This window comes from Myxine glutinosa, chromosome 3 (genome assembly GCF_964187855.1).
Source record: "Myxine glutinosa chromosome 3, kmMyxGlut1.1, whole genome shotgun sequence".
Classification (NCBI taxonomy): domain Eukaryota; kingdom Metazoa; phylum Chordata; class Myxini; order Myxiniformes; family Myxinidae; genus Myxine; species Myxine glutinosa.
The window spans coordinates 152,768,766-152,912,944 of record NC_136263.1 but is presented as its reverse complement, the minus strand read 5'-3'; the positions used below and the strand labels follow the sequence as shown (position 1 = coordinate 152,912,944).

At 44.9% G+C, this 144,179-nt stretch overlaps 1 protein-coding gene across 1 annotated transcript; it reads left to right on the top strand.

Moving 5' to 3' along the window:
- Nucleotides 1–39,189: 39,189 nt before the first annotated feature.
- Nucleotides 39,190–120,596, top strand: ILRUN (inflammation and lipid regulator with UBA-like and NBR1-like domains). Its single transcript, XM_068109950.2, has 5 exons — nucleotides 39,190–39,445; nucleotides 100,970–101,124; nucleotides 101,291–101,488; nucleotides 119,141–119,535; nucleotides 120,289–120,596. Exons 1-5 carry the CDS (start codon nucleotides 39,291–39,293, stop codon nucleotides 120,328–120,330), a joined length of 945 nt encoding a protein of 314 aa, XP_067966051.1. The 5' UTR covers nucleotides 39,190–39,290; the 3' UTR covers nucleotides 120,331–120,596.
- Nucleotides 120,597–144,179: the final 23,583 nt, after the last annotated feature.

Sequence of the window (144,179 nt, the reverse complement as noted above, 5' to 3'; positions counted from 1 at the left end):
CACCACTGTAATTATACCCTCCTCCGGAGGTCTTGAGAACTGTACCCCTTGCGTCGTTTCCTCTTTCCCAGTCGTCGTGTCCTTTCTATCATTGATTTGGCATAGCGCGATTTGGCCAATGTCTGGGTGAATCGGGTGAGTTGGGGAAGAATCGGGGGAACTGTTAGGTCGCGGCAATACCACCGCTCGGTAAATAACATCTAATCCGCGGACTGTAACAATTGGTGTCTGGGAGTGAGATACGGACCCGAAGCGCGCTTAACGCGCTCAAAATTACAAGTCACCGAAATTTGATTTTGTTTTACAAAAAAACCCGAATTTTGAAAGTCGCGCTATGGGAGATCAAGACAGCTGGGTTCCGGTAGAGGAGAGTGAGGCAGGGTCGATCCAGGACCAAAATGAAGGACATGAGGAGAGCGAAGCAGTGAGGGCGGCAGGTTCGCAAAATGGCATCCTCGCGCACGAGGTTACGGGCGCGCAAAATGGCGCCTCGCAGATGGCTACGGCGACCGCGCCCGCGACCGTAGCAGCGCCGCTGGTGGATTTGAACCTTTTTTTTATACAAATGAAGGCCCTTATGGACAAGAATGGCGAAGAAATGGAAAGCAGAATGATGGGAGTAATGAGGGACGGAGCGAGGGCTGATAGTGAGCGATTGGGGAGCGAAATGGGGGGAAAAATGGGAGAAATGGGGGAACGGCTAGAAGCTAAATTAGAGGGGTTAGACAATGGGATAGAAGGGGTGAAACATGGGTTAAAGGGGGTAGAAAACAGAATGGCCGCTCAAGAGAATCAAATGGAAGGGATGAAAAAGGGGTTAGAGGGGTTAGAAAACAGTATGGAAGGCAAATTGAGGGACATGAGGGACCAAGCGGAAAGGGAAGTTAAACAAATGGGGCAGCAGATAGAGGGGGTCAGAATGGGGGTAGAAACTAAATTGGATGCTCACAGGGAGGAAATGGAGCAGATGAGGGTGGCATCTGGGCAGGAGATGCAAGTGATGGGAGAGGAGATCAGAAGAGGTGTGAGTGAGGAGGTCGGAGGAGTGCGCGAGGAGGTGAGGCACTGTGAGGAGCGCATGGAGAAGGAGGTGAGAAAGGGGACTGTAAAATTGCAAGGTGGTATAGAGGACTTGACGCTGGGAGTGGAACAGCTGAAGGAGGGACAAAAAGAACTAACGGAGCAGGTTCAAAGGAACACTGCGGTATTAGGAGGGTTAAAAGCGACACAAAACGACATAAAAAATGACTTGATAGCGACACAGAGGCAATGTCAGATGGTACGTGAGGGACTGACAACGAGGTTGGATGAGGTGACACAGGTAATGGAGACGAAGGACCGGCAGGTGAGGACGCACATAGAAACGGTCAAGGTAGCCTTAGAGGACGAACTTGAGGAGACGCACCGGGAAATAAAAGAGGTGAAGCAGAAATTAGAAGAAGTGGAAGAAGGGGTGAGCGAAATTAAGAAGCGACGGAGAGGGGATAAGAAAGAGATAAAAGAGGAAGTAAAAGAATTGGTCCAAAGTCTGTGTTCGGATCGTGATGATGTGCTCATTAACCGGATGAGGGATTCGCAGGTGATGGAGGAGAAGCGAAGAGAAAGAGGACCCGGTGTAAGTGGTGACCAATATGGTCGTGCGTATGATGCGCCAGGTGATTTAATGAGCTTGGGGGTCGAGATGGACCCGGGTGTTCATGAGAGGCCGTTGGTGAAGTGTGCGACAGGTCTGGTGTGCGAAAAAGGAGGTGTGCGAGAAAGTCCGACTCTGGGGTGTGTGAGGAAAAAGTGCGCGCCAAGGAGTGAGGGTGCTGTCGAGAGTGAGTCGGTCGTAGCGCGTGTGCGAGGGAGCACATGGAAGCGCGTAGTGAGGAGTGTTACGGAGGGTGTAAAGGGAGAATGCACGCCTGTGGTGAGTGTTACAGAGGATGTAACGGGAGAGGGTGCGCGAGAAAGATGTGTGACGGACAGGTGCATGGGGAAAGAGAGCGCTGTCAAAAGTAAGGAAGAGTGTACACCTGTGGTGAGTGTTACGGAGGAAGTAACGAAAGAGTGTGCGCAAGAGGGTGCGCAAGAAAGGTGTGTAACGGACAGGTGCATGAGGAAAGAGTGCGCTGTCGAGAGTAAGGGTGAGTGCGCGACCGAGAGTGGAGGTGAGAGTAGTAAGAGTGACACGGAGCATGAGTTGGTTGTGGCAGGTGAGAGAGAATGTACACCTGGAATGGAAGGAAGCACACCTGGAATGGTAGAGCGTGTGTGGGAATGCACGCTGGAATTGGTCGTGAGGCACGTGGTTGGGTGTGCGAGTGAGAGCACACCTGTGATTGTCACAGAGGAGGTGACCGAGGAGGGGGCGTGAAGAGGTGTGTTGGTGAGGTGTGCGAGCGACGAATGTGTGCCAAGGTGTTCGGTGGTCAGGTGTGTGACCAAGTCTGTGAGCGGAATGAGTGTACCTGGGTGTGTAAGAGAGGGTGCAATGACCAAGAGCAGGGAGACGGCTGGATGTGTGAGCAAGGAACGGGCTGCGGGGTGTAAGCATGCAGGTGAGGCATCGACGGTAACCGGTTAGAGGTTAGAACGACTTATAGCCGAATCGGGCCCTCGGTGCGCGTCGGGCAGCTTCGCGTGCCGCGAGGACCAGCGGGGATCCGAACCACGGCGGTTTCGAAAGAACCGCCGTACGCGATCCACGCCGGGCCGCGCTTTGAACAGCCGCGTCCGTGCTCCACTAAGCGGAGCGGGCAGCCCGATAGGAAGGGTCGTCATGGCGACCCCTTTTTGTTGAGGCATTCCGGCAGGTCGAGATCGGGCCATGGGATGGCTCCGTGCCGAGATGGTGCGTGGGATCTCGGCCCGGGTAAACCTCCTTCCCTGCACCGAATGCGGGACGTATCCAGCCGCTTGCAACAAACAACCCGCATTCATTGCTTGGCTGTACGAAGCCGAGCTTTAGAAGTGAATTGGCGCACCGAGAGGCATTAGTAAGTAGACCGTAATGACGAGGATAGTGTTTTGGCCCCGAAATTAGAAAAACAAAATTTGATGATTGGCAAAGGATTGGCAGTAATGATTGGCAGATGATGGGTAGTGATTGGCAAATTTTTGATTTGTTGAAATTTGATGTGCAAAATTGGTAGTGGGAGATGCCCGATGTGGTGGGATAGCAACTCTGTCATCCCTCACAAAAGGGGGGCAAATGCGCTATAGTATATGGGGTGGCTATGATAACCGAGCCAGGGAGGGCTTGGATAATGTGTAGGGACCTAGAAGATGACCTTAGGTGACGTTAAGGTTAGTTAGTGACAATGACACCTGTAGTGGGGACGCAGGTAGATTAGTGTGGATGATAATGACGTGGTATGTGCTTAGTTTAAAGGGAAGACGGGGAGCACTAAGTTAGCAGAGTAGACAGAGCAGATGATGCAGTATGAATGGAAGTGCTGGTGAGCAGCTTCAAATGAGGCATCGGTGAGGCAATGCTCCGAGGTGTGTGTGAGTGTACAAGTGATGAATGAGAGAGCATTGCGGATGAGTGTCATGGTGAGTAGTGAGTGTTGTGGATCAGCGCGAATGCGCTTGGGGGAGAGAAGGGTGCAGGCGGCACCAAGTATGAGAGCACAGGTGTGCAAGTACAGGTGTGTGGAATATATGGAGCAGAGAATGAGGGGTGTGGAGAGAGTTGGAGTAAGTGGTACGGAGTGGTGTGCGTGGTGCGAAGGTGTGGATGGGGGAAGAGTGGACCCCCATCATGGATACCCGGGGCGGGTAGTGTAAGTGTTAGGTAGAGGATATAGGTAAATTGTGGTTGGATATTGGCATCTGTGGTGCGGGTGGAAGAATGATGATTGGATGGGTGCATTAGTGTTGTGGAAATGGCTGGGCATGTAGCCTGTTAGTGTGTGTAGTTGGTTTGGGCACTCCACCACTGTGAGGATGTCGGCCAGGTGAGGCCGCAGGTGGGCTCTGGGAGCCGGTAGTTGTGGATGGGGCCCGAGGATCCGGAGGACGGACCTGGGTAGCCCAGTGCCAGAGGGCACCAAGGGGTGACAGAGCCAGGAGGGGCCTTCCCCAGTTAGATAGGTTAGGTAAGGAGCAGGTAAGCTCGGGTTGCAACTACAGTGGTGGAGGTGTGCAGGTGGGTAGACCTGCTGGGAGAGCTACACGTCACAGCCCAGAAATTGTGCAAGGGCACCGGGAGATGAATCGGGGGAGTGAGACCCCAAATTGAGAAGCACAACAGTTGGTCAATGGGAATTGGTTTTTAGAACCCATAGTGTAAGTTGGCCAATGGATTGGCAGGGAAAGACCCCGGGTAATGTAAAGTTGTTAAAGTCATTTAGGAAAGAGTTAGGATTGATGAACCTGTCGCACCATACGCAGCCACTTACCTGAGGTGATGCTGATGACTCCACACCTGTGTTTTCTTTGTTTTGTGTTGCAGGAAAGGAGAATTGCTGTTTGGATTTGTGAGACGCATCACGACGTGGATGAGACATTGGGGTGATTCCATCTCTCCCTCCTTAGGAGGGACTGATGATGAATTGGTGATGGCAGATTTTGATGAGAGTTGGAAATGGCAAATTTGATTGGTTAGGAGGGAGAGAAGACGAATTTGGTTTATGGGAGGAACGGGGAAGACAGTAGGGACGTTGTTGATGTGTAAAGTAGATGTTTATGGGTAGTGTTGTGTTTTGTGGATACAGTAAGGGGTAAGGGAGGGGCAATGTAGGTTACCTGGTGGGGGGGGGGGGGGGGCATACGGTAGGAACGTACCTGTCTCACCTGGTTCCCATGTGCCCCCAGTGTGCATTACCTTGTATTGCGTGCACTTTTGCGCCCTTACCACCTTACTCACTTGTCTTCTTTTGTCTCCCACCTCCGAGGATCTGGCTTTTTTTTTTCTTTTTTTTTGTATACAAGATCGAGGCTCGTGAAAGAGCTAACATTAATCACACAAAAAGACAAACCGACACATAAAACACAAAAAACAAGGGGAGCGGCAGACAAGATGGGGAGAGAGGGGGAAGGACACAAAAGAGAGGGGGAAGAGGGGGAAGCGCACAAACACAACATTTGAGAGCAGGGACATCGAGAGGACTTGGGGGGAGGTGGGAGAGGATTAAAACATATGAACACTGCAAGGACTCTGGGGTGAATTACCGGGGGTAGAAAAGATCAAGGTTTTCGATGGGGGACGATAAGAGATGGTGGTGAACAGCTGTTTTAAAGACCTGGAGGGAGGGGTGGGATTGAAGGGAGTGGGGGAGTTTGTTCCAGAGGCGGGAGAAAAGGGGAATGAAAGAGTGAAGGTGAGCAGAGAGCCTAGACTTTGGCAGTTTAACCATAAGAGGGTTGCAGGCAGATCTTGTGCGACCTGAAGGAATATTGGGGGGACAGAGCACAGAGAGAGCTGGGGGAGCAAGGCCGGAGAGGAGTCGGTAGAAGACAGAAAGACCACCAACCTGCCTGCGGTGAGTGAGTGAAAGGCCCTCGGCGTTGACTACATCGCAGGAGATTCCAATGATTCTGAAAGCTTTGGCCTCAACAGCGTGAGGCCGAGCAAGGTGTGAGGCAGGAGCACCAGCCCAGAGGGGGGAACAGTATTCCATTGAGCTGCGGATGAAAGCCTTGTATGTGGTGAGGAGCTCAGGTGTGCCAAGGAAGGACTTCGCACAACGGAGGATGCCCAGTCGGCGACTGGCTTTGGAGGCCAGCTTGGAAATGTGGTTTTCCCAAGAAAGATCATGGCAGATAGTGAGACCCAAAAGCTTGAGCGACAGAACTTCTTGGAGAGGATTGTTGAGAAAGTAAATGGGAGGGTTGTCCAGTCGGTCCTTTCGGAGAGACATTGTAAGAGTGTGAGATTTGTCAGGTCAGAGAGAGAGGAGAGAGAGGTGCTGGCTCCGCAGTTGTGGGCCTGTACTTCCGCTGCTTGCTGCCTGGATCGATACACCATATGGACCGCAATTTTTGTGGCCGCCCACAATGGACCGCAGTTCTTTTGCGGTCAAGCACCACCCGTGGATGGACCTCTGGGTCAACGTGGCACCTATGCCATACAGTTGAACCACTTTTAGTTGGCCCCCCTGACGGCCACAATTCAGAAATGGACGCGGTTGGCGCCTTTCTTTATTTCTAAAGAAGCCAGAAGGCCAAGTGCACTCCATGAAGGCAAGACCAGCGGCAGAACATCGGCCGGCTGCGACACCACCGGTGACCATGGACACTTAATTGTGCATTTTTATGAACACTTTATTGGTGCACCAGATGGTGCTGACTGTGCGTAATGGCGTGGTGCTTTTGGTGCTTGGACGGGGTGCTCTGCACATTATTAAAGGCCGTAGGGCCACAGGGCACTCGTGGGTTGGTGTATCGATGCTGGCATGCGTGCTCTCCCTATGCATAACATCTGCATGTGTTCCTCAAAGAACAGGTCCTGGATCGTAGTGTAAATATCAGTGTTGTATAAATAATGCTCCCTACCGGCTGTATGTTTAGTTTGAGGATGCTTTCCGCGATTTGGTTATCCTGTGGGTGTGTTTCTGTTAGGAGAAGGGTGCAACGTCGCAGGGGGACATATTTACTCATTGGTGAACATCTGTAAAACTGTCGCACTCAGGGTTGAGTTAATAGTAGAGGGAACTACATCTGAGTGCCACACTAAAGTAGGTAAAAATTTATCGGGTCGGGCCGCCCCGAGGTAGAGAAGGGTGCAGTGTTGCGGATATGGGATTTGCATCCATCCATATCCGCTTGTAAATATTCCCCTATTTCCTCAATACTTCCCAACTATCCCCAATCCCCCATTCCCTAGTCCCATTTTCTGTAAACAACACTCTGTAGACCCGACCTCCCCCTATTTCCCCCATTAAATGTCGTGCCCAGGTTCACCGCATCTCATGTAAGACAACTATAGGACATCTTGCTAGTTATTCTTAGTCTATGTCAGTTAAGGACTCGTTTCCATTAATTCTGACCCTTCGTTGCACGAGAATGTGATTGTATGGCACCGTTAGGAAGTTTAGGACCTCCCAATACCTCCCCGCAGCTCTTCCTCACAGTTCAACAACAACAACAACAACAACGAGCGCAGGAAGTGCGTATCCTCACTCCGGCTTGGTTGGTAGGGGGTGTTGGGAGGGCAGCAGGCCTTCCCAACGAGCCGCCATCAAACATGTGCTCGACGGGGTTACCAAATAGGGGCTCCCTGTCAGCTCCTCGTCAAGGGCGGAGCCCGGTAACCCCCGCACCCAATGGAAGCGGCGGACCGGCCCCAGTGGGGCGGAACCAACCAGCCGAGGGCGTGTCACTCCCCACTGAGCATGCGCAGTGAGGGGGAGGTGACGTCAGATGCGCGCTGAGCTTGGAGAAAGGAAGACGTCCCCTCCGAGCGCTGTGACACCTCCCCACATCTTCTGGACCGTGCTTTATCCTGTCCCCGAGCCAAGGTGCACCTTGTGCTATCGACCTACCTGTCCCTTCCTGCCATCAATCCCTGTGTAAGTCTGCCTTGTTCCGTTTGTCTGTGGTCTGTCTGGGAAAAGATAAGACGGTAATTAAGTGCCCATCTCTTCTGTGTCTTTACCTCACTGCCTTGTAATCTACCCCTTTTCTCCACCACTGTAATTATACCCTCCTCCGGAGGTCTTGAGAACTGTACCCCTTGCGTCGTTTCCTCTTTCCCAGTCGTCGTGTCCTTTCTATCATTGATTTGGCATAGCGCGATTTGGCCAACGTCTGGGTGAATCGGGTGAGTTGGGGAAGAATCGGGGGAACTGTTAGGTCGCGGCAATACCACCGCTCGGTAAATAACATCTAATCCGCGGACTGTAACAATATATATATATATATATATTGCTTCAAGAGGTATTACTATATATAATTTTTTGTGCTCCTTCCCTGTCCGTCACATTTTATTTTAAAGCGTACCTGCTGTCGTACTGTTGGAACCGCTTCTCCATGTCCTTCCTCTTCCATCCTGGGAATACAGCCTTTTAAAAGCAGGAATTTTTATGATCAAACGTACACAAATTTCTATTCCAAGCAAAGCGATTGTTAGCTTTGCAACTGTATCATGTTTATTATTGTACGACAGCAGTAGCCCTTTAGAATAAAGCGTGATGGACACACGAAGGACGCTGCAGCTTTAATAATGGATGTTGTCGGTCAATGTGGGAGTAGAAATGGTTGTAAGGACTTGAAATGAATGGAAAGAGTTCAGAGGTAATCTAACAAACAAGGATGTGCCAAGGGTAGCAAAGTCACTTGTGTAGTTAGCCTGTGTAAGGCTAGACCCATTGGATGATAGTGTTACTTGGGCCACGAAGATGGAAGTTGAACGAAGAATAGAAACAATAGAGTCGAGGATATTAAGATAGATGTGTGGTATTGCATTGAAAGATAAACGGCAAAATATCTTAGAAATATGCTTAAACTTTGCAGTATAGATATCGAATTAAGAAAGATAAGGCCAAGATTGTTACCTCCACCACCGAAGGTAGATGGAGGTTATGTTTTCCCCCTGGTCTGTCTGGCAACAAAGGCAACAAGAACAAGCCGATTCGATTTTGGTTCAGGTCCGAATCCAGATCTGGCCCATCAGTGGGAACAATATTGATACTTCGAGATACTTCAAGACATAAAACAATCTGGACCCGTGTACGTCGCAAAAAACAATCCCCCCAATCACTGTGAATGATCAGTCAATTCATTTTACTCGCGTGACTCGGCGCTCCGCGCACCTCACCACACATCGTTTCAGAGGGATAGGCATCTTTGACCATTTCGGTGTCTTTTGGGTCTTTTTGGGTCTTCTTGGTGTTTTGGGTCTTCAGGGCCATTTGGGTCTTGAGGATCTTTTGGATCCTCTGGGCCTTTAAGGGTATTTTGGGTCTTTGGGGTGTTTTGGGGTCTTTGGGGTGTTTTTGGGTATTTGGGGTAGTTAAGGGTCTTTTGGGTCTAAAGGGTCTTTAAGGGTCTTTCGGGTATTCAGGGTCTTTTGGATCCTTTGGGCCTTTAAGGGTATTTGGGGGTATTTGGGGTGTTTTGGGTCTTTGGGGTCTTTGGTGTCTTCAGGGGCTTTTGGGTTTTAAGGGTCTTTTGTTTCCTCTGGGTCTTTAAGGGTATTTGGGGTATTTTAGTTATTTGGGGTATTTAAGGGTGTTTTGGGTCTAAAGGGTCTTTAAGGGTCTTTTGAGTATTCAGGGGGTTTTGGGTCTTCAGGGTGTTTTTGGTCTTCAGGGTGTTTTGGGTCTTCAGGGTGTTTTGGGTCTTTGGGGTATTTTGGATATTTGGGGTCTTTTGGGTCTTCCAGATCTTTTGGGTCTTCTGGGTGTTTTGGGTCTTAATGGTATTTTTGGGTATTTGGGGCATTTTGGGTCTTCGGGGTGTTTTGGGTCTTCGGGGTGTTTTGGGTCTTTGGAGTCTTTGGTGACTTCAGGGGCTTTTGGGTTTCAAGGGTCTTTTGTTTCCTCTGGGTCTTTAAGGGTATTTGGGGTATTTTGGTTATTTAAGGGTATTTTGGGTCTAATGGGTCTTTATGGGTCTTTCGGGTATTCAGGATGTTTTAGGTCTTCAGGGTGTTTTAGGTCTTCATGGTGTTTTGGGTCTTTGGGGTATTTTGGATCTTCGGGGTCTTTTGGGTCCTCCAGATCTTTTGGGTCTTCTGGATGTTTTGGGTATTCGGGGTATTTTTGGGTATTCGGGCCATTTTGGGTCTTCAGGGTGTTTAGCTCTTCGGGGTGTTTTGGGTCTTCGGGGTCTTTTGGGTCTTCAGGGTGTTTTGGGTCTTCAGGGTGTTTTGGGTCTTCGGGGTCTTTTGGGATCTTTTGAATCTTCGGTGTGTTTTGGGTCTTCGGTGTCTTTTGGATCCTCTGGGCCTTTGTTACCAAAGACCTGAGTACCAAAGTTGATGTGATCGATCATGACAAAGATCTGTGTACAGACTTCATCAGCATAGCATATGGCCATCGGTACCATTCCTTGAGTGTTCTCAGATGCAATATGGCCAAAAGTGAATTCCTGCAGATTGTTGGAAAGAAGCTGCCACCTATAGATGATAGCCTTTCTCTACACCAACCCCGCACAATATGCCAACTTATTAATCGTAAAAAGGCTCATCGGCCATTCTGGCATCTCCAAGACCCTATGCTGTTTGGTTCTGAAAAAGACTCACACAACTGGTTTCCTCTCAAACTGAGGAACCAAGGTGTGTCTGCACCAAAGGTAATTTTACAATTTCAATATGAATACCCAGAAACAATGTGTAATTCTTGTGACATCAGAATGTATGTGCATAGCCAATGTGCAGTCATGTACAGCAGCTTGTGACTGTTATGCCCCATTGCCTGGATTTCGTGATGCTAAAAACTGCTCGATCAATCTTTTCAGCATTGAAGCACAAATGTGCCAGAAGATTACAGTAAGAGATATTCAAAACCATACCAACGATTATTGGAGCATGAATAGCTCTTGAGTTTTTTTTTACCTCTGCCACCAAAGGAGGACGTAGGGTATCTTAAAGGAGGATGGACGTTCTGTTTGAACACCCGTTTGTCCGTGAGCAGGATATCTCAAAACGGTTTTTTTTTTTTTTTTTTTTTTGTATACAAGATCGCGGCTCGTGAAAGAGCGAACATTAATCACACAGAAAGACAAACCGGCACAAAAACATATAACATCGGGAGCGGTAGACAAGATGGGGAGAGAGGGGGAAGGACACAAACACAACATTTGAGAGCAGGGACCGAGAGACATGGAGACATCGAGAGATCTGAGAGAGGGCGAGGGCTTTGAGGGGAGCATGGGAAGGGGGGGGGGGGGGGGGTGGGAGAGGTATAAAACATATGGACATGGCCAGGACTTCCAGGAAAGAAGTTGGAATTTCAAACAAGGTGGATCTGGGGTGAATTAGCGGGGGTAGAAAAGATCAAGGTTTTGGATGGGGGAAGATAAGAGATGGTGGTGAACAGCTGTTTTAAAGACCTGGAGGGAGGAGTGGGATTGAAGGGAGTGAGGGAGTTTGTTCCAGAGGCGGGAGAAAAGAGGCATGAAAGAGTGAAGGTGAGCAGAGAGCCGAGATTTTGGCAGTTTAACCATCAGAGGGTTGCTGGCAGATCTTGTGGGACCTGTAGGAATATTTGGGGGACAGAGCACAGAGAGAGCTGGGGGTGCAAGGCCGGAGAGGAGTCAGTAGAAGACAGAAAGACCACCTACCTGCCTGTGGTGAGTGAGTGAAAGGCCCTCAGAGATAGCTTCATCGCGGGAGATTCCAATAATTCTGAAAGCTTTGGTTTCAACAGCGTGAAGCCGAGCTAGGTGTGAGGCAGGAGCACCGGCCCATAGGGGAGAACAGTATTCCATTGAGCTGCGGATGAAAGCCTTGTATGTGGTGAGGAGCTCAGGTGTGCCGAGGAAGGACTTCGCACGATGGAGGATGCCCAGTCGGCGACTGGCTTTGGAGGCCAGCTTGGAAATGTGGTTTTCCCAAGAAAGATCATGGCAGATAGTGAGACCCAAAAGCTTGAGCGACAGAACTTCTTGGAGAGGATTATTCAGAAAGTAGATGGGAGGGTTGTCGAGTCGATCTTTTCGGAGAGACATAGTAAGAGTGTGAGATTTGTCAGGATTGAAAGACATGTTCCACTTGTTTGACCAGTCTGTGATTTTGTCCAGGTCTTCAGAGAGTGAGGAGGCTGCAGACTGCCGATCTGAGGGAAGAGGAATGGAGCGGCAGAGAGTGGAGTCATCAGCAAAGAGATAGAGAGGATTTTCAAGAGAGTCAGAGAGATCATTGATGAAGACCAGAAAAAGCACTGGGCCCAGAACACTGCCTTGGGGAACTCCAGCCTGAACAGGAAGAGGAGATGAGAGAACCCCATTCAGGGCCACACGGTGATGACGACTAGAGAGGAAGTCAGCCAGCCATGCGTGGAGATTTCCATGGATACCAAAGGAGGAGAGTTTGGTGAGCAGAGCGGGGTGCCAGACCGTATCGAAGGCACGTAATATGTCGAGGGAGACAGCTCTAATTTCCTGTTTGGCATTGAGGACCTCCATCCATTGTTGAGACAGCAGAAGCAGCATGTCCAGAGTAGAGTGACCTGGTCTGAAACCAAATTGATGCTCAGAGATCAAGCCATTGGAGAAGAGGAAAGATTTCATATCCGAAGCAATGATGGATTCCATGACTTTGCTGATAATTTGGAGAAGGCTGATTGGTCTGTAGTTGCTAGGATCTGTTTTTGCACCTTTTTTGTGCAAAGCGGTGATGTTGGCTGATTTCCAAGCAGATGGCAGTTTACCTTGAGCAAAAGAGAGGGTGAAGAGAACAGAGAGAGGGTGAGATAGAGCGGCAGAGCAGGATTTTAGGACCCGTGGGCTGATGCCGTCGGGTCCAGTTGCAGAATCAGAGTCGAGGGTTGACAGAAACTTTTCCACCTTGTCAGGAGGAAAGGACACAGAGTCCAGGAGCAGCTGGGTATGACTGGGTATGGTGGGTACAGAGAGGGATGGGTTTGGGACACAAGATTTAGAGGCAAACACAGAGTTGAGGCATTCAGCTTTTTCACGTGCGGAGTCAGCTGTGTAGCCGTTTGAGGTAAGGGAGGGGATGGAGGGGGAACAAACACCAGAAACGGATTTGACCAGACGCCACCAGGATTTGGAAGAGGGAGACAGATAAGAGAGTTCGGTCTTGAGAACGGAGAGATATTGTTTCCTGGCTCTCCTGAGGGTGGACACACACTTGTTTCGGGCTTTGTGAAAGGAAATGAGATTTCCTTCTGTTGGATTTGCTTTCCAGGAGACGAAGGCAAGTTGTTTCTGGGCAACAGCCTCACCACAAGATGCCGTGTACCATGGACGGGAGGAAGGGTATGACAACTGAAGACGAGATGGGATAAATCTGTGCATGAGGGAGAGCATTTTACTTTGGAAGAATTCCCAGGATGAGTTGATGTCAGAGGTGGTAGAGATGGGAGACCAGTCCAGATGATTGATGGCTGCTTGAAGACCATGCCAGTTGGCCTGAGTGAAATGCCAGACTCGTCGACGCTGAGCAGGCTCCCTGAGAATGGTCAGAGAGATGTCCACTTTAACAACGACATGATCAGATGATCCGATTGGTGCAGAAGAAGAGCAGCAGACATTTTCAGGGAAGTTAGTCATAACCAAGTCCAGAAGAGAAGATGCTCCGTTGACTGAGATCCGGGTCGGGAAATTGACAGATTGTGTCAGTCCCAGTGAGTCACAGAAGTCCTTTGCTGAGGAGCCATGGCTGGTGAGGGAGGTACCCACACCCAGCCAACTGGCATGATGACAGTTGAAATCACCACATATGAGGAAGAGAGAGTTGGGATGAGTAGATAGAAGTTGGTCCATATGATCAGACAGCGAGATGTAGATGGAGTCATCACTGTTTGGTGGACGGTACAACACACATATGAACAAGAGGTGGGAGCGAAGGGGAAGCCATAGCCAGAGGTATTCCTGGGGGTGAGGTGGAGAGAGTACAGTGCAGGGCGAGTGAGGAAGAGAGTTTTTGATAAAGATAGCAACCCCACCTCCAGGACGAGGCTCAGGTCTATCATACCGGAGGAGGGAGTAACCCGGGAGAGATACTAAGGAATCGGAGACATCATGAAGGAGGAAAGTTTCTGTTAAGCAGATCACGTCTGGTTTGACAGAAGCAACCTGTATGGAGAGATCAGTTAAATTTGAACGAAGGCCCCGGATGTTTGAGGTCCATACCGTTAATGAAGAGGAAGGGGGAGCATCGGATACAGAACAGGGGGGAGGAGGGGCAGGGTAAGATGTGGAAGAGGTGGAAGAGGTAGGGAGAGCTGTTGAAGGTGTGTCATAGATTTCAGAATAGCTCGGAGAAAGGGAAGGATGGGGCGGACAAAACGTTTGATGGTGATTGGGTGAGGCACAATGAGGTGTTATTTGAGGAGGGGGAAGAGCGAGGCAGAAGGTTGGGGGAGATGGAGGTGAGAGTTGGAAGGGGGAAGAAGCGGGGAGGACGCTTTGAGGAGGGGGAGTGGGAGGGGGGAAATTGAGAAGAAATGAGGGTGGGGAGATTTGAAGGGGAGGGGTGAGGGGGGAGTTTGGGAGGGAAGGGACAAGGAGGGATTTGAAAGGGATGGGATATGGGGGAGATTTGGAGGGGAGGGGTGAGGGAGGAGTCTAGGAGGGGAGGGGCGAGTGGGAGTCTTGGAGGGGAGGGGTGAGGGGGTAGTTTTGGAGGGAGGGGGCAAGGGGGGAGATTTGAAAGGGATGGATGATGGGGAAGATTTGAAAGGGATGGGTGATGGGGAAGATTTGGAGGGGAGGGGTTATGGGGAAGATTTGGAGGGGAGGGGTGAGATTTGATTTTAGAAAGTGTATGATTTATGGGAAACGAACATTTATTGCAAAATGAGTTTCTTGTGACCTTCGAGTCAAAAATACGTTTAAGGACGCTGGATGGAGGATGGAGTGCAGGAGAGTTTAGGGAATGTAGAAAAAAGGCACTATAAGAGATGGAATTTTTTTTTGGGATGAATGGATTTGGTGAGCAAGTCGAAAGCAGCCTTTTAAAGAAGAAGAAGAAAAGGGTGTTATAATATATGACGGAATACATAACTTGAGGGGAAAGTGTAAACATTGAAGGTTAATAACAGTGAAAACTATCTGGGGAAATGGGAGAGAAACACGTGGTCGAAGAACGAACGAACGAATAAGAATGAATAAACGAATGAGGCCAGAGAAGGAAATATATATATATTTTTTTCAGTTGAGATTTACACAAGGAAGTAGGCTATGGGGTGAAAAGACTGGGAAAACAGAGAACGAAAGTTATTGGATCACAAACGACGGACCGCTGAGAGAAAAACAAAGCCTCAAGGTTGTACAGTGTACACTGTACAAGGCCTCAAGACACGACACGAATTAACACGATTTTCAAGACAGGTATGAAAGATTTGCACCGAAAAATCTTCCTCGGGACACAATATACGTACGTACACACCATAAAATAAATATAGTTATAACGAAAATACAAATGGGAACAATTACTTAACTTCGATTTCAAATCGCTCGCGACGCGGCAAACAGATGATTAATTTATGAAAGATAAACACCGAGAAAACTTCCAAGGGGCACCCTATAACTTCACACAACGAAAGATAAATACAGTTTCGACAAAATACAATTGTGAACAGACTTAACTTTGAAAACGTGGAGACCGTGTGGAGCTTCGAGAATCGCTGCCGCCGTCTCCAAGATCTCGCGAGATCTCAATGGATTCAAACGTTATCGATGGATTCAAACGAAACTTTGTGGGCAGGTTGGGTGTGCGACAAGAAGGAATTGTTTCGATTTTGATGAAGATCTTGATACACATGTATATGAGAATTTTTAAATTGTTCAAGTAATTCTTCACCATTGAGAAGAAGAGCCAAAAATGATATACGTAGGCCTATTGTGTAGCATGATATTTCAAAACGTGGACGGATTATGACAAAACTTGGTGGATGAGTTTGGTAGGTGATAAGAATAGGCTATGAGCCAGACCCCCCAAATTGACCGGTCGGTACCATACAGATGGAGTAAGGCTCATTGTGATTTTTAGCAAGATATATGTCCCTAGATATGAAAAAAAAGTGATAGCAGTGTATAACTCTCGGCCATCTCTGTGTTATCACCCGAAATATTATTATACGCCCGCTTCGCTTCGCCAAAAAATGTGATATTTGCTAAAATTGGAATAAATATGTTTTTAAGGACCACAGAATGCCAATAATTTGCATACTGGATGCCAACTAATATAGTAATAGAAATATAGCACATTTGTGGGGGTTATTTATCAAATTTTTGATATAATGACAAAAAATATGTTAAATTTAGTGAAAAAGTGGTCGAAATCGCTTCGAGTTCAGAATTCACATTGTACATTTTTGTCAATATTTCAAAAATGAAAACTCCCAGAGTAACAAACTCCCAGCAAGTTTGCATGCATTGTGAAATATAATGTAGCTGATGTTACAAACCTACTTTAGGATACTAGCTAATACCAAAAATTACACTGAGATACCAAAAGTAGTAGACGAATAAACCTAAAATGTTCAAAAGCTATGTTTCGTTCCAAAATATCAAAATTAGGGGGTATGGTTGAACATATTTTGAACTTTGCCAAAATATGTGCCCCAAACAACCACCATATTACAAAGTAATGATATATTCCAATGCAGTGGTTCCTTGCGAAGATTTTGAGGGGTCAAATGTTACTCTGGGAGTTTTCATTTTTGAAATATTGACAAAAATGTACAATGTGAATTCTGAACTCGAAGCGATTTCGACCACTTTTTCACTAAATTTTACATATTTTTTGTCATTATATCAATATTTTGATAAATAACCCCCACAAATGTTCTATAATTATATTACTATATTAGTTGGCATCCAGTATGCAAATTATTGGCACTCTGTGGTCCTTAAAAACATATTTATTCCAATTTTAGCAAATATCACATTTTTTGGCGAAGCGAAGCGGGCGTATAATAATATTTCGGGTGATAACACAGAGATGGCCGAGAGTTATACACTGCTATCACTTTTTTTTCATATCTAGGGACATATATCTTGCTAAAAATCACAATGAGCCTTACTCCATCTGTATGGTACCAAAAAACCCCCTTGGCTCATAGCCTAGAAGAAGCTGATTCGATTTTGGTTCAGGTCTGGATGCAGATCAGTGGGATAGAAAGTATAAACTGAATTACTTGTATAACCATCTGAAGTTATACAACGAACTTCAACGCAGGAGGAGATCATAGCCAGACCCCGGATCAAGCTATTAGAACTACGATGAACTCCATGGCAGCTATGCCCTTCCTCAGGTGTGGTGACCAAAACTGTAAAAATATTCCAGATGAGGCCTCACTACATTCCTGTACACTGCAGTGTTAACTTCACCATTTTACTGTTTTAATTTATCTCCCTACAAATATATTTTTTGCTTTAGCTACGCTTTACCTATGCCCCATTAGCATTACCTATAGCTGCCTGGTACTGTGCTGTATGCTTACCCACAGTATATCTATTACCAACCAGATCCTTGGCCTGTGTCAAACATTCAAATATTGCTCCTTGCATCATGTCATCCTTATTTTCATTACTCTTACGCAACTCCAGCGCCTTACGTTTCATTTTATTAAACTGCATCTGACAATCTTTTGCTCAATCTATTAAACTATATGTAGACATTCCTGAATCTGCCTCTTTAGCCCCCTCTGCTAACTACCTCACCTCCAAGCTTCATCTAATCTGCAAATTTGGAAGGCTTAGCCTTAATCCAAACCGTTGATGGAATTTGTGAATAATAACCATCCTAGAACTGATCCTTGGGGTACCCCATTACTAACATCCGGCCGAGTCGGATATCCTCGCATTCACAGCCACTCTTTGCTTCCTATCACTAAGCCAGTTTCCAATCCCATTAGTTACTCTACCAGCCACTCCTCAATAACCATCACTTTCGCCAACAACCTCCAATGTGGTACCTTATCAACAACCATTTGAAAGTCCAGATGAACTACATCCACTGCCCTTCACTCATCCACCCAGTTACAATCTGCCTCATGGAACTCCATTAACTTTCTTAAACATGATCTCCCTTCAGTAAATCCGTGCTGACTGCCTTTAATGTATTTATTTATTCAAATATTTCCCTCTACATTCCTTAATTAATGTCTACAACACTTTCGCCACAACTGAAGTCAAGCAAACAAGTCTGTAGTTCCAGGATCCGGATCTTTACGAAAATCTAATGATTTCGTCCTTGTCAAATTCCCAAACCTCTCCACCAAATTTCATCAGAATCCGTCCACAACCTCTTGAGATATCCTGTTTACAAACAAGCAGACAGAGACAAACACACAGACAGACAGGGGTGAAAATAGACAGACTTAGGTGGCGGCGGTAATAACGGTGTTACATTTGTTACCCTCCAATCCTCCATCCGGGACCTGTTGTAACTCCAGTGAGCTACTAAAGATATCGGTTAAAGTCACAGTTGTCTGCTCTGCCACCACTTTGACAACGCATGTTTTTCATATCATATCAAACTGAGTTCTCTTCCCCAGTATTTGCGACATTACATGCTTACCCTTTCCCTCCAACCTTCCCCAAACTGCACTTACAAGTATCAAGGGCCCTTCAGCCAAAATTGGCTTGACAAATTAAGGGAAATAAAACTTAGCTATAAATATAATATGGTGATTCGTACATATACCAGGCCAACGATTCAACTACCCCCTCCCACCCTGCCCCCTTGTACAACAACAACAACAACAACATGCATTTTAAGGCCATTTTCCCTTCTGGAGCAGGTGTTAGCCTTGCGGTCCCCATGACAATCTTCTCCATTAGGCCTATTTTCTGCATCTCTCCTTGTTAACCCCCTTGCCTGCATTTCTTCTTCCACCATCTTTAGCCAAGTCTTTCTCGGTCTTCCCCGTCCTCTACTTCCTTCCACATTCATTTCCATCACTCTTCTCAACCAGTCACTTTCATCCTTACTCAACACATGACCAAACCATCTCAACCTGTTCCTCTTCACAGCATCAATCACAGGCTCTATTCCCATCATCTTTCGCAATTCATCATTTGTCTTCCTCTCTCTCAACGATATTCCGCACATCCACCGAACCATTCGCATTTCCACCCTTTCCAGCCTTCGTTGCTGCTCTACGTTCATTACCCATGTCTCGCTCCCATAAATCATAACACTTCTCACACATGCAGCATACACCTTTCCCTTCAGCTTCAACGACACTCCCCTCCTCATCAGCACGCCACTCAGTTCCCGAAACTTCTTCCATGCACATCTCACTCTTGCAACCGTTGCCGAGTCTGATCCACCTTCTCCATTCAGCATGTCTCCGAGGTAGCAAAATGTTTTCACACCTTCCAGCTTCATGCCGTCTCCAAGATCCAACTCAACATTTCCTCCATGTGCAGCTCCCTCTGTGCACACCTTACATTTGAATGTAGTTGCCACACTGGTTAATGACCCTCTCAGACCACTACATTTTTGATGAACCCACTCAGCGCACATTGTACATTGAATGGAGTTCACTCCGACACCCTCCCTGCACACAGCACATGGCCACTTCCCAGTTCTTTCCACCTCACCACATGCTTTACCACTTGCGATCACCTTCGTCTTTCCGATATTCACCTTCAGACCTTTTGTCTCCATACATTCCTTCCACTTGTTCATCTTTTCCTTCAGTCCATCCATGCTTTCCGCAATCAACACCAGATCATCTGCATACAACAACTCACACGGTAAACCCTCCTTTACGTTCTGAGGCAGCACCTCCATCACAGCTACAAATAGTAGTGGACTTAGTACCGACCCCTGATGCACTCCCACCTTCACCTCAAACTCACCACTGTTCCCGTCCTTCATCCTTACAGTTGGGCGCGCTCTTTTGTTCATTGCCATCACTACCCTGATCACCCATTCCTCCACTCCTAACTTCCTGAATGCCCATGTCAATACTTCGTGTGGAACCCTATCGAATGCTTTCTCCAGATCAAGAAACCCAAGAAACAACTTCTTTCTCTTCTCCACGTACTTCTCCTGCAACTGCCTCACAATAAAGAGCGTGTCTGTTATTCCTCTGCCTGGCATAAATCCAAACTGCATTTCGTCGATCTTCACCTTCTTCCTTATCCTCCTCTCCAACACTCTTTCCAATACCTTCATTCCATGCTCCAATAACTTTATCGCTCGGTACGAGCCACACTCCAGAGGGTCACCTTTACCCTTGTATAGAGGGACGAGGGTACTCAGTTCCCAATCCACTGGAATGCGGCCTTCTTTCACCACCAGATTACAGATCTCTGTCATTCTCTTCACACCCCAACTTCCTGCTGCCTTCAACATATCTCCCAACTAATCCAATGATGAATCAATCAATGTACCCCCTTGTACATTTATAATAAACAAATAAATTAATAAAATATCCCCTTTTCATCCACTCCATACATTTCTCTTCCTCTCATTTCTCCAATCATCCAGCCGAGTCGGATGTTTGTCCCTCTGGAAAATCCTCTCTATCTCTTTGCTGATGACTCCACTCTCTGCCACTCCATACCCAATCCCTCAGATCGGCAGTCTGCAGCCTCCTCACTATCTGCAGACCTGGACAAAATCACAGACTGGTCAAACAAGTGGAACATGTCTTTCAATCCCGACAAATCTCACACTCTTACTATGTCTCTCCGAAAAGACCGACTGGACAACCCTCCCATCTAATTTCTCAACAATCCTCTCCAAGAAGTTCTGTCACTCAAGCTTTTGGGTCTCACTATCTGCCATGATCTTTTCTGGGACAACCACATTTCCAAGCTGGCCTCCAAAGCCAGTCGCCGACTGGGCATCATCCGTCATGTGAAGTCCTTCCTTGGCACACCTGAGCTCTTCACTACATACAAGGCTTTCATCCACAGCTCAAAGGAATACTGTTCTCCCATCTGGGCTGGTGCTTCTGCCTCGCTCGGCTTCAAGCTGTTGAAACCAAAGCTTTCAGAATCATTGAAATCTCCCGCAATGAAGCTGATTGCGAGGGCCTTTCACTCACTCACCGCAGGCAGGTTGGTGGTCTTTCTGTCTTCTACCTACTCCTTTCCGGCCTAGCTCCCCCAGCTCTATCTGTGCTCAGTCCCCCAAATATTCCGACAGATCGCACAAGACCTCTTCTGGTGAAATTGCCACAACCAAGACTCTCTGCTCACCTTCATTCTGTCATTCCTATTTTCTCCTGCCTCTTTCTCCCTTTCTCCCGCCTCACTATCTTCAATCCCACTCCTCCCTCCAGGTCTTTAAAACAGCTGTTCACCACCATCTCTTATCTTCCTCCATCCAAAACCTTGATCTTTTCTACCCCCGTTAATTCACCCCAGATCGACTTTTTTGAAAAACCGACTTCTTTCCTGGGAGTCCTATCAGTATCCATGTGTTTTTTACCCCTCCAACCCCCCCCTTCCCACGCCTCCTTCCCCCCTCCCTTCCCACGCCTCCTCCCCCCAAGCTCTCTCCCTCCCACAGATCTCCCGATGTCCCTGCTCCCAAATGTTGCGCTTGAGTGCTTCTCCCTCCCTCCCCATCTTGTCTACCGCTCCCCTTATTATATGTTTTATGTGTCCGTTTTTTTTTTGCAATTAATCTTAGCTCTTTCACGAGCCTCGATATTGTATACAAAAAAAATTTTTTGCCATTTCCTTCTTCTACCACTGCTTCACCAACAACCTCATAACCCCCTCCCCTCACCATCGAAAGGATACTTTCTCACATTGAATGTACAGTGTCGGGTACTATAAATGGAAAAACACAAGTACGTATTATGAAAAAGGACCATATGGCTCATTATAACTCACCTTCATTCAGGATCTCTTGCATAATGCATGTTTTGCTCTCAAATGGGAATGAAATAAAAATAACTCAAATGAAATGAGAACATGCAGAGAGGTTCATTACCATAAACAAAGCCACCTGCTCACATTTGTTGAAGAATAAGCAAAAACGGTTTCGGATTCTGGGTTTCCTTTTTGTTTGATAAAACAGGATGATAGACATGATGTATATACAGACAATTGTGTCCACCGACAATGATTGAAATTTTGGCAGGTAAGTACTAAATACTGAACATTTCATCTTTTATTCCATGTACTTGGAGATACAGTCACATGAAAAAGTAAGCACACCCCATGTAAAGTTTTGACTTTTTCAACATATTTCAACATACAGCGATTTGATCTTCATTTCAACAATATTGAGAGACAAAGGTGATATAATATAACAAATATCATGAAAGATTTACATTTTGTAGTCCATTGTATAATTTAAATAAACATAAATGCAAATTTCGCATGTGGAAAAAGTAAGTACACCCCATTAAATGTTTTTTAAAATCTTTTTAACATATGTGGACATATCAATATTTGATCTTCATTTAAACAGTATCTATAGATAAAGGTGATCTCATTGAACAAAAAACAATGAAAGATTGACTTTGCAATAATTTATTCAACAAAAAATTAACAGAGATGCCATTTCCTTCTGTAGAAAAAGTAAGTACACCCTTGGCTCTAATAGGTGGTATTGCCCCCTTTGGCAGAAACAACCCCAAGTAGGCGTTTCTTATAACTGTCTAGCAGTCTCTGACATCGACTGGGAGAAATTTTTCCCACTCCTCCATGCAGAATTCTTTCAGCTGTGCGATGTTTGAGGGGTTTCTTGCATGCACAGCTCGTTTCAAATCCCCCCACAACATCTCGATGGGATTTAGATCCGGGCTTTGACTTGGCCATTCCAGAACCCTCCATTTCTTTCTTTTCAGCCATTCCTTGGTGGATTTACTGGTATGTTTAGGGTCATTGTCATGTTGCAAGGTCCACCTTCGGTTGAGCTTCAACTTTCTGACAGATGGCCTCACATTATCCTCGAGCACCCTCTGGTACAATGAAGAATTCATAGTGGATTACATGATGGTAAGGTGCCCAGGCCCTGATGCAGCAAAGCTGCCCCAAACCATAATATTTCCACCACCATGCTTTACAGTTGGTATCAGGATCTTGTGGTCAAATGCTGTCTTTGGTTTTTGTCTTCCATTGACAACATTGTTCATCAAGGTCAGTTTTATGGATGTAAAACAAGTGGAATCATTCAAAACTACAAGTAGCATGCCAACAAGTAGTTACAGTCATGTGAAAAAGTAAGTACACCCCATGTAAAGTTTTGACTTTTTCAACATATTTCAACATACAGCTATTTGATCTTCATTTCAACAATGTTGAAAGATAAAGGTGATATAATATAACAAATATCATGAAACATTTAAATTTTGTAGTCCATTGTATAATTTAAACAAACATAAATGCAAATTTCGCATGTGGAAAAAGTAAGTACACCCCTACATTTATCACTACTTCAAATACCTAAAATTAGAATCAGGTGCAAATGATTAGAAAATCATTAGGGAGGATCTTGGAGGAACCTGTCTTATTTAAACCTCAGACATTTCGTTTGGTTTCCTCTTTGTTGTTGAAGTGTGCGGCGTCACCATGCCGAGATCAAAAGAGCTTTCTGAGGCCTTCAGAAAGAAGGTTATAGATGCCTACGAGTCTGGGAAGGGATTTAAAAAGATCTCCAAACAATTTAAAATCAATCATTCGACTGTCCAGAAGATCATTTACAAGTGGAGAAGATTCCAAACAACTGCCAACTTGTTCAGGCCAGGCCGCCCCAGCAAGTTCAGCCAAGAGCAGACCGCAAGATGCTGAAAGAAGTCTCTAAGAACCCCAGAATGTCATCATGGGACCTACATGTAGCTCTTGCCACTGTTGATGTCAAAGTGCATGAGTCTACCATTAGAAAGAGGATGCACAAATTTGATCTACATGGGAGGTGTGCCAGGAGGAAACCTTTGCTGTCCAGAAAGAACATCAGGGAAAGACGAAAGTTTGCCAATGAACACCTACGCAAAGACCACCACTTCTGGAACAATGTGCTCTGGACAGATGAGTCAAAGGTAGAGCTATTTGGTCACAGTGCCAGAAGACATGTTTGGCGAAAACCAAAGACAGCATTTGACAAGAACCTGATACCAACTGTAAAGCATGGTGGTGGAAATATTATGGTTTGGGGCAGCTTCGCTGCATCAGGGCCTGGGCAGCTCACCATCATAGAATCCACTATGAATTCTTCATTGTACCAGAGGGTGCTTGAGGATAATGTGAGGCCATCTGTCAGTAAGTTGAAGCTCAACCGAAGGTGGACCTTGCAACACGACAATGACCCTAAACATACCAGTAAATCCATCAAGGAATGGCTGAAAAAAAGAAATGGAGGGTTCTGGAATGGCCAAGTCAAAGCCCGGATCTAAATCCCATTGAGATGTTGTGGGGGGATTTGAAACGAGCTGTGCATGCAAGAAACCCCTTAAACATCGCACAGCTGAAATAATTCTGCATTGAGGAGTGGGTAAAAATTTCTCCCAGTCGATGTCAGAGACTGGTAGACAGTTATAAGAAACGCCTACTTGAGATTGTTTCTGCCAAAGGGGGCAATACCTCCTAGTAGAGCCAAGGGTGTACTTACTTTTTCCACATGCGAAATTTGCATTTATGTTTATTTAAATTATACAATGGAGTACAAAATGTAAATGTTTCATGATATTTGTTATATTATATTGAAGCGCGATGCTGCGCGGCGCGCGCGCTAATGCTTACGCAAAGAGCAAGCGGACAACGCGGTTCATAAAAGAGTCTTTATTGAAAGTACTCAAACTGCAGCACTAAGCTGCTCAGGGCTGCGCGCCCCGTGTATATCGTGAGGCCACGCCTCTCTCCCTGGCGTGGCCCATCCCCACTTGGTGTGCGGGGTGATGTCACCACGTCAGTGCTTTCGTGTCCGCCACACGCGCCCCCCCAGAATCCCCGCGCACCTGAAGGGTCAGTTTGCGGGGCAAACGGATGACCCGGCCGAAGCGCCCCCTGGCGACTGGCGGCGTCTGGGATGCAGGGATGCCATCTGGGATGCCTCCGGCTGCAGGACCGGGGGCGGCGTGGCAGCGGGGCTGGGCGGTGCCGGGGGTCCGCCCGCAGGGGGGCGGCCCCGATGCGGGGGTCAGGCCACTGGCGGTGGATGGTCCACGTCGAGGTGGGCCGGCTTGAGACGGTCTACAGAAACGCGGTCAGGAGTACCGCCGATGTCCAGGGTGAAGTGCTTCGCCCCCCCAGAATGGCGCCCCAGAATGGTCTCCAGCACGCGGAAAGGCCCGTCGTACGGGGGCCGCAGTGGTGTCCTGTGGGCATCGTGGCGGACGAATACGTACTCCGCCGTGCGAAGCTCCGGGGCGACGTGTGTCGGTAGGTGCCCGTGGCATGCCGTTGGCACCGGGGCGAACCTCTGGGCGGTCTCTTGCAGAGCGGAGCGCTGCTGTGCCGCGGACCATGGTGCCGTGGAGTCGGGGAGGAACTCGCCCGATCACGTCGAGGTCACCATATGAAGTGCGATGCTGCGCGCGCTAATGCTTACGCAAAGAGCAAGCGGACAACGCGGTTCATAAAAGAGTCTTTGTTGAAAGTACTCAAACTGCAGCACTAAGCTGCTCAGGGCTGCGCGCCCCGTGTATATCGTGAGGCCACGCCTCTCTCCCTGGCGTGGCCCATCCCCACTTGGTGTGCGGGGTGATGTCACCACGTCAGTGCTTTCGTGTCCGCCACAATATCACCTTTATCTATCAATGTTGTTGAAATGAAGATCAAATAGCTGTATGTTGAAATATGTTGAAAAAGTCAAAACTTTACATGGGGTGTACTTACTGTTTCACGTGACTGTATATTTACAGTGTGGATAGGCGTTGTCATTCACAAAGTTTGCACCTTCTTGTTGGGCCAGAGGAACGAATACAGGTGCAAGGATCTCATTCAGCCCTGTATCCAACACCAGTCATAGCAAACCATTGGATAATGACAAGATCCGTTTTTCATTAATTTTGAATGCCAGCCCACACTACCAAGCTGCCACACACCAATGTGTTTCATTGAAGTCTAGATGTGTCGTGATAACACGGATGTTGTGTTGCCCATTGCATGTGGTGCTATTGATGACACCGAGTTTGAGGGAAACAGAGCAGTGCTCTTCTGAACCTCATTCCACTGGCACGGACCCTGCGCCAAACTGTCTGGATCGAAATCCAATGGTCGATTGCATTCTGCATATCATTCTAAGGACATTTTGCTTTTTGAAAAGCAGTTACTTCTGGCAAGGGGAACAGTATAATGATCTTACAGAGAAAGGTTGCAATCTTTGGGCAACCTGAACGAGGTCTATCCATGAAATATCCAGTCAGAGGATACCATGTCACTACCCTATAAATGACACTGTGATGAACGTGATCCTGGCAGGCTGGGTCATTGCCCCATTTCCAAACTCATTCAATGTTAAATGACACTTGGCCATCCTTAAATGGATTTAAACCACATGGATAGGCCAAATTATAGAGGTTATTGGCATAGGCCCGGTGCAGCCATCAACAGAGGGGAAGGTGTTGTGCATTTGGCTCGTTTGTTTCGATTTTGCAAGTATATTGGTCGGTTGTGTTTGTGGTTCTGTCTGTCTGTTTGTCTGTCTGTCTGTTTGTCTGTTTGTCTGTTTGTTTGTCACCGGTCTACAGGTCACAATTTTCAACCGATCTTCACGAAAGTTCACCAAATGGTAGAGTTGGTCAAAAGCAAGAATCCTATTGTTTTTGGGGTCAATGGGTCAAAAGGTCAACATAGGCCAAAGGTCACCAACATTGCTAAATTTCTAAAATCATAAATTTTCATCCAATTGACTTGAAATTTGAAGAGGACTTGCATATCTGGTCACTGAATTCAACCACCAAGTATTCTTGAGGTCAACATAAGCCAAATTTCTAAAATCCTCAATTTTCATCCAATTGACTTGAAATTTGAAGATGGCTTGCATATCTGGTCACTAAATTCAACCACCAAGTATTTTTGAGGTCAACATAGGCCAAATGGTCAACATAGGCCAAATTTCTAAAATCCTCAATTTTCATCCAATTGACTTGAAATTTGAAGAGGACTCACATATCTGGTCACTGAATTCAACCACCAAGTATACTTGAGGTCAACATAGGCCAAACGGTCAACATAGGCCAAATTTCTAAAATCCTCAATTTTCATCCAATTGACTTGAAATTTGAAGAGGACTTGCATATCTGGTCACTGAATTCAACCACCAAGTATTCTTGAGGTCAACGTAGGCCAAAAGGTCAACATAGGCCAAAAGGTAAACATAGGCCGAATTTCTAAAATCCTCAATTTTCATCTGATTGACTTGAAATTTGAAGAGGATTTGCATATCTGGTCACTGAATTCAACCACATATTATATTTTAGGTAAACACAGGCCAAAAGGTCAACATAGGCCAAATTTCTAAAATCACCAATTTTCATTTGATTGACTTGAACTTCTAAGAGGATTTATATATTTGGTCAATGAATTCAACCACCATCTATTTTTGAGGTCAACATAGGCCAAAAGGTCAACATAGGCCAAATTTTTAATATCCTCAATTTTCATCCGATTGACTTGAAAATTGAACAGCATTTGCACATTGAGTCACTAAATAGGGAAACTAACTATTTTTGAGGTCAAGAGATCAAAGGTCAACTCAAGGTCAACCTTCCAAAATCATCATTTTTCATCTGAAAAATCGTCACTTTTCATCCTGTTGACCCGAGCTTTGATCAAGATTGTAAATTTTAATCTTGATGAAATGGACAATTTGCTGTATCAATGGAAAACTTTGGGGGGGGGGGGGGGGGGGGGATTTTGCAAGTATCGTGCTCCGCATGACGTCTTCTTGTTTGTCTGTCTGTTTGTCTGTTTGTTTGTCACCGGCCCGCAGGTCACAATTTTCAACCGATCTTCACGAAACTTCACCAAATGGTAGAGTTGGTCAAAAGCAAGAATCCTATTGTTTTGGGGTCAATGGGTCAAAAGGTCAACATAGGCCAACGGTCACCAACATTGCTAAATTTCTAAAATCCTAAATTTTCATCCAAATTACTTGAAATTTGAAGAGGACTTGCATATCTGGTCACTGAATTCAACCACCAAGTATTTTTGAGGTCAACATAGGCCAAATTTCTAAAATACTCAATTTTCATCCAATTGACTTGAAATTTGAAGATGACTTGCATATCTGGTCAATAAATTCAACCACCAAGTATTTTTGAGGTCAACATCAGCCAAATGGTCAACATAGGCCAAATTTCTAAAATCCTCAATTTTCATCCAATTGACTTGAAATTTGAAGAGGACTCACATATCTGGTCACTGAATTGAACCACCAAGTATACTTGAGGTCAACATAAGCCAAAAGGTCAACATAGGCCAAATTTCTAAAATCACCAATTTTCATTTGATTGACTTGAACTTCTAAGAGGATTTATATATATGGTCACTGAATTCAACCACCATCTATTTTTGAGGTCAGCATAGGCCAAAAGGTCAACATAGGCCAAATTTTTTATATCCTCAATTTTCATCCGATTGACTTGAAAATTGAACAGCATTTGCACATTGAGTCACTAAATAGGGAAACTAACTATTTTTGAGGTCAAAAGGTCAAAGGTCAACTCAAGGCCAACCTTCCAAAATCATCATTTTTCATCTGAAAAATCGTCACTTTTCATCCTGTTGACCCGAGCTTTGATCAAGATTGTATATTTTAATCTTCATGAAATGGACAATTTGCTGTATCAATGGAAAACTTTGGGGGGGCGGCGTATTTTGCAAGTATCGTGCTCCGCATGACATCTTCTTGTTTGTTTGTCCATCCACACATGTGCTAATGTAGGCCACAAATGCCACTTGGTGTTATCGCAAGTATTACATGTATCTTTTCTCAATGAATTACCTCGAAAAGTATACACAGGGTGGCTTGAAAGTCGCTTTACCCCTCCCCAGTAAAACATTCGTTCTTAAACCCTTTTAATATACAGGTTTTAATGAGCATTTATACTTACACTAATTTAATCAGTTATTGTATTTGTATACAGTGTCTGCATATATGAGCGTATTCACATACAATGAATGACTGATTATCCCATATGTGCGAAACAAAAAGTAGTTGATTAATTTATCTATCTATCTATCTATCTATCTATCTATCTATCTATCTATCTGTCTGCCCACAAACATCAGTTTATGATCGAGGAACAACTTCATTTCAATTGAATGTTATATTTCGAATGTTATAAATCGGAACATGAATCCGAAAACGAACCTGTAGTTTATCCTGATCACATATATGCAGAGAGGAGTGAGATCATTTTTAAGCGGTGAAACCGCTTCAATAATTGGCTATGTCCGTCCGCCGTCAAAAATGAAGAGTTCTAAAGGGTAATTCTAAAGGTTAATTCTAGATGGTTCTAGAGCGTAATTCCAAAGGCTAATTCTAGAGGGTTCTAAAGGGTAATTCTAAAGGGTAATTCTAAAGGGTAATTCTTGAGGCTTCTAAACGGTAATTCTAAAGGGTAATTCTAGAGGCTTCTAAAGGGTAATTCTAGAAGGTTATTAGAGGGTAATTCTAAAGGGTAATTCTAAAGGGTAATTCTAGGGGGTTCTAAAGGGTAATTCTAAAGGGTGATTCTAGAAGGATATAGAGGGTAATTCTGAAGGGTAATTCTAGAGGGTTCTAAAGGGTAATTCTAAAGGGTAATTCTAGAGGTTTCTAAAGGGTAATTCCAGGGGGTTCTAAAGGGTAATTCTCGAGGGTTCGAAAGGATAATTCTAATTGATTCTATCGGGTAATTCTGAAGAGTTCTAATGGGTAATTCCAAAGAGTTTAAAGTGTAATTTTAAAGAGCTTAACGCGTAATTTTAATGGGTTATAAAGGCTAATTCTAAAGAGTTCTAAATTGTAATTCTGAAGAGTTCTAAAGGGTAATCTAAAGAGTTCTAAAGGGTAATTTTGATGGGTTCTAAAGAGTAATTTTAATGGGTTATAAAGGGTAATTCTATGGGGTTAAAAAGGGCAATTCCGTAGCATTCTTAAGGGTTGTAAAGGGTACCGTAATTTTGAAGAGTTCTAAAGGGTAATTTTAAAGGGTTGTAAAGGGTAATTCTAATGGGTTTCGTTTGTTTCTAGGCTTTGCTTATTTCATATTAGAAATGCCAAACTGAACCTCTTCCCTCAGACACAGGTGTGACGTTTTTACTCTGTCTGCCTGCCTGGTAATCAAAAAAACCCATTCCAAACAGGAAACTTACTGTTTTAAGGATGTTATAAAGGACATAAAGAACACGTCTGAATAACTAATGAAACGTGTTATATAAGGAGGTGTAAAAGACGTTGCCTCAACGGCGATAAACTTCCAAAAAAAAGTGTTTGCTACGACCTTTAAATTCTTTATTTTATTTCAATTAAATTGTATATTGAACACTGTAGAACACAAATTGCCTTTTTAGCACTTTCAAAACCCTTCCATTTAGCAGTATTTGGTTAAAAAAAAAAAAAAAAAAAATTTACGGCATTTTATGTCATTGCGACCAATGAAATTTGCCGTTTGTGGACCCCGCCCATGTCCTTGTTTCTCAAAAACTGTGTGGGGTATGATGTTCCATGAACTCTCTAGTTATTGTAAGTACTGTACAATAAAATCTGTATATCAATAGAGTTTAAAAACGAATGGTTTTATTGAGCAGGAGTAAAGTGACTTTCAATTCTCCATGTACAATTAGAATGTGAGTACGTCTCTAAAGTGCGTATCACTACAATGTGAGCACGTCTATAAAGTATGTACTATTGGAATGGGAGTGTGTCGATCATCATTTCGCATGCAACCTATGGCTACTGGTCGCATCATCACTGGGAGTGTGGCTGTGCCCCCGTTTCCAGTAAGCTGGTACTCATTTTGCCGACCTCGGAAGGATGACAGGCTGAGTCCACCCACCTGGTGTTATTTAACGGCACAACATGGGCTCCAAATCAAAACCCAAAGATCTTAAGCCAGCCACCTTAACCGTTAAGCCAACACCAAGCTTAATATGTCCCCAAAGTATGTAATTTTAAGAATGTAAGTACGTCTATATAAGTATAAAGTACGTGTATTGAGAACGTGAGTGCATTTATAAAGTACGTACTATAAAAATACATCTACGTCAGTAAAATGCCTGTCTGTCTCTCTTTACCTCCGCCACGAAAGGTGAATGGAGATTATGTTTTCACTCCTGTCTGTCCGTCTGTCCGTTTGTCTGTTTGTTTGTGAACAAAATATCTCAAAAAGTTGTGGAAAGATTCGGACGAATTTTGGCAGAGATGTAGCGTATGTGACAAGGACGAAATTATTAGATTTTGGTGAAGATCCGGATTCGGATCCGGTTACTAGAATTTTTAAGTAGGGCCAAAAACGATACATAGCAGAATATCTCAAAATGTTATGGACGGATATGGACGAAACTTGGTGGACCGGTTGGGTGTCGGACAAGGACGATTCGATTCGATTTTGCTGAAGATCTGAATATGGTTTCGGATATGAGAATTATTTAATTTTTTAAGTGATTCTTCACCATTGAGTGATTGGGCCAAATACGATATATAGCAGGATATCTCAAAAAGTTATGGATGGTTTTGGACGAAACTTCTTGGACAGGTTGGTGTGTGACAAGGAAGAATCGATTCAATTTTTGTGAAGATCCGGATGCGGATCCGGCTGGTAGAATTTTTAAAGTGATTCTTCACCATTGAGTGATATGGCCAACCAGGTGGAGGTATGCTCTCTACTGAGTGCCGTGCTAGTTTTGACTGTGATATATTCGGTCATAACTTATCCAAACTTGACAGGAGGACTAGTTGAAGATGGAGGTTGCGTAACGACTTCATGATGGAGGTTGTAGTTTTAGTCCTGAAATGTCAATGTTTCACGATTGATCTTTCATGCTCGTATCATACACAATCACATTGAGTTGAAGAAATCTGTACGTATCCCATTGTTACCAAAAAGCTGATTGTGGTTGGGATGATCCGTCTTCAAAACTGAGGGCACCAGCAAGTAATACACTGTAGCTGCCCAGCAGGCAACGCTGGGGTCTGACATTTTGGCCACAAGGAATGTGCAGGAATCATGTGCAGGTGTAAAGTGCCCTTCCAAAGAGAACGCAGCATCATGTGGTTGCAATAGGCTGATGGTGAGACTTATAATGTCCTTTTCTTCATCGCCTTTCAAACTCTTCTTCCTTCCTCTTCATCGAGTCCTCTTTAAGCTTTCTAGTTGCTCTCTCATCACTAACGGGCCTATATATTTCATCATGATAATCCTCACTTCATCTCAACTGCTGTACTGTCTTTGTCAGCCGATACAATGATCAATTGCCCCGCTTCCTCAGATATTTCAAAGCAAAACGTTGTGTGATATTACATCTGGATCCATTTTATCGCATAAGGTGTTGGCAAGAGCATTTGAAAGGTCTCACCATATGCTTCATGCAGCCACTTGACTCCCTTTTCATTGGGAGGATACCTAACAACACCAGGAGCATAATACCTGCACAAGAAGTATCTTCTTGCATGAAGATCACCTTGTGGTCAAAATGTCAGACATGGGCTTTCATTATCTAGTGGGAAGCTACACGATAGTTGGTGGTCATATACTGCGTTCAACATAATTTTTTTAACATAAAATTATGTTTTGGTGTTTAAAACCTACCTGGATGGGAACAAGTCACTGATTTAGTGAAGAAGAGGCACAAATTTATTAGTTTCGCTGATTCGGGTGGAATTCTAGAAAAGACTGCTAAATCATGGATATTTTAATAAAATGTGATACCGACACGTTTTAACAATGGAGGAGGTTTACTGATTGTGAAAAATAACATTATGTCCTTGAGAATGAAACATTTTGTTGCCATCTGATATCAATCAATTCTGATTATGATGTGCCATCCTCTGTTACAGTGTGTGTGGTGCTGCCGAAGCAGTTTCTTGGCAAGGGCTTATACTGGGTGGTTTGCCATTACCTTCCCAACAGTAGTTATGGCAGGAATTTGTAATTGGCTGGGATGCAGGCGACAGCTCGTCCACTCTTCACGAAGGACACCGTGAAATATTTAACATCCACCAACATTTGGTGGTTTTTTTTTGGCAACATCTTTTCGACCCCCGTTAATCCACCCCAAACCCACCTCCTTCAAATTCCCTGTTGTCTTTCCTGAAATCCCCTGTTGTCTTTCCTGAAATTCCCTGTCGTGTCCATCTTGTGTATCCCGTGTACCCCACCCCACCCCAACCCTCTCCCTTCCACAGATCTTCTGATGTTCCTGTTCTCTATTGTTGTTGTGCTTCCCTATCCCGCTCTGGTCTCCCGCACCCTTTCTTTATTTATTTATTTATTTATTTTTGTATACAGAATCGAGGCTCGTGAAAGAGCTAACATTTTCACAAAAAAAAAAAATCAAACAGACAAACAAAATATATAAAAAGAGGGAGCGGTAGACAAGATGGGGAGAGAAGGGGAAGCACACAAACAACATTTGACAGCAGGGACATCGGGAGATCTGTGGGAGGGCATGGGGGGAGGCGGCGTGGGAAGGGGGGGGGGGGGTGGGAGAAGTATAAACACAAGGACACCAAGGACTTCCAGGAAATAAATTGATATTTCAAAAAAGTGGATTTGGGGTGAAATTAGCGGGGGTAGAAAAGATGAAGGTTTTGGATGGGGGAAGATAAGAGATGGTGGTGAACAGCTGTTTTAAAGACCTGGAGGGATGAGTGGGATTGAAGAGAGTGAGGGAGTTTGTTCCAGAGGTGGGAGAAAAGAGGAATGAAGGAGTGAAGGTGAGCAGAGAGTCTTGATTTTGGCAGTTTCACCAGAAGAGGGTTGCTAGCAGATCTTGTGCGACCTACAGGAGTACTTGGGGTACTATGAGTACGAGTACTACTTATTAGCTTTTACACAAGCCACAACATAATATACGAAAAAGTAGACGTGTCGCACAAAGGACACCCTGTTTTGAGAGACCGCCTCGGGCTTTCCACTCGGGCAGCCTATCAAGACAGGATCTACTCCATAAAATGCTCTCTTTTACTCACTGAAATTGTGCCTGAAGAGTCTCTATAGCTTGACGATTCTCCATGACCAATAGAAAACCTACAGATAATGAGTTTGAGTTTGCTCAATCTGACTCCTCACAATCAATGTGCAAGATCTATCCATTATCAGCTGTAGTTGTGCAAATGGGATATGCTTTTCTTCAGACACACATTGTTTCTCTGCTGTGACCTCACATCAATCTTCACCTATAATTAGTCTTCCCTTGCTCGTGGAGATTCGTTTTCCTGTACTGTCTTGCCCCTATTTTCAGCAGTTTAATTTGTGAGTTGGATCAGCACTTTTGGTTGCAGGGGCCCCACCCTTGTTCGTCCCTTGTAATGTGTTTTACATGATATCATAATTGAATTCCAAACTCCGATCATGAACTTTGAACAAAAGGTTGTCTTGATGCTCAGCCTTCGAATTAAAGCGGAAATGAGCTGCTATCTGCTATATTGACCTTTTCTTATATTTCTACATTATTTCTTTCAACCAGCTGAAGTACCAGTCTACGATGGCCAGTGAAAACACATACAGTGCCTTCAGAAAGTATTCACACTTTTTCACATTTTGTTGTGTTGTAGCCTAAATTTAAAATGGATTAACTTGAGATTTATTGTCACCGATATACACATTATACCCATAATGCCAAAGTGGATTTGAATTTTTTTAGAAAAATTTACAAATTATTTAGAAATTAAAACCTGAAATGTCTTGAGCATGAATAAGTATTCAGCCCCTTCGCTATGACACATTCCAAATTGACCTCAGGTACATTCAGTTTCCTTTGATCATCATTGAGATGTCTCTAGAACTTGATTGGAGTCCACCTGTGGCCAATTCAATTGATTGGGCATCATTTACAAAGAAACACACCTTTCTGTATAATGTCCCACCATTGGCAGTGCATGTCAGAGCAGAAACTCTACCATGATGTCCAAGGAACTGTCTGTAGAATTCAAAGATATAATTGTGAGGAGGCATACATCTGGGGAAGAGTATAAAATAATTTCTAGAGTGTTGAAAGTTCCCTGGAGCACAGTGAGCTCCATCATTATGAAAAGGAACGAATATGGAACTACCCAGACTCTTGCTAGAGCTGACCATCTGACCAAACTGAGCAACCGGGCAAGAAGGACCTTGGTCAGGAAAGTGACGAAGAACCCAATGACCACTCTGCCAGAACTATAGTGTTCCTGAGCTGAGATCGGAGAACCTGTCGGAAGGACAACTGTCACTGCAGCACTTCACAAATCGAGGCTTTATGGGAGAGTGGCCAGACGGCCACCACTCCTGAGAAAACGGCACATGATAGCATGCCTGGTGTTTGCAAAAATTGGTACATGAAAGAATCTGAGAGCATGAAGCAAAATATTCTGTGGTCTGATGAGACGAAAATTTAACTCTTTGGCCTGAATTAAAGTGCTACGTCTGGTGGTAACTGAGCATAGTTCATCGCCCATCTAACACTGTCCCTATCATGAAGTATTGTGGCAGCAGCATCAACCTATGGGGATGCTTTTCAGCGGCATGGATAAAATTGGGAGATTTGTAAGGATAGAGGGAACAACAGAGGGAGCAATGGAGCCATATACAGGCAAATCCTTGAGAAGAACCTGCTTCAGAGTGCAAAAGACATTAAACTGCGGCAAAGATTTACGTTCCAACAGGACAATCACATAACCAAGCATACAGCCAATGCAACACTGGAATGGCTTCAGAACAGGCACGTGAAAGTCCTCGAGTGACCCAGCCAAATCCCAGATTTGAATCCCATTGAGAATCTGTGGATAGACTTGACGATTGCTGTTCACCGATGCTCCCCAATCCAACTTGACAGAGCTTGAGCAAATCTGCAAGGAAGAATGTGAGGAATCCCCAAATTCAGATGTGCAAAGTTGATACAGACCAAGTTGATACAGTACCAAGAAGACTCGAAGCTGTAGTCGCTGCCAAAGGTGCTTTAAGCGAGGTATTGACTCAGGGGGCTGATTAAAAAAAAAAAAAAAAAATAATATATATATAATTTTAGAAACAGGAATGAAATTCCTGCGAGGGGCTAAGTGCGAAAAACTTCTGACTCAATGCGGGGCTCGAACCACGGACCTCCGTTGATAACGCGTCAACAGCCCACTGCGCTATTGAGCCAGCCACAATCTCCTCAGAACTTTTCCACACTTAACACTGCGAGCTTTATCATGGCCGATGTCTTACATGCCTGCTAAGCAGACCCCGAATGTTAACGTAAGTATCTGCATGCGTATGTATGTGTGAATAAGTAGAAATGCATTGAAGATTAATTCAAATACAATTTTAGAAACAGGAATTAAATTCCTGCGAGGGGCTAAGTGTGAAAAACTTCTGACTCAATGCGGGGCTCGAACCACGGACCTCCGTTGATAATGCGTCAACAGCCCACTGCGCTGAAGTGTAATTATATAATAATAATTATATATCTACTCGTACATTTATTACATCATTTATATCTTCTAGTACACCCATTCCATACAGGAGCGGCAGGAAGGGTCATTCTTCTCTGAGGTAAATAGATCACAGTAGATCTAGGGAGGGGCCTCAAAAAACACATGGGTGGTGTTCATTTACCAAGTTTCTTGTAGACAACTCCTCAAGTGGTTTAAGCATTTGAGCAAGCACTCCAATCAAAACCGTTGATAAGGAATGGCTGGCTTGGCAAGCGCTAGCTAGCTGCTTAATAACTGAACATAGCTCAGGTTTCTCCCCTTTCAGTTTAATGTTAAACAGCATTAGCGACTGTTTTAAAAAAGGTAATCAAACGTGTTTGTGGGTTATAATATTTTTACTTCTGGTAGAAGTGTCCCAGGAAACGGCTCGATAAATTGTTTATACATGATAATATGGCGCTTGGTCAAGGAGGGAAAACCCCTTAGGGGAGACAGGATATTATTACCACCGCCACCAAAGGTGGATGGAGGTTATATTTTCATCCCCTGTCTGACTGTCTGTGAACAAGATATCTCAAAAAGTTTTGGAAGGATTCGGACCAATTTGGTGGAGAGGTAGCATATTTGACAAGGACAAAATGATTAGATTTTGGTGAAGATCCGGATCCGGATCCGGCTACTAGAATTTTGAAAGTGATTCTTCACCATTGGGAGATATGGCCAAAAACGATACATAGCAGGACATCTCAAAAAGTTGTGGACGGGTTTGGACGAAACTTGGTGGAGAGGTTGTATGTTTGACAAGGAGGAGTTGATTCAACTATTATGAAGATTCGAATCCGGATCCCGGTCAGAGAATTTTAAAAGTAATTCTTCACCATTGAGTGGTAGGGCTAAACCGATATATAGCAAGATATCTCAAAACGTTATGAATGGATTTGGCCGAAACTTGGTGGATACATTGGGTGTGACAAGACCGAATCGATTCGATTTTGGTGAAGATCTGAATATGGATTCGGATACGAGAATTAGTAAAATTTTAAGTGGTTCTTCACCATTGAGAGATCGGGCCAACAACGATATCTAGCACGGTCTCAAATGTTTTTGTCGAGTTATGACTAAACTTGGTGGAATAGTTGGTTCGGTGACGAACAAGCCGATTCGATTTTGGTTCAAGTCCGAATTCAGATCCAGCCGATCACTATCAGTGAGATACAAACCATAGACTGTTCAGCCTGGCGGAGGTATGCGCTCTACCGAGTGCCGTTCCAGTTATTGTACATCGCTCCTTTCCTGTGCCATCGCCAGGCGCTGCATGACGTCATTTCCGGGAACCTAAGGGGGCCCAGCAATGACGCGCGCTGAAAGGGAGCACTCAGTTTTCACTCCGGTTTCTTTCTTGTTTGTTTGTTTGTGCGGGCGATATCTCAGCCATCTTTTGAGCTAGGAAGCTGAAATTTTGGCACAATAGTGCGTACGTGCTTTGGCATAAACGGTATTTTTTGTTTTTTGATTAATCAATCATTTATTTATTGATTAATCAATTAATTATTTACTTTTTTTGATTAATGACTTATTTAATTAATATTCAAAAAGTTACAGCTTCAGATGACGCACTGGTGGTTTAGGTATGCTATTAGCCAATTGATTAAGAAAATATTTTATGATTAATATTTGTTGATTTTAATTATGCAATTAATCAATTAATTATTGTACACCTCTCCCTCCCAATACAGTCTCTGTGAGTTGCACGGCGGCAAAGCCGCGCTGGAGGATATTTATTCATTTGGCATGGGGGCGGTGTACTTTGAATGTATCTGTACTTGTTTACCCTCGCCAGAGGAGAGGGTATTGCATTTGAGTCCGTTTGTTTGGAGTCCGTTTGTTTGTCTGTCTGTCTGTTTGTCCGCACAGAATAAATATGATTTTCTCTGCAACCGTAGGTCCGATTGACAGGAAATTTTCACCATAGGTGCAACTCCACCTGTATAATTTTTTTAATGATAATTATGATGTCATTGGTCACGTGGTTCGGCCGCCATATTGGAAAAACCAAAAAACTTTGCATCTCTATATCTACAAAACCGCTGAATGGAAAAAATTGAGACATGGCTCATTGTAAAGAACTCTCCATGGGGAATAAAATATGTTAATGATGATGTCATAGGTGCCTCCATTATGACGTCATAATTCGACAAGTACAAAACTTCATCCGATCAAGATGAAATTTCTTGAGCATAATCTAGGATTAAATTAGTTTAGAAAAAAAAACATGATGACGTCATCGGTCACGTGGTTCGGCCGTCATATTTGTTTTAACACAAAAGCCTTAAAAAACCACTGAGAATACATCCTGGCGAGGGTTTGCAATCTCTGATTGCTCTTTTTCTTGTTATTAATATTGTTTTGTAATATTAAACATTAATATTATGCTATTCTATTTTGTGTTATGACGTGTGTTATTAGAAGCGGTCTTAGAAAAACGCCATGATAAAGCTATTTTAGCACGGATACACACCTCAACATGCAACCCCATTGGCGGAGGAAAATCTCATTGGGGAAGGGAGCAAATGAATTCGCTATATTAAGCTCCATCGTGTGACCCTTAGTACTCCTGTCAAATTTGGTTAAGTAACGATTTGGTTAAGTAACGACTGAATGTATCGCGGTCAAAAATCGTCAGACAGACACCAAAATTCCAAATTGCGTATTTTAGTATGATATAGAATATAGATGATGGTTGTCAAGCTCCTTCTCCATGAGCCTCGACATTGCACACACACAAAAAAAATGGTGCTCGATCTCCACCTTCACGTATCAGTCCTTGGTCCAGCTAACCTGCGTGATGGAGAACGTACACCCCCGCGGCCGCCGTACCAAGCCGTGAGCTCGGCTCCGCCAAACTTACGTACGGATACGTCTGAGGTATTCATTCACGCCTGCTATAAATACAAATTACAATACAATACAATACAATACAATACAATACAATACATTTCTCCGTTTACAATGAAAACCAAGTGGATAATCTAGAGAGGAGGAGCGAGGACGAAGAGAACTTCGCTCCTCCCCTCTTGATATAACGCCACGTGTGGGAGGGTTTGAATGACGTCACCGTGAAATACGTCATACCGCCAGTACGTCAACGTCAACGTTGTCGTTGAGGGAGGATGGTCGAGGCCTAGGCTAGAAGGCCGCATAGCGAGCCATGGACGTCGATATGGACATCGACCAGGAGCTCATGCAGAAATTCAGCTGCATGGGCACCACAGACAAAGATGTCCTCATATCCGAGTTTCAGAAGCTTCTTGGATTCCAGTTAAATCCGGCCGGCTGCGCCTTCTTCCTCGATATGGCTAACTGGCAAGTTGGGGACATGTCGCCCGGTCGGTGTTGTTCCTGCTTGTTGTGTTATCAGTAAAAGTGATTAGGATTGTGATATTGATTGATAGCATTATACACGGACGCTTGGTGCGGCATTGACCAGTGAACATGGTCGTACTATTACTGGCCCATCATGGTGTGGGTCTTGCATTGCGGAGTCTCTCTTTATCTCGGTTCGCCGTTCGTTCGGCAAGCTTTGCTTCATCATGGAGTAAGATCCTTCATTTCCTCACAACGGGAAAATTTCGAAGGAAGACCCACGCCACTGGTGTGTGTGTGTGTGTGTGTGTGTGTGTGTGTGTGTGTGTGTGTGTGTGTGTGTGTGTGTGTGTGTGTGTGTGTGTGTGTGTGTGTGTGTGTGTGTGTGTGTGTCTGTCTGTCTGTCTGTGTGTGTGTGTGTGTGTGTGTGTGTGTGTGTGTGTGTGATTGATTTGTGCTGAGGGGGGTATGGGGGGGGGGGGGGTCGAGGAGCGTATTTGTGGGGAGGGGGGGGGGGGGGTCGAGGAGCGTATTTGTGGGGAGGGGGGTATGTGTGCATATTTGTGGTGAGGGGGTAGGTTTGTGTATTTGTGGTGAGGGGGGTATGTGTGCGTATTTGTGGTGAGGGGGGTATGTGTGCGTATTTGTGGTGAGGGGGGTAGGTCTGCGTATTTGTGGGGAGGGTGGGTAGGTGTGCGTATTTGTGGTGAGGGGGGTAGGTGTGCGTATTTGTGGGGAGGGTGGGTAGGTGTGCGTATTTGTGGTGAAGGGGGTATTTGTGGGGAGGGGTAGGTGTGCATATTCGTGATGAGGGGGTAGGTTTGTGTATTTGTGGTGAGGGGGGTAGGTGTGCGTATTTGTGGGGAGGGTGGGTAGGTGTGCGTATTTGTGGTGAGGGGGGTAGGTGTGTGTATTTGTGGGGATGTTGGGTAGGTGTGTGTATTTGTGGTGAAGGGGGTATTTGTGATGAGGGGTAGGTGTGCGTATTTGTGGGGAGGGGGTAGGTGTGTGTATTTGTGGGGAGGGGGTAGGTGTGCGTATTTGTGGGGAGGGGGTAGGTGTGCATATTTGTGGGGAGGGGGGTGTGTGTGCATATTTGTGGTGAGGGGGATAGGTGTGTGTATTTGTGGGGAGGGTGGGTAGGTGTGCGTATTTGTGGTGAAGGGGGTAGGTGTGTGTATTTGTGGGGAGGGTGGGTAGGTGTGCGTAATTGTGGTGAAGGGGGTAGGTGTGCGTATTTGTGGTGAATGGGGTAGGTGTGCGTATTTGTGTTGAGGGGGTAGGTTACGTATATGTGGTGAGGGGGGTAGGTGTGCATATTTGTCGGGAGAGGGGTAAGTGTGTGTATTTGTGGTGAGGTGGGTATGTGTGCATATTTGTGGGGAGGAAGGGTAGGTGTGCGTATTTGTGGGGGGTCACATTCGGATCCAGATCTGGCCGACAGTGCCTTCAGAAAGTGCTCACACACCTTGACTTTTTACGCTTTGTTGTGTTACAGCCTGAATTTAAAATGGACAAGTAAAGATACATTCAAAGTACACCGCCCCCATGCCAAATAATTAAATATCCTACAGCGCGGCATTGCCGGGGCGCCGGGGGCTCACAGAGAGTGCATTGGGAGGGATAGGAGAGGTGTACAATAAATTGATTGATCAATTGCATAATTAAAATCAATAAAAGATTATCATAAAATATTTTCTGCATCAATTGGCTAATAGCATAACTAAACCACTCGTGCTTCATCCAAAGATGTATCTTTTAGAAATGTAATTAAATAAGTCATTAATAAAAAATTAAATAATTAATTGATTAATCAATAAATAATTAATCGATTAAATGATTAATCAATAAATCAAAAATATCCTTGGTAGCCACATAACTTGGTCACTGTCATGTCCAAATATTAGCTTCCTAGCTCAAAAGGTGCCTGAGATATTGGCCAAATGAGAAAGAAAATAAATAAATGATTAATAATGAAAATAAATAAAGAATAATCATAAAAAATAAAATAGTTAATCAATTGGCTCATAGAATACATAAACCACCACCATTTCATCCGAATGTGAGTTTAAAAAAAAAATTAATTGTCATTCATCGAATAATTAAATAATTAATCGATTAATTAATTAATCAATAAATAAAAAGTATCCTTTACAGCCAAATTACTTGGTCATTGTCCATGTCCAAATATCAGCTTCCTAGCTCAAAAGGTGCCTGAGATATTGCCCAGATGAGAAAGTAAATAAATAAATAATTAATAATGAAAATAAATAATAATCATAAAAAATTAAATAATTAATCAATTCGCTAATAGAACACATAAACCACCACCATTTCATCCGAACCTGTAACAAAAAAAATAATAAAAAATTAGTCATTAATGAAACAATTAAATAATTAAATCGATCAATTGATTAATTGATTAATCATTAAATCAAAAATATCCTTTGCAGCCAAATCACCTGGTCATTGGCATGTCCAAATATCAGCTTCCTAACTCAAAAGGTGCCTGAGATAATGGTCAGAAGAGAAAGGAAATGTATAAGTACTTAATTAATCGCTAATAAGTAAATAACTCGTCAATTAATTGATTAATCAAAAAACAAAAAATATAGTTTTTTGACAAAGTACTTGCTCACTATTTTGCCGAAATTTCAGCTTCCTAACTCGAAGGATAGCTGAGATATCGCCCGGACAAACAAACAAACAAGAAAGAAAACAACCAAAGTGGAAACTGAGTACAGTACTCCCTTTCAGCGTGCGTCATTGCTGAGCCCCCTTCGGTGCCCGGCAATGACGTTATGCAGCGCCTGGAGATGGCATAGGAAAGGTGCGGTGTACAATTAAATTGAGATTTTTTTTTTTGTTACTGAACTACACATAATGTCAAAGTGGGGAAAAAAAATCATAGAAATTTTACAAAATAATTAAAAATATAATTCTGAAGTGTCTTGAGTCAATAAGTGTTCAACCCCTTTGCTATGACACTCAAAATTGAGCTCAGGTGCATCCAATTTCCTTTGATCATCCTTGAAATGTCTCTTCAACTTGATTAGAGCACCTGTGCCAAGTCAATTGATTGGACATGATGTGGAAAGAAACACCTTTCTATAAAAGGTCCCACAGTTGACAGTGCATGTCAGGGCAGAAACTCTACCATGATGTCCGAGGAACTGTCTGTAGTACTCAGATAGAATGATGAGGAGCATAGCTCTCACAGGGTATAAAACTGGGGATGGGTATAAAACAATTTCTAGAGTGTTGAATGTTTCCAAAAGCACAGTGAGCTCCATAATTAGGAAGTGGAAAGAATATGAAACTACCCAGAGATGGCCGTCTGACCAAACTGAGCAACCGAGAAAAAAGGATTTTGTCAGGGAGGTGACCAAGGGCCCATTCTGACAGAACTACAGAGTTCCCTGGCTGAGATGGGAGAACCTGCCGGAAGGCCCACAGCAGACCTTCACAAATCTAGGCTTTATGGGAGAGTGGCCAGATGGAAGCCACTCCTGAGAAAAAGGCACATGACAATACACCTGGATTTTGCAAAAAGGCATGTCAAAGACTGAGAGCATGAAGCAAAGGAGTCTGTGGTCTGATGAGACGAAAATTGAATTATTTGGCCTGTTAGTTAAGCGCTACGTCTGGTGGAAACAGAGCACACTTCATCACCCATCTAACACCATCCTTAATGTGAAGCATGGTGGTGGCAGCATCATGCTATCGGGATGCTTTTCAGTGGCAGGGACTGGGAGGCGTAAGGATAGAGGGAACAATGAATGGTGCCAAATAGAGGCAAATCCTCGAGGAGAACCTGCTTCTGAGTGCAAAAGACCTTGAACTCCAGCGAAGATTTACATTCCAACAGGACAATGACCCCAAGCATACAGCCAAAGCAACAACAAGAATAGACAAACCTGTAATTGCTGCTAAAGGCATTTCTACAAAGTATTGACTTTGGGGGTTGAATACTTGTGTGAATTAGATATTTCTGTATTTCATTTTTAATTATTTTGTAAAAAATAATAATTCCACTTTCACATTATGGGATATGCCTGGTGTTGGCCTAATAGTTAGGGCAGTGGGCTTGGGATGCTAAGGCCCTGAGTTTGAATCCCGTTCAGCTGTTGAATTAATACCAGGTGTGGTTGACTCACCCTGTCATCCTTCTGAGGTTGGTGAAATGAGTACCAGGGTACTGGGTCCTCTCTCTCAAGGAGGTTGGTGGCAGGATTTGCACTCCGGCTGCCGTAAAAAACACCTCATTCTGTAGCACACACAGTGCTGTGTGTCAGGATGGTGCTGAGGAGTCGTCCAAGGACACAGAGACGTGCTGATCCAGCATACGCTCCCATATATATATATATATATATATATATATATATATATATATATATATATATATATATATATATATATATATATATATATATATATATGTACACACACATACATACATACATACATACATACAGTCACGTGAAAAAGTAAGTACACCCCATGTAAAGTTTTGACTTTTTCAACATATTTCAACATACAGCTATTTGATCTTCATTTCAACAATATTGATAGATAAGGGTGATATAATATAACAAATATCATGAAACATTTACATTTTGTAGTCCATTGTGTAATTTAAATAAATATAAATGCAAATTTTTCATGTGGAAAAAGTAAGTACACCCTTGGCTGTAATAGGTGGTATTGCCCCTTTAGCAGAAACAACCTCAAGTAGGCGTTTCTTATAACTGTCTACCAGTCTCTGACATCGACTGGGAGAAATTTTTGCCCACTCCTCCATGCAGAATTCTTTCAGCTGTACGATGTTTGAGGGGTTTCTTGCATGCACAGCTCGTTTCAAATCCACCCACAACATCTCGATGGGATTTAGATCCGGGCTTTGACTTGGCCATTCCAGAACCCTCCATTTCTTTCTTTTCAGCCATTCCTTGATGGATTTACTGGTATGTTTAGGGTCATTGTCATGTGGCAAGGTCCACCCTCGGTTGAGCTTCAACTTTCTGACAGATGGCCTCACATTATCCTCAAGCACCCTCTGCTACAATGAAGAATTCATAGTGGATTCTATGGTGGTGAGCTGCCCAGGCCCTGATGCAACAAAGCTGCCCCAAACCATAATATTTCCACCACCATGCTTTACAGTTGGTATCAGATTCTTGTGGTCAAATGCTGTCTTTGTTTTTCACCAAGCATGTCTTCTGGTACTGTGGCCAAATAGCTCTACCTTTGACTCATCTGTCCAGAGCACATTGTTCCAGAAGTGCTGGTCTTTGCCTAGGTGTTCATTGGCAAACTTTAGTCTTGCCCTGATGTTTTTTCTGGACAGCAAAGGTTTCCTCCTGGCACACCTCCCAAGTAGATCAAATTTGTGCAGCCTCTTTTTAATGGTAGACTCATGCACTTTGGCATCAACAGTGGCAAGAGCTACCTGCAGGTCCCGTGATGACATTCTGGGGTTCTTAGAGACGTATTTCCCGAGATAGCGCGCCGGCCCGGCAACAACAGGCACGCTGCTGTAGGTACCGTTAGAAACATATAAAGGTGTTGTTTTTTTGTGTCCTCATGCCTTGCGGTCCTCCTCATCTGCCATGGTGCCGTCCAGAGAGAAATTAAAGACAGCCAATGGGACAGGTCGGCCTTTTTCTAAATAATGAACACAAGCTTAAGTTATTTTAAAATGTATTTATTCTGAAAATCATTAAGTTCTTCAAGCATATTATCGACTGCCATTTCTTCTCGAGGTCTAACAGGCCGATGGACTCCCACGATCTCTTCTCCCAGTCCACCAGATTATCACAGACACTTACAACTTCATGACAAACGAGATAGGATCCAGGCCTAACTAACGAGACCACCCGCATCTCACTAGGCCTTCTGGTTGCTTCACACAAACCCGACAAAGAACGTCTGCGTTTCAATAAATGACAACATCCAGCCGATTGGATTCATGACGACACGGCACACAAAACTACTCATATCTTTGGAACGGCTGGTTGGATTTGGACAAACTAAACGTAGTTTTGTAGGGGAGAACCGTGCGCGAACGTCGATACCAATGGCGACGTATTTCCCGAGATAGCGCGCCGGCCCGGCAACAACAGGCACGCTGCTGTAGGTACCGTTAGAAATTAAAAAAAAATAAAAAATTGTTGATACGCAGGATTAAAATCGATGCGCGCGCTGACCAGAGACCGGAAATATATTTTTCTCGGCCTTATCTATCAATATTGCTGAAATGAAGATCAAATAGCTGTATGTTTCTGTCTTTCTGTCTTCTACCGACTCCTCTCCGGCCTTGCTCCCCCAGCTCTCTCTGTGCTCTGTCCCCCCAATATTCCTTCAGGTCGCACAAGATCTGCCTGCAACCCTCTTATGGTTAAACTGCCAAAATCTAGGCTCTCTGCTCACCTTCACTCTTTCATTCCCATTTTCTCCCGCCTCTGGAACAAACTCCCCCACTCCCTTCAATCCCACTCCTCCCTCCAGGTCTTTAAAACAGCTGTTCACCACCATCTCTTATCTTCCCCCATCCAAAACCTTGATCTTTTCTACCCCTGGTAATTCACCCAGAGTCCTTGCAGTGTTCATATGTTTTATACCTCTCCCACCTCCCCCCAAGTCCTCCTGATGTCCCTGCTCTCAAATGTTGTGTTTGCGTCCTTCCACTCTCTTCCCATCTTGTCTGCCGCTCCCTTTGTTTTTTGTGTTTTGTGTGTCGGTTTGACTTTTTGTGTGATTAATGTTAGCTCTTTCACGAGCCTCGATCTTGTATACAAAAAAAAAAACAAAAAAAAAAAACAAAAGCGTTGAAAAAGTCAAAACTTCACATGACTGTATGTATATATATATATATATATATATATATATATATATATATATATATATATATATATATATATATATATATATATATATATATATATATATATATATATGTATATATATATATGTATATATGTATATATATATATGTATATATGTATATATATATGTATATATGTATATATATATATGTATATATATATATGTATATATGTATATGTATATATGTATATGTATATATGTATATATATATATGTATATATATATATGTATATATGTATATGTATATATGTATATATATATATGTATATATATATATGTATATATATATATATGTATATATATATATGTATATATATATATGTATATATATATATGTATATATGTATATATATATATGTATATATGTATATGTATATATATATATGTGTATATGTATATATGTATATGTATATATGTATATGTATATATGTATATATATGTATATATATATATGTATATATATATATGTATATATATATATGTATATATATATATGTATATATATATATGTATATATATATATGTATATATATATATGTGTATATATATATATATATGTATATATATATTGTTACAGACGTGGTGGTGGATGTTATTTACCGAGCGGTTTGGTATGACCACGTCTGCACAAGTTACCCGATTATACCCGAACGTTGACTAATCGCGCTACGCTAGATCAATGAAGGAAAAGACACACGGCTGGGATTAAAATGACTCGACACCAGGGATACGGTTCTCAAGACCTCCGGAGGAGATTATATTCGTTCGAAAGGTTAGATTACAACTACAAGAGGGACAGCAAAGGAAGATAGGCACTTAGACACAATCTTATATTAACCCCAACAGACGACAGATAAACGGGACAAAAGGCTGACTCACACGGGGATTGATGGCTAGGAAAGGCAGGATCGATGGCTCCAGGTGCACCTGGGCTCAGGGACAGAATCGGCTCGGTCCGGTCCAGAGATGCAGCATGCAGGGAGGTCGCAGCGCTCGGAGGTAGTGACGTGCTCTTCTTCAAGCTGGGGGCGCATCTGACGTCACGTCCGGTGAGTCGCTTCGTATATCCGGCGGGGAGTGACACGCCCTCGGCTCGTTAGCTCCGCCCCAGATGGAATCGGCTCGTTGCTTCTCATTGGGTGCGTGCGGGGGGTTACCGGCTCCGCCCCTTGACGAGGGGCTGACAGGGAGCCCCTTCGTGGTAACCCCGTGGAGCGCATGGTCATGGCGGCGAACCGAGCCGGTGTGAGGACGCACACTCCCCCCGCGCGCCGTTGTTGTAGTTGTTGTTGTAGCTGTAGTTGTTGTTGCTGTAGTTGTTGTTGTTGTTGTAGTTGTTGTTGTTGTTGTTGTTGTTGTTTGGGGAAGAAGATGGGAGTAGGTAAGGGAAGGTCCTAAACTCACTACTGGTGCCATATAATCACATTCTGGTGCAACGAAGAGTCAGAATTAATGGAAAGGAGTCCTTAACTGACATAGACTAAGAATAACTAGCAAGATGTCCGAAAGTTGTCTACGTGAGATGCGGTGGACCTGGGCACGACATTTAATGGGGGAAAAAGGGGAAGGTCGGTTCTACAGAGTGTTGTTTACAGACAATGGGACTAGGGAATGGGGGATTGGGGATAGTTGGGGAGTATTGGGGAAATAGGGGAATATTTACAAGCGGATATGGAGGCCAAATTCCATATTCGCAACATTGCACCCTTCTCTACCCTCGGGGCGTCCCGACCCGATAAATTTTTACCTACTTTAGTGTGGCACGCAATGTAGTTCCCTCTACTATTAACTCTACCCTGAGTGCGACAGTTTTACAGATATTCACAAATGAGTAAATATGTCCCCCTGCGACGTTGCACCCTTCTCCTCACAGAAACACACCCACAGGATAACCGAATCCGGAAAGAATCCTCAAACTAAACATACAGCCGGTAGGGAGCATTATTTACACAAGACTACGCTGATATTTACACTACGATCCAGGACCTGTTTTTGGAGGAACACATGCAGATGTTATGCATAGAGAGAGAGCACGCATGCCAGCATCGATACACCAACCCACGAGTGCTCTGTGGCCTACGGCCTTTAATAATGTGCAGAGCACCCCTTCCAAGCACCAAAAGCACCACCCCATCACACAGTGAGCACCATCCGGTGCACCAATAAAGTGTTTATGAATCATTGTGTGGTGTCGCAGCCGGCCGATGTTCTGCCGCTGGTCTTGCCTTCGTGTGGTGCACTTGGCCTTCTTACTTCTTTCAAAAATAAAGAAAGGCGCCAACCGCGTCCATTTCTCTATTGTGGCCGTCAGGGGGCCAACTGTTAGTGGTTCACCTTGTATGGCATAGGTGCCACGTTGACCCATAGGTCCATCCATGGGTGGTGCTTGGCCGCATAAGAACTGCGGTCCATGGTGGGTGGCCACAAACATTGCGGTCCATATGGTGTATCGATCCAGGCAGCAAACAGCGAAAGTGCAGGCCCACAACTGCGAAGCCAGCACCTCTCTCTCCTCTCTCTCTACCCCAAAGCCAGATCCTCGGAGGTGGGAGACAAAAGAAGCAGACAAGTGAGTAAGGTGGTAAGGGCGCAAAAGTGCACGCAATGTAAGGTAATGCACACTGGGGGCACATGGGAACCATGTGAGACAGGTACGTTCCTACCGTACGCCCCCCCCCCCCCAGGTAACCTACATGGCCCCTCCCTTACCCCTTACTGTATCCACAAAACACAACACTACCCATAAACATCTACTTTACAAATCCACAAACGTCCCTACTGTCTTCCCCGTTCCTCCCATAAACCAAATTCGTCTTCTCTCCCTCCTAACCAATCAAATTTGCTATTTTCAACTTTCATCAAAATTTGCCATCTCCAACTCAACATCAAAATTTGCCATTACCAATTCATCATCAGTCCCTCCTAGGGAGGGAGAGATGGAATCACCCCAATGTCTCATCCACGTCGTGATGCGTCTCACAAATCCAACAGCAGTCCTTACTTCCTGCAACAGAACAAAGAAAACACAGGTGTGGAGTCATCATCATCACCACAGGTAAGTGGCTGCGTATGGTGCGACAGGTTCATCAATCCTAACTATTTCCTAAATGACTTTAACAACTTTACACTACCCGGGGTCTTTCTCCGGCCAAACCATTGGCCCTCTTACACTATGGGTTCTAAAAACCAATTCCCATTGGCCAAACTGTGGTGCTCTTCAATTTGGGGTCTCACTCCCCCGATTCATCTCCCGGTGCCCTCGTACAATTTCTGGGCTGCGACGTGTACCTCTCCCAGCGGGCTTACCCACCTGCACACCTCCACCACTGCAGTTGCCTCCGAGCTTACCTGCTCGTTACTCTAACCTAACTACCTGGGGAAGGCCCTCTGGCGCTCTCCCCACTCGGTGCCCTCTCTGGCACTGGGCTGCCCGATCCACACCCGGGATCCTCAGGCACCCACTCACAACTACCGGCTCCCAGAGCCCACCTGCGGCCTCACCTGGCCGACATCCTCACAGTGGTGGAGTGCCCAACCAACTACACACACTAACAGGCTACACGCCCAGCCATTTCCACAACACTAATGCACCCATCCACAATACCATTCTGTCACCCGCACCACAGATGCCAATATCCAACCACAATTTACCTGTACCCTCTACCTAACACTTACACTACCCGCCCCGGGTACTCGTGAAAAGGGTCCACTCTTCCCCCATCCACACCTTCGCACCATGCACACCACTCCGTACCACTTACTCCAACTCTCTCCACACACCTGTACTTGCACACCTGTGCTCTCACACCTGGTGCCACCTGCACCCTTCTCTCCCCAAGCGCATTCGCGCTGATCTACAACACTCACTACTCACACACTGCTCCACACACCTGTCCAGTTGCACACCTGTGCAATCACACCTGTTCAATTCTCACACACACGGCATCATCTCAGCTAACTACTCCCCTCTGAAACTTGCGCTTCCCAGTCGTCCCTTTAAACTATTGCGCTCCCACGTCATTATCATCCACACTAATCTACCTGCGTCCCCACTACAGGTATCAGTCACTAACTAAACTTAACGTCACCTAATGTCATCTTCTAGGGCCCTATCAATATAACCTAACCCACCCGGGCTAGTTTTCACTGCCATACACCCCATAAGCTATAGCTCCTTTGCCCCCACCATGGGAAGGGTGGTGGATTTGCCATCCCACCACATCGGGGGTCTCTCACTACCAATTTTGCACATCAAATTTCAACAAATCAAAAATTTGCCAATCACTACCCATCATCTGCCAATCACTACTGCCAATCCCTTGCCAATCATCAAATTTTGTTTTTCTCCAATTTTGGGTCCAAAACACTAACCTCATCACCCAGTCTACTCACTAATACCTCTCGGTGCGCCAATCCCTGTCCAAAGCCCGGCTTCGTAAAGCCAAGCCATGAATGCGGGTTGTTCTGTGCCAGCGGCTGGATACGTCCGGCACTCGGTACAGGGACGGGGGCTTACCCGGGCCGAGATCCCACGCACCACCTCGGCGTGGAGCCATCCCATGTCCCGATCTCGACCTGCCGGACTGCCTCAACAAAAAGTGGTCGCCATGACGACCCTTTCTATCGGGCTGCCCGCTCCGCCTAGTGGAGCACGGACGCGGCCGTTCAAAGCGAGGCCCAGCACGCACCGAGGGCCCGATTCGGCCATAAGTCGTTCTAAACTCTACCCCGTCTAACGTCGATGCTTCACCTGGACGCTTACACCCCGCAGCCCGTTCCTTGCTCACACATCCAGCCGTGCCCATGCTCCTCGTACCTTTCCTTACACACCCAGGTACACCCATTCCACTCACAGCCTTGGTCACACACCTGACCACCGAACACTTTGGCACACATTCGTTGCTCGCACACCTCACCAATACACCGCTTCGCGCCCCCTCCTCGGTCACCTCCTCTGTGACAATCACAGGTGTGCCCTCATTCGCACACCCAACCACGTGCCTCACCACCAACTCCAGCGTGCATTCCCACTCACGTTCTACCATTCCAGGTGTGCATCCTTCCATCCCAGGTGTACATCCTCGCTCACCTGTCACAACCAACTCACTCTCCTTGTCACTCTCACTACTCTCACCTCCATTCTTGACAGCGCACTCACCCTTACTCTTGACAGCGCACTCTTTCCTCATGCACCTGTCCGTCACACACCTTTCTCGCGCACACTCTCCCGTTACACCCTCTGTAACACTCACCACAGGTGTGCATTCTTCCTTGCCTTTGACAGCGCACTCTTTCCCCATGCACCTGTCCGTCACACACCTTTCTCGCGCACACTCTCCCGTTACACCCTCTGTAACACTCACCACAGGTGGACACTCTTCCTTACTTCTGACAGCGCACTCTTTCCTCATGCACCTGTCCGTCACACACCTTTCTCGCGCACACTCCTGCGCACACTCTCCCGTCACACCCTCTGTAACACTTACCACACCACGCTTCCATGTGCTCCCTCGCACACACGCTACGACCGACTCACTCTCGCCAGCACCCTCACTCCTTGGCACGCACTTTTTCCTCACACACCCCAGAGTCGGGCTTTCTTGCACACCTCCTTTTTCGCACACCAGACCTGTCGCACACTTCACCAACGGCCTCTCACGAACACCCGGGTCTATCTCGACCCCCAAGCTTATCAAATCACCTGGCGCATCATACGCACGACCATATTGGTCACCACTCACACCGGGTCCTCTTCCTCTTCGCTTCTCCTCCATCACCTGCGAATCCCTCCTCCGGTTAATGAGCACATCATCACGATCCAAACACAGACTTTGGACCAATTCTTTATCTCCTCTTTTATCTCTTTCTTATCCTCTCTCCGTCGCTTCTTAATTTCGCTCACCCCTTCTTCCACTTCTTCTAATTTCTGCTTCACCTCTTTTATTCCCCGGTACGTCTCCTCAAGCTCATCCTCTAAGGCTACCTTGACCGTTTCCAGGTGCGTCCTCACCTGCCGGTCCTTCGTCTCCATTACCTCTATCACCTCGTCCAACCTCGTTGTCAGTCCCTCACGTACCATCTGACATTCCCTCTTCGTCGCTACCAAGTCATCTTTTAGTTCTTTCTGTGTCGCTTTTAAACCTCCTAATACCGCAGTGTTCCTTTGAACCTGCTCCACTAATTCCGTCTGTCCCACCGTCAGCTGCTCCACCTCCTGTGTCAGGTCCTCTATGCCCCCTTGTAACTTTACAGTCCCCTTTCTCACCTCCTTCTCCATGTGCTCCTTACAGTGCCTCACCTCCTCGCGCACTCCTCCGACCTCCTCACTCACTCCTCTCCTGATCTCCTCTCCCATCACTTGCATCTCCTGCCCAGATGCCACCCTCATCTGCTCCATTTCCTCCCTGTGAGCATCCAGTTTGGTTTCTACCCCCATTCTGACCCCCTCTATCTGCTGCCCCATTTGGTTAACTTCCCTTTCCGCTTGGTCCCTCATGTCCCTCAATTTGCCTTCCATACTGTTTTCTAACTCCTCTAACCCATTTTTCACTCCCTCTATCTGATTCTCCTGGGCAGCCATTCTATTTTCTACCCCCTCTAACCCCTTTTGCATCCCTTCCATTTGATTCTCTTGAGCGGCCATTCTGTTTTCTACCCCCATTAACCCCTCCTGTATTTCCCCTAATCTATTGTCTAATTTCCCAAATTTCTCGTCTAATCCCTTAAAATTGTTGTCTAATCCCCTAAAATTATTGTCTAATCCCTCACCAGTACCCCTCGCTTCGTCCCTCATTACCCCCATTTCGTTATTCATTACCCCCATTTTTGCTTCTAGCCTCTCCATAAGGGCCCCCATTTGCAACATAAAAAGGTTCGGATCCACCAGGGGCGCTGCCACGGTCGCGGGCGCGGTGACCAGCGAGGCGCCATTTTGCGCTCCCGCAATGTCGGGCACAACGACGCTATTTTGTGCGTCTGCTACCCTCGCTGCTTCGCTCTCCTCGCGTCCCTCAATTTGGTCCTGGACCGACCCTGCCTCACTCTCCCCTACCGGACCCCAGCTGTCTTGGTCTGCCATAGCGCGACTTTCAAAATTCGGGTTTTTATTTTTGTAAAACAAATTCAAATTTCGCCGTTATAATTTCGCGCGGGAAACGCGCTCCGAATTGATTCTACTACAAATTTGGGCCTAATAAATTTAGTCCCGGGTTCGAATTCCACTCCTCGACACCAATTGTTACAGACGTGGTGGTGGATGTTATTTACCGAGCGGTTTGGTATGATCACGTCTGCACAAGTTACCCGATTATACCCGAACGTTGACTAATCGCGCTACGCTAGATCAATGAAGGAAAAGACACACGGCTGGGATTAAAATGACTCGACACCAGGGATACGGTTCTCAAGACCTCCGGAGGAGATTATATTCGTTCGGAAGGTTAGATTACAACTACAAGAGGGACAGCAAAGGAAGATAGGCACTTAGACACAATCTTATATTAACCCCAACAGACGACAGATAAACGGGACAAAAGGCTGACTCACACGGGGATTGATGGCTAGGAAAGGCAGGATCGATGGCTCCAGGTGCACCTGGGCTCAGGGACAGAATCGGCTCGGTCCGGTCCAGAGATGCAGCATGCAGGGAGGTCGCAGCGCTCGGAGGTAGTGACGTGCTCTTCTTCAAGCTGGGGGCGCATCTGACGTCACGTCCGGTGAGTCGCTTCGTATATCCAGCGGGGAGTGACACGCCCTCGGCTCGTTAGCTCCGCCCCAGATGGAATCGGCTCGTTGCTTCTCATTGGGTGCGTGCGGGGGGTTACCGGCTCCGCCCCTTGACGAGGGGCTGACAGGGAGCCCCTTCGTGGTAACCCCGTGGAGCGCATGGTCATGGCGGCGAACCGAGCCGGTGTGAGGACGCACACTCCCCCCGCGCGCCGTTGTTGTAGTTGTTGTTGTAGCTGTAGTTGTTGTTGTTGCTGTAGTTGTAGTTGTTGTTGTTGTTGTTGTTGTTGTTGTTGTTTGGGGAAGAAGATGGGAGTAGGTAAGGGAAGGTCCTAAACTCACTACTGGTGCCATATAATCACATTCTGGTGCAACGAAGAGTCAGAATTAATGGAAAGGAGTCCTTAACTGACATAGACTAAGAATAACTAGCAAGATGTCCGAAAGTTGTCTACGTGAGATGCGGTGGACCTGGGCACGACATTTAATGGGGGAAAAAGGGGAAGGTCGGTTCTACAGAGTGTTGTTTACAGACAATGGGACTAGGGAATGGGGGATTGGGGATAGTTGGGGAGTATTGGGGAAATAGGGGAATATTTACAAGCGGATATGGAGGCCAAATTCCATATTCGCAACAATATATATATATATATATATATATATATATATATATATATATATATATATATATATATATATATATATATATAATCAATGACGTAACAGCGTGACAAGCGCTGTCCCGAAGTCCTAGACCAAAGCGTCACCTCCGTCCCGGAGGCCTCAGCCCGGCCACTCTGTCAACAGACAGAGATTTATTCTTTGGTCCCCATTGGCTAAACATCAAGCAGAGCCGCCAATCCAGATTTCGGGCTTATTTACCACTTATGAAGTGGCCTTTTTATGATGAAAAAAGGTAAAAAATCACACATTTGAACAGCCTTGGACGTGCACCTTGACCCCATGGCCAAGGCACAACGTCTATCAAGGCTGTCCCAATAACATTACACATGCACCTCAACCCCAAGGCTGAAGCACATGGTCATTCAAACACATGCATCCTGACCCCGAAGGGCCAGAATGCATGGTCATACAATTGGACCCCTCCTCCATAGGAGTGAGTCCCCATGACTTCAACACCATACCATTCCGACGAGGGCTTATTAACTGTTACGAGGCCACAGCTAAGGCCTGCCTTTTTTACGATGAAAAAAGGTAAAAAATCAAACATTTGAACAGCCTTGGACGTGCACCTTGACCCCATGGCCAAGGCACAACGTCAACAAGGCTGTCCCAATAACATTACACATGCACCTCAACCCCAAGGCTGAAGCACATGGTCATTCAAACACATGCATCATGCCCCCGCAGGGCCACAATGCATGGTCATACAATTGGGACCACTCCTCTCAATAGGAGTAAGACCTCATGATCCACTGACAGGGAAATTACTCCTGCCAGGTACGATTTGCACCGTGCTTATGGGGCCAGCACTAAGGCCTGCCTTTTTCACTAGAAAAAAGGTAAAAAGTCAAACATTTGAACAGCCTTAGACGTGCACCTTGACCCCATGGTCAAGGCACAACGTCAACAAGGCTGTCCCAATAACAATACACTTGTGCCTCAACCCCAAGGGGGAAGCACATGGTCATTCAAACGCATGCATCATGCCCCCGAGGGGCCACAACGCATGGTCATACAATTGGGACCACTCCTCTCAATAGGAGTAAGACCCCTTAATCCATCGACAGGGCATTACTCCTGCCAGGTACGATTTTGCAGGCTTGTTCGGCGCTTTTAGGGCCTGCGCAAGGCCTGCCTTTTTTGCTTGTGAAAAAAGGTAAAACGTCAAACATTTGAACAGCCTCGGACGTGCACCTTGACCCCATGGCCAAGGTACAACGTCAACAAGGCTGTCCCCAAAACAATACACATGCGCCTCAACCCCAAGGGGGAAGCACATGGTCATTCAAACTCATGCATCATGCCCCCGAAGGGCCACAATGCATGGTCATACAATTGGAACCACTCCTCTTAATAGGAGTAAGACCCCTTAATCCATCGACAGGGCATTACTCCTGCCAGGTACGATTTTGCAGGCTTGTTCGGCGCTTTTAGGGCCTGCGCAAGGCCTGCCTTTTTTGCTTGTGAAAAAAGGTAAAAAGTCAAACATTTGAACAGCCTCGGACGTGCACCTTGACCCCATGGCCAAGGCACAACGTCAACAAGGCTGTCCCCAAAACAATACACATGCGCCTCAACCCCAAGGGGGAAGCACATGGTCATTCAAACTCATGCATCATGCCCCCGAAGGGCCACAATGCATGGTCATACAATTGGAACCACTCCTCTTAATAGGAGTAAGACCCCTTAATCCACCGGCAGGGCATTACTCCTGCCAGGTCCGATTTTGCAGGCTTGTTCGGTGCTTTTAGGGCCTGCGCAAGGCCTGCCTTTTTTGCTTGTGAAAAAAGGTAAAAAGTCAAACATTTGAACAGCCTCGGACGTGCACCTTGACCCCATGGCCAAGGCACAACGTCAACAAGGCTGTCCCCATAACAATACACATGCGCCTCAACCCCAAGGGGGAGGCACATGGTCATTCAAACTCATGCATCATGCCCCCGAAGGGCCACAATGCATGGTCATACAATTGGGACCACTCCTCTCAATAAGAGTAAGACCCCTTGATCCTCTGACAGGGAATTTACTCCTGCCAGGTCCGATTTTGCAGGCTTGTTCGGCATCATCAGGACGGCACACTGCAAAAAATCTAACCAATGAGGACCAAACTCGTCTTAAGTTGATCAAGGCACCTCCTAGCTTTAATGGTGAGCACCAGCCACGGATTATGTCTCACACGGTAAAAACCGCATAACCCGCAAGGAACCAACAGCCTGTCTGCCACACAGACCATCGTTCCCGCCAGTGCAAACCAAAACCAGGGGGTGCGGTGCGATCAGCGGAGATAATAATCAACGACATAACCGTGACGAGTGCTGTCCCGATCTCCTGTGGACCGAAGTCCTAGACCAAAGCGTCACCTCCGTCCCGGAGGCCTCAGCCCGGCCACTCTGTCAACAGACAGAGATTTATTCTTTGGTCCCCATTGGCTAAACATCAAGCAGAGCCGCCAATCCAGATTTCGGGCTTATTTACCCTCATCAGGACGGCATACTGCAAAAAATCTAACACACACACACACACACACACACACACACACACACACACACACACACACACACACACACACACACACACACACACCATATATTGTTGTGGATCCTGGGTTCTGTCGACGTACTAAGGGGGGAAGGCGGGTGGGAGGGGGGGGGGGGGGGGGGTAAGAAATCACCGGTTCCACAGGCCGCCGGCCGCGACAAGGCTCGCGATCGACGGGTTGTGAAGCAACTTCAATCGCCAATCTCCCTATCACGGGTTGAAGGGCTATCGGTCACGACCCGAATACCTTGCGAGACCACGTGGCCGGGAAGACCGGGGATTGAACCTTTGCGATTTCACACCTTATGGTGCGATGAGCGGATCGCACGGTGTGGGTCGCGGCGTTATCCTGCGTGATCTACGGGCCTAATTGAGCAACCGGATTTGGTTTCGAACGATGCTGGGCCAATTAGTCAGGTTCACTATGTTTTTTCGTTCAAAATCTTGGTAGATTAGCAAACCTATACATTTTTGGAAACGTTATTACATGGAAAATCAGAAAATCAATGTCTACATTTGCCAATTCCGACCAATTCGATTCGACCAATTCGACCAATCGACCAATTCCATTCGACCAATTCGACCATTCGACCAATCGCTTCGATCGACCATTCGACCATTCAACCAATTCGATCGATTCGATTCGATCGACCATTCGACCAATTCGATTTGCCAATCAATTTGACCGACCTTTGCTTGTGTGGAACGGACTGTGAAAACGATGCGGACTATATTGTCGGATACGACACACAGGACAGTGATGACGAACTCTAAATGGCATATTCTGTAATCGTGTATGTTTGATGCCATTGACTGCCTGTGTATATTTTGTCATTGACTGCCTGTGTAGATGTGAAGTTATACTGACTGCATGTGTATATATGATTTTGCTGACTGCCTGTGTATGTTTGGTGATATGAATTATTGTGACACATTTTGATGTTATTAACTGCCTGTACAAAAAATAAATAAAAAAAATAACCACCTTTAGAGGCCATTTTTCCCCGCAAAGCGGGGGTTGGCCTTTTTCGGGAACCGTGGTTGTTGTTGTTTTTCGGTCCCCTTTTTGAAGCAATGTTTTACGGCCGGATGCCCTTCCTGACGCCAACCCTTTTTGCCGCCTTTAACGACAAACAGGGAATTACCAGTGAACTGGTACTCAATTAGCCGACCTCGGAAGGATGACAGGCTGAGTCAACCCCCCTGGCGTTAATTCAGCGATCGACCGGGATTCGAACCCAGGATCCTAGGATCCTAAGCCGGCACCCTAGCCGCTAGCCCAACACCAGGGTTACAGGCATTGATGCCTGTACAAAATGATAACATGTATTTGATTATGCAACTTATCGCAAATATAAAGACTATTTTGCAATTCAAAACCTTTGATTCGTGTCTTACCATTCCCCATAGCACTAATTTGATACTTTCATTGGATTCCTTGTCCCTGAAAATATAGGTTTAGTATATTTTAAAAAGTTTTTAGGGTAATTATAGGCAGAAATAGAACAAAATATGTATTTTACAGTGGCCATTTTGAAAATCCAAAATGGCCGCCATACAGGTATCTCTCCAAATGTAAACATTGATTTTTAGTTTCCTTATGCTATAACCTTTCCAAAAATATATAGGTTTGCTAATCTACCATGATTTTGAACGAAATATAATTTATTGACATAGTGAACCTGACTAAATGGGGGAAAAGACGTACACGAACAGGTTAAAAATAAACAAAAATGTACACGTCTTTTATTTATAATTCACAGAAAATGGACGAGAGGCAGACATCAGTTTTTACCTATCTAAATCCCGGCAGGTGCCTTGCACACACACACTGGGAATGAATCGCACAGGTTAAACTCGTACCGAGCAATGTGCAGCCGCGGACTTGGGTTCGCTAGCTTCCGTGCGCAGCTCATGGCCCGTTCAGGACGCGCAGCTTGAAGAAGGTCCGCAGGATGAGCCACCGCGTCAGTCAGCACGAACGACGATCCAGGGAGAATGAACGATTCAATGTACGTGACGACCTTATCTCAAGCACCAGTACGATGAAGGACGAACCAGCACGTCAGACAGCCAGCTTGAAGTTCCACGACAATAGGGCAGCGAGAGAGAGCAGAGAGAGAAAATGGCGATCGACATGGGTTTTGTATCGGGTGGAAAAGCTCCCTAGAATGTTCCACGGCCTCTCATTGGTTGTTTTGCGTGTCCACGATCTCCAATTGGTGGAAGTTTGCGAGTGAAGTTTGCTGGGGAAGAGTCCAGATCTGATTGGTTGTTTTCGTGTCCACGAACTCTCATTGGTTGATTGCGTGTCCACTGTCCACGACCTCTCATTGGCTGCTTGTTGGTGACGTGTCCACACCCTCTCATTGGTTACCTGCTGGTGATGTGGGCGGTTCTTTTAGCCACGCCTACCACAGTGGCAGTTGATCACGTGGACTGTGCTTGTAGCCACGCCTCCTTGCACATGAACCAGCGTCTTCCTTCAACTATACGAAGGTTTGAATTCCTGCCGAAACTCGACGCATATTTGCTTTAATTACTACACAATGGGAAGGGAGCTAATCTTTACATTTAATAAGAAATAACTGACTAATGCAGGCTACATGTTGTCATGTAATTAACTCGGGGGGGGGGGGGGGGGGGTGTTCTTTATTGCAAAACCACAACAATATATATATAGTTTTACTGCTTACTGCTAACATAAACTTTTTTTTAAAACCTCGAGCAGTTTACTGCTTACCTTTGCACCATTTCAGGTTATTTACTGGACATTAAACTGCATAAATTTCAATAAAAACTGGAAAAATTGAGGTGCTCTAAAACTTTTGACCGGTAGTGTATATGGGATGTTATGTGTGGATCAGTGACAAAAAAAAATCGCAATTTCATCCATTTTAAATTCAGGCTGTAACACAACAATATGTGAAAAAAGTCAAGGAGTGTGAATACTTTCTGAAGGTGCTGTATCAGTGGGATACAAAACATAAACTGTTCAGCCTGGTGGAGGTATGCCCTCTACCGAGTGCCCGTTGTAGTTTTCATTGCACCACTTGCAACACCTAAGAATAGACTGTTGCACATTCCACACATTTATTTATGTCAACTGCAGATAGATGGTCAGTGTCGATATTTAGTATAATTTCCAATTTTAAGATGCATATATGCAGAAGATAACTATGATTATTAGAAGTTTTTAGCAATAAATGTATTCTCGACTGACAACACAAACTGTGAACGGATACAAAAACCGTGCCGGAAATCCCATCTCTGGCTGTCTGGATTTTAGTAATTATTTGGAGACCTTCCCATGAATCTCTGCCATAAAAATAATCCCAGCAGAAACCATGCTGTTGCTTCTGATCACTAGTTTGTTTCATGTCATTACTGTTGCATTTTGTTTACAAACAAGGTTCAATAAGTACATTGACAATTGTTATTTGAAAATCGGTCAACACACTAATTTTCCTGAGTGTTTATGTGAACTCGCATCAAAGGGATCCAACTATATTACCTGCCTGAACTAAATGGCCAAAATATACAAAAAACTATATCATCGCTAGTTTCTGAAGAAAAATGTACAAATGTGCCTACTATATAAAGCTGTCAAGGACTGATAATGTAAAGGGATGCTATGGGATTTGATAGTGCAGGAGGGCAATAGAACAACAACTGCAACAACAATCGCGTGATAGTTCGCTCCAAATGGTACCTGTGATGTCTTTGAAACGGGCGAATGCTTTGAGAAAAAGTTCAACTCGACCAAAAGGAATAAATGTTCAAGTTGTAAGGAAATTAGGATTTTCCTAAACAGGACTGTAAGACTACGTTAATTATGTGTGCAAACTGTGCAGGTGTATGTGTATTAGGGTGGTTCTTAAAAATGAAGTGGAAAATCAAAAAAAATTGTTTGTATGAAAAAAACCCTTGAAAGTGGTGAAATTCTAATCCATTTGGACTAAATTTAGGGGTTGCACATGGAGTTTGTAATTTCACATATTTGGCTCGCATAAATATTTGGAGTTTATTATTTATTCTCCACTGCTATACTTGTTTGACCATTACAGTTGACCTATGACCTTGCTATGTACTGCACATTTTGAAATTGTTTTTAAGTTAATTGAATACAGTACAACTGTACTCTGGTGTATGCAGTTGCTCTCATTGAAGAGTACAATTGTATCCTGACAAGGGATGAACACAACAAACCCAGTATCTGCTTCAAGTTGTGACAGAACATCGAAGAGGTTTCCCGATTGCAGGAAATCAACGCTTATCGGGCACAACGCTTGTCGGGCACAAACATTGAGTGGCTGGCAACCATGAGTCACTGTGCAACCCCTAAAGCTTGATGTATTCAAAAAGTATTTCACAGGCAGAAGTTTTACCTCAATACCAAAAAAATGAAAGGTTAGGAGTAAAACAATTCAAATAAAATTTTGCGAAAAATATCTTGGTCAAAAAAGCAATTCAAATAAAAATTATATATTGTTGCGGATATGAGGACTGTATTTTTTTTGATTGTGTTGTATTGTGGTAAATTGGTGATGAATATTGCTTGAGTCTGCGCCTCCTGCCTCCGGAGCTGTGTAAAGGTCAAAAGGGCGTCCCATAATTAGTCCACAAGCATACACGTCAGCCAATCATAGAATACCCCTGTTCGATAGTTATATCTTATTCTGTGTTTTAGGGTAAGGCTGTGTCTCCCATTAATAGAAGTACTCCATTGCACCAAGTGAAAGAGATAGATTCCCTTCATTCCCATTCCCAAAACCTCCATTCCCCCTTTTCGTCAATTGCCAACTGCATTTTGGGCGGTTTTCCCTTCATCCGCCATTGACCACGAGGCAGGGTTGGGGAAGAAAGGCGGGTCCCCACCTCGTCATAGAGGAGAGGAGTGAACCAGCCCTTGCCGACCAACCCAGAACGAGGGGTTGGCTTTAGAGGGCGGAGAGAGAACGTTTTGGGGAGGTTCGCAAAGGGTCAAGGGTGGGGCTTATATAACCCGAGGCAGAGGCCCCCGGAGAGAGTCGAGGAGGGAGGAGATCAGAAGACAGGAAGGCCTTGAGTTGGACTAAGCAAGAGAGGAAGTTGTTGGACTGGGTGGGACTAAGAAAGAGAGAGAAAGAGTCCTGAAGCTTGTGAGGGAAGGAGAGAGAACCCGTCACACCAACCCCCCACCAGCCGCGTTGGCTCCACCAAGCGTTCACCTCCACCAAGGCTCCACCAAGCTCCGCGTTGGCTCCACCAAGTGTTCACCTCCACCAAGCGTTCAGCTCCACCAAAGCTCCACCAAGCTCCGCGTTGGCTCCACCAAGCGTTCACCTCCAGCCATCCACCTCCTGCGATTCCTGTCATCATTCCCCGCGTGAGTCTGTCTTTTGTTTGTTCTGTCCTGGGTTAATTAAGACTGTAGGTAAGCTAGTATTTTCACTGTGTCACCTGCGTCTTATGTGCTGTAAATAAACGTGACTGCTTTCTTTTTGCTCATGTGTGTAAATAGTAAATAAATTTAGTAGTATTTCCAAACCTTTCTTTGCCTTCGTCTTCCTCTTTGCATTCGTCGTTTTAGTCTTTTCCCTCATTGAGCAGCCGCGGTGCGATCCGGCCAACGTTTGGGTGGAATCGCGTTCTAATCGGGGAATAACTGTTCGGTCGCGGTAATACCAACCGCTTGGTAAAATAACATCTTTAACCGCGTCCGTAACAATATGTATATATACACAAAGAATTAAGTTAAGCACCCCTACACAACGAATTAAGGTAAGCACCCCCTAATATATATTCTTTGTGTATATGTATACATTGGCATATATTCTAAGGTATGTGAGATCAAATAATGATTGGTATGACATTAGCAATTATCCATTGATGAAATTGAGTGATCAAAGTGAAAAAAAGTGATTGGTTGAGTCAGTGATCCGATCACGTGGGTCCTACACACGTTATTGACGCAAAGATCGCTAGAGGTCTTCTCAGAACAATGACTGTACGTTAGAAAACATAAACGTCATCCACACTGTCCGTGATGGACCTATAGCTCCATACTTAAATTGAGGTGAAAATATGCCTAAAATTCCCAAAAAATTTCACCTTAAATTATTCAGAATAAAATATTGAAAACGGCATGATTGTTATGTTTTTATGTGACCATAATATCACTTCTCCAGAAAATATAGCAATATCATGGGTATATTACACTGTTTTGACGACAACAAACTTGTAATGTGCGAGGTTGTAAAAAAACGGGGGGGGGGGTGCTTAACTTAATTCTTTGTGTATATATATATGTATATATATATATATATATATATTGTTACGGCCCGCGGATAAGAAGTTGTGTTTGCCGAGCGGATGGCCCCGCGGTCGTACAGTTACCCCGACTAACCCGATTCCTGAATGTTGGCCGGATCGCGCCACAGATATTCAATAGGGAAAAGACTAAGGCGACACGGATGTGAAGAAGAAGCAGACAAAAAGGTTGGAAATACGAATATAATTTATTTGCTATTTACAGGCTCAAAAAAACCAAGGAGAAGGAAAGATAAGAAAATAATATACAGAAGATATTAGAGACACAGTGAAAATCGCTAGCTTATCTAAACAGACTTAATTAATACCCAGGACAGAACAAACAAAACAAACTCACGTACACAAGAGGACGGAAAGGCAGGAGGCAGGAGGCGGATGGCTGGAGGGAGCGGAAGGTCCAAGGGGGTCCTGCAGCACGATCGGCGCGTTTAGCAGCCGCCGTTCCTTCGCGGCCCTGCTCAAAACCGCCGTTCATGCCCCAAGCTGCTGTTGAGTGTTGTTGCTGCTGTGGCCGCCGCTGCTGCTGCTGCTGCGGTGGACGTCGCACGCTTTTCCAGGACTACAACAGGCTTCTTGCTGTTAACTACTGCTCAGTCCAACCTTGGCGAGCAAGGCGACGAATAGCAGGCTTTGTGCTTTCCGGGATGTCCTCTCCTTGGATGTTCTCTATGTTCTCTTTCTTGGTCCAACCAACCTTTACCACCGACCACTCAACGCAACCACTTTGCTTCTTGCGCGCGCCTGTATAGTGCCTCCGGCGATCAAGCCGCCGCCAGCCTTCAGGACATGCCCATCGGTGTGCTCACCTCGGCCCTGGTTGGTCGCGCGACCCTCTAGCTCCGCCCTTGATGACGATGGGCGGGCACGCCTTTCTTCCCCGACCCGAGCACATGTTCAATGGTGGTTTTGGAGGGGATGTAATTGGCAATCGAGGCTTGGCAATGAAAGTTTTGGGGAAAGTGAAAGGAAGGGGATCTACTCTTATTTAATGCAGTGCAATGGAGTGTCATCTTAATGGAAGACAAGGCCTTACCCTAATACACATAATAAAGATATAACTATTGAACAGGGGCATTCTATGATTGGCTAACGTGTATGCTTTATGGACTAATTATGGGACGCCCTTTGACCTTTACACTACGGAGGTATTTACAAGGAATCATTACATTTTACAGAGGGTGATATTTACAACAATTTACTATATAATACAACACAATAAAAAAAACACAAACCTCATATCCGCAACACTGCACCCTCCTCCTCTTAGGCACGTCCCGGGCCTATAACTTTAATTTAGTGTGACACGTAGGTGTAGTTCCCTCTACTTTTAACCTGACCCTGAGTGCGACAGTTTTAAAACATAAATAAATATGTCCCGCTGCTCCATTGCACCCTACCGAACAGACTCACGCCCACAGCTAACCGAATTGCGGAATGGTCGTCAAACTATACACTGACGGTGGGGAGCATTATTTACACTGACTCTGCTTTTATTTACAAAACTAACCCAGGACCTGTGATTGTTCTTTCTGGGGGGGGGGGGGGGGGGGTGGGGGGGGTTGACAGTCTGCTCTGCATCGACGCACCATGAAAGCACCCAAAACCGCACCAATACACCCTCAAGCACCAATCGGTGCCCAGTCATCATAGTTCATGAATAAAAATAAAAACAACAACCCCTAACCCTGCAGGTGGTCTCTTGCTCTTCGGCTCCCTCTGCTGGCTATTATTATTTTCCTGGTGTCATCTTCCTTTGCTGGCGGCCTATTTGCACTATTAAAATGCACTCAACGTGTCCTTTTTTATTTATTTATGGCCCTCAGGGGGGCCGACTATGTATGGTTCACCTGTGGGGCATCGGTGCCCTGTGGCCAAGGTCCGCCAGCAAGATTTCGGGCCTTCATGGCCGGTTCCACCAGAGGGGCCATGCCCCAACCCATGGGGTCCATCAGTGGTGCTCGGCCACAGACATGTGGTCCATAATGTGGTGCATCGATGCAGACAGCTGGTTCTGGGAGTTCCGGGCGCACAATGGCGGACTCACGCACGCTCCCCTCAGCGCCCAGTGGCGCACAGGTCCTCATGTGGGAGACAAAAGGGGGGACAGACAGATGAGCGAGGGGTAAGGTCACAAGGGTACACATCAAACAAGGCAATGCAAGGCGAAATGCGTACGGAGAGCGAAGTGAGAAAAGCTCGTCCCTTCCGTACGTCACCCCCCCTGTCACCTACTCTACCCTTGCCCCTACCCCATATTTACAAAAATCTACACATTTACAAATTCTTCACTACTGTCACGTCTTCCCCATATTTCTTCTATTCCAAATTCGTCACCACAATCCCTCTATCCAAAATTTGCCATCACCCAATTCATCATCAATCCTCATAAGGAGGAAGAGATGGAACAACAAACACAGTCACACCCACGTCATGATGCGTCTCACAATCCAAACATTTGCATCATAAAAGTAATAAAAACAACCTGGCATGGTGTGGAGGTACGTCATCTCAGGTGCGTGGATGCAGATGGTGCGAGGAGACTTCAATCCTAACTATCCTCTAAATGACATTAACACACTTTACACTACCCGGGGTCTTCCCTTCCAATCCATTGGCCAACTTACACTATGGGTTCTAAAAACCAATTCCCATTAACCAAACTGTGGTGCTTCTCAATTTGGGGTCTCACTCCCCCGATTCATCTCCCGGTGCCCTTGCACAATTTCTGGGCTGAGACGTGTAGCTCTCCCAGCAGGTCTACCCACCTGCACACCTCCACCACTGCGGTTGCCACCCGAGCTTACCTAGCTCCTCACCCTAACCTATCTAATTGGGGAAGGCCCCTCCTGGCTCTGTCACCCCTCGGTGCCCTCTGGCACTGGGCTACCCGGGTCCGTCCTCCGGATCCTCGGGCCCCATCCACAACAACTCTACCGGCTCCCAGAGCCCACCTGCGGCCTCACCTGGCCGACATCCTCACAGTGGTGGAGTGCCCAAACCAACTACACACACTAACAGGCTACACGCCCAGCCATTTCCACAACACTAATGCACCCATCCAAATACCATTCTTTCACCCGCACCACAGATGCCAATATCCAACCACAATTTACCTGTACCCTCTACCTAACACTTACACTACCCGCCCCGGGTATTCGTGATGGGGGTCCATCCTTCCCCCATTCACACCTTCGCACCATCCACTCCACTCTGTAGTCTCCACCATACTCACTCCACGACCATCCATTCCAATACTCCATATATTCCACACTCCATGTATTCCACACTCCATGTATTCCACACTCCACGTATTTCACACAACCATTCTCCATACACCTGTTGTTGCACACCTGTGCAATCACACCTGGTGCCACCTGCACCCTCCTTCCTTCCTGGACCATTTGGTCAGCACAATACACATCACCATCACTCACTCAAACACTGCTCCATACACCTGTTCAGTTGCACACCTGTGCAATCACACCTGTTCCTTACACACGGCATCATCTAATCTACCTGGTGCCCTGCTAACTTAGTGCTCCCCGTCTTCCCTTTAAACTAAGCACATACCACGTCATTATCATCCACTCTAATCTACCTGCGTCCCCTCTACAGGTATCATTGTCACTACCTAACCTTAACGTTACCTAATGTCAATCTCTAGGTCCCTACACATTATCCAAACCCACCCGGGCTAGTTTTCACTGCCAAACCCCATAACCTAGTGCTCCTTTGCCCCCGCTGTGAGAGATGGCAGAGTTGCCATCCCATCACATCGGGTATCTCAAACTACCAACCCCCCCCCCCCCAGTCCTCTGACGCTACGAGCCCCCGTCGCAAGAGGTACTGGGTCCTGCCTCGGCATCTAGAGCCGAGGCGATCCACGAGGGTGCCTGCTCGCCGGCATAAGGTCTTATCCGGTCGGCATGGACGATCCGAGGGGGGGCCCGTGGCCCCATTTTGATCTTAATGACCACGTCACAGATTTGCGACAGGACGACTCCTGGGCCTTGCCAGGGGGAGGTGAGTTTTGGGCACCTACCCTTCCGCCTTCGGGGATTAAAGAACCAAATCTTCATCCCCAGAGCGTACTGACTCCCCTGGCTCCGGTCGTCGTACCTGCGCTTCATGTTGGCCCCCGCCAGATGGAGCTGGCGGCGGGCGAAGGCATGGACCCGCTCCATGCCTTCCTCCAGGTGACGTGCGTAACCCTCCCTCGGCAGTGTATCCGTGGTGTCTGGCACGGGACCGCATAGCAAGTCGGCGGGAGCCCGTAACTCCCGCCCATACATAAGCAACGCTGGACTGCATGCGGTGGGCCCGTGCTGGCTAGTTCGGTAGGCCATTAACAGGTACGGGAGATGTTTATCCCAGTCATCCTGACGGGTGGTGGTGAACAATGCCAGTTGTTGTACCAATGTTCTGTTGAACCGTTCCACCATCCCGTCAGATTGTGGCCGCAAGGGCGTGGTCCTGGTTTTCCGAATTGACAGGAGTCTGCACACATCTTTTAGCAATTGACTTTCAAAATTTCGACCCTGATCGGTGTGCAGCTCCTGTGGAATCCCGTGCCGACATACAAATCCTTCTACGAAGGCCTGCGCCACAACCCCGGCTTCTTGGTTGGGGAGGGCGTAGGCCTCCGGCCACTTGGTGAAATAGTCCATTACAACGAGGATATACTTATTACCTTGGCGGGTGCGGGGCAGTGGTCCTAGAATATCCATAGCCACCCGCTCAAGGGGGGCCCCCACCTGGTGTAATTGAAGGGGGGCCCTCATCCTCCGTGCTGGTCCCTTTTTGGCAGAACAGGCGTCGCATCTCCGACACCAGTCCTGTATGTCGCGCCCCATATTCACCCAATAGAACCTCCGGCGGACCCGAGATATTGTCTTTGTCCTGCCCAAATGGCCGCCGGAGCGGGTACCATGCACCTGTTGCAATATGACGTTCTTAAATTTGTCAGGGACTATCACCAGCCAGGAAGTTCTTTCAGAGGGAACTTCCACCCACTTGCGATATAAGATGTTGCCTTTCAACTCCAGGGTCTGCCACTGAGCCCAATACGCCTTTGTTTGCGCCCCGAGGGGGGTGACCTCTTCCCCCTTTGGTCTTTGCCCCAATTTGACCCATTGGAACACCGGCCCCAGAACAGGATCCTCCTGCTGGGCCGTGCTCCAAGCCAACTCTCCAAATTCCTCGTCCGCGGTTAGTGGCAAAATTGGCCCTCTCACCCGGGTTGCCCGGACGACGAGAATCGGGGCAGAATCGCCCAATTGCTCCCTCTCCTCGTGTCTCGCACAAAATTTGCAGTTTTCCCCCAGACAAGGACGCCGAGAGAGTGCGTCTGCATTACCATGGGCCTTCCCGGCCCTATGGGTCACATCAAAATCGTACTGCTGCAACTTTTCCAACCACCTTGCAATTTGGCCCTCCGGTTCCTTGAACCGAAGGAGCCATTGCAAGGAGGAATGGTCAGTTCGAACCGAAAATTTCCGCCCGTACAGGTACGGGTGGAAATGGTTCGTGGCAGCCAGCATAGCCAATAACTCTTTGCGAGTGACACAATAATTTCGCTCGGGCCTACTTAAGGCCCGACTATAATAACCGATCACTCTCTCCACGCCCTCCTGTGTCTGAGACAAAACTGCGCCCAATCCTTCCTGGCTCGCATCCGTGTCCAGGGTAAATGTCCCGTCGCTAGTGGGGTAAGCTAGAAGGGGTGCCGATGTTAGACACCCCTTCAATTTTTGGAAGGCCTCGTGGCACTCCCGTGTCCAATTAAATCGCGTCCCCTTCTCTGTAAGCCGGTGGAGGGGACGGGCCAACTCCGCAAATTTCGCCACAAAGCGCCGGTAGTAGGAGCAGAGTCCCAAAAATCCCCGCACCTCCTTGAGGGTACGTGGTGCGGGCCACCCCTCTACCGCTTTAATTTTGTCTGGATCCGTTTTTACCCCCTCGCAGCCGATCACGTGACCTAGATAGGCCACCTCTCTTGCAAACAAAGTGCACTTACTCGGGTTCAGCTTTAACCCTGCCTGTCTGAGGCACCCGAACACCTGATCCAAATTAGCTAATGCCTGGGGGAAGGTCTTGGCATGTACTAGGACGTCATCCAGGTATACCAGGCATGATTGCCATGGCATGCCGCCTAGTACATGTTCCATTAATCGCTCAAAGGTGGCGGGGGCGTTACACAAAACAAACGGCATCACAGTGAACTGATACAGCCCCTTACCTGTGGAAAATGCCGTTTTCTCCTTCCCTGTCCGATCCATCTCCACCTGCCAATACCCACTCTTGAGGTCCAAAGTTGTGAACCAATTTGAGCCCGCAACGGCAACGAGGGTGTCATCAATCCTTGGCAGGGGATATGAGTCCTTGAGTGTCACGTTGTTTAGCTGGTGATAGTCCACGCAGAACCGCGTGGTCCCATCCTTCTTTTTGACCAGCACAACAGGTGACATCCAAGGACTTCCCGAGGGCTCGATCACGCCTGCGTCGAGCATTTTCTCAACCTGCTCGTCAGCTTCCGCCCTCTTGCTCCAAGGGAGCCGTCGGGCGGCCTGACTAATAGGCCGGGCCTCACCGGTGTGGATCTGATGTTTCACCAGGCCCGTACGTCCAATATCCTCGGTGGACAAGGAGAAGAGGTCCAAATGGGACCCAACCAGTTTGTGTAAGGCCTCCCTCTGGGTACCTCCCAACTCTACACTACTACGATTTACCATCTCGCAAATGGGATCGGGCCAATTCCTAGTATTTATTGAAGGCTCCCCATGTGGCCGGCTCGGCTGGACGTTCTCGCCCCTCACTGACGCGACTTCTCTAACTGGGGTGCAGCCAGCTATCTTCGTGCCCCTTACTATAGTGCGTGGTTCTGTACTAATGTTAATTACTCGGACGGCCCCCACCGGCCCGTCCGTTTTTACGAGGGTGCGGCCCACGATTAAACCAGGTATGGATCGCGCTGCCACCGGTTCGACCAGGCCGCAGGACTCCTGCCATGTGGGGCGAGCTGACCATCGGGCCGGCACTATGGCCTCGGCCCCCGGAGGGATGGTCACGGCCTCAGGAGCCTCCAGTTCCACCCTCTCGGCCGTGCTCACCCCCTCCAATGGTAGCTCTTCCACCCCCCATTGCAGGATCCCCCGGCTCAAGTCGATTTTACAACCGCTGGCAGTCAACAAATCCAACCCTATTAAGCATGGGTCGCACACCTCCGCCACCCAAACCTCTATCTCTCTTTTTACCGACCCCAACTTCATGGTTACAAAACCACGCCCTATGATCGGGGCCGTTACCCTGGTAGCCAACTGCAAACTATGATTTTCCAGACGCTGGATTTTACCCCAGCCGTCTGCACTCGAATTAAGCATCACGGGGCTGATGATCGTGGCGCTGGCTCCCGTGTCCACAACGGCGTCTACCCCCACGCCGGCAATTTTGCACCGAATTGTTAAGCTACCTGTTCCAATTTGGCCACAATGAATGACCTGTCGCGTCAACGAGGGCTTCTCTCCATCCCCTACTGCCGAACACCGCCCTGCATGCCCGGCACGTTCTAGTTTCCCGGGCCCTGGCGGGGGGGTGTCTGTGGTCGGCTATGCCGATCGATACGGGGCGGAGTTGAGGGCATCGTCTGACGGGGAATGTCCCGGCGCGGAGCTCGACACTCCCACGCACGGTGACCCATCCGAGCACAATTATAGCACCTCACATGGTAAGGTGCTTGCCTCCGGTATTCCAAATTTCCCCCCCTGTATGTCCGAATTGGGGTACTCTGTCGGGGACTACCGGGTGCCACCACTGGAGCCGCCTGCCATGGTCCAGGTCCCGCTAGACGCCGATCCACCAGCCTCCGAACCATGCTCTCCAGGTCAGGGCCCCCGTCTGGGGCCGGCCCCCCGGGGGGGGGGGGGGCGACCCCCATCACGGGCCCTACCTGACGCACCGCCACTGCGTGGCGCTCGCCTCCCCGGGCCAGGGGCCTCGCTGCTTCCCAACGGGCTGCAGCGTCGGCCGCCTGACTCATGGTCTGCGGGCGCCACATGGCGAGCTGTTGTCGGAGCTCCAGATCCGGGAGGGCCTGGATAAAGTGATCCAGCGCCAGGCTTTCCTGGGAACTCGCTGCCATGTCCGCGTGTGCAATCCCTACCGCGCGGCGAATATCGTGAGCAAGTTCCCCGATGGTCTCCTGGGGCTTGCGTTTACGCTGCGCAAGTTGAGCTTTAACAAGCTCGCTTTGCTGCTCGATACCAAAACGATTAATTAAAGCTGCACGGAGAGCTGACAAGGTGAGAGCACCCGGTGGTAAAGCTGTCAGCACCTCCGCCGCCGCACCGCGCAGTGCCCCTACCACGTGTACTCCACCTTCGTCCGGATTCCAACCCTTGCCTTTACACACGTACTCAAACTGCGCCAGGTACGCCCTCAAATCACTCTTGCTGTCATACGGTGCGAGTGGGACCTTGACCATGGCAGGCGGCTCCAGTGGTGGCACCCGGTAGTCCCCGACAGAGTACCCCAATTCGGACATACAGGGGGGGAAATTTGGAATACCATATAAATAGCGGGGCCATGGACCAGGTGTTCGGGTGCCTCAGACAGGCGGGGTTAAAGCTGAACCCGAGTAAGTGCACTTTGTTTGCAAGAGAGGTGGCCTATCTTGGTCACGTGATCGGCCGCGAGGGGCTAAAAACGGACCCAGACAAAATTAAAGCGGTAGAGGAGTGGCCCGCACCACGTACCATCAAGGAGGTGCGGGGATTTTTGGGACTCTGCTCCTACTACCGGCGCTTTGTGGCGAAATTTGCGGAGTTGGCCCGTCCCCTCCACCGGCTTACGGAGAAGGGGACGCAATTTAATTGGACAAGGGAGTGCCACGAGGCCTTCCTAAAATTGAAGGGGTGTTTAACATCCGCACCCCTTCTAGCTTACCCCACTAGTAACGGGACATTTACCCTGGACACGGATGCGAGCCAGGAAGGATTGGGCGCAGTTTTGTCTCGGACACAGGAGGGCGTGGAGAGAGTGATTGGTTATTATAGTCGGGCCTTAAGTAGGCCCGAGCGAAATTATTGTGTCACTCGCAAAGAGTTATTGGCTATGCTGGCTGCCATGAACCATTTCCACCCGTACCTGTACGGGCGGAAATTTTCCGTTCGAACTGACCATTCCTCCTTGCAATGGCTCCTTCGGTTCAAGGAACCGGAGGACCAAATTGCAAGGTGGTTGGAAAAGTTGCAGCAGTACGATTTTAATGTGACCCATAGGGCCGGGAAGGCCCATAATGCAGACGCACTCTCTCGGCGTCCTTGTCTGGGGGAAAACTGCAAATTTTGTGCGAGACACGAGGAGAGGGAGCAATTGGGCAATTCTGCCCCGATTCTCGTCGTCCGGGCAACCCGGGTGAGAGGGCCAATTTTGCCACTAACCGCGGACGAGGAATTTGGAGAGTTGGCTTGGAGCACGGCCCAGCAGGAGGATCCTGTTCTGGGGCCGGTGTTCCAATGGGTCAAATTGGGGCAAAGACCAAAGGGGGAAGAGGTCACCCCCCTCGGGGCGCAAACAAAGGCGTATTGGGCTCAGTGGCAGACCCTGGAGTTGAAAGGCAACATCTTATATCGCAAGTGGGTGGAGGTTCCCTCTGAAAGAACTTCCTGGCTGGTGATAGTCCCTGACAAATTTAAGAACGTCATATTGCAACAGGTGCATGGTACCCGCTCTGGCGGCCATTTGGGCAGGACAAAGACAATATCTCGGGTCCGCCGGAGGTTGTATTGGGTGAATATGGGGCGCGACATACAGGACTGGTGTCGGAGATGCGACGCCTGTTCTGCCAAAAAGGGACCAGCACGGAGGATGAGGGCCCCCCTTCAATTACATCAGGTGGGGGCCCCCTTGAGCGGGTGGCTATGGATATTCTAGGACCGCTGCCCCGCACCCGCCAAGGTAATAAGTATATCCTCGTTGTAATGGACTATTTCACCAAGTGGCCGGAGGCCTATGCCCTCCCCAACCAAGAAGCAGGGGTGGTAGCACAGGCCTTCGTGGAAGGATTTGTATGTCGGCACGGGATTCCACAGGAGCTGCACACCGATCAGGGACGAAATTTTGAGAGCCAATTATAAAAAGATGTGTGCAGACTCCTGTCAATTCGAAAGACCAGAACCACGCCCTTGCGGCCACAATCTGACGGGATGGTGGAAAGGTTCAATCGAACATTGATCCAACAACTGGCATTGTTCACCACCACCCGTCAGGATGACTGGGACGAACATCTCCCGTACCTGTTGATGGCCTACCGAACTAGCCAGCACGGGGCCACCGCATGCAGTCCAGCGTTGCTTATGCATGGGCGGGAGTTACGGGCTCCCGCCAACTTGCTATGCGGTCCCTTGCCTCACATGCTCCGGCAAAATTTGGAACACCATATAAATAGCAAATAAATTATATTCGTATTTCCAACCTTTTTGTCTGCTTCTTCTTCACATCCGTGTCGCCTTAGTCTTTTCCCTATTGAATATCTGTGGCGCAATCCGGCCAACGTTCGGGAATCGGGTTAGTCGGGGTAACTGTACGACCGCGGTGCCATCCGCTCGGCAAACACAACATCTTATCCGCGGGTCGTAACAATTGGTGTCAGGAGTGTCGGATTCGGACCTGGGACTAAATTTATTTAGCCCAAATTTTGGAACACCAATTGTACTGTTGGCAGTAACAATTGGTGTCGGGAGCGGGAACAGACCCGAAGCGCGCTTAACGCGCTCAAAATTACGAGCTACTGAAATTTGTTTTGTTTTACAAAACCCGAATTTTGAAATCGCGCCATGGCTGGTCAAGGCGACGGGATGTCGGTGGGAGAGATAGATGGGGTAGAATCGACCCAGGACCTGGGGGAAATGTATGTGGAGGAGGGCATTGAGGAGGTGGTTGAGGAGGTTTCAGACGCGCAAAATGGCGCTCTCGCGCACGAGGTTACGGGCGCGCAAATGGCGCCTTTGCGCACGCGGTTACAGCGGCACCAAATTTGGCGGCGCTCGTGACCGTAGCAGCACCGGTGAATTTGGACCTCTTTATGATACAAATAAGGGCGCTCATGGTCCAGACAAGTGAAGACCTGAGGAATGACTTGGGAAACCAAATTGTAGGAATGGGAAACCAACTTGTGGGATTGAGGGCTGATAGTGAGCGATTGGGGGGCAAAATGGGGGGAAAATGGGAGAAATGGGGGAGCGGCTAGAAGCTAAATTTGAGGGGTTTGACAAGAAATTTGAAGGGTTAGACAACAATTTAAAGGGGTTAGAAAAGAGATTTGAGGGGTTAGACAAGAAATTTGAGGGGTTAGTCAAGAAATTTGAGGGGTTAGACAATGGGATAGAAGGGGTGAAACATGGGTTAACCGGGGTGGAAAATAGAATGGCTGCCCAGGAGAATCAGATAGAGGGGGTGAAAAATGGGTTAAGGGGGTTAGAAAACACAATGGACGACAAATTGCGGGAAGTCGGGGAGCAATCCGCCCGGGAAATCAAACGGATGGGGAACCAGATAGAGGAGGTGAAAATCGGGTTAGAAGGTAAATTGGATGCTCAGAGGGATGAATTGGGACAGATGAGGGTGGCATCTACAAAAGAGATGGAGGAGATGAAGGAGGAGATACGACGAGGTGTAAGTGAGGAGGTCTCGGGGGTACGCGAGGAGGTAAAGCGAGGTGAAAAGCGTATGGAGAAAGAGGTGAGGAATAATACGGCGAGGTTACAAGGGGGAATAGAGGGTATGACGAGGGGAGTAGAACAGCTGACAGTGGGACAAAAGGAACTCGTAGACCAAGTGGAAAAGAACACTGCAATAATCGGGGGGTTAAAAGCGACACAAAAAGACATAAAAAATGAATTAATAGCGACACAGAAGGAATGTCAGATGGTACATGAGGGGTTGACGAAGAAGTTGGAAGAGGTGACAGAAGTAATGGAGACGAAGGACCGAGAGGTGAGGACGCACATAGAAACGGTTAAAGTGGCGTTAGAGGAAGAGATAGAGGGGGCGCACCGGGAGAGGAAGGAGGTAAAGGAAAAATTAGAGGAGGTGGAAGAAGGGGTGAGTGAAATTAAGAAGAGACGAAGGGAAACTAAAAAGGAGATAAAGGAGGAGGTAATGGAATTGGTACAATGTCTGTGCTCGAATCGTGATGATGTGCTTACTAACCAAATAAAGAGTTTGCAGGTGGCAGAGGAGGTGCGGAGACGAGGTGCCAAGGTGAGTGGCGATATATTCGGAAATGCATATGATGTGAGGGGAGCTTCAGTCGGCTTGGGGGTTGATTTGGATCCGGGTGTTCGTGAGGGACCAATGGTGAGATGTATGACTGGTCCGGAGTGTATGGACAGAGGAGGTGTGCAAGGAAGTCTGGCTATGGGGAGTGAGGGGGGTGCTGGTGAGCAAGGGTGTGCGGGTATGGAGTGGGTAGCGGGTTGCGGAAGGGCGGCCCAGGCATCGACACCAGGAGGGGTAGTGTTTGGAGGGACGGGGGATGCGCGGGAGTCCCCCGGGAATAGCGTACTGTGGGAGCCCGAACGGTTTGGTCCCGCGTTGATCCCGCAAGGAGTGACGCGTGGGGTCCGACCTTCGGGCGCCCACAAGATCCCACTCCTGACACCAATTGTTACGGCCCGCGGATAAGATGTTGTGTTTGCCGAGCGGATGGCCCCGCGGTCGTACAGTTACCCCGACTAACCCGATTCCCGAACGTTGGCCGGATCGCGCCACAGATATTCAATAGGGAAAAGACTAAGGCGACACTGATGTGAAGAAGAAGCAGACAAAAAGGTTGGAAATACGAATATAATTTATTTGCTATTTACAGGCTCAAAAAAACCAAGGAGAAGGAAAGATAAGAAAATAATATACAGAAGATATTAGAGACACAGTGAAAATCGCTAGCTTATCTGAACAGACTTAATTAATACCCAGGACAGAACAAACAAAACAAACTCACGTACACAAGAGGACGGAAAGGCAGGAGGCGGATGGCTGGAGGGAGAGGAAGGTCCAAGGGGGTCCTGCAGCACGATCGGCGCGTTTAGCAGCCGCCGTTCGTTCCTTCGCGGCCCTGCTCAAAACCGCCGTTCAGGCCCCAAGCTGCTGTTGAGTGTTGCTGCTGTGGCCGCCGCTGCTGCTGCTGCTGCGGTGGACGTCGCGCGCTTTTCCAGGACTACAACAGGCTTCTTGCTGTTAACTACTGCTCAGTCCAACCTTGGCGAGCAAGGCGACGAATAGCAGGCTTTGTGCTTTCCGGGATGTCCTCTCCTTGGATGTTCTCTATGTTCTCTTTCTTGGTCCAACCAACCTTTACCACCGACCACTCAACGCAACCACTTTGCTTCTTGCGCGCGCGCCTTTATAGCGCCTCCGGCGATCAAGCCGCCGGCCTTCAGGACACGCCCATCGGTGTGCTCACCTCGGCCCTGGTTGGTCGCGCGACCCTCTAGCTCCGCCCTTGATGACGATGGGCGGGCACGCCTTTCTTCCCCGACCCGAGCACATGTTCAATGGTGGTTTTGGAGGGGATGTAATTGGCAATCGAGGCTTGGCAATGAAAGTTTTGGGGAAAGTGAAAGGAAGGGGATCTACTCTTATTTAATGCAGTGCAATGGAGTGTCATCTTAATGGAAGACAAGGCCTTACCCTAATACACATAATAAAGATATAACTATTGAACAGGGGTATTCTATGATTGGCTAACGTGTATGCTTTATGGACTAATTATGGGACGCCCTTTGACCTTTACACTACGGAGGTATTTACAAGGAATCATTACATTTTACAGAGGGTGATATTTACAACAATTTACTATATAATACAACACAATAAAAAAAACACAAACCTCATATCCGCAACAATATATATATATATATATATATATATATATATATATATATATATATATATACACAAAGAATTAAGTTAAGCACCCCCCCCGTTTTTTTACAACCTCGCACATTACAAGTTTGTTGTCGTCAAAACAGTGTAATATACCCATGATATTGCTATATTTTCTGGAGAAGTGATATTATGGTCACATAAAAACATAACAATCATGCCGTTTTCAATATTTTATTCTGAATAATTTAAGGTGAAATTTTTTGGGAATTTTAGGCATATTTTCACCTCAATTTAAGTATGGAGCTATAGGTCCATCACGGACAGTGTGGATGACGTTTATGTTTTCTAACGTACAGTCATTGTTCTGAGAAGACCTCTAGCGATCTTTGCGTCAATAACGTGTGTAGGACCCACGTGATCGGATCACTGACTCAACCAATCACTTTTTTTCACTTTGATCACTCAATTTCATCAATGGATAATTGCTAATGTCATACCAATCATTATTTGATCTCACATACCTTAGAATATATGCCAATGTATACATATACACAAAGAATATATATTAGGGGGTGCTTACCTTAATTCGTTGTGTAGGGGTGCTTAACTTAATTCTTTGTGTATATATATATATATATATATATATATATATATATATATATATATATATATATATATATATATATATATATATATATATTGTTACATTTGTGGGGGCAAAAAAAAACCACCGTTTAGAGGCCATTTTTCCCCGCAAAGCGGGGGTTGGCCTTTTCGGGGACCGTGGTAGTTGTTGTTTTTTGGTCCCCTTTTTGAAGCAATGTTTTACGGCCGGATGCCCTTCCTGACGCCAACCCTTTTTGCCGCCTTCAACGACAAACAGGGAATTACCAGTGAACTGGTACTCAATTAGCCGACCTCGGAAGGATGACAGGCTGAGTCAACCCCCCTGGCGTTAATTCAGCGATCGACCGGGATTCGAACCCAGGATCCTAGGATCCTAAGCCGGCACCCTAGCCGCTAGCCCAACACCAGGGATTTGTGGGGGCAGGCAATGGAATAACTTAGTTAGACCAGGTAGAATGTATAGGGTAGTGTGCTCCAAATGTCGTGAAGAAGAAGAAACCTTCCTATAACTAAGTCAGGCCCAGATGTCATGTAAGTGTATATTTGTCTCCATGCTAGGGGTGGAGCTATGCTAATTAGTTAGCGTATAAGGGTAAATTCCTTATGTGTAATTGCCTCTGTAGTTTCCCCTTTGTTATAAAACACGACATGTAATCAGGACCTGACATAAATAACGCAGTCACTGACCGGATCCGGACACCACTACGAACACCACCTAGCCGAATATGCTCGATGGCAACTGGGTGTGGCCGTGAGGCCACGCCCCGAAGAACGATTGGTTGGAGCGATGCAATGGCGTGGCACGATTGGTGAGAGTGTGATGTCATCATAGAACGTTCCAGCACAAGGAACAAAAAGGCAGAGGACTGCCATTTTCCCTCTCTTGGTCCTGGCTCTCATCCTGTCACGGTCGCATTTATCCGCTCTCTTTTGGTTCTGACATTCTTTACGAACAGTCGCGCTTATTATTTGCACTCTCACTCTCTTGGTCTGGCCTTCCTCGCGAGCTGTCGCAGTTTGTTTGCACTCTCTTGTCCTGGTCGCATTTTCACTCTCCGCGTTCCGGGCTGTGGGAAGGGTGGACGCAACTCTCTCTCTCTCTTGGTGTTGGCTTGTGGCGTTTGAGCTTGGTGCCGTGTGCGCCTGAGAGGAACATAGGGGCTCAGTGCAGCCGAGAAGGAAGGCCGAGGAAGGAGCGCGGGCCTGTTCGCTTCACGTCGACGGCTGGCGGGGAACGCGACTTCGCGCCCAGGCGTGGTTTCCCGCGCAGAGACTCGGGGACTCGTTCGACAAACGACAGGGTTCGAGGGCCACTTGAGGAGACCAGAGCTGAGTACCAGCTAACATTACACACATTTTTTGTCCCCCGTCGCACAGCGGAGCGAAAGGGGGACTATGGTTTTCCCCTCTGTCCGTGCGTGCGTGCGTGCGGGCATGCGTGCGTGCGTAAGCGAAGGACCGCATTCGAATTTGGTGTGTGGGTGCAACCCACATCAAAATCCAAGATGGCCATCACCATGTATGTCTGATGCCATGTATGTCTGAACCTTGTGAGATGAATATCTTGAAAAATAAGCGAAGTACCAACTTCTAATCTGGTGTGTGGGTGTATCTAGGCATAAGGAAGAACGCTATTGAAAATTGGGTCGCCACATCAAAATACAAGATGGCCGCCACCATATATATGTCTGAACCTTGTGAGAGAAATATCTCGAAACATATAGTCAGGTTCACTATGTTTTTTTCGTTCAAAATCATGGTAGATTAGCAAACCTATACATTTTTGGAAACGTTATTACATGGAAAATCAGAAAATCAATGTTTACATTTGCCAATTCCGACCAATTCGATTCGACCAATTCGACCATTCGACCAATCGCTTCGATCGACCATTCGACCATTCGACCAATTCGATTTGCCAATCAATTTGACCGACCTTTGCTTGTGTGGAACGGACTGTGAAAACGATGCGGACTATATTGTCGGATACGACACACAGGACAGTGATGACGAACTCTAAATGGCATATTCTGTAATTGTGTATGTTTGATGCCATTGACTGCCTGTGTATATTTTGTCATTGACTGCCTGTGTAGATGTGAAGTTATACTGACTGCATGTGTATATATGATTTTGCTGACTGCCTGTGTATGTTTGGTGATATGAATTATTGTGAAACATTTTGATGTTATTAACTGCCTGTACAAAATGATAACATGTATTTGATTATGCAACTTATCGCGAATATAAAGACAGTATTTTGCAATTCAAAACCTTTGATTCGTGTCTTACCATTCCCCATAGCACTAATTTGATACTTTCATTGGATTCCTTGTCCCTAAAAATATAGGTTTAGTATATTTTAAAAAGTTTTTAGGGTAATTAGAGGCAGAAATAGTACAAAATATGTATTTTACAGTGGCCATTTTGAAAATCCAAAATGGCCGCCATACCGGTATCTCTCCAAATGTAAACATTGATTTTTAGTTTCCTTATGCTATAACCTTTCAAAAAATGTATAGGTTTGCTAATCTACCATGATTTTGAACGAAATATAATTTATTGACATAGTGAACCTGACTAATAAGCGAAGTACCAACTTCTAATCTGGCGTGTGGGTGTATCTCGGCACAAGGAAGAACGCTGTTTAAAATTGGGTCGCCACGTCAAAATCCAAGATGGCCGCCGCCATGTATGTCTGAACCTTGTGAGATGAATATCTTGAAAAATAAGCGAAGTACCAACTTCTAATTTGGTGTGTGGGTGTATCTCGGCATAAGGAAGAACGCTATTGTAAATTGGGTCGCCACGTCAAAATCCAAGATGGCCGCCACCATATATATGTCTGAACTTTGTGAGTGAAATATCTTGAAAAATAAGCAAAGTACCAACTTCTAATCTGGTGCGTGGGTGTATCTAGGCACACGGAAGAAGGCTGTTTAAAATTGGGTCGCCACGTCAAAATCCAAGATGGCCGTCGCCATGTATGTCTGAACTTTGTGAGATGAATATCTTGAAAAATAAGCGAAGTACCAACTTCTAATTTGGTGTGTGGGTGTATCTCGGCATAAGGAAGAACGTTGTTGTAAATTGGGTCGCCACGTCAAAATCCAAGATGGCCGCCACCATATATATGTCTGAACTTTGTGAGTGAAATATCTTCAAAAATAAGCAAAGTACCAACTTCTAATCTGGTGTTTGGGTGTATCTAGGCACAAGGAAGAAGGCTATTGAAAATTGGGTCGCCACGTCAAAATCCAAGATGGCCGCCGCCATGTATGTCTGAACCTTGTGAGCGGAATATCTTGAAAAATAAGCGAAGTACCAACTTCTAATCTGGTGTGTGGGTGTATCTAGGCATAAGGAAGAACGCCATTGACAATTGGGTCGCCATGTCAAAATCCAAGATGGCCACCTCCATGTATGTCTGAACCTTGTGAGCGAAATATCATATCATAGCATGTTTTCTGCATCTTCCACTTTGTCAACTCACATCACTTCACCGACGGGGGACCTAGGCGTAACGCTTGTACTTTCATATATTTCTCCCTGTGTCTGTATTTGAGTCCGTATATGTCCGCCTCAATTAGGAATTCGTTTTACCGCACATTCTTTGTTATCCTGGCATTAATTTTATTAAACCATTATTTGTTACATTTTCAATTCCTGTGTCTTGTACGTTTATTTGTTTGTGGTTCGGAAAACCATTGTCGCGTCCGGCCGTACAGGTAAGAACCTCGCTGCCCTCCACTACCCCCGCGCGTGTCACTACCGCCATAGTTGAGTATATGTCTCAGAGTTAAAGCTCGGTTGGCCATCCTTCACCCTACGGTGTTCACTACAGGGGAGACACACGACAACTGGTGTCAGGAGTTTGGGATTCGGACCCGGCGGACACTCGGTGTCTGAGGGTTGCGAGTTCGACACCCGCTGGGGGAAAATTGCGCTTAGTTTTCGGAATACAAAATTAATAATCGTTTTCTCTTTCCCTCTCGAAGGAAGGATTGTTTGTAGTACTGGGGTGTCAAAAAATTTTTTAGTCAGTTGGTGTCAGGAAGAACGTAAGACAGCGCGTCGCTAAATAAAAAATTTCTTTTTCTGAGGTTAAATTAAGTGCACGTGGGAAAACTGCTTTGTCAGCACATATGGCGGACGTGAATGAAATGGCCGAGCAGATGGAAGATTTTGAAGAGCAAGGAAGCGGGCCGGAGATAGAGGGGTTTGAGAATAGGATTGGAACCTCCCCCGTCCCGAGTGTTAGTCCACCCTAGGAAGGGGTTGTGACCTGCAGCTGGAACCCGAGGAAGGGGTTGTGACCTGCAGCTGCGGTTGAGCACACGAGGCCAAAATTTTTAAACCAAAATTTAAATGTGAATTTGATTTGGAACAGCCATGGAGGGAGTTGGTCTCCAGGCTGCGGAATTCAGATCAGGAGAGGTCATTGAGGCCGTCCTCGTGGAAAATTTGCCCCTTTCAAAATTGGATTATGCCAGCCAGCGGGGGGGGGGGGGGGGGGGGGGGGCTGTGCTGGCAATATTTGGACGTGGGGTCCGACCATGGGTGTCATGGTACGACCCTGGTCCCACGGGGGGGTCTGATGGAGTGTGGCATCCCTGGTCCATCGGGGCGCAGCCCGAGCGAGTGTCTTAGGCCGGCAGGGTCGCCGGACCCTGGTGGGGGTTAAGACCTCTGGGGGTCTGAGGTGGTTTCTCACAGGCACCTGGTATGGGGTATCATGAGGACCACTAGGGGGAGGTGTTGCAGGTCGCGCTTTGGTGGGGCGGCACCAGGGACGGCCAACAAGGGCCTGATGTGGTGACTGCCCGGACATGCGCCCTGGCAGCCTCTCCCTGAGACTCTGGGACAGCCAGCATGTGGTGCACCTGCCATGCTGTGCTGGTCTATGGACAGGTCGGGATGGTGTGAGAATGACCTTCCACAGATGATCTGTTGTGATTTGTGGACTCTCGGCTTGGGAAGAGAGCCATGGGATTGAATCGTGAAATTGGGGCGAGCCGAGCATATGTCGTGGAATAAGGGCTGGCAAGTTTATGGAGAAGCACCCTTCGTTGGTCAAGGTAGTTGAATGTAAAAATAATTGGCATGGGTAATCTGAGGGTTAGATTGAAATTTAAGGGTGAATTTTGTTAAGAGGCCATGGTGGACACTGCACAGTGGCACAATTATTGATCCAGGTGTGTTAGACCAAAGTTTTGGAGGCTGGGACAAAATTGATAGAGTATCAGGACACAGCCTTCAACTGGCTGCGGGGGTGATGGCGCAAATATTTTGGACGCGGAGTTGTGGAGATGTAGTTGGGCAGTCTGGGGGTCAATGTGGTGCTATGGGTGTCCGCAGTGTGTGGACCATGTCTTCTGGGATGAGTTTCCTGGTGGAGCATGGCTGTCGGCTGGACCTTGGGTAGGCACTAGGGGCTGCATGTGGTCGGACTGGGGGATGTGGAGGTGCAGGGGACGTGGCTGTTGGGATGCCACCTACTGTGACCATGCCTCCCAAGTCCGAGGCCTTGGGAATGGCGGAGTTGGCAGCAGGTGCTCACCACATTGGCCAGCTGGGGCTAGTGCAGCCGTGTTCCTCACGGGGCTGAAGGATGGATGGTGGGTCGCACCCTTATGGACACTCATGGGCCATGTTGGCATTTCGGCTGCTCCGCTTATCCCGATGGCCCTTGCACGGTAAAGGGGCGGAGCTGTCGTAGCCAAGGGTAGTAATGTAGTGAAGGTCACCAGAGGAGGCGGATCCACATGCTTGCCAGTACAATCGGATAAAAAGGAAATTTGTAGGAAATCGATCGGCCCCATGGGATAAATTTGGGATTTGGTCGGGTGGATGGCATTTTTGGACCCAACCAACCTGCAACTACCTGCACATCAAGGTAAAGGCAAGGTGCCTTGATGCTTACTGTCCCAGGCTTCGGTACTTGCTTAGAAATTGGGACATGAGTAATTTGGAATTGGGGGACGGGTGAGAGTGATGGCATGGCCGGTGAGGGGATTGGAATGCGTGCCACAAAGTGTCTTGTGTGTGGCGTTTGTATATGTGTGGAGGTTTTGTGTTTATATGTGGTCGTGAAAATGGAGATGGAATTGTGATTATTGAATTGTGTTTGGAAATTTTAAATGTGAATGGGGATTTTACATGTAAGCAGGCCATGGCAGTATCTTTTTGTGACATCTTTTTATTGGAATATGTGGTGGCGAATTGATGGCAGCGGGGGAAGAAGTGTTATTGTGGATTTTGTGGGTGGGGAAGGTGTGTGTGTCCGCAGGTACGAAACAAGCTCTGGAGGAGCACTGACTGCGGCCCCCTCTGTGGTAATTGCCCCTAGCAGCCAGTGGTGTCTGGAAATTGGGAGCCCCTCAGCGGTGAGGTTTGGTTGGGCCCGCTGCGGAATGGAGACCCTTGGCAACCCGTGAGGCTATGTGAAAGCCTGAGGCGGTGAAGCCTGGTGTGGAGACCTCCCCGGCGGGATGACAGCTAAAGTTGCTGTTTGGCTGTCACGGGGTCAAGAGTTAAAGTGTGGTGTGTGGGGGGTGGTAGGGGGGAGGGGGGGAGGAAGCCGTAAGTCGGGCGACTTGTTTTGGACTGCGGGCACCACAGCCTGAAGCGCCCCCACCAGATTACTTGTACGGTACTTCCTCGCTGCCTTGTTGAGTCTCACACGCACATGTGAAACAACATCTATGCCAGGGTCTTGCAAGGGGGGGGGGGGGGGGGGGAGGGGGTGAAATAAGTGTTTTTGATGATTACTGCAATGTGTATGAATGGTTAATGGGATTTGTGTGAGTGAATAGGGGAGAAATCCACCCAGCTATGTCACTGACCTATAATACCAGGACAGGGCCCACGGAAATGTGGGGCACATTGGGATGGCTCTGCAGGTAACGTTGGGTATTGTGGAATCCACCGGGCGACGTGGTCTGTAGGAAGGGGTTGTACAAATGTTTTTTTTTTGGGGGAATGTTTGCATTTCTGATAAGTTTTGTGGTTAACGTAGTTTTTACGTGTTGTTGACATTTTCTTCCTGCCCCAGGAGTTATGAGCGAGGACTTCGAGTTTTGTAAATATTTGAAATGTGAATTGTTGCTTAAGGGGTGTAGAATGTTAAGGAGAATAGGTAAGTAGCTATGGCTCGCTTCCCACAGCCCTCCTAATTTATTTCATAGGCTAATTAAGTGTGACTCTGTCAGTGTTTAGACCGGAACGGTAGCACCTGCAGTGAACCTTGCAGGGGCTACGGTTCCAGGGGGAGGCTGTGTTACGTTTGTGGGGGTAGGCAATACCTTAGTCCAGGTAGAATTGCATAGGTGCTCTGACTGTCATGAAGAAGAAGAAACCCTAATGTATCATAAGTAGGTATCCGGTAGAACGTATGTCGTGGAAGAGCGTATCTTCGTTCCCATCACGAGGGTTGGGGTTATGTTCATTAATTAGGGATTAATGGTAAATCCCCTGTATGTAATGGCCTCTGTTTTTTTTTCCTCTGTTCCTTATGATGCATGTAGCACACACACCTAGCCAGGAAATTGCGCATTTACCACCGTAAATAAAAACCAACCGGAAGCAGGACATTGAGCACGACCGCTAATAACACCGACCTGGTGAGCACACAGGCACAGGCAGGGCCGTGGGGCCACGCCCCGAAGAGCAGTGATTGATCCGGGATTGATTGGCGCAAGGACGGCTAAGATGGGACTATGGGATTGGTGGAGCAGGCACAGATGACGTCAGAGCCTTGAGTATAAAGGAATGCTCTGCCCGACATTTTCTCCTCTTGGCTTTTTTTTTATTTTATTTTTTTTATTTTTTTTGTATACAATATCGAGGCTCGTGAAAGAGCGAACATTAATCACACAGAAAGACAAACAGACACACAAAACAAATAACATCGGGAGCGGTAGACAAGATGGGGAGAGAGGGGGAAGGACACAAACACAACATTTGAGAGCAGGGACCGAGAGACATGGAGACATCGAGAGAACTGTGGGAGGGAGAGGGCTTTGGGGGGGGGAGGCATGAGAAGGGTGGGGGGGGCTGGGAGAGGTATAAAACATATGGACACTGCCAAGACTTCCAGGAAAGAAGTTGGAATTTCAAACAAGGTGGATCTGGGGTGAATTAGTGGGGGTAGAAAAGATCAAGGTTTTGGATGGGGGAAGATAAGAGATGGTGGTGAACAGCTGTTTTGAAGACCTGGAGGGAGGAGTGTGATTGAAGTGAGTGTGGGAGTTTGTTCCAGAGGCGGGAGAAAAGAGGAATGAAAGAGTGAAGGTGAGCAGAGAGCCGAGATTTCGGCAGTTTAACCATCAGAGGGTGGCTGGCAGATCTTGTGCGACCTGTAGGAATATTTGGGGGACAGAGCACAGAGAGAGCTGGGGGAGCAAGGCCGGAGAGGAGTCGGTAGAAGACAGAAAGACCACCTACCTGCCTGTGGTGAGTGAGTGAAAGGCCCTCAGAGATAGCTTCATCGCGGGAGATTCCAATGATTCTGAAAGCTTTGGATTCAACAGCGTGAAGCCGAGCCAGGTGTGAAGCAGGAGCACCAGCCCATAGGGGAGAACAGTATTCCATTGAGCTGCGGATGAAAGCCTTGTATGTGGTGAGGAGCTCAGGTGTGCCTAGGAAGGACTTCGCACGACGGAGGATGCCCAGTCGGCGACTGGCTTTGGAGGCCAGCTTGGAAATGTGGTTTTCCCAAGAAAGATCATGGCAGATGGTGAGACCCAAAAGCTTGAGCGACAGAACTTCTTGGAGAGGATTGTTGAGAAAGTAGATGGGAGGGTTGTCCAGTCGATCTTTTCGGAGAGACATAGTAAGAGTGTGAGATTTGTCAGGATTGAAAGACATGTTCCACATGTTTGACCAGTCTGTGATTTTGTCCAGGTCTTCAGAGAGTGAGGAGGCTGCAGACTGCCGATCTGAGGGAAGAGGAATGGAGCGGCAGAGAGTGGAGTCATCAGCAAAGAGATACAGAGGATTTTCCAGAGAGTCGGAGAGATCATTGATAAAGACCAGAAAAAGCACAGGGCCCAGCACACTGCCTTGGGGAACTCCAGCCTGAACGGGAAGGGGAGATGAGAGAAATCCATTCAGGGCCACATGTTGACTACGACCAGAGAGGAAGTCCGCAAGCCATGCATGGAGATTTCCATGGATACCATAGGAGGAGAGTTTGGTGAGCAGAGCTGGGTGCCAGACCGTATCGAAGGCACTTGATATGTCAAGGGAGACAGCTCTGATTTCCTGTTTGGCATTGAGGACCTCCATCCATTGTTGAGACAGCAGAAGCAGCATGTCCAGAGTAGAGTGACCTGGTCTGAAACCAAATTGATGATCAGAGATCAAGCCATTGGAGAAGAGGAAAGATTTCATATCCGAAGCAATGATGGATTCCATGACTTTGCTGATAATTGGGAGCAGGCTGATTGGTCTGTAGTTGCAAGGATCTGTTTTTGCACCTTTTTTGTGTAAAGCGGTAATGTTTGCTGATTTCCAGGATGCTGGCAGATGACCTTGAGCAAAGGATAGGGTGAAAAGAACAGAGAGAGGGTGAGATAGAGCGGCAGAGCAGGATTTTAGGACCCGTGGGCTGAAGCCATCTGGTCCAGTTGCAGAATCAGAGTCGAGGTTTGACAAAAACTCCTCCACCTTGTCAGGAGAGAAGGTCACAGAGTCCAGGAGCAGTTTGGTTCGACTGGGAAAGGTGGGAACAGAGAGAGATGGGTTTGGGACTAAGGATTTTGAGGCAAACACAGAGTTGAGGCATTCGGCTTTGTCACGTGCGATGTCAACTGTGTGGCCATTTGAGGTAAGGGAGGGGATGGAGGGGGAACAAACACCAGAAACGGATTTGACCAGACGCCACCAGGATTTGGAGGAAGGAGACAGGTTTGAGAGTTCATTCTTGAGTGAGGAGAGATAGTGCTTCCTGGCACTCCTGAGGGTAGACACACACTTGCTCCGAGCTTGGTGGAAGGAACTGAGATTTCCTTCAGTTGGATTAGCCTTCCAAGAGGCAAAGGCAAGTTGTTTCAGGGCAACTGCCTCACCACAAGATTCAGTGTACCATGGACGGGAGGAAGGGTAAGACAACTGAAGGCGAGATGGGATAAATCTGTGCATGAGAGAGATCAGTTTGCTTTGGAAGAAATCCCAGGAAGAATTGATGTCAGAGGCAGTGGAGATGGGAGACCAATCCAGACGATTGATGGCTGCTTGAAGACCGTCCCAGTCGGCCTGAGTGAAATGCCAGACTCGTCGACGCTGAGGAGGCTCTCTGAGAATGGCCAGAGAGATGTCCACTTTGACAAGCACATGATCAGAAGAACCGATTGGAGCAGAAGAAGAGCAGCAGACATTAGCAGGGAAGTTAGTCATAACCAAGTCTAGAAGAGAAGATACTCCATTGGCTGAGATCCGGGTCGGGAAATTGACAGATTGTGTCAATCCCAGTGAGTCACAGAAGTCCTTTGCTGAGGTGCCATGACTGGTGAGAGAGGAACCCACACCCAACCAGGTGGCATGATGACAATTGAAGTCACCACATATGAGGAAGAGAGAGTTGGGATGAGTGGATAGAAGTTGGTCCATGTTGTCAGACAGTGAAATGTAGATGGAGTCATCACTGTTTGGGGGACGGTACAGAACACATATGAACAAAAGGTGGGAGCGGAGAGGAAGCCGTAGCCAGAGGTACTCCTGGGGGTGAGGAGGAGAGAGGGCAGTGCAAGGAGAGTGAGGAAGAGAGTTTTTGATAAAGATAGCTACCCCACCACCAGGCCGAGGCTCAGGTCTATCATACCGGAGGAGGGAGTAACCAGGAAGAGATATTAAGGAATCAGAGACATCTTGAAGGAGGAAAGTCTCTGTTAAGCAGATCAAGTCTGGATTGTCAGAAGCAACCTGTATGGAGAGATCAGTCAGGTTTGAGCGAAGGCCCCGGATGTTTGAGGTCCATACCGTTAATGAAGAGAGAGGGGGAGCATCGGGTACAGGACAGGGGAGGGGAGGAGTAGGGTAAGATGAAGGATGAGAGGGGGAGGTAGGGAGAGCAGTTGTTAGTGTGTCAGCGATTGCAGAAGAGTTCCAAGAAAGGGAAGGATGAGGAGGATGAAAAGTTTGAAGGTGAAGGGATGAGGCACAGAGAGGGGTTGTTTGAGGGGGGGCAGAGGAAAGAAGAAGGTTGGGGGGGGTGGAGGTATGAGATAGAAGGGAGACGAAGTGGGGAAGAGGCAGCTTTGAGGAGGAGGGGGGAGGAGGCAGCTTTGAGGAGGAGGGGGGAGGAGGGAGAATTGGAGAGGAATGGTATGGGGGGAGATTTGAATGGGAGGGGTTGGGGGGGAGTTTTGAAGGGGAGGAGTGAGGGGGGAGTTTAGGAGGGGAAGGGCAAGGGGGGAGTTCAGGAGTGGAGGGGTAGGGGGGGAGTTTAAGAGTGGCGGGGCAAGGGGGGAGTTTAGGAGTGTAGGTGCAAGGGGAGGGATTTGGATGGGAGGGGCAAGAGGGGAGTTTAGAAAGTGGATGATTAATGAAAGACGAACATTGAAAACAAATTGGGTTTGTTGTGATTTTCAAGTTAGCAATCCGGTTCAGAATGATGGAGGAGGGATGGAATGAATGTGAATTTAGACCATGTAGTGAGGGAGACGTATAAGATATTGAATTTCTTTTTTTTGAGGTGGAATTAGTTGGAGAGGAAATTGAGAAAAGCCTTTTAAATAGGAAGAAAAACAGCGTGTTGTAAAATACCACTGAGTAAAACACTGAAGGGGAAAGGTTATACATATTTAAATAATATTTGAACAGAACCGTGAACAATCTTATGTGCACAAAAATACCAACGGGGGGAGAGCTGAGAGGGACCACCACGAGTCACGTGAAGGGCAAACGGTGGATGGCAAGGAGTTCGAGGCTTTCCCTCTATTTCCACTCTTCTTCTTTGTCTCTTGAGTCCTGGCTTTTGACAACGATCGGTTGAGGCTCTGGACTTCCTCGCGTCGTCTGGCTTTGGTGTTAGTGTTGGTGTTGGTGTTGGTGAACGAGATTGTGAGGACAAGCGTGGCTGGAGCGACCGAGTGGGCGCGGCCTGTTCGCTTCGCGCACAGAGCCAGGAGTGAGCGGACCGCGTGGCGAGGCCTAGTTGTTTTAATTAAACCTGTTTATTTGTACATTTTAATTCCGTGTCCGTTTGAGTTAATTTATCCAGGTGCGAACAAGTCTGGTGGAAGCTGTCCAGGTAAGTTTGTCATCCTCCTTTCCCTCGCGTGTAAACAATACCGTCATTTTTTGATTGAACGCCTTGGAGTAAAGCTCGTTTGGTCATCCTTGTCGCCCTGCGTTGTTCACTACAGGGTAGTCACATGACTATATATATATATATATATATATATATATATATATATATATATATATATATATATATATATATATATATATATATTATATATATATATATATGTATGTATGTATATATTTATATATACAGTCAAGTGAAAAAGTAAGTACACCCCATGTAAAGTTTTGACTTTTTCAACATATTTCAACATACAGCTATTTGATCTTCATTTCAACAATATTGATAGATAAAGGTGATATAATATAACAAATATCATGAAACATTTACATTTTGTAGTCCATTGTATAATTTAAATAAACATAAATGCAAATTTCGCATGTGGAAAAAGTAAGTACACCCCTACATTTATCACTACTTCAAATACCAAAAATTAGAATCAGGTGCACCAGCTCAGGTGCAAATGATTAGAACATCGTTAGAGAGGATCTTGGAGGACCCTGTCTTATTTAAATCTCAGACATTTAGTTTGGTTTGCTCTTTGTTGTTGAAGTGTGCGGCGTCACCATGCCTAGATCAAAAGAGCTCTCTGAGGCCTTCAGAAAGAAGGTTAGAGATGCCTACGAGTCTGGGAAGGAATTTAAAAAGATCTTCAAACAATTTGAAATCAATCATTCGACTGTCCGGAAGATCATCTACAAGTGGAGAAGATTCCAAACAACTGCCAACTTGTTCAGGCCAGGCCGCCCCAGCAAGTTCAGCCCGAGAGCAGACCGCAAGATGCTGAAAGAAGTCTCGAAGAACCCCAGAATGTCACTACGGGACCTACAGGTAGCTTTTGCCACTATTGATGTCAAAGTGCACGAGTCTACCATTAGAAAGAGGCTGCACAAATTTGATCTACATGGGAGGTGTGCCAGGAGGAAACCTTTGCTGTCCAGAAAGAACATCAGGGTAAGACTAAAGTTTGCCAATGAACACCTCGGCAAAGACCAGCACTTCTGGAACAATGTGCTCTGGACAGATGAGTCAAAGGTAGAGCTATTTGGCCACAGTACCAGAAGAAATATTTGGCGAAAACCAAAGACAGCATTTGACCACAAGAACCTGATACCAACTGTAAAGCATGGTGGTGGAAATATTATGGTTTGGGACAGCTTTGCTGCATCAGGGCCTGGGCAGCTCACCATCAGAATCCACTATGAATTCTTCATTGTACCAGAGGGTGCTTGAGGATAATGTGAGGCCATCTGTCGGAAAGTTGAAGCTCAACCGAAGGTGGCCCTTGCAACATTACAATGACCCTAAACATACCAGTAAATCCACCAAGGAATGGCTGAAAAGAAAGAAATGGAGGGTTCTGGATTGGCCAACTCAAAGCCCTGATCTAAATCCCACTGAGATGTTGTGGGGGGATTTGAAACGAGCTGTGCATGCAAGAAACCCGCTCAAACATCGCACAGCTAAAAGAATTCTGCATGGAGGAGTGGGCAAAAATTTCTCCCAGTCGATGTCAGAGACTGGTAGACAGTTATAAGAAACGCCTACTTGAGGTTGTTTCTGCCAAAGGGGGCAATTCCACCTATTAAAGCCAAGTGTGTACTTACTTTTTCCACATGTGAAATTTGCATTTATGTTTATTTAAATTATACAATGGACTACAAAATGTAAATGTTTCATGATATTTGTTGTATTATATCACCTTTATCTATCCATATTGTTGAAATGAAGATCAAATAGCTGTATGTTGAAATATGTTGAAAAAGTCAAAACTTTACATGGGGTGTACTTACTTTTTCACGTGACTGTATATATATATATATATATATATAATGGTATCTGTAATCTGGTTCTCCAACCTAATGAGTGGACAACATGACGTATCGCTCCCAGCAAGGTGCAGCAGCAGCTGTATGGGACACCTTGCTGGCGGTTCTCCACTGATGATATGAAGGTCGCATAGTGACTGATATAAAAACCGAAAGGGTCACAGAGTTACAAGTGTATGGAAAGCCTCACTGCATTGCCCTGATGAAGCCCCAACAAGGGCGAAACCAGGTCGGTAACTGTGAGTTTTGCATGCACTTGTGACAGTATCTGTATTTATAATCCGTAATGACGCACTGCTAGATGGTTCCTCTGGAACTTTGCAGGCAAGGCGGACGTGCATGGCGATGACGTCATGTTGTCCGCTCATTAGGTTGGAGAACCAGATTACCGATACCATTATTAGTAACTCCTAACCGCAACCAGGTCGACTCCATATGATGAGTGGATGGATACCAGAGATAACGTCACCGCGTGGCAGGCGGTGCGTATCGCTCCCAGCAAGGTGCAGCAGCAGCTGTATGGGACACCTTGCTGGCGGTTCTCCACTGATGATATGAAGGTCGCATAGTGACTGATATATATATATATATATATATATATATATATATATATATATATATATATATATACAGTGGAACCTTGACTTACGAGTTTAATTCGTTCTGTGACCGAGCTCGTAACTCAAATTGCTCGTATCTCAAATCAAATTTCCCCATTAAAATGCATTGAAATGCTATTAATCCGTTCCAGCCCGCCAAAAACCACACCAATTTTTTTTTAAATATACAGTATATATAAAAATATCTCGCGCTTTATATTTCACCTGTATGCAGCATACAAGTTGGCAGGATGGCCTGGACTGGAGGTACGCACACTTGACTCTAAAGTCTAAACTGTCCAGCCTGGGTTTGAATCCCGACCCAGCTATAAGCTGTCATGGGTGAATCACAGGCAGGGTGATTCATCAATGTGTGTACCGCTAAACTGGGCGCCCCGTTTGCGTCCCATTAGTTGTTGGATGTTAAGGATCTCACCGTGTTTTCCTCAAAGAGAAGGCGAGCTATCGCCGGCACTCTGAACAAGTTGTGGCCTGGCATGGCATGAACATGAAAACATGAACATGAACATGAAATGTTCGACATGAACATGAAATTTTCCAAAATAACCAAAATGCGAAAACAAAAATGCAGCGCTATACGACAGAGATACTGTACGTGCACGGCAAGATAACCACGTGACCGGAACCCACCTGGCGGCGTAAACTCAAAATAACCGAAATGCGAAAACTAAAATGCAGCGCTATACGACAGAGATACTGTACGTCCACGGCAAGATAACCACGTGACCGGAACCCACCTGGCGGCGTAAACTCAAAATAACCGAAATGCGAAAACTAAAATGCAGCGCTATACGACAGAGATACTGTACGTGCACGGCAAGATAACCACGTGACCGGAACCCACCTGGCGGCGTAAACTCAAAATAACCGAAATGCGAAAACTAAAATGCAGCGCTATACGACAGAGATACTGTACTTGAACGGCAAGATAACCACGTGACCGGGTGGCGAAAGCTCGTAACTCGGATCTCGGCTCGCATCTCAAAGCAATATACCGCCCGAGCGACGGCTCGTATCTCGAAAAACTCGTAAGTTGGGGCACTCGTAAGTCAAGGTTCCACTGTATATATATATATATATATATATATATATATATATATATATATATATATATATATATATATGTATATATATATATATATATATATATATATATATATATATATATATATATATATATATATATATATATATATATATATATATCACTATATATATATATATATATATATATATATATATATATATATATATATATATATATATATATGTATAATATATATGTGTATATATATATATATATATATATATATATATATATATATATATGTATATATATATATATATATATATATATATATATATATATATATATATATATGTATATATATATATATTATATATTATATATATATATATGTATATATATGTATATATATATATATATATATACAGTGGAACCTTGACTTACGAGTTTAATTTTCTGTGACCGAGCTCGTAACTCAAATTGCTCGTATCTCAAATCAAATTTCCCCATTGAAATGCATTGAAATGCTATTAATCCGTTCCAGCCCGCCAAAAACCACACCAATTTTTTTTTAAATATACAGTATATATAAAAATATCTCGCGCTTTATATTTCACCTGTATGCAGCATACAAGTTGGCAGGATGGCCTGGACTGGAGGTACGCACACTTGACTCTAAAGTCTAAACTGTCCAGCCTGGGTTTGAATCCCGACCCAGCTATAACCTGTCATGGGTGAATCACAGGCAGGGTGATTCATCAATGTGTGTACCGCTAAACTGGGCGCCCCGTTTGCGTCCCATTAGTTGTTGGATGTTAAGGATCTCACCGTGTTTTCCACAAAGAGAAGGCGAGCTATCGCCGGCACTCTGAACAAGTTGTGGCCTGGCATGGCATGAACATGAAAACATGAACATGAACATGAAATGTTCGACATGAACATGAAATTTTCCAAAATAACCAACATGCGAAAACAAAAATGCAGCGCTATACGACAGAGATACTGTACGTGCACGGCAAGATAACCACGTGACTGGAACCCACCTGGCGGCAAAACTCAAAATAACCAACATGCGAAAACAAAAATGCAGCGCTATACGACAGAGATACTGTACGTGCACGGCAAGATAACCACGTGACCGGAACCCACCTGGCGGCAAAACTCAAAATAACCAACATGCGAAAACAAAAATGCAGCGCTATACGACAGAGATACTGTACTTGAACGGCAAGATAACCACGTGACCGGGTGGCGAAAGCTCGTAACTCGGATCTCGGCTCGCATCTCAAAGCAATAAACCGCCCGAGCGACGGCTCGTATCTCGAAAAACTCGTAAGTTGGGGCACTCGTAAGTCAAGGTTCCACTGTATATATATATATATATATATATATATGTATATATATATATATATATATATATATATATATATATATATATATATATATATATATATATATACATATATATATATATACTGAAACGCAAAAGAAACTTACCACCTTTGAAACCTTTAAATATCAACAATAACACTGCGTGTAGTAAATGTGTGAACTTATTTGTGGACAATAGTGTCCTCACTGTCAGACAAAACGGTCATGGATGGTCACTTGAACCTTCAATGGTCACTTCATAGCACAGCTGTTGAACAGCCGTTTTGACTGTCAGTGATTAGCCAAGGGGTACGGGATGATTTTAATGAGCTGCCCGTGATGTCTTGATATTGGCTTTAAAAAGGCCAGTGGAAAATGGGCATTTCAATCAACATGCCACGATTGTCAAGGGATCAACGGCAGCATGCCCTGGGCATGCTGCAAGGCGGACTGAGCTACCGTGAGGTGGCACGTCGCCTTGGCTGTTCACACCAGACGATATCGGCCCTGGTGGACAGAGACACCCTCCACAACTCTGCAGATGACAGACCTCGATCAGGGAGGCCAAGAGTCACCACTGCAAGGCAGGACAGGCAGATGGTCCGAAGTCACCTGCGGGATCGATTCCGTCCAGCATCCCGCACTGCGGCAGAAACTCCGGGGCATGCAAACTCACGGATCTCCAATGATACTGCACGAAGACGACTGCATGACTATGGTCTGACTGCCAGAAGACCATACAGAGGCCCCGTGATGACGGCTACCCATCGCTGCAACCGACAGAGATGGTGCCAGCAGCATCAGCGGTGGACCTTGGCACAGTGGAACGAGGTCGCTTTCAGCGATGAGTCAAGGTTCTGTGTGGACAGTCCTGATGGGTGTGAGCGTGTCTGGAGAAGAACTGGCGAGCGATATGCCGATTGCTGCGTGCGTCAAGCCAACAGGTGGGGTGGCCCAAGTGTGATGGTGTGGGCAGCCATATCAGGCCGGTACAGGACGCCACTGGTGGTTGTGGATGGGAATCATAACGCCCAGCGGTATGTGGATAACATCCTGCGACCTCATCTGCTGCCAATTCCTGCTAGACCACCCAGAACTGAGAACCTTTCAGCATGACAACGCTCGTCCCCATGCTGCTCGCTTTACCACTGCATTTCTCCAAGGCGAGAACATCAACACCATGCAGTGGCCTGCGCTCTCCCCTGGCCTGAATCCCATAGAGCACCTGTGAGATGAGCTTGGGAGACGCATAGTTGGCAGGGCCAGGACACGGGCAGAGCTGCTTCAGACATTGAGGACTGAGTGGGACAGAATCCAGCAGCAATCCATCCAAAGACTGGTAGGCAGTATACGCCGACGATGCACTGCCTGTATCCAAAACAATGGTGGCCACACATGCTATTGAAAGGGGACTGACATTGCACCCTGTTCTGTTCTGTACTGTAGAACAAACTGATGAGATGGTGTATCTTGGTCAAAAACTTGACATGTCATCAATAAAATGCCAATGTTTCAATTAGCAATTGTTGGTTTGTGTTATTTTGAACTGTTACAATTTTATTACATTTCAAACAAGTGGTAAGTTTATTTTGCACCCAGGGCACGCTGCCGTTGATCCCTTGACAATCGTGGCATGTTGATTGAAATGCCCATTTTGCACTGGCCTTTTTAAAGCCAATATCAAGACATCACGTGCAGCTCATTAAAATCATCCCGTACCCCTTGGCTAATCACTGACAGTCAAAACGGCTGTTCAACAGCTGTGCTATGAAGTGACCATTGAAGGTTCAAGTGACCATCCGTGACCGTTTTGTCTGACAGTGAGGACACTATTGTCCACAAATAAGTTCACACATTTACTACACGCAGTGTTATTGTTGATATTTAAAGGTTTCAAAGGTGGTAAGTTTCTTTTGCGTTTCAGTATATATATATATATACAGTGAAACCTTGACTTACGAGTTTAATTCGTTCTGTGATCGAGCTCGTAACTCAATTTGCTCGTTTCTCAAATTAAATTTCCCCATTAAAATGCATTGAAATGCTATTAATCCATTCCAGCCCTCAAAAAACCACACCAATTTTTTTTGTTACGTGTTTTTAAATAAGAAAAATGTACTTTATAAATAACAAATAATGTATAAACAAGCACGACCTCGTATATACTGTACATAATAAGCGGCGTTACGCGCGCTGCTTGTAAACAAGGAGGAAGCGGACAACGCGGTAATTTGTAAGAGTCTTTATTCAAGAGCTCACTGTAACACTGGCGCGCTCCGGGCTGCGCGCCCGGTGTATATCCTGAGGCCACGCCTACCCCTCGGCATGGCCCCCGCCCACTTGGTGCGCGGAATGATGTCACCACGCCAGTGAGCTTCCGTGTCCGCCACAATGTAAAGAAATAAACTGGTTTTATTAAGTGTATTTACCTTGAAGATAAGACGAAGATGCTGGCGGAGGTGGAGGAGATGACTTTTGCCTTTTTCGCCACACTTTCCTCGCTTTCACTTGCAGGGCGTTTCAATAAAAACCTGTCCAACGAGGTTTGTTTCTTCCTCCCTTTCAAAATGTTTCGATCGTACTGCTACGATCGTACTGCCTCGCCAAGTCGACAACACGCACACCTCGCTCATGTTTTTCGACGATTGCGTGTTTTATATCCAAGCACATCATCCTCTTCTTCTTCTCAGGACTGCCCTTGGCACTCAATTTCTTAGGACCCATGGTTAAAACTAAGAAATTTTCCAAAATAACCAAAATGCGAAAACAAAGCAGCAGCGATATACGGCAGAGATGCTTGCACGGCAAGATAACCACGTGACCGGAACCCACCTGGTGGCGGGTGGCGTAAGCTCCAAAATAACCAAAATGCGAAAACAAAGCAGCAGCGATATACGGCAGAGATGCTTGCACGGCAAGATAACCACGTGACCGGAACCCACCTGGTGGCGGGTGGCGTAAGCTCCAAAATAACCAAAATGCGAAAACAAAGCAGCAGCGATATACGGCAGAGATGCTTGCACGGCAAGATAACCACGTGACCGGAACCCACCTGGTGGTGGGTGGCGTAAGCTCGTAACTCAGATCTCGGCTCGCATCTCAAAGCAATAAACCGCCCGAGCGACGGCTCGTATCTCGGAAAACTCGTAAGTTGGTGCACTCGTAAGTCAAGGTTTCACTGTATATATATTACGGTTTTTAGAACCTTCACATGTAAATTTAGTCGTAAATTCCCTTATAAATGACCCCTGTGTACATGTCCCCTTAATTGGCTGTTATTTAAAGATTGCACCTTAGTTAGTCCATGTACAACATGTTAGGACACTTTAGGACCTCTCTTTAGTTATATCATTATTATGTGTTCCTGGTAAGGCTGTGTTTCCAATAGTTGACTCTACGTTGCATCAATTAAATAAGATAGGTCCCTCTCAGTTCCCCAATCATCTCCTCTCTGCAAGGTGCCAGTAACAGTTGGGCTGTTTTCATGGGCATCACACCGCCTCTACTCGCCCAGCAGCATTCACTGCCTGGCGCCAAACTCCATTACGCACGAGGCCGAGAAGGGGGGAGGAGCCGCCAGAGCATGGGCGTGGCACCACCTCGTCATCAAAGGTGGAGTCAGAGAGCCCTTAACGACCAACCAGGGCTCGGTGGGCATGGCTTGATAGGGCATGGCAAGAAACATCTAGAGAGTTCGAGAGGGTTCCAAGGGCATGGCAAGAAACGTCTGATAGGTTCGAGAGGGTTCCAAGGGCGTGGATATAAAACCCTTGGCGCGAGGCCCCCCACCAGAGACGCGGGAGGAGGTGCAAGAGTGTCGAAGGGAGCACGAGATGGGCTGGAGAGAGATGAGTGTTGGAGACGCATGAGAAAGGAGCGCTGGAGAGAGACGTGCTGACGACCGGGTTCTTGCTGAACAAAGAGCGAGGGCGTGCACGTGGGCCACCAACGGCGTGCCGCGATTCCCGAACCTCCCTGCCCACCAGTCCCGTGGACCGTCTGCCCTTCTCATCCTTCCCGCCATTCCTGCCTGGAAACCCCATTAGTGTACGTTAGTTTGTTCTGTTTGTCTTGTCCCTGGGTATAAGTAAGAGTGTCTAAGGATTTGCGTTGTGTCTTCTTCTTCTTCTGTATATTGCTTTTGTTGCTCCTTTGGTTTCTTTGGTTTTGTATCGTAATTAATAAATCCCAGTTCCTTCTTATTCTCTGGTTTCTTTCTCGTCTGATCGCTTTATTGATTTCCCCATTGATTACCTGTGGCACGATTTCGGCCGAACCGCTTACAATCGGGTTTAGTCTTTTGTTAACGGCCCGCGTCGCGGCTCGCTTTGCTCGGCGCAATCCATCAATTACGCTGCGGCCCGGGCGGGAGTATTTCCTTGCGTACCGGAAGGCGCTGGTACTTAGGTCATAGGATGAATCGGCCTACTACCATATTCAGCGCTGACCGGGCGTGACGTCATACCCCCAGGACCGGTCGGATGGCCAGCTTAACAAGACAAGGGGATTAAACCCCCCTTGCTAACGGGAGTGCCGTCCCCCGGATCCGTAACAATATATATATATATATATATATATATATATATATATATATATATATATATATACAGTATATATATATTCATGACAAATAGCTGGAGATCTTCCTTTTGTTTGTATAAAATGTAGGATGTGATGAACTAATGAGGTACTTTTATTTTCTTGAATGAAATGCCACATTTTATTTTCCCATTTTGTTCTTCTCCTCTTACTTATAAAATTTGGCCCAGTTTTGGTTTGAAACAAGGACACCCTTCCCTTAAACATGAAGAAGAGGGGCAATTACTTTGCAATACATGTCCCTTACCTGTCCCAATGAATGTTGTTGTTTCAAGCTAAAAGGGCATAACTGAAAAATTGATGAAATGCCCCGAAACTCAAACTTCTTCTGTAATTTATCATAATAAAGCCTTGTACCAAGTTTCAGTTGAATATGTTAATGGATATGGAAAAAAGTGCAGGAATCCACAGGCAGGATGGATGGATGGATGGACAGACAGACGGACGGACGGACAAGAAGCAAACCTCTAGTCTCCTCCGTGTAGGGGACTAATAAGTACAACTAATGGGATGCTTCTGCACACTGGTTTTACCCCTACACTCCCCTCCACCCCCAATTCAAGTCAGGGGCCAAATCTTCCTCGCTCTTACTTGCTGCCCGGATTTGTCAGGCAGTGCGGCCATAGTCAAAGCACTGATTTGTCCCCATGGGCCACTCCTTATCGTCTCTGCCCTCTCTTTCTTGACCCTAGCTTCACCAATTCGTCCTTGTCACACACTCTACCTGTACATCGAGTTCCGTTCGAATCCGTCCATGACGTTTTTGGAACATCGTGTTTTATATTTCGTTTTTAGCCCTCGATTGTGAAGATTCACTTTAAAATGATCAGATCCAGGTCTGGGTCTTCATTAAAATTGAAACACACCAAACCTGTCCACAGAGTTTCGTCCAAATCGGTCCACAACATTTTGAGTTATCCTGTTCACAGACAGACAGATAGACAGTGGTGAAAACATAACCTAGAACACAGGCAGTGAATATTATTTTTTTTTAGATGTTTTTCACTGTCAGCTTAAGGAAATTTTTGCTATGAAAAAAAAAAGATTAATGTGTGGGCAATTTGATTTGAGTAGAGCGTGCTCAACATTATTTTTGACTATGTTTCCCTGCAGGAACTTGCAAGCAGCCATCGGAGCCTACTATGATTTTGAGACTCCGAACATCGTTGCACCTTGTATGTCCTTTGTTAAAGATGTGACGATTGGAGAAGGAGAGTCTGTGCCACCGAATACACATTTTACCAAGACGTGGCGAATACAAAACACAGGTTAGTTTACACCATTGGTGTAAACACCATTGGTAATTGTTTAATCTACTCTTTTTTTTCTTCTTGGTTTTATCGTCTTCGACCTGACTGCCATGTTTTTTGCTGGAACTCCTTTGCTCTCTGAATCGAGCATTTCATTGTTGCTCCTCGGGATGCTTGTCTGCAGGGACGGAAGATTGGCCTGTGGGGGTGGTGCTCAAGTTTGTGAACGGGCATCAGTTTGGACATGTGGGGACAGTTCCTGTCCGGCCTTTAGAGCCCCAGCAAATGACCGATGTGAGTGTGGAGATGCTGAGCCCTGGCCCACCAAGTATTTATCAGGGCCAATGGCGAATGTGTACTGCGAATGGTCTTTACTTTGGAGGTAAGGCATGGCCAGTTTTTGGGGTCATTTTTGTTTTCTGTTGCTGTGGACGAGCATTGATAATTAAAGGAAGACACATTCCCTTGCACTTTTCCTTTCTCCTGGATAGGCAGACAAGGAAGGAAGGTTGGAAGAAGAGGTTTATTAGATGTCCATTGTTGGCCTTGAGGAAGTTCAAATATGGATAGGGGGTTAAACGGCAGGGGTTGGGGGGGGGGGGGGCAGTTGTTTGATGGATAGAGGGGCTCACCACTTCCTCGGGTGCACTAATGTGGTGGCTTGCTCGGGAGGGGGGGGCTCACCACTTCCTCGGGTGCACTAATGGGGTGGCTTGCTCGGGAGGGGGGGGGCTCACCACTTACTCGGTGCACTAATGGGGTGGCTTGCTCGGGAGGGGGGGGGGGGGGCTCACCACTTACTCGGGTGCACTAATGGGGTGGCTTGCTCGGGAGGGGGGGGGGGGGCTCACCACTTACTCGGGTGCACTAATGGGGTGGCTTGCTCGGGAGGGAGGGGGGGGGAAACTCACCACTTCCTCGGGTGCACTAATGGAGTGGCTTGCTCATGGGGTGTGGGGGGCGGGGGGGAGGTGCTCACCACTTCCTTGGGTGCACTAACGGTGGTGCCCAGTTGTGCATCATGATCCTCATCGCATTTGTTTCTTTATCGTCACAACTTCCTCTCTCCAAAAAACATTCCTGGCTGTTATACCAAACGACTTTTTCCTGATTTGCAATCATAAAACGGGTTTAACCATCAATGTGTAGATTTGCTACAAATTTGAGGATTTAGGCAGACATTTGAGTGTGGGGAGGGCAGGTTAGCAACCGATAGTACAGTACGTCTCTCTGCATTTATTGACATGCATGTTGTTCTAAGAGCCCTTTTTGGGGCCATAGGTGGGTCTGCGTACACACTCGCTCTTTTGCAAAGGCATCACATGTAACTAAAGAGCCATATATATTTATTACATATGCCTACAGGTGCAATTTTTGACTCCTTACCCTTATGAATCTCTCTTGCCTTCTCCTTGCTCTTGCTTTCTTCCTCCAACTTCCTTCCCTTTTATTCCCACTCATGACATGTCCCTTACCCTACTTCTTTTTTTGTTATCATTTCCCTGCTCTTCCTTTTGTCAATTTTATTTATCATATTTGGGATCCCCTTTGGTGCATACATAATGAGTAAATGGTCCCTAAGCCTGGAGAAAATGTATTTATTATGGGATGTCAGTTGATTGCATCATCCTATAGGTCCAAGCTTTTGCACAGGAGCGGCCAGGGGCAACGTCATGTTGTTATTCGCCTTCTTATTATTGGATTTATTTATTTATTGTTATCCATGTAAAAACATGGGAATTTTCCTTTCACTGACCATTCAATTCAATCCAATTGAAATTCAATTACAGTCAAATAAATAAATTAAAATATTAGTAATTTTCAATTATTATTGTTGATATTATCATTTTGCTGTTGTTGTTATTGGAAGCGTCCTTGGAAAAACGCCATGATCATGTGGAATGACGCTCAAGCTGCTATCTGTACACCTTAACATGGTGTTTTCCCAAGGTAGAAAAAGGCAATAAAAAGGCCCCTGGATGGTTTCGCAGCAAGTGAGACAATAAGGCAAAGACCTCTTACTCATTCATGATACGACGAAGGCATCTGAAGCGTAACTTGTAATGTCCCCTTCCACCACCACCAGGAATGGCACATTTACGTAGAGCATTTCCCTCGACCTTACCTCCGCAACCCCGAAGAGGGTGAAAGTTGGGAGATGGTGGCAAACCAAGTAGCTACAACCTTTGTCTTATAACCCTTGGTCCCCCTGAAAAGTTTGGTTGAGAAAGTATAAGTATCGAACAAATGCATCGGCCAAACATGCTGACATGCAGATCCATGAACACCAAATTACGTATTTTAGTATGACTAGTACACCCACTTCCTACAGGAGCAGCAGGAAGGATCATGGAATTATCTTCTGTGAAATGAATGAATGATCGTTTTAAGGCCATTTTCCCTGCTAGAGCGGGGGTTAGCCTTGCAGGCCCCATGACAATCATGGTTCCCTGTTTGAGGCAATGTTTTTATGGCCGGATGCCCTTCCTGACGCCAACCTTTAGTCGCCTCTTTCGATGCGCAGGGATACGGTGTACCTATTCTAAATCGGGGTACACACCGTGATCATTCATCCCAGCAAGCTGGTACTCAATTTGCCGACCTCTGAAGGATGACAGGCTGAGTCAACCCCCCTGGTGTTAATTCAGCGATCGACCGGGATTCAAACCCAGGATCCTAGGATCCCAAGCCAGCACCCTAACCGCTAAGCCAACGCCAGGCTGGCGTTCTGTAGGGTATATAAATTACTGTAGATCAATGCTCGTATAATGCCTCAACAACATCTTGTTTTCTCCCTTTCAGTTTAGTGTTTAACAGCAGTCGTGACACTTTTAAAAGGTAATCACACGTGTTTGTGGTTTCTAATAGGGGTGCCTCCATGAAACACCACGATGAGCTATTTTTCAAGTTAACACGGCACTTCTGCAAGGAGAAAAACCACCTCGGGGACGGACGATATTATTAGTATTGATATTGTTTTGTGATATCATTAATATTATGCGATTATCATTAGTGTTGTTATTAGGCTTCCAGTGAGGTTCCCAGTGGAAGCCTAGTGTTCTTGTAAGGATTATTATTATTCTCGCACATTTTGTGGATACTATTCCGAGAAAACCGTAATAGCTCGTTCTACGAAACTTTAACTTATAATTATAGATACCGATGTAACTTCGTGCATCATGAATTTTGTTTTTGAAATTTTGACACATTGTCTGCCATTGCCTATGACGTCATAAACTTTAAACATCTTCTCCAGAACCGCTTAACGGACCAATGCGAAATTTTAGAAATATGATCACTTAGCCATGGGGATAAAAGTTTGCGGAAAAAAAAAAAATAGTCATCGGTTACGTGGTTTGGCGGCCATATTCGATTTAAAAATAAAGCTTTAATCGACTTCTCCGAAACCGCTTATCTGGTTTCGGAGAAGTAGGTTTTTAAAGCTTTATTTTTAAATCGAATATGGCCGCCAAACCACGTGACCGATGACTATTTAAAAAAAAAAAAATTATATAATTATATAATATTATTTTTATTTATTTAATTAATATATTATTATATTATTTTTATTTATTATAATAAACTTGAAACACGTTTATATTCCGATGGGGGAAAACATTTGCAAACGATGACGTCATCAGTCATGTGCTTTGACCGCCATCTTGAATTTAAGCAAAAAATTAAATAATCTTTTCCGGAGTCCTTCTTAACCGATCAATGCAAAATGTCATATGTATGATCAACTACTGATGTGGGAAAAATATTTATAAACAATGACATCATCAGTCACGTGATATGGTGGCCATCTTGGATTTAAGGAAAACCTTTAAACATATTTTTCTCCAGGACTGCTGAATGGATCAATACGAAATATCATAGGTTTAATCAACTTCCCATGAGGAAAACATTTCTGAACTATGACATCATCAGTCATGTGGTATGGTGGCCATCTTGGATTTTAGGAAAAAGTATTTGAAAATCCTTATCTCCAGAACCACTCAACAGATCAAGCCGAAAATTCACAAGTATGATCGACTACACATGAGGAATTTTTTTTTGCAAACTATGCCATCATCAGACGCATGGTATCACAGCCATCTTGTATTAAAGGAAAAAATTGAAAATCTATATCTCCAGAACCACTTAACTGATCCAAACCAAAATTTACAGATATGATCGACTACCCATGACAAACATTTATTGAAAATCATGACATCAATCATGAGGTATGGCGGCCATTTTGTCTGGAAGCCTATCATCACTGCTCACAGTTCTAGTTACTTTTGTAATTAGAAGCGGCTTTGGAAAAATGCCACAATTGGTTATATTAACACTGATTTCACTCAAGATGGAAAAACCCCATGGGGAGGGGGTAAACTAAGTCTCTACAACCTTCATTGTGTCACTCTTAGTCCTCCTGTCGAGTTTGGTTGAGATTGGTTAACTAAAGACCGAATGTATCACGGTTAGACAGACAGACAAACCAAATTGTGTATTTTAGTATGACTAGTGTGTGAAGAATCAGCTCTTCGTTTGCAAAAGAAGTCCACAATAGCCTGGAATGGCGCAGCTTTATTAATAACCAACTTATACAGATCCGGAGGAGGCCAAGACATCTATAGCAAGAGCCAGTCTCATGCCACGTCAAGCCTTCCTGAAAACACATTGATTCCCAGTCCATTTATATAGGGACACGTTTTATCAGGAAATCTCCGAGGGAACAAACAACACTGGGAGAGGTTCCTCCCACCGTTATCATTCGGGGGAGTCAGCCCGTCCTTATCATTTGGACCAAATGTTTCTCTGGGCTCCGAGAAAACAGAAATGTAACTCACAATGAGGAGAGTGTATGCTTAGCCAAACAAACCCATATATTTTATGGGTTTGTGTACATGAGTAATCCAAAGCATGTTTATACAGAGTCATGCGTTGCTGAGATTAAAACAAAATATATATGGTTAACGATCATGTCATTCTACTAGCATTACGCTAAAACAAGCGCATGTGGGCGTGGTTTTACGACCAGCCTCGAAAAAAGCACACGTATACAGTTTGTTCAGCATGACCTCATTTTAAGCCTTTCCTCATCCAAAACTAAAACGAAGCAAAAACCCTTTATTTACTTTATGAAAATAGCATTTCTAGACAACATTTAAATCATAACACATTACGCCTAACGTCTATAACTGAACTTTAGGCAATAACAAATCTACTACTTGACATTCCTTCCTCTTGTCTCGTCGAGACAAAGTATCTTAAGAGACAACGTGCCACATCGGGCTTTATTGAAAAATAATTGTGTAATGCGGGTATTGAAAAAATAATTGTGTAATGCGGGTATCTCCCAAGGGCATATCGTGCGCCCAAAGCGCCTCGCCCGTGCATTTGGCGAACGTGTCGTGTGGTGCGTGCTCGGAGCCTGAGGGCTCAAAACATGAAAGTTCATTAACGTTTCGGATCCACAACGAAGACGTCTGGTCCAGATGAGGTTCTGCTCCGCCAGAGGGTGCATCACTTCCCCTGCGGAACTGGCTCCCCCCACCCTTTGCAGACGCAGTCCTTGCAGATCTTCGAAGTTAATCAACGGTCATGCCCATGAGGTCCCTCACGTGTTGCTGTTCTGGGGAATACAAAATGTCGTCAGTATCTTGTGTCTCAATTTCCTGGTCAGGGTACAGAGCGTAAAAATCCGAATCCGAATCACTTGAAGCAAAGAGATCCGCAACATGTGGATCAAAGAGATCCGAAACATTTGGATCAAAGAGATCCGAAACATTTGAAGAAAAGAGAGGGACTTCCTTTATGTCAAAGTCTCCCATGGGCGCCTGGTCGGCTTGCGGGTCTAGGACATCCGCGTCGGGTCCCTCAACCGCCAGACCCAGTGTCGCAATCAGATCCATAGTTGGGTCGGAAGGGGGCGTGCAGCTGTCAGCTTGTAATACATAAGCAGCGTTAGCCAGTACACGCAAGGGGTTTATAGCACAAGTATCACAGTCATCACATACACCGTTACAGGCAGCAGCCAGTTCCCACATGGGATCCACACAAGTATCACAGTCGTCACAAAATTCAATACAATTTTCTGGAGCGCTGGTCGCAACTGCCTTGTTGAAGGACCCGTTCAGGTCGACGGCCTCTGTGGTCAGAGCCATAGTTGTTGTCGGCGGCTTCTTCACTTTCCATCCTGTAAAATACTTTCTCATATAGAGGAGGACTAGAGATTTCATTAGTGCCCCCCAAATTACTACCCCGATTATCACAGCCAGTGCGGTCAATAACCACTTCACTATGGTGCCCGTCCATCCCTGGAACCAGTCAGTGAGCCAGCTAAATGTATAAGAATTTTCGCGCGCGATCCGATCGATCCAATAGTATGTCATGAGCCGTAGCGGTGTCGTTTGCCACCTTTTCTAGGGCCAAAGCCAATTTATCTATCCGGAAACTATCCATGACTGTGCCCGCTCCTGGGAAGAAGAAACCAAACACCTTTTCCCCTAGGCTCCCGTGTAGTTTAGTGGTTCCATCTTCGTTCATGACTGACCTCTTATAACGCCTGTCCAAGGACTTTGGGTCTAGCTCATCCAGTATCTCAACGTCAGGAAGGACTGAACCCAGATAACATGTGCCCCCCCAATTATTTGGTAAATAGGGGTAAGCCTTGTCGCCGCATATAAACATTGTCCCATGGGGTGGGACCAGGTGGGTGGATAAGCACTGGAGTCCCTTTACCACCCCATTAATCCTACTAACCCCCCTAGAGAATGTTATAGCCGTTATGTTGTGGTTGCGTTTATCTTGCAGTACTATTCGTAATGTAATCCCCGAGCTCCCTTGTCCCAGCTTCCCGGGGAGAGTGTAGGCGCATTCTGATTCTCCCATACGCAAGTGGCCGGAACCCTGGAGGCAGACCCTCCCTTTCTGTGGTTTGACCCAGACGGGGGCAGGCCTCTCGGCCACATGGGCAATCATTGACGGGCGATAATTAAATTGTCGATTGCAACTCTTGCCGTTGTCAACCCCTTCTCTTTCCAGCGTGGTGACTAAACATGGGGAATCGATAGGTTGTGAGCAGAGGTCATTGAGGGACAGAGGTAGCACTATCATGTGTATTCCTGTGGTGCCTGCTTGGGGAAAGCGCATGCACGACCAGCAGTGTGTCCTATTTTGAATTGTTGCCACTTCCCTGGCCACTTTCCAATATGTGTTTTCCCCCCTCTTTGGGGCCTTATCCTGGGGTTGCGGTGTGAGTATGTATTCGATGCATGGTATGTAGTTCCTTTCGCCACCGGCCGCGCCAGGGGTCCAGACGCTGCACCGGACCTGCATGGTCATGTCTTTCCCTAGGCGTGTGCGTGTTTGTAGCTTAAAATCAGGGGTTCCCCATTTGTATCCTGGTTGGGCCAAGGTCTTAATGCTAGCTTGCCCGTCTTCCCGGAACTCTCGTTGCTTTTGTAGTACCATGCCAACGCGTCCAGGCCCTGCCGACAGTGCTAGCCAATTTATGTTCACCCAATTTGTGTGCAGGGCTTTCTGTTCGAAACATGGTAGTGATACTCTTTGTCCCCATGTTACGGTGAGGTGTCGGGTTTCGTTTTCGCATCTATTGGAATCGGAATTTCCCCTAGCTGCTGTCGCTATCAATAGTATTGTACCTATGATTAGGCCCATCCTTACTGTGTTCTGGGGGTGTGGTGTCTGGTGCTTGTATGGCCAACTTACAGTGCGTGGCGTGGATCCACGAAGTCTTGCCCTCGCAAAAGACTGCCGTTGGTGTAGTCAGCAACACCTGGACTGGTCCCTTCCACCTTGGTTCCAAGGCGTTCTTGCAGGTGAAGTGCTCCAGGAACACCTGGTCTTTTTCCTCTGGTGGAACACCTGGTCCACAAGTCTCCTGGGAGCGCCTGGTCTACAGGTCTCCAATTTCCTAATCCACTTTTTTCAAGTGGATCCAATTTTATCCAATATTCAATTTTTTTTAAATTCAATCCCATTTAATCCAGTCCAATTCAAATTAAATTCAATCCTTCTCTCAGCATCCCATTACCTGTTTCCAACATCAATAAAAATAAAATTATAAAATTAATAAAAAATCAATCATCTCAACTCTCAAATCGAATCAAAAAATAAAAATAAACGAAAATTACTTCAGCGAGAGTTTCAACTAGAATTACCACAAACCAACCACCTTTAACCTCCATTAACACAAACACAAACCACCATTAACCTCGATTAATACAAACAAACCACCATTAACCTCCATTAACCTCCATTAACCTCCCCCTATTATTTATTTATTTTCACGAATAAACAAATAATAGAAATAACCTGGTTTACTTCCAATTTCAATTCTGGTCAGTTCTGGTGTCTGGTCACACACAATGTTTTCCTCACCCACTGTGATTCGCTCACAATAGATTCTCACTGTTATGTCTGAAATTAAGCTACCCTACTGGGTATTCGTGAAGGGGGTCCATCTTTCCCAACCCCTTCTGAAATTAAGCTACCCTACTGGGTATTCGTGAAGGGGGTCCATCTTTCCCAACCCCTTCCTTCACACCAGCCACTTCACGTTGTCCACCATACTCACTGAATTGTCATCAATTCTGAAATTCGTCTCATGAAAACACATCCCAGAGTCTAGTGTAACAGCCAGACAAACACATAGACACGCTGAAGACCCCAGGGTACCCATCAAACTAGCTTGTCCCCAGATCAACAACACAGCGAAACATGTAATTTTACTAAAATAATCACTTACTCATAACTAGCTGGATAACTAGCATAACTAGCTCAACACCTGGAACTCATAACTAATACTCATACCACTAATTACTCATAATAACTCATAATTACTTCTGTAATTACTCATGCCAATACTTACTCAAAATAATGTAATATCCCAATCTTCGCCCTTTATGCAAATCGAAGCACCCCGGACAACCCACGACCAATATCAACCACTGTAGCCGCCTTCCCCTCCAGGCAGCCACACACAGCCACATACATCTCCATCCACGTCACACAAGACAACAGCCAACGAGTGTGTCCACCACACAGAAACCTTTGGCAATGCAACAACCGAACTCCCAGACAACCAACAACAAAACCCAATCCATCTCCATGGCTCATCAAGCAGTTCCAACTTAATCCAGCTTCACATACCGATTTCCCCAAAAACTCGTGAAACTTCACCCCCATTTTGGAAAAACCCTGGACTAAACCCTGACACCCTAAATAACTTCAGACCCATCTCCAATCTACCCTTTCTGTCAAAAGTTTTGGAACGTGCTGTGGCCACTCAACTCAAACATCACCACTCTGCCAATAACCTGTATGAAACATCCCAATCCGGATTCTGCTCCAGCCACAGTACTGAAACTGCTCTCCTCAAAATCACCAGTGACCTTTTCTCTCCTCTGATGCCGGCAACCTCAACATTTTCATCCTCCTCACCTCAACGCCTCCTTTGACATCATCAATCACACCATCCTCCTCACCCTGTTTAGACCAGCTTGTGCCTATTAAACCCAAATCAGTTCACTCCCAAGCCCCACAAGGACCACCTACTACTCTCAAATTATCCACTCTGGCTCCGGAATCCCAAAAGCACTCTTCTCTACAATAAACAAACTAAATAAACAAACTTTACAACGTGAACAAACTCCTCAGCTCCCTGGATACCACCACCTTGCTCCACACACCTGTTGGTGCACACCTGTGCACTCACACCTGGTGCCACCTGCACCCTCCTTCCTTCCTGGACCATTCATCCAAAGCAAAATTGACAGCATCTACAACAGCTTAATCACCACAATTCACTCCCCCTTAAGGTGTCCCCCAAGGTTCAGTTCTTGGCCCCCTCCTCTTCGTCCTGTACCTATCCCCCCTTGGTCACTTAATCCGTCATGCACCATAGCCAATGCACCATGGTCTCCAATTCCACTGCTTCACCGATGACATCCAGCTTTTTCATCTCCACCAAATCGTGCTCCACCACCACCCACTCTATCCTGACAAACTGCCTAACTGAAATAAAATTCTAGCTTCAGATCAGCTTCCTCGAACTTAACTACGCTAAATCTGAATTAATCTTCATTCCCCCCAACATCGATGGTTTCCCAGTATCCACATCCGGAATCTTGGCATCATCATTGACCAAAACCCTCTCCTTTGAAAAATACACTAAACAGATCATAAAGACCTTAAACCTTAATCATAAAACTGAAAAATGCTTCGCCATGGAATAGTCCACCACTCATGTAAATAATCATAAGAGTTCTGCGAAACATCTCCATCTTTAAAACTTAGCCAACCAAATTTAAACCACATGTTTTCCCCCCAAAAAACAAGTCACATTCTTTGTATATTGCCAACATTGTTCATCGTTTAAGTATCATCCAGACCTAAATTTTTATAAACCATCAACTTGTAGATGCATTTATTTATATCCCATTAACCCAAGAACTCTCAATTGCTTGGTTATATTTTAGTAATGTCATATATCCATATTTCTTTTCCAAAATGTTCCTGATATACACATTAATCCCATCTGTCTTTGTTTCCAGATCAACTCAAATCAGGAAATCAACACAAATCCTTATTACCTCCAATCAATTCAAAATTAAATCAAACAATTTAAAACCAGATCGGATCAGCGATCAAAAATCACTTTTCCAATCAACACATTCCAAGCAACAATTCATTCAAAGACCAAGCTTAAAAACACAACTCTCATCTTACTGTGACAAGTAAGCAACCAACCTACTTCACACTAAACAGATAACTTTTCATCACCCCTTTCTTCTCCACCGCCTCTTACATTTAAACAGATCATAATTACTCACTCATACACTGTTGCCCATCACCCAGTTGCCCCAGACCCAAACACAGGTTTGAAATCCCAGTAGGTTGTTCTTCAATCCCAACCATCATGTGATCCCAACATCTCTCCATTTATTTCGTTCCTCATGGGGTTGGTGTTTTATGGCCTTTACCTCTTACCCAATCACACTGCACATTATTCCCCGTCCTTGATGGATAATTTTACATCCAGATGGGCACAGCATCCCATTTTTGGCGACCCAGCCCTAAAACAAGCCCCTGGACTCCTTGCAGGCTGGACCAAAACCCCCGGACGAAGTTGCATCCCCAAACCCGTCCATATAAACTCCATTGTTGTCCTGTTCATCTCTCTGTGTTACATTTACATTTTGTGACTCACAGCTCCTGCCTCCATTTAACGTGACTCAAATCCATCTCAAATCCCCACAGCTCGATCGAACACGTCACTGTACTCGACCCGGTTAAATTAAATTCCAAGCGTACTGTACCTGACTGACGCTTCCACAACAACAAAAAACTCGATATTCTCTGTCCACTAATTATGTACATGATTTTGGTTTTACCCACAATATAATGTCCCGATATTCTCCAGATTTAAGTCCTATATATCCTGTCGTTAAAGCAACACCCTGTAGACTGACTCCGCCTGTCGTTCTTCCAAGGTTAGTGAATTACCTCTGACCTTTCCCTTGCATATCTCGAACAAAGGTCAACTAAACTTTAAAAGGTCAAACTTCGAATTGGGGTAACCAGCGTTTTATTTTTCCGCAAATAATACAAGTCCGGCGTCATTCCCTGCAAGAACCACATCCAGACAGACAAATGACCCTTATTGAGGCTCTACATCGCAAAATGCTAGCTTCTACGAATCCAACAACCGTCACACTTCGTCCAAGGACCTTCCGTACGAGGCGTGCTTCACAATGCCCGTCGCACATCCTTCCTCGTTCGCACAACGCTTCATCAACGCACCTCCTCGCGTCCACACCTTGGCACAAGCCACACCACATACCGACAGTTGAAACCTCGACCGTCCTCCTTCCTCGGATCAGCGTTCTGTTGAAAACGTGACATTTCTGCTCAAATTATTGAATTTCCAAATACTCTCCCTGCAGCGCCCGTGAGGCAGCTTGTCCCACATTATCTGCCCTCAGACCCATATGTGTTTTAATAACAACCTTACCAGCATACTAAATCTGTGTCCGCATCGATCAACACAAATGCATCGATGCATCTTCCAGCCGCCACTCCGCACTGTACCTTACTGTATGAACAAGACTTCCTGTTGGAACTTGACTCCGGAAATTAATTACTCTGTCTTGAAATCGTTTATTTTAGCCATCTTAAATAAATCCATCCATCTATCCATCTTATAAATCCATCTTAAATAACGTATTCGTCCTGTGACATTGCCTGGCATATATGTCGCAGCCGGCCACTATTCCGACATGGCTCATGACTCATGTCTAATTCTGACAAGAAGATGAAGGATGAAGGACATGACATGAAGAAGAAGATTCTGACAAGATACTGACATGTGAACGTCCGACATCCAGCAAAGTCGAAATGACCCACAATGCATTTGGGCACACACTTCCTCTGAGAGTGGGCGAGTTATCGCCGGCACTCTGAGCAACCTCATCGCACCCGACCCCAAAATGCACTATATGACACCAATTTCAAAGGTGAGCTGCCTCAGCGATACATCCCACACATACAATCCACAATATCTGCCATTGAATGAACTCTTCAATTCAAGTAAAACACACATATTGATTCGAATTCTGCAACCATCTCCAAGAAACCGCTTCATATTAACAGTAGATCGACAAGGGCACTCCGGGTGCTTTCCTGACCCGATTTATATCAATTCGCTTCCCAAACAACTCCCAAACAGATGAAAATCCGGACTCAGTTCAGGACCTCGCCTGTTCTCTCGGATAGACGTTAAAATGGACATTCCCGGCCTGAATTTCCCCCAAGTCGAGCAGATCGCTTACAAAGTTTCACACCGAAACCCTCTGCTTTGCACATGACACACAGACAAACACATTGGCCAGACACACACGTCAATTAACATCCCAATATACATTCATTCCTCATTCATATACGAGTGAGTCTCCCATCCTTCGCGCGAAACTCAGATCGACTCAAATCATGCCTTTTCTCCAGCCACTCCCAAACAATCTTTGCTCATTCATGTTACGTCTCTCATTCAAGGAAAAGGATTTTTGGGACTGGTTAGACGGGGGGTGGGTTGAGGTGAAAAAAAAGGGAAGGCAGGGTGGGGTGTTGGGGTGTTGCCTAGAGCCCCGGGGCTGAGCTCAGGTCTTGGGGGGGGGTGGGGGGTGTTGCCTAGAGCCCCGGGACTGAGCTCAGGTCTTGGGGGGGTGGGGGGTTCTTGGTCTGGTATCTGGTCCAGCGGCATCACTCGCTGATTTACTTGTTTAACTACCTCCTTAATTGTTTTGTCCTGAACTTTGCTTCCTGAACTTGCTTCCTTTGGCTCTGAAGCTTCAAATTCCTACAATGCAGCTCCTGCTTCAATTTTCAATATTTCAAAACCTAACCTGTCCTTCTCACCCTGTGGCCACCTGGCCCATTTCCTGTGAGCTTATTTATTTTCTCTTGTCCACCAGATCCTGGCCTGCTTTATCTGGACCTCTTGTCTAGAACTTCCTGGCTTGACCTCGTAGTTGTCACTACCTTCTTGTCAAACCTACCTGGTACCTACGCATTTCACCCTTCCTGGCCATGTCCCTTTGGCCGTCTAAGTTTAGCCACAGCCCTTCGTTCCCTGGCATGCAATGGCATACCCCATCTTGTCTCTGGGCTGTTCCTTCCTGGAAAAATCTTGGCCACCCGGTTTCAACCTATATGGCTGTCCGACCTCATTTTCCCCTCCTGGTGCTAACTGTAACTTTAAGCTTACTGTTAAGTCCTTACTGGTTTATCCTTACTTGTTTATCCTGGCTTTAACAAAGCTACGTCATTCTGAGGCCTAAATGAGCCTCTACTTACAATTTCTGTTCGAGTGCAGACAGCGCGGAAGACAAGGAGACTGAACCCGCTCGAAGGAGGAAGGTACGAATTTGGAATAATAGCCCTCTGATATAAAACAACTCCCACCTTTAATCAAATCAACGTGCCGGCGCCGGCCTCAGGTCAGCCTTCCTCCTGTCCATCGGGCTCCGTTTCCCGTCCTCCGCGTCTGTTGACACCCCACTCCTGGTACCATCTGTGAAGAATCAGCTCTTCGTTTGCAAAAGAAGTCCACAATAGCCTGGAATGGCGCAGCTTTATTAATAACCAACTTATACAGATCCGGAGGAGGCCAAGACATCTATAGCAAGAGCCAGTCTCATGCCACGTCAAGCCTTCCTGAAAACACATTGATTCCCAGTCCATTTATATAGGGACACGTTTTATCAGGAAATCTCCGAGGGAACAAACAACACTGGGAGAGGTTCCTCCCACCGTTATCATTCGGGGGAGTCAGCCCGTCCTTATCATTTGGACCAAATGTTTCTCTGGGCTCCGAGAAAACAGAAATGTAACTCACAATGAGGAGAGTGTATGCTTAGCCAAACAAACCCATATATTTTATGGGTTTGTGTACATGAGTAATCCAAAGCATGTTTATACAGAGTCATGCGTTGCTGAGATTAAAACAAAATATATATGGTTAACGATCATGTCATTCTACTAGCATTACGCTAAAACAAGCGCATGTGGGCGTGGTTTTACGACCAGCCTCGAAAAAAGCACACGTATACAGTTTGTTCAGCATGACCTCATTTTAAGCCTTTCCTCATCCAAAACTAAAACGAAGCAAAAACCCTTTATTTACTTTATGAAAATAGCATTTCTAGACAACATTTAAATCATAACACATTACGCCTAACGTCTATAACTGAACTTTAGGCAATAACAAATCTACTACTTGACAAGTGTACCCGCTCCCTCTTACCAAAGCTTGAAGAAATCTTTACATCTGTGCTGTTTGTCAACACTTGCATTAAACCTACCGAAGTTTTTTATTGATCTTTTCAAATAGACCATCAGTTTCTTGTGTTTGATTTGTTATTTTCTCAAACATCAAATTGTAAACGCAAATCCGAACATTCAAGCACAAATATGAACTATTGGTGCGATGCAAAAAAGGATTATTTCCATCCATATGATGTGTGGCACGGTGGGGCATTTTCCAGCAAAATTCAATGCAAGGAGTCTTTTGTCATAATTTTGTTTTTAAGTTTTGTCTTAAGACAACCAAGCCACCTATCTCCCTCTACTCTCAGCCTTCAGACCTTCACAAACAACTCCTCGATGTACACATTCTTCCATCTTCCAGTATACTTTTCATATTATTTTGCCATTGCAGTATCTCTATATACACCACATGACCAAAAGTATGTGGACATCCAAACATCACACATCATTCCAAATTCATGGGCATTAATATGGAGTTGGTTCCCCCCACCCCCCACCCACTTTGCTGCTATAACAGCCTCCACTCTTCTGGGAAGGCTTTCCATGAGATGTTGGAACATTGCTTCGGGGATTTGCTTCCATTCAGCCACAAGAGCATTAGTGAGGTCGGGCACTGATGTTGGGCGATTAGGCCTAGCTCGCTATCGACATTCTAATTCATCCCAAAGGTGTTCGATGTGGTTGAGGTCAGGGCTCTGTGTAGGCCAGTCAAGTTCTTTCATAGCGATCCCGACTCCATTTCTGTATGGAACTCGCTTTGTGTACGGGGGCATTGTCATGCTGAAACAGGAAAGCGCCTTCCCCAAACTGTTGCCTCAAAGTTGGAAGCACACAATCGTCTAGAATGTCATTGTATGCTGTAGCGTTAAGATTTCCCTTCACTGCAACGAAGTGGCCTAGCCTGAACCATGAAAAACAGCCCCAGACCATTATTCCTCTTCCACCAATCTTTACAGTTGGCACTATGCATTCAGGCAGTTGCGTTCTCCTGGCATCCGTCAAACCCAGATTTGTCCGTCGGACTGTCAGATGATGAAGCGTGATTCATCACTCCAGAGAACACGTTTCCACTGCTCCAGAGTCCAATGGCGGAAAGCTTTACACCACTCCAGCCGACGCTTGGCATTGCGCATGGTGATCTTAGCCTTGTGTGCGGCTGCTTAGCCATGGAAGCCCATTTACGAAGCTCCCGACGAATAGTTGTTGTGCTGACGTTACTTCCAGAGGCAGTTTGGAACTCGGCAGTGAGTGTTGCAACCGAGGACAAACTATTCTTACGCGCTACGAGCTTCAGCACTCGGCAGTCCTGTTTTGTGAGCTTGTGTGGCCTACCACTTTGCGGCTGAGCTGTTGTTGCTCCTAGACGTTTCCACTTCACAATATCAGCACTTACAGTTGACCGAGGCAGCTCTAGCAGGGTAGAAATTTGATGAACTGACTTGTTGGAAAGGTGGCATCCAATGACGGTGCCACGTTGAAGGTCACTGAGCTCTTCAGTATGCCCCATTCTACTGCCAATGTTTGTCTATGGAGATTGCTTGGCTGTGGGCTTGATTGAACATGCCTGTCAGCAATCGGTGTGGCTGAAATAGCTGAATACACTTTTTAGAAGGGGTGTCCGCATACTTTTGATCATGTACTGTACTTTGTCCCCAAACGAAGCATAGTTCATCGAGGTGTTCGACATTGGGTTGTTTTTTTTATGGGGAGAGGAGGTTGGCATATTTCACTGCTTCAGTGTCCACTGCAGACTGCTCGTCAGGGAAACTCACAGGTTATGTAAATCGGACCCAAAACACCGTACTTCTCTGTTAGTTCTACCTAACCATCAAAGCCTAATCTGACAATAGATTTGTACAAGGGTAGTGTATATGTGATTTTTGTACTCTACGTGCCGATTGTCCAGGCGACCCGAGGTACAGCACACATAGGAACACTCACGCACACAAACACACACATGAACACACGCGACTCACAGCGTGCCACCTTCGGCCCTCCTCCTAGGTTTGTCATCATGTGTGATGTTGTATTGAAGGGTGATCGTATTGAAGTAATCATGTTTCGAGCTATGGAAAAAAACTACTACTTCTTTCTGTAATGGCCACCATTATTCCCACATTCTTGTGAGGAGATGTTTGTGGCGCAAGTCTTTCATGACCAGCTGCCTAGGCCTGACGTTCAACCTAAGTAGTTAGGGCAGGAATCTGGCCTTTGTGCAGGCAAAAGCTCGCATACTCTTTGCAAAGGACACCATGGAGTTGGAAGGCAGAGGTTGAGGACTTGGGGGTCGGGGAGGGGGGCAGGGGGGTGTTGTGAGGGGGAGGGTGCGGAAGTTAAAAACCTGAAGTCGCATTTTACATTGCGTGGATGTTCCGTGTGTTCCTGCTAGTGTACACTGTACATGAGTGTGATAGAATACAAATCACTTTCTTGTCACTTTCAAAAAACTTCTGTTTTGCCATACTTGGACATTTACGCCATTTTTCATGTCGACCAATAGAATTTGCCGCTCGCTCTGTCAGTGTTGGGGAATATTGAGATTCAGACAAAATCATAGATCATGCTTGGAAACGCATTGAATTAGCAAGAGTTTAAAAGACCCTTCATTGTCCTTTTTTTTTTCTTCTCAAGACTGTGGGATAACATGTTCTATTAACTCTCCACTTTAAGATTAGTTGCTTTCATTCTGTGTGCAATTTGAATGTGAAGACTCATTGCTGTGTAAACTATGAACAGAAGATTTGCTGTGCTTTGTACTCTCATTTGCCATGTCTGCAAAATTAAGGAACCTGTGCAATGATTTTAAGATGTAGGAAAACTGAAGCATGTCGTCAAACTAGATATCTGCGATCACAAAGTTATCGCCAAGTGTAATCCTCCTCCTCACACACCCAACCTGTCCAAGTTTCGTCTGAATCCATCCATAACTTTGAGATATCATGCTCACAGACAGACAGACAGAAAAGGGTGAAAGTATAACTTCCAACCACCTATGGTGGCGGAGGTAATAATAATGATAATTGTATTTATATACCAACTTTTGCCAATGGATACATTATTGTGCTGTTAAGTTGATTAAACCCTGTTCCTGTATGGAAATTGTTTTCCATTGGTGTCCTTTTTGTTGCAAGTCTGTTGCATTGTAAGCAGTTTTCTCTATCTTGATATTGCTTTAAAATACTATTATTATTTTTTTCAGATGTAATCTGGGTGATCATCTCTGTTGAAATTGGAGGACTGCTGGGTGTCACACAGCAACTGTCATCCCTCGGGTGCGAGCCGGCTTCTCTGAGCCCCACACCCAAAACCGACTACAACCCATTTGGCTCACCTCAGAAGATGGAAGAACCAGTGGAAAATGGTGCTCCGTTTCATGTCGGAAGTCCAGAAAGAATCTTCCATACGGAGAACCTACCAGCTCATACTGCCTTTTTTGGCCCTAGGCCATGGGAACAGGAAAGCAAAAATGGTCAAACGATCGAATGTGATGAACTTATCGCCAGTGAACCGTCTCTTATCGTGCCGAAGGTGCAGACAGAAAACCCGAGTCTTTCTCCCCCATTAAGTTTGCCAGGTTCTGTACAGTGTAATTTGGTAAGTTTCCTCACTGATACCTTTTGCTTTCCTTTCCCTCTTCCTCTTCTACTTGTTTGAAATTTGCTTGGAAATGCCTCCAGGATTCTCGTTTCACCGGTGAATGTGCTTATCACCCAATAATAACCATCATGGGTTTGCCCTGCCTTGTCATATGGCCAGTTTTCAAGGCTATCATCGGGACATTTTCTTCAGATTTTCTTTTTCCCATCAAAAGTAGTTGAGCCGGTAAATCGTTGAAATGAAAAAAAAAAAAAGTTGATCTGCACAGCTGAAGTTGTATTTGCAGTAGTGCAAATGACAATTGGCAAGAAGTTAAACTGGTTTTGGAGAGAGAGCGAGAGAGAGAGAGATTGATTGATTGATTGATTGATTGTCAACAGAAGTTGTGCCGTTTTTATTGTTCAGGTGACTCATTTTGAATTTTTCTGTTTTTTTTCTTGTTTTTTTTCCAGTTCTGGCAAGTGCTGCTAAGATGATGAAAGTAGTACCTAATTGAATCCAGAAATACGAGGGAGTAAGAAATGTTCATTTTTGGCAAAACTTTACTTCACGTAATATTGGTGCAAATTTGTGCACTGAATAATGGTAACCCTATCACAGTGACTATTTTGTTTGTGGTCCCAGAGTGAAAAGCATTGATTGGCTTGTATGTTAGGGTACAATTTAACATTGAGTAAAAAAAAAAAATTGGGATGGAGGGGGGTGGGAGTTGATTATTTTTCTTTTTCTTCCTATTCTCTTGTGCTGCAGACAAATTCTGACCCAGATGGAATTGAGCAGTGCCTGGACTGATTGGCGAGACCTTTGCAGATGGCCACATCATGCTGACACAACTCCTCACGCGTTCGCTGTTGATGACCTTTTATTGGATTTGCTTTGTGCTCAGATGCTGTGGCTTTTTCACAATGAAAAAAGAGGCTGCTTTTGAGGAATTTTCAAATGGCATGTTTTATTTCAAACAGATTTAAATTTCTGCATTTGTCAATCCAACGTCATGTATAAAGACTGTCACAGATTATTTCTGGTTTAAATAAATTTACCAGGAAAGGTTGTTTTTATATTAACTCTTCTTTGTGTTTTATTGGCACTCTTGGTATAAAAAACAACCAAAATGCTGCCTTTAAAAAATTACTTGCTAATATAGACAATAGACATCAACAATGGGCGATGGGATCATGTAGGATTTGATAGAAAGGGTTACTTAGCCAATTAATTAATTATACCTCCACCACGCTGAAGTTTGTTTTGTATCCCACTGATGAGGCCGGATCTGGATTCGGACCTGAACCAAAATCTAATTGACTAGTTATTGTCACCTAACCAACTTGTCCACCAAGTTTAGTCATAACTCGTCCATAAATTTTTTTATATCATGTTATATATCACTTTTTGCCATCTCTCAATGATGAAGAATCATTTAAGAATTAAATAATTCTCGTATCGGAATCCATGTTCAGATCTTCACCAAAATCGAATTGATTCGTCCTTGTCACGCACCCAACTTGTCCACCAAGTTCCGTCCAAATCTGTCCATAACTTTTTGAGATATCCTGCTATGTATTGGTTTTAGCCTAATCTCTCGATGGTGAAGAATCACTTTAAAATTATCTGAGCCGGATCCGGATTCGAATCTTCATCAATGTTGAATCGACTAGTTCTTGTCACATACGCAACCTCTCCGCCAGATTTCGTCCGAATATGTCCACAACTTTTTGAGATATCGTGTTCATAGACAGACAGACAGGGGTGAAATCATAACCTCCATCCACCTTCAGTGGTGGAGGTAAAGATTTCTTTTGAAAGGGTTGAACAGAATAAATGTCGGAGTTGTAAGCAAATCTGAATGCTGCAAGACCTTGTTAATTATGCCGGCAAAGTTTGGTAACCATTTGTGAAGTGATCTGTGAAGGAGATAGGAAAAGGGCTGACGAAGTGCGTGTGTGTGTGTGTGTGTGTGTGTGTGTGTGTGTGTGTGTGTGTGTGTGTGTGTGTGTGTGTGTGTGTGTGTGTGTGTGTGTGTGTGTGTGTGTGTTGGGTGGTGGTTGGGGGAGAGAGAGAGAGAGACACACACACTGCTAGTTCCGGATAAACACCATAAATTACCATTCATTTACTGGATCCCAAAAATGCACAAACACCCTTGTAAGATGAGGTTCATCATCGCAAGTAGAGAATGTAGTTTGAAACCTTTGTCGGGCAGTGTAACAGCGGCAATGAAACTAATCTATAAATGCTTAAAAATCTACCATGAAAAAGTGAAGTTTTATTCTGGTATTAAGAAATTCTGGATCATTGACAATTCCAAACCGGTAATCGACAGTGTCCACAACATTAATAACAAGGGTAAAGCAAAATGTCTTTTAACCGTTGATTTTTCCACATTGTACACAAACATTCCACATGACAAGCTAGTAACCGCATTGGACAGAGCAATAGATAAAGCATTTGCAGGAGGTAATAGTGTATACATTAATGTATATCAAAACAGAGCACACTGGTCTGTAAAGGATAATCAATATTCATGCAGTTTTTCAAAAAGTAAACTCAAAGAAAGTATTCGATTTCTGCTAAACAACAGTTTCTTTACATTTGGCAACAAGATACTCCAGCAGACAGTGGGCATACCCATGGGTTCAGATCCGGCCCCTTTCTTTGCAAATTTGTTTCTGCACATGTACGAGTTTGATTGGGTCCAGAACATGTGCAGGAATAAATTAACAACTGCACGAAGATGCGGAAACATCTTCAGATTCATTGATGATTTGTTGGCAATTAATGATGGATTTATATTTGAGCAGCTTCATGATGATATTTATCCAAAAGAACTTGAATTAAAAAAGGAAAACCAAACTTCCACTTCAGTTTCCTTTTTAGAATTACAAATTGACATCCATCTATCTATAATTCCAGTAATCTCTGTGTGTGTGTCTGTGTGTGTGTCTGTGTGTTTGTTTGTCTGTGACCGCTGTTTCTCGACAACCACGGGTCCGATATACTTGAAACTTGCCAGGTATATTGCTGGGGACCTGAGGATGTGCCTTTTCAAGGTTTCATATTAATCGGAGAAGTAGTTACCGAGCTATGGCGATTTAGCCGTTCGCCGTTCGCTTTGGCTTTGCGAATGGACCAAACCATTTCATGTAAATAGAGGGGGGGGGGGGGGGGGGTTCTACCGTACTCGCAAGCCGTTCGCTTTGGCTTTGCGAATGGACCAAACCATTTCATGTAAATAGAGGGGGGGGGGGGTTCTGTGGTCGTTACTGCCACGTGGTTTCAAAGTTTTTTTTTGTTGTTGTTGTTTGCACGCATGTTTTTTTGCACCCACGTACGGGCATGCCCTAGTAATAATAAATTTCACACCAAATTATTTGATAAACGAGATGCATTTCCATTCCACATTGTCCGAATGCCTTTCTTAGACAGCAACATTCCCAAAAAACTATTTTATGGTACGGTTGCAGGTGAAATAATTAGGACTGTGAGAGCAACCACACACAGCTCTGAACTGGTCAATAAATTACAACAACTAGTCAGACGTATGTTAGTGCAGGGAGCTACAGTTGGTAGATTAAAACAAGTTTTCTTTAAAATAACAAAACGACACCAAATCGAATTCGTGAAATACAATACGAATAGTAAAAATATTATTCATGAGATCTTTATGTAAATACAGTACAATATAATAATTAAATATACTGCAAATCAATGTTGCTAAGAATCAGTGGTTGCTAGGATACGGCAGCATGCCAAAAACCGTTATAAATGACAATTTGAACATTCTAAGTGTACAATATAATATTATATTACAGTACAATATAATACAAGTTCACTACAATATAATATTATTCATGAGATCTTTATGTAAATACAGTACAATATAATAATTAAATATACTACAAATTAATGTTGCTAGGAATCAGTGGTTGCTAGGATACGGCAGCATGCCAAAAATCGTTATAAATGACAGTTTGAACATTCGAAATAGAGTTTGATCGAGAGGTAGGTGCTGTGGTCATGCTGTTTGGTCGATTGATGTGTTTAAGGGTAAGATGTGAATGATTTAATGATATCATATTATAGAGTGTGTAAGGAAAGTTATAAATATATGATAACACATTAAATCCTATTGCAAGTAAAGTTGGGATAAGTGATGTTGCATTGATGGGTTGACTGACTGCCTGGACGCAACTGAGGTTGTGGATCCACTGATTTACCATCAATTGATGTGGATCCATGATCGAGGTTGTGGATCCGCCGTTTGGAGAGGTCCTGGGCTGAAAGGATCGAAACCTCGAGGAAGAACGGTGCCCAGCTGATGATCCATGCAGTCGGGAAACTAGTCAATTGCTTACGGGTTAAAGTTCTTGCTTTAGGTGGAGAAATATGTTTGAGGTTTACAATTTAAATAAAGTTGAATATGGGATGTTGTAAAATTAACATCATTTACAACAATCCTTTAAAAAGGAACAACCGATACTGTACAATTGATTGTGTGTGTGTGTGTGTGTGTGTGTGTGTGTGTGTGTGTGTGTGTGTGTGTGTGTGTGTGTGTGTGTGTGTGTGTGTGTGTGTGTGTGTGTGTGTGTGTGTGTAAGAGAGGGATGGAATTGTAAGGAACAGAAATGAAAAAACGAGGTGTGTGTGTGTGTAATTGGATGAAGACCGGCCAATTATGTCGTGAGTGGATGTAGACTTTTCTAGTGAAACCAAAGGGAAATGTGCCATTTTTGGTGGCCTAGGAGTATGAAAATGGTGGTTCTGACCCACCCCTATCTAACTATAATTTAATATTTTGAATTCTGACCCCTCTGCCGTAATGTTTGATTTTTCTGGCTCTATCATAATTGAATGAAATTCCTTTTTACTACAGCTTTTTTGTTTTAAAACGTTTTAACGTGCTCTCAGTACAATTACAACTAATTTATCCACCAAGACTGGCTTTGGAGATTAGGAATGTGATTTCCCAAGAAAGATCATGGCTGATAGTGAGATTCCAAAGTTTGAGTGATTGAACTTCAAGGGCATTGTTAAGAAATGAGATGGGAGGGTTTGCGAGACCTTTTGGAGAGACAGGGCGAGAGTGTGAGATATGTCAGGATTGACGGATATATTCCAAGTGTTTGACCAGTTTGTGATGCTATGAAGGTCTGGGGAGGGGGAATAGGTTGTTGCCTGCCTATCTGAAGGAAGAGGGATGCCATGGTGGAGGGTGGAGTCATCAGCAAATAGATATGGGATTTTCCAGAGAGTCAGATCATTGATGAAGATTAGGAATAGGATGAGGTCCAGAACATTGCCTTGGCCAATCCTTGACAGGGAGAGGAGGTGAAAGGGTTATGTTGAGAGCCACGATAGCCAAGAGTGGAGTTGGGCTTGGATGCCATGGGCAGAGTTCGGAGAGTAAGGCTGGCTGCCGGATTATATCGAAAGCTGGAGATGTGTTCCCAAGAACTGGCGATCTCAGCCTCATCTGTGGCTCATTCTCACTTCTGAACTCAAGCTCTACTCCTACTACATCATATCTGTAAGACATAAACTAACTCTGAATGACATGGCAAGACAAGTAACAATGTCATTAGTTCAGTGACCAAATGGAAAGGTACCCAAATTGGATCAACTCCTTGTGGTTCAGTGATGAAGAATCACAACATCTTCTGGAGTGTGAAGCCTCCTGAGGAAGTGTCTGAGACGTCTATCAAGGGCCCCAAGTCCACTTGCTTCTGTGCATTGAATGCCAGATGGGGTATGCTGGGCTGTATTGGTTTGAGGATACCAATGGTTAGAAGGTGTTATTCAACGGCGATAGGTACTACTGTCACTCAACTACCTTCTCCACATCTCGGATTTTAATCCATTGGATTTTTTATTTTGGGCTGCTGCCAAAGGTCAAGTTTACACAGACAAATTTCGAACCCTGGCGGACCTGAAGCAGGAGGTAGAGAACTACCGTCGGGCTACCACTCCAGCCACTTGCAGATGAGTTGTGGAGAATGTCAGTCAGGATCAAAGCCTGTTTAAACAGAGGCAAAAATTGTTTGAACACTGAAAATGTCAATTGCAAGAAGTATAATGAATTATTACCCTGCACTCGCGATACGTGCGTACGTGTCTGCATTAAAAAAAAATCATTTTCTCGGTAATCGTTGGTCCGATTGGCACGAGATTTTACCATAGTAGTGCCTCCGCCTGTATAATTTTTTTATTTATAATTATCACGTCATAGGTCACGTGGTATGGAGGCCATCTTGGAAAAAAATTACACCTCTATATCTCCCAAACCGCTCAATGGAGAAAATTGAAACATGGCGCATTGTCAAGTACTCCCCATGGGGAAAAAGATATGTCATCGGTGCCTTCATTATGACGTCATAATTCGACAAGTACAACACTTGATTTGATGAGTGAATTATTTTTCTCTGCAATTCTTGGTCCGATTGACACGAAATTTTCACCATAGGAGCGCCTCCTCCTGTATAATTTTAAAAATAATAATTATGATGTCACAGGTCACGTGGTACAGGCGCCATCTTGGAAAAACCGAAAACGTTACACCCTATATCTGCAAAGCCGCTCCATGGAAAAAATTCAAACATGGCTCATTGTAAAGAACTCCATATGGGGAATAGATGTTGTTTACGATGACGTCATTGGTGCCATAATTATGACGTCATAATTCGACAGGGACAATGCTTAGTCTGATCAGTTTGAAATTTATTGAGCGTGATCTATACAATTATATTTGAGAGTATAAATTGATGATGTCATCACACACGTGGTCTGACAGCCATATTGAATCAAAAAATGTTTTTTAACGTTCAAAAACAAGAATTGGCTCGCACCAAGTTGACTGCGCACGGTAAGTATTATATGAATACCATCTAGTTTTAAAGTGTCATGGTGTATGCTTTCCATCAATGTATCACTGAACTTGCTACCTTTTGTAATATTTCTACAATAAAACGTTCAAATAGTCCACTTTTTAAAAACACCTTGTACAGACAAATCCTTGAGGAGAACCTGCTTCAGAGTGCAAAAGACCTTACACTGGTGAAGATTTACGTTCCAAGAGGGCAATGACCCCAAGCATACAGCCAAAGCAACACTGGAATGGCTTCAGAACAGGAACGTGGAAGTCCTTGAGTGGTCCAGCCAAAGCATAGACTTGAACCCTATTGAGAATCTGTGGAAAGACTTGAGGATTAGTGTTCACCGACACTCCTCATCCAACTTGACAGAGCTTGAGCAAATCTACAAGGAAGAATGGGAGAAACTCCCCAAATCCAGATGTGCAAAGCTGAATTAGACATACCCAAGTCGATTCGAAGCTGCAATCGCTGCCAAAGGTGCTTTAAACGAGGTGCGTACGGGGAAGGGGGTTGAATACTTATGTAAATGAGATATTTCTGTTTCATTTTCAATTATTTTGTAAAAATTTCTAAAACAAAAATTCCACTTTGACATTATGGATTATTATTTGTAGATCAGTGACAAGAAATCTCAATTTAATCCATTTTTAATTCAAGCTGTAACAACAAAATGTGAAAAAAGTCAAGGGGCGTGAATACTTTCTGAAGGGACTGTAGACGTTAAACTGGGTGACCCATCTTAGAAGTTGTTGGCAGATGTTAAAGACCCCACAAAACGAGGTTTGTTTAAGGTAAAACGAGGTAAAACGAGGAACAATCCTCTCCAAGAAGTTCTGTCACTCAAGCTTTTGGGTCTCACTATTTGCCATGATCTTTCCTGGGAAAACCACATTTCAAATCTGGCCTCCAAAGCCAGTCGCCGACTGGGCATCCTCCGTCATGCGAAGTCCTTCCTTGGCACACCTGAGCTCCTCACCACATACAAGGCTTTCATCCGCAGCTCTATGGAATACTGCTCTCCCCTCTGGTCTGGTGCTCCTGCCTCACACCTAGCCCGTCTGCACGCTGTTGAAACCAAAGCGTTCAGAATCATTGGAATCTCCCGCGATGAAGCTTCTCCAAGGGCCTCTCACTCACTCACCGCAGGCAGGTTGGTGGTCTTTCCGTCTTCTACCGACTCCTCTCTGGCCTTGCCCCCCCAGCCCTCTCTGGGCTCTGTCCCGCAAATATTCCTACAGGTCGCACAAGATCTGCCTGCAACCCTCTTATGGTTAAACTGCCAAAATCAAGACTCTCTGCTCACCTTCACTCCTTCATTCCTCTTTTCTCCCGCCTCTGGAACAAACTCCCTCACTCTCTTCAATCCCACTGCACCCTCCAGGTCTTTAAAACAGCTGTTCACCACCATCTCTTATCCTCCCCCATCCAAAACCTTGATCTTTTCTACCCCCGCTAATTTCGGTCCCCTTGTGTTTTATACCTCTCCCCCCCGCCCTCCCCCTCCCACGCCTCCTGCCCCCAAGCCCTCTCCCTCCCACACTTCTCTCTGCTCTCAAATGTTGTGGTTGTGTGCTTCCCCTTCTCTCCCCATGTTGTTTTCCGCTCCCTCTTTTTGTATATTTTGTTTGTCTGGTTGATTTGTTTGTGAAATAAATGTTAGCTCTTTCACGAGCCTCGATTCAGTATACAAAAAAAACAAAACAAAAAAAAACAAAAAACAAATTGTTGGGATGATTGTGAGTCAAATCGATCACATGTCTAATCTTTTGAAAGAATCCCTGGTCATGTATCTTAATATGTAGTTTGAACTTCTAGGTCAGGGACAAGACTCATTAAATTTAATTTACACCTCTATATTAGTGTTCCATGATCGATCAGTGAGTGGAAGGTGGTTGGGGGTCTCATTTCCTGGCTCTAATGAGCTAGGTTCCTCCTGATGACTCCAACTTTGCTCTTTACTTATTCGGGTTGCTCTGATTACTTATTCTTTACTTATTCGGGTTGCTTCTTCAATCTGATGACTCCAATGCAGTATTTGGCCTTCTGTTTGATTACGTTGAACTTTGCTACTTTGCTTGTGTCTTGGTCCCATAGCTAGGATGATATAATCTCCTGCGTTACTTGGTCCACTTTGAGATCATGAACCGAGGATGTCCCAGCAGGTATATTGCCGGCCTTTTCAATGACGTATATTGGAAATTAAAAAGCCCTGACAGGTCTAGCAGAGTTATTGTCCCCCGTCGCTCAGCGGAGCGAAAGGGGGACTATGGCTTTCCCCTCCGTCCGTGTGTCCGGGTGTGCGTGCGTGTGTGCATGCGTAAGCGAAAAACCGCATTCGAATTTGGTGTGTGGGTGCAACCCACGTCAAAATCCAAGATGGCCGCCGCCATGTATGTCTGATGTCTGAACCTTGTAACCTGCATATCTTGAAAAATATGCGAAATACAAACTTCTAATTTGGTGTATGGTTGTATCTCGGCATAAGGACGAACGCTATTGAAAATTGGGTCGCCACGTCAAAATCCAAGATGGCCACCACCATATATATGTCTGAACCTTGTGAGCGAAATATCTTTTAAAATAAGCGAAGTACCAACTTCTAATCTGGTGTGTGGGTGTATCTAGGCATAAGGAAGAAAGCTATTGAAAATTGGGTCGCCACGTCAAAATCCAAGATGGCTGCCGCCATGTATGTCTGAACCTTGTGAGATGAATATCTTGAAAAATAAGCGAAGCACCAACTTCTAATTAGGTGTGTGGGTGTATCTCGGCACAAGCAAGAAAGCTTTTTTAACATTGGGTCGCCACGTCAAAATCCAAGATGGCCGCCACCATATATATGTCTGAAATTTGTGAGCGAAATATCTCGAAAAATAAGCGAAGTTCAAACGTCTAATCTGGTGTGTGGATGTATCTAGGCACAAGGAAGAACGCTGTTTAAAATCGGGTCGCCACGTCAAAATCCAAGATGGCCGCCACCATATATATGTCTGAACCTTGTGAGCGAAATATCTTGAAAAATAAGCAAAGTACCAACTTCTAATCTGGTGTGTGGGTGTATCTAGGCACAAGCAAGAACGCTGGTTAAAATCGGGTCGCCACGTCAAAATCCAAGATGGCCGCCGCCATGTATGTCTGATGCCATGTATGTCTGAACCTTGTAACCTGCATATCTTGAAAAATAAGCGAAGTACCAACTTCTAATCTGGTGTGTGGTTGTATCTCGGCATAAGGACGAACGCTATTGAAAATTGGGTCGCCACGTCAAAATCCAAGACGGCCGCCACCATATATATGTCTGCACCTTGTGAGCGAAATATCTTGAAAAATAAGCGAAGTACCAACTTCTAATCTGGTGTGTGGGTGTATCTAGGCATAAGGAAGAAAGCTATTGAAAATTGGGTCGCCACGTCAAAATCCAAGATGGCCGCCACCATATATATATCTGAACCTTGTGAGCGAAATATCTCGAAAAATAAGCGAAGTACCAACTTCTAATCTGGTGTGTGGGTGTATCTAGGCACACGGAACAACGCTGTTTAAAATTGGGTCGCCACGTCAAAATCCAAGATGGCCGCCGCCATGTATGTCTGAATCTTGTGAGAAGAATATCTTGAAAGATAAGCGAAGAACCAACTTCTAATTTGGTGTGTGGGTGTATCTAGGCATAAGGAAGAACGCTATTGAAAATTGGGTCGCCACGTCAAAATCCAAGATGGCCGCCACCATATATATATCTGAGCCTTGTGAGCAAAATATCTCGAAAAATAAGCGAAGTACCAACTTCTAATTTGGTGTGTGGGTGTATCTAGGCACACGGAACAACGCTGTTTAAAATTGGGTCGCCACGTCAAAATCCAAGATGGCCGCCGCCATGTCTGTCTGAATCTTGTGAGAAGAATATCTTGAAAGATAAGCGAAGAACCAACTTCTAATTTGGTGAGTGGGTGTATCTCGGCATAAGGAAGACCGCTATTTTAAAGTGGGTCGCCACGTCAAAATCCAGGATGGCCACCACCATATATATGTCTGAACCTTGTGAGCGAAATATCTTGAAAAATAAGCGAAGTACCTTCTGGTGTGTGGGTGTATCGAGGCATAAGGAAGAACGCTATTGAAAATTGGGTCGCCATGTCAAAATCCAAGATGGCCGCCTCCATGTATGTCTGACCCTTGTGAGTGAAATATCATATCATAGCATGTTTTCTGCGTGTTCCACTTTGTCAACTCACATCACTTCCCCATCAACGGGGGACCTAGGCGTAATGCCTGTTTACACACACACACACACACACACACACACACACACACACACACACACACACACACACACACACACACACACACACACACACACACACACACACACACACACACACACCATCTAATTGTCTGTATATCTTGTAATTTATATTATACAAGATCGAGACTCATGGAAGAGCGAGGTGATGGAGGGTAAAAAGGCAACAAACTGACAAAGCTTGGCACATCGGCACCTTGAACGCTCGAATAACTTGTGATGGAACGCAGATGTACACGTCTGTCAATGAGTTGTGCAACTTTCATGTCACAAATCGACGGAACTAACTCGTTTGCATAATGGTTTTTCATGATGAGCACCCCCTTAATTATGAATAAAATGGGTGTTTTATCTAGGCAGTTTTCATTCCAAATATACAGTTTTCATTCCTACACTCCGTTCGAGATCCCTTAGTATGCATACAAAGTTTTGGGCCACTAGAATTCATGGTTTCAGAGTTATGGAGGAGACACACACACTGATACACTGACTTTTTTTATTATTACTGGTCATGTCACTAACACAAGTGCAAAAAGTGGTTTTTCCACACTAATACAAGTGCAAAAAGTGGTTTTTCAACACTAACACAAGTGCAAAAAGTGTTTTTCCACACTAATACAAGTGCAAAAGTGGTTTCCTGCACCAACACAAGTGGGAAAAGTGGATTTTCAACACTAACACAGGTGGGAAAAGTGGTTTTTCAACACGATCACAAGTGCGAAAAGTGGTTTTTCAACACTAACACAAGTGCGAAAAGTGGTTTTTCAACACTAACACAAGTGCGAAAAGTGGTTTTTCCACACTAATACAAGTGCAAAAGTGGTTTCCTGCACCAACACAAGTGCGAAAAGTGTTTTTTCCACACTAATACAAGTGCAAAAGTGGTTTCCTGCACCAACACAAGTGCGAAAAGTGGTTTTTCAACACTAACACAAGTGCGAAAAGTGGTTTTTCAACACTAACACAAGTGCAAAAAGAGTTTTTTCCACACTAATACAAGTGCAAAAGTGGTTTGCTGCACCAACACAAGTGCGAAAAGTGTTTTTTCCACACTAATACAAGTGCAAAAGTAGTTTCCTGCACCAACACAAGTGCGAAAAGTGGATTTTCAACACTAACACAAGTGCGAAAAGTGGTTTTTCAACACTATCACAAGTGCAAAAAGTGTTTTTTCCACACTAATCCAAGTGCAAAAGTGGTTTCCTGCACCAACACAAGTGCGAAAAGTGGTTTTTCAACACTAACACAAGTGCGAAAAGTGGTTTTTCAACACTAACACAAGTGCGAAAAGTGGTTTTTCAACACTATCACAAGTGCAAAAAGTGTTTTTTCCACACTAATGCAAGTGCAAAAGTGGTTTCCTGCACCAACACAAGTGTGAAAAGTGGTTTTTCAACACTAACACAAGTGCGAAAAGTGGTTTTTCAACACTAACACAAGTGCGAAAAGTGGTTTTTCAACACTACCACAAGTGCAAAAAGTGTTTTTCCCACACTAATACAAGTGCAAAAGTGGTTTCCTGCACCAACACAAGTGCGAAAAGTGGTTTTTCAACACTAACACAAGTGTGAAAAGTGGTTTTTCAACACTAACACAAGTGCGAAAAGTGGTTTTTCAACACTATCACAAGTGCAAAAAGTGTTTTTTCCACACTAATACAAGTGCAAAAGTGGTTTCCTGCAATAACACAAGTGCGAAAAGTGGTTTTTCAACACTAACACAAGTGCGAAAAGTGGTTTTTCAACACTATCACAGGTGCAAAAAGTGGTTTTTCCACACTAATACAAGTGCAAAAAGTGTTTTTTCCACACTAATACAAGTGCAAAAGTGGTTTCCTGCACCAACACAAGTGCGAAAAGTGGATTTTCAACACTAACACAAGTGCGAAAAGTGGTTTTTCAACGCTAACACAAGTACGAAAAGTGGTTTTTCCATATGAATACAAGTGCAAAAGTGGTTTCCTGCACCAACACAAGTGCGAAAAGTGGTTTTTCAACACTAACACAAGTGCGAAAAGTGGTTTTTGAACACTATCACAAGTGCAAAAAGTGTTTTTTCCACACTAATACAAGTGCAAAAGTGGTTTCCTGCACCAACACAAGTGCGACAAGTGGTTTTTCAACACTAACACAAGTGCGAAAAGTGGTTTTTCAACGCTAACACAAGTGCGAAAAGTGTTTTTTCCACACTAATACAAGTGCAAAAGTGGTTTCCTGCACCAACACAAGTGCGAAAAGTGGTTTTTCAACACTAACACAAGTGCGAAAAGTGGTTTTTCAACACTAACACAAGTGCGAAAAGTCGTTTTTCCACACTAATACAAGTGCAAAAGTGGTTTCCTGCACCAACACATGTGCGAAAAGTGGATTTTCAACACTAACACAAGTGTGAAAAGTGGTTTTTCAACACTAACACAAGTGTGAAAAGTGGTTTTTCAACACTAACACAAGTGCAAAAGTGGTTTCCTGCACCAACACAAGTGCGAAAAGTGGTTTTTCAACACTAACACAAGTGCAAAAGTGGTTTCCTGCACCAACACAAGTGGGAAAAGTGGTTTTTCAACACTATCACAAGTGCGAAAAGTGGTTTTTCAACACTATCACAAGTGCAAAAAGTGTTTTTTCCACTCTAATACAAGTGCAAAAGTGGTTTCCTGCACCAACACAAGTGGGAAAAGTGGATTTTCAACACTAACACAAGTGGGAAAAGTGGTTTTTCAACACTATCACAAGTGCAAAAAGTGTTTTTCCACACTAATACAAGTGCAAAAGTGGTTTCCTGCATCAACACAAGTGCGAAAAGTGGTTTTTCAACACTAACACAATTGTGAAAAGTGGTTTTTCAACACTATCACAGGTGCAAAAAGTGGTTTTTCCACACTAATACAAGTGCAAAAAGTGTTTTTTCCACACTAATACAAGTGCAAAAGTGGTTTCCTGCACCAACACAAGTGCGAAAAGTGGATTTTCAACACTAACACAAGTGCGAAAAGTGGTTTTTCAACGCTAACACAAGTACGAAAAGTGGTTTTTCCACACTAATACATGTGCAAAAGTGGTTTCCTGCACCAACACAAGTGCGAAAAGTAGTTTTTCAACACTAACACAAGTGCGAAAAGTGGTTTTTCAACACTATCACAAGTGCAAAAAGTGTTTTTTCCACACTAATATAAGTGCAAAAGTGGTTTCCTGCACCAACACAAGTGCGACAAGTGGTTTTGCAACACTAACACAAGTTGGAAAAGTGGTTTTTCAACGCTAACACAAGTGCGAAAAGTGTTTTTTCCACACTAATACAAGTGCAAAAGTGGTTTTCTGCACCAACACAAGTGCGAAAAGTGGTTTTTCAACACTAACACAAGTGCGAAAAGTGGTTTTTCAACACTAACACAAGTGCGAAAAGTGTTTTTTCCACACTAATACAAGTGCAAAAGTGGTTTTCTGCACCAACACAAGTGCGAAAAGTGGTTTTTCAACACTAACACAAGTGCGAAAAGTGGTTTTTCAATACTAACACAAGTGCGAAAAGTGTTTTTTCCACAATAATACAAGTGCAAAAGTGGTTTTCTGCACCAACACAAGTGCGAAAAGTGGTTTTTCAACACTAACACAGTGCGAAAAGTGGTTTTTCAACACTAACACAAGTGCGAAAAGTGTTTTTTCCACACTAATACAAGTGCAAAATTGGTTTCCTACACCAACACAAGTGCGAAAAGTGGTTTTTCAACACTAACACAAGTGCGAAAAGTGGTTTTTCAACACTAACACAAGTGCGAAAAGTGGTTTTTCAACACTATCACAAGTGCGAAAAGTGTTTTTTCCACACTAATACAAGTGCAAACGTGGTTTCCTGCACCAACACAAGTGCGAAAAGTGGTTTTTCAACACTAACACAAGTGCGAAAAGTGGTTTTTCAACACTATCACAAGTGCAAAAAGTGTTTTTCCACACTAATACAAGTGCAAAAGTGGTTTCCTGCATCAACACAAGTGCGAAAAGTGGTTTTTCAACACTAACACAATTGTGAAAAGTGGTTTTTCAACACTATCACAGGTGCAAAAAGTGGTTTTTCCACACTAATACAAGTGCAAAAAGTGTTTTTTCCACACTAATACAAGTGCAAAAGTGGTTTCCTGCACCAACACAAGTGCGAAAAGTGGATTTTCAACACTAACACAAGTGCGAAAAGTGGTTTTTCAACGCTAACACAAGTACGAAAAGTGGTTTTTCCACACTAATACATGTTCAAAAGTGGTTTCCTGCACCAACACAAGTGCGAAAAGTAGTTTTTCAACACTAACACAAGTGCGAAAAGTGGTTTTTCAACACTAACACAAGTGCGAAAAGTGGTTTTTCAACACTATCACAAGTGCAAAAAGTGTTTTTTCCACACTAATACAAGTGCAAAAGTGGTTTCCTGCACCAACACAAGTGCGACAAGTGGTTTTTCAACACTAACACAAGTGGGAAAAGTGGTTTTTCAATGCTAACACAAGTGCGAAAAGTGTTTTTTCCACACTAATACAAGTGCAAAAGTGGTTTTCTGCACCAACACAAGTGCGAAAAGTGTTTTTTCCACACTAATACAAGTGCGAAAAGTGGTTTTTCAACACTAACACAAGTGCGAAAAGTGGTTTTTCAACACTAACACAAGTGCGAAAAGTGGTTTTTCAACACTAACACAAGTGCGAAAAGTGGTTTTTCAACACTACCACAAGTGCAAAAAGTGTTTTTTCCACACTAATACAAGTGCAAAAGTGGTTTCCTGCACCAACACAAGTGCGAAAAGTGGTTTTTCAACACTAACACAAGTGTGAAAAGTGGTTTTTCAACACTAACACAAGTGCGAAAAGTGGTTTTTCAACACTATCACAAGTGCAAAAAGTGTTTTTTCCACACTAATACAAGTGCAAAAGTGGTTTCCTGCACCAACATAAGTGGGAAAAGTGGTTTTTCAACACTATCACAAGTGGGAAAAGTGGTTTTTCAACACTATCACAAGTGCAAAAAGTGTTTTTCCACACTAATACAAGTGCAAAAGTGGTTTCCTGCATCAACACAAGTGCGAAAAGTGGTTTTTCAACACTAACACAATTGTGAAAAGTGGTTTTCAACACTATCACAGGTGCAAAAAGTGGTTTTTCCACAATAATACAAGTGCAAAAAGTGTTTTTTCCACACTAATACAAGTGCAAAAGTGGTTTCCTGCACCAACACAAGTGCGAAAAGTGGATTTTCATCACTAACACAAGTGCGAAAAGTGGTTTTTCAACGCTAACACAAGTACGAAAAGTGGTTTTTCCACACTAATACATGTGCAAAAGTGGTTTCCTGCACCAACACAAGTGCGAAAAGTAGTTTTTCAACACTAACACAAGTGCGAAAAGTGGTTTTTCAACACTATCACAAGTGCAAAAAGTGTTTTTTCCACACTAATATAAGTGCAAAAGTGGTTTCCTGCACCAACACAAGTGCGACAAGTGGTTTTTCAACACTAACACAAGTGGGAAAAGTGGTTTTTCAACGCTAACACAAGTGCGAAAAGTGTTTTTTCCACACTAATACAAGTGCAAAAGTGGTTTTCTGCACCAACACAAGTGCGAAAAGTGGTTTTTCAACACTAACACAAGTGCGAAAAGTGGTTTTTCAACACTAACACAAGTGCGAAAAGTGTTTTTTCCACACTAATACAAGTGCAAAAGTGGTTTTCTGCACCAACACAAGTGCGAAAAGTGGTTTTTCAACACTAACACAAGTGCGAAAAGTGGTTTTTCAACACTAACACAAGTGCGAAAAGTGTTTTTTCCACACTAATACAAGTGCAAAAGTGGTTTTCTGCACCAACACAAGTGCGAAAAGTGGTTTTTCAACACTAACACAGTGCGAAAAGTGGTTTTTCAACACTAACACAAGTGCGAAAAGTGGTTTTTCCACACTAATACAAGTGCAAAATTGGTTTCCTACACCAACACAAGTGCGAAAAGTGGTTTTTCAACACTAACACAAGTGCGAAAAGTGGTTTTTCAACACTAACACAAGTGCGAAAAGTGGTTTTTCAACACTATCACAAGTGCGAAAAGTGTTTTTTCCACACTAATACAAGTGCAAACGTGGTTTCCTGCACCAACACAAGTGCGAAAAGTGGTTTTTCAACACTAACATAAGTGCGAAAAGTGGTTTTTCAACACTATCACAAGTGCAAAAAGTGTTTTTCCACACTAATACAAGTGCAAAAGTGGTTTCCTGCATCAACACAAGTGCGAAAAGTGGTTTTTCAACACTAACACAATTGTGAAAAGTGGTTTTTCAACACTAACACAAGTGCGAAAAGTGTTTTTTCCACACTAATACAAGTGCAAAAGTGGTTTCCTGCACCAACACAAGTGCGACAAGTGGTTTTTCAACACTAACACAAGTGGGAAAAGTGGTTTTTCAACGCTAACACAAGTGCGAAAAGTGTTTTTTCCACACTAATACAAGTGCAAAAGTGGTTTTCTGCACCAACACAAGTGCGAAATGTGGTTTTTCAACACTAACACAAGTGCGAAAAGTGGTTTTTCAACACTAACACAAGTGCGAAAAGTGGTTTTTCAACACTAACACAAGTGCGAAAAGTGGTTTTTCAACACTACCACAAGTGCAAAAAGTGTTTTTTCCACACTAATACAAGTGCAAAAGTGGTTTCCTGCACCAACACAAGTGCGAAAAGTGGTTTTTCAACACTAACACAAGTGTGAAAAGTGGTTTTTCAACACTAACACAAGTGCGAAAAGTGGTTTTTCAACACTATCACAAGTGCAAAAAGTGTTTTTTCCACACTAATACAAGTGCAAAAGTGGTTTCCTGCACCAACACAAGTGGGAAAAGTGGTTTTTCAACACTATCACAAGTGCGAAAAGTGGTTTTTCAACACTATCACAAGTGCAAAAAGTGTTTTTTCCACACTAATACAAGTGCAAAAGTGGTTTCCTGCACCAACACAAGTGGGAAAAGTGGATTTTCAACACTAACACAAGTGGGAAAAGTGGTTTTTCAACACTATCACAATTGCAAAAAGTGTTTTTCCGCACTAATACAAGTGCAAAAGTGGTTTCCTGCATCAACACAAGTGCGAAAAGTGGTTTTTCAACACTAACACAATTGTGAAAAGTGGTTTTTCAACACTATCACAGGTGCAAAAAGTGGTTTTTCCACACTAATACAAGTGCAAAAAGTGTTTTTTCCACACTAATACAAGTGCAAAAGTGGTTTCCTGCACCAACACAAGTGCGAAAAGTGGATTTTCAACACTAACACAAGTGCGAAAAGTGGTTTTTCAATGCTAACACAAGTACGAAAAGTGGTTTTTCCACACTAATACATGTGCAAAAGTGGTTTCCTGCACCAACACAAGTGCGAAAAGTAGTTTTTCAACACTAACACAAGTGCGAAAAGTGGTTTTTCAACACTATCACAAGTGCAAAAAGTGTTTTTTCCACACTAATACAAGTGCAAAAGTGGTTTCCTGCACCAACACAAGTGCGACAAGTGGTTTTTCAACACGAACACAAGTGGGAAAAGTGGTTTTTCAACGCTAACACAAGTGCGAAAAGTGTTTTTTCCACACTAATACAAGTGCAAAAGTGGTTTTCTGCACCAACACAAGTGCGAAAAGTGGTTTTTCAACACTAACACAAGTGCGAAAAGTGGTTTTTCAACACTAACACAAGTGCGAAAAGTGTTTTTTCCACACTAATACAAGTGCAAAAGTGGTTTTCTGCACCAACACAAGTGCGAAAAGTGGTTTTTCAACACTAACACAGTGCGAAAAGTGGTTTTTCAACACTAACACAAGTGCGAAAAGTGTTTTTTCCACACTAATACAAGTGCAAAATTGGTTTCCTACACCAACACAAGTGCGAAAAGTGGTTTTTCAACACTAACACAAGTGCGAAAAGTGGTTTTTCAACACTAACACAAGTGCGAAAAGTGGTTTTTCAACACTATCACAAGTGCGAAAAGTGTTTTTTCCACACTAATACAAGTGCAAAAGTGGTTTTCTGCACCAACACAAGTGCGAAAAGTGGTTTTTCAACACTAACACAGTGCGAAAAGTGGTTTTTCAACACTAACACAAGTGCGAAAAGTGTTTTTTCCACACTAATACAAGTGCAAAATTGGTTTCCTACACCAAGACAAGTGCGAAAAGTGGTTTTTCAACACTAACACAAGTGCGAAAAGTGGTTTTTCAACACTAACACAAGTGCGAAAAGTGGTTTTTCAACACTAACACAAGTGCGAAAAGTGGTTTTTCAACACTATCACAGGTGCAAAAAGTGGTTTCCTGCACCAACACAAGTGCGAAAAGTGGTTTTTCAACACTAACACAAGTGCGAAAAGTGGTTTTTCAACACTATCACAAGTGCAAAAAGTGTTTTTCCACACTAATACAAGTGCAAAAGTGGTTTCCTGCATCAACACAAGTGCGAAAAGTGGTTTTTCAACACTAACACAATTGTGAAAAGTGGTTTTTCAACACTATCACAGGTGCAAAAAGTGGTTTTTCCACACTAATACAAGTGCAAAAAGTGTTTTTTCCACACTAATACAAGTGCAAAAGTGGTTTCCTGCACCAACACAAGTGCGAAAAGTGGATTTTCAACACTAACACAAGTGCGAAAAGTGGTTTTTCAACGCTAACACAAGTACGAAAAGTGGTTTTTCCACACTAATACATGTTCAAAAGTGGTTTCCTGCACCAACACAAGTGCGAAAAGTAGTTTTTCAACACTAACACAAGTGCGAAAAGTGGTTTTTCAACACTATCACAAGTGCAAAAAGTGTTTTTTCCACACTAATACAAGTGCAAAAGTGGTTTCCTGCACCAACACAAGTGTGACAAGTGGTTTTTCAACACTAACACAAGTGGGAAAAGTGGTTTTTCAACGCTAACACAAGTGCGAAAAGTGTTTTTTCCACACTAATACAAGTGCAAAAGTGGTTTTCTGCACCAACACAAGTGCGAAAAGTGGTTTTTCAACACTAACACAAGTGTGAAAAGTGGTTTTTCAACACTAACACAAGTGCGAAAAGTGGTTTTTCAACACTATCACAAGTGCAAAAAGTGTTTTTTCCACACTAATACAAGTGCAAAAGTGGTTTCCTGCACCAACACAAGTGGGAAAAGTGGTTTTTCAACACTAACACAAGTGGGAAAAGTGGTTTTTCAACACTATCACAAGTGCAAAAAGTGTTTTTCCACACTAATACAAGTGCAAAAGTGGTTTCCTGCATCAACACAAGTGCGACAAGTGGTTTTTCAACACTAACACAAGTGGGAAAAGTGGTTTTTCAACGTTAACACAAGTGCGAAAAGTGTTTTTTCCACACTAATACAAGTGCAAAAGTGGTTTTCTGCACCAACACAAGTGCGAAAAGTGGTTTTTCAACACTAACACAAGTGCGAAAAGTGGTTTTTCAACACTAACACAAGTGCGAAAAGTGTTTTTTCCACACTAATACAAGTGCAAAAGTGGTTTTCTGCACCAACACAAGTGCGAAAAGTGGTTTTTCAACACTAACACAAGTGCGAAAAGTGGTTTTTCAACACTAACACAAGTGCGAAAAGTGTTTTTTCCACACTAATACAAGTGCAAAAGTGGTTTTCTGCACCAACACAAGTGCGAAAAGTGGTTTTTCAACACTAACACAGTGCGAAAAGTGGTTTTTCAACACTAACACAAGTGCGAAAAGTGTTTTTTCCACACTAATACAAGTGCAAAATTGGTTTCCTACACCAACACAAGTGCGAAAAGTGGTTTTTCAACACTAACACAAGTGCGAAAAGTGGTTTTTCAACACTAACACAAGTGCGAAAAGTGGTTTTTCAACACTATCACAAGTGCGAAAAGTGTTTTTTCCACACTAATACAAGTGCAAACGTGGTTTCCTGCACCAACACAAGTGCGAAAAGTGGTTTTTCAACACTAACACAAGTGCGAAAAGTGGTTTTTCAACACTATCACAAGTGCAAAAAGTGTTTTTCCACACTAATACAAGTGCAAAAGTGGTTTCCTGCATCAACACAAGTGCGAAAAGTGGTTTTTCAACACTAACACAATTGTGAAAAGTGGTTTTTCAACACTAACACAAGTGCGAAAAGTGGTTTTTCAACGCTAACACAAGTACGAAAAGTGGTTTTTCCACACTAATACATGTTCAAAAGTGGTTTCCTGCACCAACACAAGTGCGAAAAGTAGTTTTTCAACACTAACACAAGTGCGAAAAGTGGTTTTTCAACACTATCACAAGTGCAAAAAGTGTTTTTTCCACACTAATACAAGTGCAAAAGTGGTTTCCTGCACCAACACAAGTGCGACAAGTGGTTTTTCAACACTAACACAAGTGGGAAAAGTGGTTTTTCAACGCTAACACAAGTGCGAAAAGTGTTTTTTCCACACTAATACAAGTGCAAAAGTGGTTTTCTGCACCAACACAAGTGCGAAATGTGGTTTTTCAACACTAACACAAGTGCGAAAAGTGGTTTTTCAACACTAACACAAGTGCGAAAAGTGGTTTTTCAACACTAACACAAGTGCGAAAAGTGGTTTTTCAACACTACCACAAGTGCAAAAAGTGTTTTTTCCACACTAATACAAGTGCAAAAGTGGTTTCCTGCACCAACACAAGTGCGAAAAGTGGTTTTTCAACACTAACACAAGTGTGAAAAGTGGTTTTTCAACACTAACACAAGTGCGAAAGGTGGTTTTTCAACACTATCACAAGTGCAAAAAGTGTTTTTTCCACACTAATACAAGTGCAAAAGTGGTTTCCTGCACCAACACAAGTGGGAAAAGTGGTTTTTCAACACTATCACAAGTGCGAAAAGTGGTTTTTCAACACTATCACAAGTGCAAAAAGTGTTTTTTCCACACTAATACAAGTGCAAAAGTGGTTTCCTGCACCAACACAAGTGGGAAAAGTGGATTTTCAACACTAACACAAGTGGGAAAAGTGGTTTTTCAACACTATCACAAGTGCAAAAAGTGTTTTTCCGCACTAATACAAGTGCAAAAGTGGTTTCCTGCATCAACACAAGTGCGAAAAGTGGTTTTTCAACACTAACACAATTGTGAAAAGTGGTTTTTCAACACTATCGCAGGTGCAAAAAGTGGTTTTTCCACACTAATACAAGTGCAAAAAGTGTTTTTTCCACACTAATACAAGTGCAAAAGTGGTTTCCTGCACCAACACAAGTGCGAAAAGTGGATTTTCAACACTAACACAAGTGCGAAAAGTGGTTTTTCAATGCTAACACAAGTACGAAAAGTGGTTTTTCCACACTAATACATGTGCAAAAGTGGTTTCCTGCACCAACACAAGTGCGAAAAGTAGTTTTTCAACACTAACACAAGTGCGAAAAGTGGTTTTTCAACACTATCACAAGTGCAAAAAGTGTTTTTTCCACACTAAAAAAGTGCAAAAGTGGTTTCCTGCACCAACACAAGTGCGAAAAGTGGTTTTTCAACACTAACACAAGTGCGAAAAGTGGTTTTTCAACACTAACACAAGTGCGAAAAGTGTTTTTTCCACACTAATACAAGTGCAAAAGTGGTTTTCTGCACCAACACAAGTGCGAAAAGTGGTTTTTCAACACTAACACAGTGCGAAAAGTGGTTTTTCAACACTAACACAAGTGCGAAAAGTGTTTTTTCCACACTAATACAAGTGCAAAATTGGTTTCCTACACCAACACAAGTGCGAAAAGTGGTTTTTCAACACTAACACAAGTGCGAAAAGTGGTTTTTCAACACTAACACAAGTGCGAAAAGTGGTTTTTCAACACTATCACAAGTGCGAAAAGTGTTTTTTCCACACTAATACAAGTGCAAACGTGGTTTCCTGCACCAACACAAGTGCGAAAAGTGGTTTTTCAACACTAACACAAGTGCGAAAAGTGGTTTTTCAACACTATCACAAGTGCAAAAAGTGTTTTTCCACACTAATACAAGTGCAAAAGTGGTTTCCTGCATCAACACAAGTGCGAAAAGTGGTTTTTCAACACTAACACAATTGTGAAAAGTGGTTTTTCAACACTAACACAAGTGCGAAAAGTGGTTTTTCAACGCTAACACAAGTACGAAAAGTGGTTTTTCCACACTAATACATGTTCAAAAGTGGTTTCCTGCACCAACACAAGTGCGAAAAGTAGTTTTTCAACACTAACACAAGTGCGAAAAGTGGTTTTTCAACACTATCACAAGTGCAAAAAGTGTTTTTTCCACACTAATACAAGTGCAAAAGTGGTTTCCTGCACCAACACAAGTGCGACAAGTGGTTTTTCAACACTAACACAAGTGGGAAAAGTGGTTTTTCAACGCTAACACAAGTGCGAAAAGTGTTTTTTCCACACTAATACAAGTGCAAAAGTGGTTTTCTGCACCAACACAAGTGCGAAATGTGGTTTTTCAACACTAACACAAGTGCGAAAAGTGGTTTTTCAACACTAACACAAGTGCGAAAAGTGGTTTTTCAACACTAACACAAGTGCGAAAAGTGGTTTTTCAACACTACCACAAGTGCAAAAAGTGTTTTTTCCACACTAATACAAGTGCAAAAGTGGTTTCCTGCACCAACACAAGTGCGAAAAGTGGTTTTTCAACACTAACACAAGTGTGAAAAGTGGTTTTTCAACACTAACACAAGTGCGAAAGGTGGTTTTTCAACACTATCACAAGTGCAAAAAGTGTTTTTTCCACACTAATACAAGTGCAAAAGTGGTTTCCTGCACCAACACAAGTGGGAAAAGTGGTTTTTCAACACTATCACAAGTGCGAAAAGTGGTTTTTCAACACTATCACAAGTGCAAAAAGTGTTTTTTCCACACTAATACAAGTGCAAAAGTGGTTTCCTGCACCAACACAAGTGGGAAAAGTGGATTTTCAACACTAACACAAGTGGGAAAAGTGGTTTTTCAACACTATCACAAGTGCAAAAAGTGTTTTTCCGCACTAATACAAGTGCAAAAGTGGTTTCCTGCATCAACACAAGTGCGAAAAGTGGTTTTTCAACACTAACACAATTGTGAAAAGTGGTTTTTCAACACTATCGCAGGTGCAAAAAGTGGTTTTTCCACACTAATACAAGTGCAAAAAGTGTTTTTTCCACACTAATACAAGTGCAAAAGTGGTTTCCTGCACCAACACAAGTGCGAAAAGTGGATTTTCAACACTAACACAAGTGCGAAAAGTGGTTTTTCAATGCTAACACAAGTACGAAAAGTGGTTTTTCCACACTAATACATGTGCAAAAGTGGTTTCCTGCACCAACACAAGTGCGAAAAGTAGTTTTTCAACACTAACACAAGTGCGAAAAGTGGTTTTTCAACACTATCACAAGTGCAAAAAGTGTTTTTTCCACACTAATACAAGTGCAAAAGTGGTTTTCCACACTAATACAAGTGCAAAAGTGGTTTCCTGCACCAACACAAGTGCGAAA

Excerpts from the sequence above, each read along its gene's own strand:
- ILRUN (XM_068109950.2), top strand. The coding sequence starts at position 39,291 with ATGGACGTCGATATGGACATCGACCAGGAGCTCATGCAGAAATTCAGC. Across the intron at positions 101,125-101,290 it reads GTGGCGAATACAAAACACAG|GGACGGAAGATTGGCCTGTG; the intron begins GTTAGTTTACAC and ends GCTTGTCTGCAG. Across the intron at positions 119,536-120,288 it reads GTTCTGTACAGTGTAATTTG|ACAAATTCTGACCCAGATGG; the intron begins GTAAGTTTCCTC and ends CTTGTGCTGCAG.